Genomic DNA, 144179 nt, shown 5'->3' with positions numbered 1-144179 from the left:
ATAAAGAACTCCACTTTTGTGTTTAGACAACAGCTTGTATTTAGTCACTGTTTCATGTATTTAGTTTTGATTTAACATTTTCCAAAAGGGCTGCAACAACGAATCGATAAAATCGATAAAAATCAATTAGCAAAAGTGTTGGCAACGAATTTCATTATCGATTCGTTGTGTCACGCGATTATTACAGCAGTCATAAAGTCACGGAGAAAAAAAAAGAAGAGCGGAGCAGAGCAACTAGCCGCCAGCGTGTCTGAGATTGGAGTGAGAGACTGAGAAACGCTGAAGTCGTGATCTTAGCAAAAATAGAACATCTTGCATGTGACGTGTCGAGTCTTGGCCAACCAGCGTTAAGATGTCTACAGCGGCTTCATTTCCCTCAAACGTGTTGTTAATGGAAGCTAGTCAGCTTGCTATCACGTTAGCTAACGTGTTTGGGTTGTGTATTGTCGTTAAAGATACGTTATGTTCCGTTACAGTTCAGTATTGCTTGTAAAAAAACGTAACGTGGTGAAACATGCCGTAACCCCCCGGTCTGGTTCAGTTCACGCTGTCACTCGTTAACGTTAAATCGGCACACTGGCGGATCTGGCTGCAGGTTGTTTTTTTACTCAAAGTAGACTGAATCAAATCACGTAGTTGGGCTTAGCCAACAACGTCATTTCGTGGTCGTAAGAGGCCCAGAATGAAATAGTTTAAGGAAGAGGACTCTATATGTAGCACAGCTTGATGCAGAGCTGGGCCTGGAGGTTTCGGTCAAAACAGACGTGAGAGGAGCAGTACAGCTTCCCACTGTCCCACTGTTTCATACATATTGATAAAGCAGGGCATGCTAAAGCAGCCTCTACTCCAAGGAGATCAATTACAGTAAAAAAAAAAGGGCTCACATTTGGCAGATGTAAAGCATACATGTGTATGTTTTTAGTGTTAGTCCATTTTAATTTAATTGTTTTAATTAACAGCTCAGGGATGTTCAAGGAGCAACCTGTTAGTGCTTTCTGAACATGTTTTGCACTGAATTTGCACTGTCACTTCTGTTTTTGAATAAAGGGTTGGAAATTAATGCTTTTTTGCTTTTTTATCCGATTCATCGAAAAAATAATCAACCGATTAATCGATTATTAAAATAATTGTTAGTTGCAGCCCTAGACAACAGTCTTCTCGTCAGTGTAAATCAAAAGTATCTGTAATTCAAAGCAGTTTCTAATATTTGATGGAAAACATTTCTCAACTCCAGATGGTCATCTGAACAACACATTGTTTAAGCCAATTCATTCTTGATAAAGCTTGAGGGAGCTTAGTAGAAGTTTACATTTGTTTGACTTAAGCAGCTTGAACACCAAATAAACAATCGATGAAGAGATGTAGGGTGTGTTTTATGATAATCACACAAACACACACTCAATTTTGGCTAATAAAAATGTCCAAGCTATTCTTTCAATTTATAGAAGTCCTAAAAGCATACAGCACCACATTTCGACCAATTGACTTAAAAAAAAAAAAAGTGATATAGTACAAAACGTTCCAGCAAGTAACAAGAACATATTGTGACTTTCAAAAACAAACTAATCATTTTGAACATAAAGTGAGCAGCAGTCTGTTATTTAGTATTAACAGCGCCCCAAAGCTGACTTTTTTTTATTTTCAAAAAAGTAATTTTCTTGCTAGCTTCGGTGTTAATCGAAAGCATTGCTTTGACTGCTGATATGACACTCGATCAGATCATTTACAAGGCAGCAATGTGTCACTCACCTGGTTGAGGAAGAGGTCGTTGATGTAGTAAGTTAGGAAGGCTCGGAGTTGGCACTGCTTGGCCTGACCCGGTCCCATGTTCATCTCTATCTCCTGAATGAACCTGAGGAGTCAACACAAACAAACATTTAGAATACACCAACATCATAACCACCTGTGAGCGGAGGGGGCTAATTCACCACCGTCATGTTATCACAGGAGCAATGAGACAGGCTTGTGACCAGCAACACAGTAAACTTGCATCTACGGGTCCAACAGCGTCTGGAAGGGTTAGCTCTGCCGTGGGAAGTCATTTTGGGAAGCTTTGTATGACTCAAGGTGTCTTTGAATAAGGTAGATATCGTAAAAGAGCTGCAGAGGAGCTGCTTGGATGCCATTAGCGCAAGACGCCTGTTGTGCTGACTCTCCGATGTAAGTGTGTGCAGCAGCAGTGAAAGTGTAAAGTAAACTACAAGGTAAAATACCTGCAGATAGCAGGGCTATTTACAGCTTTAATGATATAAAACAATCCAAGGTTCTGTATGCCGGCTCTCTTAATTCCGCCAGAAAGCTGCTGTCTGGTTGGTCAGATAGCGTCAGACAGTAATGTATGGGTTGGGTAGAGGCACACTCACACCTCGTTTGTCAGAGAATCATTGGTCACTGGCCTCGTCTCACACACACCACAGGGCAGACCATGCAACAGCGAGTGCCTTCTCAAGCGCTTAGCACATATAAATGCACAAATAAATCAAACTCCTCAGAGAAGAATTCTTTGACCTACAAGAGCTGTAATATATATGACCTAAACGTATAGAAGAGAGCGACGGAGAGAGGGAAGGAAAAAGGAAAAAGGGTTTACGTGAGAAAATCATGAAAAACTGAAGGTGGAAACCGAAAATAATACAAAAGTTGAGAAGCAAAGATGACTCTCGGTGGTGATTTGGTTGGACAAAGAAAAAAGCAGGAGGATGACTTCATTGCTTGGAAACAGTGTGTGTGCTAATGTGCAGTTGGAGTCAGAACAAGGAGTCAGCAGCATTGCAGACAACCAGGGACACACTACCTTTGTAGGAGGACCAGACCAGTGGAGGTGGATGATTGATTGGCTAAAGGTAAGCCTGCATGTACATGTACATGTACATACAAACATGTGCAGGCACAGGCCACATCAAAAACACTACTCAGCATCTGGACCCAATTAGTCAGCAAGAGCTGAGGCAAGTGTGTGCGCGTGAATGCGTGTGTGTGTGAGAAACCGAGTGTGTGTCAGAGTGAGCGAGAGAGAGACGGAATGAGCGAGGAACCTAAACCTATTCTAAATCCTTCATTGATTCCCACTGAAACTCCACCACAACAGAAAGTTAAGTAGGAGAAACTCTTCTGTGGCCTCATTAAAACCGTCAAGCTTGCAAAAACAATGGGGGCCAGATATAAAGCGTCTCTGTGTAAATATATACAGAGCACAACTTAAACTCTCCTCTTTTTTACAAAAAACAAAATATAATTTCTCCTGACAACCTAATTTCAAAAAATTGATCTTAGGACAAACGTTGCCAGTTTAAATGTGCATCGCGTTGTTCTGAGATCCATCTCCGGCTGTCATAATTGTCGTTGTTTCAATACAAGTGTCAAGATGATGGATTCTTCAAGTTAGCATGTGAGCACAGATGGATTTTTGTAGGCAGGGGTGATAACGTTTGAGTAATGTAGCAGGGTACGAGGCAGTAAAACAGCTTTGTCTATCCATACGGCCATCTGGAGCCGAGCCGCGGGGCCCTTCACGAGGATACCGAGCCCATGAGCGTTGGAAGGAAGTTTAGCCAAGCTAACTGAGCTAAAAGGACTGCTGGGGACGGCAACGGTTAGCGTACCCAACGAGCACGTTGTCAGCAAATTACACATTTTTAGGAGTATACGGATTGTGAGGAGGGAAATGTGCATCAAACAGAACATTTTCTGAAAGGATTCAGAAGAATCGTTTAGAATATAGAGATGCAAGGCTGGTTAAAATGCAAATGGGTAAATAAAACGGGGCAGAGCACAGCAGAGCTCAAAGATTTCCAAATGGATCCTGAAAGAACGTCTCTCCCGGCTCATTATCATTACAACCACAGCTTCCAAATGTTCCTCGCTGATGGCGTGACATACTGCATAGTGAATAACAGCTTCTGGTGGAGATGGCGGCGGCGATAACAAATGACACCTAACAAGTTCACACACACACACACACACACACACACACACACACAGAGAGAAAGACAGACACGCATATACACACACACACACACACTCTCAAAAGCCATCAACTTGACTCTACTCCAAATGAATCACAAACCACCAAAGGCTGTACAAGGCCATTTGCAGAAAGTCGTATTTTGTGCCAAACCTCCTACACAAAAACACGGAGAGACAGTCTGACCTCTCACAAAGACTGACAGCCGGCCTCATTTGATCTCTCAAGGCTACAACTGAGCAGCACATTGGTTTAAATTGACAGTTTCACTAGTTACCAGTTATCATGAGCTTTGTGCTGCGCTACTATCAGTCTGGCTTGAGCTCCTTTATTATAAGACATATTTTAGGCAGGCAACGCCCTCCAAGACCTGTTATTGCTAGTGGAATAAGTATGACTGCAAGGTTGTATAGTTCAAGGCCTTCCTCACATCACAGGCGCACCATACTACAGAAAAGCCAATTCAGCAGTAACAGTCAAAACCACAAATGGCAATGAGGCCTTCAGTTACCTCAAAAAAACGCAACGGGTGCTTTCAATTCTCTCAAAACCAGGAGAATTCAGTACCGGTGTTCGCTTCATCTTATGCAGCTGTTATAATTGGACCCTATTAACAATGTCAGTGGCGTTGCCAGGTGATAACGAAACACACCAGTCCACCATATGGCACTTGTACGCAGCAGAAGTGCGGGCCAAGTCGCAAAGGAGGCGCGGCGGTAGCGCTGCGGAGACACAGCGGCAACTTCACAGCGTGGAGTCGCCCCTGTGTGTGAAATCTTAATAACCTTAAATAATCTGCTTATCTACCCTAAGACACACGCACACACCATTTCCGACTGGCCTAAAAATACTGTGGCAGACATTTACACAGACTGGCGTGCAGCAAAGGTTGTAAGAGTAGGCGTTGATTACAAGAAGGGAATTTGAATTAGATCATTAAAAAAGGGACAAGAAGACCAAGACGGAGTTTGAGAAGCTGGTGCTAATTGATTCACTAATTACAACATAAGTGCTACTGACAAAAGTAACACAAAAATAACATAAATAATGTGTTACTGATCAAATTATTACACTAAAGAAGAGCAGATATTTTTGACTGCCCTCACTGAACCATAAGGTCAATACGTAAAGGAGGCTCATGGCTTTAGCTTTAAAACAAGGATTTGTGTTGAAAACTTATTTTCTGATACAAAATATAAACTAGGTAGATAATTCCCTCAAAGTAACGGATCCAACATGGCCGCACCAGTCACACTCCAAACCCAGTTTCTTAGCAGCAACTATCGTTGATTGCACTTGACAGCGTGCAATTATCTATCATTAGGAAACAGATGTCAGAGCCGAGGGTCTGGAGTTGGATAATTGTAGATGCCATGCCCTATGTGTATGTGCCTCAAGAAATAACATTCTTGAATGGTATAATGTATTTATACCAACAGGGATTTGGCTAATGAGTGAACCCACTGCATCCCCATGGCTCTCTGATAATTCAGAGAAAGCCAAGGTTTGATTTTTTTTTTAAGATAGCAAAGAAGAAAAAAAGATCAGACAGGGACAAAGATGTTTTATAGCAGCAGCTCTGAATTCATTTCCCACTGGAAACTAAACCTAGAGTAACAAATGCTTCTTTAAATGGAAAGGGTTGGGATCCCATCATCCATCTCTATCTGCAGCAGCGGCGTAATGATGCCGAAAGAGAAATGGGATAAAGACGAAGATTTAAGAAAGACAGCAGAATAAGAGTGTGCTAAGATCGATTAGAGACTCAGCATTTTTAAATCTCCCAGAATTCCCCCCAGGCACGAACCCATCAGCTATGGTGAATTCTGATTCCGCCGCACAGAGAGGAAGGCTTGTTCTGTAAAGACCTGTCACGCCAAGGACAGGACACACTGAAACACTGAAGCCCTGCCGAGGGAGCACTCTCTCCCTCCCTCCCTCTCTCTCCCTCTCCCTCTCTCTCCCCTTCTCTCTCTCTTTCTCCTCCCTCTCTCTCTCTCCTTCTCCCTCTCTCCTCCCTCTCTCTCTCTCCTTCTCCCTCCCTCCTCCCTCTCTCTCTCTCTCCTTCTCCCTCTCTCTCTCTCTCCCTCTCTCTCTCCCTCCCTCTCTCCCTCTCTCTCCCTCTCTCTCTCCCTCCCTCTCTCTCTCTCTCCCTCCCTCTCCCTCTGAGACAGATGTCAATACACCACATCCAGTGACACTTGAAAGCACTTATCTTAATACCATTCTTCTTACCCGCAGCACCCGGTCACTTCATGACGATTTAAAAATCATAAAATAATTTTAATGGATGGGGTCACTTGTTGGCACTGCCAACATTAGCTTCCATTTCCTCGGATCAGACAATACATGTGAGAATGGCAGCTTTTAATTGTTATCCAACTGCACATTCATTGTTGGTTCTTTGAGAATAATTAGACGCTCCAATGGACACTACTTACTTATTTCTACAGTGTAAGGCACTACTGTGTGTAGGACTATAAATACATACTCAAGAGGTTCTTAAAGTATATAGCTAAATTAAAGAATAAGACAACTAAAAACATCAGGAAGAAACATTTACATTTTTTATGGCTTGATCGAGAGCATCTTTTAATCCACAAGATGTGTTGTTTAAAAAATATACACATTCACTTTTAAGTTAAATGTTTTAAGACCCCCAGCAATTACCCCCACCACCACTGGATGGCACTGTGTCAGCTTTCTTCACCAGCTTAGGTCGCTTTTGTCTTTCATTTTTTTCCTTTTTACATCACAAATGGTTTTGAGAAAGAATTAAGATTCCAGTTGGTGTGTGTGTGTGTGTGTGTGTGTGTGTGTGTGTGTGTGTGTGTGTGTGTGTGTGTGTGTGTGTGTGTCTGAACAAAAAAGACAAAGACAGAAGGAAATAGATGGGCGAGGATATTGTTGTTGTTTTTTTATTTTGATGTGACAATACTGTGGGTAATTAAGTGTTTTCATCAGAGCCTGGTGAAATGCATATGGTCTTCCCACACACCGCCCACGCCTCTGCCAGACTCCCTGCTGTTTATATCCCGCTCCTGCCCCTGATGCGGCATCACACTCGCTGAAGGCTTTCAGTGTATTTGCACATGTGTGAGAGCGTGTGTGCGTGTGTGTGTGTGTGTGTGTGTGTGTGTGTGTGGGCATGAGCGTGTGTTTGTTTAAAAGAACAAAAGAGAGAAAGAGAGTAGTGCCATGGGAAGGTGCATAGATGCATTATGTAAATTTGTGCATGTCCACGTGCTTACAGCAGCAGGTGTAAATGGGCTTCATAATCAGGACCTTTCCTTGGGAGAGCAAAGCTAATGGGATATTAAACAGGGGTCCATCCTCTTGGAAGCCCGCACAGAATATGTATGGCACACAGACGAGAACATGCAGACTTAAGCTTTCCCGCCACACATAATGAAAACAAAGATCAGCTGTTCACATAAAAAATATATTTTTTAGCTTCCCAAAAGATGTTGATGCAAAGCTCACCCACGAGAAAAAACATGCCTACAGAGAGGTAACGCCAACAGGTTGACTCCCAAGATTCCCACGACTCAAACCAGCTGAATTGGTTGATGGAATTTGTGCTTGAATGAGGTTTCACAGGTGCAAACAATACAATTAATGATGGTGGAATTTCATTTAGATGCCTCTGTTTCAAGGTCCTGCTATTGTGCACGCTGGCTCCCTGTCACGGCTTACTGGGAGCCATGTTATTGTTGTTTAAGACACATGCGCTACCGTGTTGAAGTCAAAAGGTCCGCTGTGAAAAAGGCCTGTCGCAACCAAATTACAACCAGAGTTGTATATGGATATGAGGCTTACAGCTGTAAATCTCATCCTGTATCCCAGTCAAATCACCACGGCTGCTCCCATTGTGTCTAACTGTCTATGATTCTGTTTGAAATTGAGACGTACAATATAACAGACCTTTAACAACCAACAGTATTCAAATATAAACAATTTTTTCTTAGCCGTAGAGCTATTGACATGAATATGCGTCTGCCGACGCTGTAACAATGAACCAAAGACTGCCGACAGTGATATCAAGGGGGCTGTACCCCTCAAGTAACCTAATGTGACACAGAGGTATATTTGCCAAATATGTTCATTCTGTGTGCATCCACTCGTGTATTGCTTGCATGCACAATTTCTGTCAGTAAATGTATGTGCGTGTGTGTGTGTGTGTGTTGGCGCATCACAGTGTGGTGCAGACCAATTAAAACGGGGGAGATTGATGACCAGGGGCTCTGAGTAGCAGCAGCAGCAGTAGCGGTAGCGGTAGCAGACAGCTGCTTCCTGCAGACAACAGGAAATGAGATGGCCTTGTTTAGCTGACGCTGCCAACACCAACACCACAGAGCCTCAAAGACAAATCACCCCCTTACCGCTGCTAGTGGCCTACTCCTCCATCTTCCTACGGCGTGCTCCCCACCCTCCATCTCTTTATCTTCCTCTAATTCCAGCCAACACTATCTCTCTCATTAGTCTTTTTCTCTCGGAGTAATGTAGTCAAGGTATATTAATACAGTAAAGAAAGGAAGTACAGATGTGCGAAGACATCATTTGATCCTGAGCTGCCACATGAAGCCTTTAGACATCACTTGCTTGGTGTTTAATCCTGGAATTAGATTTTTTGGAAGCATTTGTGTCAACTTAAGTAGTAATGAAGTCCAGTTTACTTGCTCAATGATACCAGAATGATGGTCGACTGCTGAATCACTGCATCCTTATGTTTGAATTATTACATTCACAGTAGTGTAATGAAGGTCTATCCAGCACTCCAAAAAGTCGCGCCCCTCTCACGCACGCACGCACACGCACGCACGCGCACTCACGCACGCACGCACACGCGCACACACGCACGCACGCACGCACCACTAAAACTTGGTTTCAAAGACACACACCTTCCCTGGCGCGTTGCCTAAGGCAAGGAAATCATAGCCACAGGGGTGCAAACCTGTCCGCTGCTGGTTCATTCTCATTCACAACAGCTTTCAAAATTTCAGTGGACCAGATCTTTTATATATATTTCTGAAGGTTTGTCACTGAAGTATGAATTTTATATAATGGACCGTGTCCGCTGAATGGTGAATACTAAGATGGACTCACAGCTTTACTAATGAGTCTTTAATGGTGGGGTGAGGATCAGTTAATATGATTAAAAAGAATAGCAGCATCAAAGTGCAGACAAGAGTGCAGACAACTTCTAATTTGTGTTGCTATTACATTTGATCTTTTAGATTAATCTTCTGCTCTTCATTAATAGCACAAAAATTAAAACGTATTAAAATATGAAGCACCAAGCAGTTGTATAAATGCTTGTTATTGCCATTTAAAATTAAGTTTTGCGTTCACCTCCCCCTTGGAACATAAAGCACATTTACCATTCACGTTTAATAGCAGCTAACTATTGCAATTTTATTTCTTCTGTTTTCTTCGTTTACAATCTCGTTAATGAAGAAGAGCTGTGGGAGTTTCAACTCTCTCACATGCATCACTGACCCATTAAGACCACAGAGTGGCAAAGAGGCCTTTATGTCACAATGGGAGGCAGGCAGGCCTGAATCGCTGCTTTTGTGCTTGCGCTCCAAAGTCCGACAATACGGACAGAGAGGCAGGTGACGGTGCTGTTCATGGCCGGTCCCGTGGTGTGCATGTGGGTGGATGCATGTATGGCCCCTTCAAACGCCGATTTTCTAAATGACAGGCCCCCAATAGCTCACACTCACTCATTCATTCATTCATTCATTCACACACACACACACACACACACACACACACACACACACACACACACACACACACACACACCTCTAGTCAGATAAGCAGGTGCAGACAAACACTGTATCTGGTCTGATTGTACTCTGCTCAATGCTTAAGTATTTAAGTGTTCGTCTCCTCCTCATAAAACAAGTCTGATTAATAAGCCGAGCATTAAGTGGCCTCCCACAGGTGACATTTACAAAAACAGTGGGAAGGGGACTGCTTTATTAAAGTAAGTCAGTAATTAAAAACAAAGCTGACAGAGTAGAACACGAGAACTAACATGTATAACATCAAATGAGTATTATTCTAATCCAAACGGCCCTTGGCTTATTTTAGGGTGCGTTCACTTTGGGAGGTTCAAGAGAGCTTTGCCTAAACATCCGTAGCCAGGTCACAAACTCTGGTGTTTTCAGGGGACCCACTTATTGAAAAAGAGTATTTTTACCTCCAGAAGAAAATTTGAATGATTTTATAACTAGCAACTAAAGCTGCCAGATAATTAGCACTGGAGTAAAAAAAGTACAATATTTGCCTCAGAGATGTAGTGAAGTAGAAGTCGAAGTATAGTGACATACGATTAAAATACTCAAGTGAATGTGTTAAAGTGGCACATCTTTCTGCGAGTCATTTTTCAGTTCCTGCAAAATGCCGAAGAACTTTGGGTCAAAGGACAAAGAAGAAGAAGGAGGCTTTAGACCTAATTAAAGCTCATATTTGATTTAATAGCCATAAGAAAGGCCAGAGATAAAGCAAACGAAAAGAAGAAAAAATTCATATGCCAATACAGAGCTCATGCAAGTTTTTCCAGGCCAGTGATGCACTGGTTTGTATTTTGTGCCTTTGGAAAAGTCCTCGAACTACTTTTTAAGAAGTGAATTCGAGCAGTAGGATGAGAACCGATAGAGCAAGGGAGTCAACATGATTAAATGAGTGTTAGGGCCATCTTTTCTGACCTCGTAAACACCGACACACCCACACACATTATGTTCCTTTCTAATCAGAGTTGATGGTGATGATATAGTCTTTTCGAGCCACCGAAGGACCCTCATGGTTCAGTGAAATGACTCAGCAAGACTGAAATGGCAACCATCCCTGGGAGAGCTAAGTGCGAAGGCACTTTTCAATTCGCCTGAAAACTACTGAGAAAAACACTTAACCTGCACACAACACACAAAGGGCTGGCAGCAAAGATGGACACAAGGAGTCTATTTTGGCCCAAAGGGGAGAGTGAATGGAAAGTTGCCCTGAAGAAAGCAGGCAAGCGAGGTCAAAAGGATCATTTTGAGGAAATGGCAATGATTTTGATATATTATCACAGATGTAATGGCCGCGGGTGAAAGGCTGACATTCTGCCGAGTTACATAGCGTATATAACTTTTTTTTTTTTTTTTTACACGAACAACAAAAACTAGCTTCATCTTACATTCCCATTCAGGTATGTGTGTTATGCACCGCATTGCCTTCATACCTCCCGGCAGGAGCGTGTCAGCGCAGAGCGTTACGCACTGCATAGTATCATTGACGTCTAAAGGTTGATGCATTCCTCCAAACAGGTTGCTCGGTGAGCAGTTTCTCCTCTGATTAAAAAAACACTTTATATTTATCACCTTGTCTCCTTACTGTGTGCCCTTATCTCCTCCTCTCCATCTCGCACCCTTCATTTCACTCCTTTTTCCTCTCCCCTGTTGTCATCTCTGGTCCCTTATCCACTGCAACGCTTCAGACTCTTCCCTCTCACCCTCTTTCCCCTAATTCACCTGCCTCTCTCCATTTTTACCACTCCATTGCTGTTATCTTTCCACGGCACTGTTTCAATACATTCCCTCCCCTCCTTGTCATACCTTCCACTCCATCCCTCTTCCCTCCCTTTCTCTTTCTTGGCCTTCCATTCCATTTAGACTTTTATGTTAGCGTAGGACTTTCCATCCTGTGGCGTCCAGGTAGTAAATTGAAATGGTTCTGGGGGCTCCATTGAAGCCTGATTGAATTTAAAAAGAGAAAGTGCCATAAAGAGAACTAGTGGTGAGAGTTCTGTAATACACTGAAGGGCTCCCCAAGCTATGACAGTGTTGACAGGGGAGGGAGAGGGGAGTTGAGGATGGGTGGAAGAGAGCGAGGTAAAGAAGTGAGGGCAAAGTGAAGGTGGAAGAAAACAGTGACAGAAAAAAAACAAGATAAAAGATGAAGAAAAAAAGTGAGAACTAGAGTGGAGGAGGAGAGAAAGAAAAAAAGAGAGGGCGAGATTTGGAGGGCGGAGTGATTGAAATTGTGTAAAACTCTTCATCGGCATGCAAGCCAGCCTATTAGCCATCGAGCACGAGCAGATAGACAGCGACACGAAGCCCCTCACCAGCGTACACCCTTGATCGTGACACCTCACAGAAATGCCTCAATCACAGTTTGCATGGCCTGGAGGGAGCAAGGTGACAGCTCTCATACTGGGGACGGCCAGCAAAATGCAATTCCAGGAAGTCAGCTCTAGGGCGGTGTGTCTGTCAAACCTACAGCTCTGATAATACTCCCACACATCACATTACACTGCCAAAATCGCCACCTCTAGGCATACAGGGCGTACACAAAATGAAGGTGGATGCACACAAGTACCTGCACACACGTACATGTGACGTGCACATGCAGGCCTTTCTGTATACATTACTGCCAAGGGAAATATGATGTTAGGGGTTAAATTATTCATTGATCCTTTCAATGCCTGTCCGAGCCGGCTTGTTGTTGTGTGTCATGTCGTGGTCTCGGGTGTGAGTGTGTGTGTCCACTTGAAGGGGCTCTCAGTGGAGAGAGACAACCTTGAGCGGGCGCTGACCTTTACCTTTGTGTGTTTCACTTTCAGGTGACAGGTGTGTGTGTGTGTGTGTGTGTGCGTGTGTGTGTGTGTGTGTGTGTGTGTGTGTGTCTGTTTTTTCACGTACATGGCCATATGGGTAAATAGAGAATCTGTCCATAAAATACTTCTGGCATGAGGATGACCAAAGGGAGGTCAGGAGAGGGGTGAAGCAGAGGAGGAGAGGGGAGAGGGGAGGGGAGAGGAGAGGAGGAGAGCTTCCAATCCAAACTAATTCCCTGGTTGATTTTTTTTCTTATTCTCAGAACCACTGAGTGATTTGTGGTTCACTTCACATCAGATCGTAGAGGCAATTACAGTTCATAGAAGACAATGAACTGTAATTGATATAAATGAGCAATGAAATGTCAGTAGGGAATATTATTTATTATTTATTAAAGCACATTTAATTACATTTCTAATTACACAATTAATTAATAACAGAATAGATTATTTGGCTACGGTCCGAAATGAATGTTGCAGAAAATCTGAACTAAAGTTACAACATGGTCTGGGTACCATTCATATTTGGACCGATATCGGTACCCGGGGTCGGTGCCAGTACCTAACGGTACCTATTTTCAGTACTTTACTCTCTCTATAATAACACAAATGTAATTTTAGATTTCATGATTAAGTCCAAACTTCTCAATTGTAACGTCGTTATTCATTTAGTTGATATCTACTTAGAACATTTTACACACATATTTTGCTTGACAAATATTGCAGCGAGAGTGACCTGCTGCAAGGTTTTAAAAGTGCATTCACACTTGGTCGACTCGCTGACCTGAACAAACTGCAGGGTGACGTGCTCTCGCTCGCTCTTTCTCTTTCTCTCGATACTCGAAGTTGAGCTCTCTCAGCGACCAACACTTGGCCCCGATTGCTTTAACGTGGATCACTTCTCTGTAAATGGCTTTGCTGTCTGTCAGACTTTGAGTAGCGTTAGCAACCCAATGCAGAGACCAAAGGTATCGAGGAGGTTTACATATACTATAGCATCTCTGAGTTTTTCCCACTTCTCCACTACCATCGACTTCATGAGCATGAAATATTGAAAACAGCAGTTTGTGACACCCGATTTGTTGCTTCTCCACACACCACAGAGGCATCTCTGCATCCACTCAGGTGGTTGTGACATGACACCAGGGAAAGCACAGGGCATACTATCCCCCCATGGCGCTTGAAAAAGCATGTCAGTGTCATTCTGCATGTATGCCTTCATCTTGATCAGTTCCCATGAGACACGTCGTGTTGCCTGCAGTCTGCAGCACATTCGAGAACAATCAAAGAGCTTCCGCTGGCTAATGACAGGTTTCTGAAAGGTCGGCTAAAAATGTGTGGCTTTGTTTCAGCCGCACATGCAGAGAGAGAAAGAAAATGTTTATCCGGCCAAAACATGTTGCTGGAGAAGTTGCTGTCAGTATTTGAGATCACACGTCGAATAATAATACCTCCAAAGATGCAGATGGTTTTGTTCGTGCAAAACCAAAAACGTGAATGTGGAGAGCAATTTTCCGTTTAACATTTACATGACATTTTCATGATTATTTCTTCAGAGCTACATCCATTATCAAACTAGCAGCTGTAATCTAAGGTTTCAGAAAATTACAGGACTATTTCATCTTGCCGCTTTTCTTCCAGGCAGAGGCCAGCCGTCAGAGGGACAAGGAGACAAGGAAAGAGGATTAGGCACGAGGAGTCTTTATAATCAGTACACAGCCAACAGCTATAGACAGACTAGAGATAAAAAGAGAGAGAAATAAACTGCGAGACAGAGAGACGTATGCAAGCAGAGCTTAACAACAGCCGGGCCAAAGTTCTGTGGCAGATGATGAGATGACCTGCAATGAACATTTCCCGCATGCCTGTGGGTTCCAAGGAAATCATGAAATAAAAGGTTTTATGGACTGACAGTTACATTTTCTGGTAAAAAACTGACAATTCACTTCTGTTAAACAATTCTGAAATACTGTGGGTATACTATACATACATATGGATGGATGCATGTATGTGTATACACACACACAAACACACACACACACACACGTATATTAAATAAACTGAATATTAGTCGACAAAAAACAATTGGCAACTATTTTTATCATATTAATTCTTGAGGACATCTTTTAAGTCAAGACTCTTTGGTTGCATCTTTATGTGTTAATTAACTAAATATTTTAGTTTGATTAAGTATTAGTCATTCAAAATATATACATATGATTACGTTGGGATTCAAAAGATTTTAAATTGTAGTTTAATTATTTATTTATTTTACATTTTTGTCCAAACCTTAAGAAAGTAAGCTGCAGATTAACCAATGATAGACATCATGTCTATTCACCTACATTCGGGGTGAGCTGGGTAGAGTTACAACTTCAGCTTTGGTAAAAAAGACAACAACCTCTCCATTCGTATCTATAGCAATGTATAGTAACTCTCAAAGACCAGAACAAGAACCAGACAAACCAATGAACTGGTGGTCTTGTTATCTCGTCTTTCTTGGATCAACTGGACCCAACGCACGTCCTCCTCACATTTTCTATGCAGTCTTTCTCAGTCTGCTATCTTTGAGACTAACGAAGGCTTTTGCCAGCGTTTCTCTCGGAATGCTCTCATAACCTCGGTGCAGTTGCCAAGGTAGCCGGTACAGAAGTATATTCTATACTTCTGTTGTTTCCCATCCCTCCAATCTCATTTACACTTGACACCTGACATTTGCATAATGGCCTCACTCTCCAACTGAAATACAAGGTGGAGGTGAGGTGTGTGCATGAGCTAATGCTTGTTTGGATGTGATGAGGACATACGCCTATCTATACTAGGTGTGTGTGTGTGTGTGTGTGTGTGTGTGTGTGTGTGTGTGTGTGTGTGTGTGTGTGTGTGTGTGTGTGTGTGTGTTCCCATGCAGGTTAAATGACTTCCGTCTTAATCTGGCTCATTAAGCCTGTGGTTAGCTCGGAGTGCACCTCATTGGCTGATTTGGGACAATTTGCGTAAATGCTAACAGGAACACGTAAATGTGCGTGTTAATCAGGGATGGCGTGACCCCAATCAGTCTGAGACAGGTACTAGGGTGTCAGGCAAACTGAAGATAAACATGAGTCTTTGTCTTTTTTCAAGCAATGACTTACTGGTGGAGAGCTATGAAAGTGAGTCCAAACTGGTCTCTTCATTCATCACAAGCGGAAACCGTTTTCAATGCACCGCAATGTTGACGAGTGCACCAAGAACGCTGGACACAACTGATCAGAGAGCAGCGGCAGCGGGATGAATTAAACTAACTGATTGAAGTTGTTAGTAAGTCAGTCTTGACTCAGCAACCTGTTTAATTATTTAAACATAAGCGTCGCTTTATTAAGCGAAAATAAAAAGCTTTCCACAGGCCACCGTCTGCTCGTAAACATGAAACCAAAGCTTCGACTCTATGTTCTTGTTTTACAAGCCTCACTGCGGTGATTATGTGTTGGGCTCTGAGCGCTGCCAAAACGCGAGTGACCGGCACTGAAGCTACTGGTCGGTTAATGCGCTGGTCACCTTACACTTCCCGTGTGGACACGGTGTGAGTCTAGCTTGATTGATGCTGATATAGAATATATCATATGTGATCCATAAAAGTGTGTAAACGGCTCAAAAAAACATTCATTTTTCTGTGTTCAATCATAGGTTTAAGATGAGGGAGGAATAGATTACTGTGTTACACAGTAGCTCTCAGTGTGTAGAGAAGAGCAGGGGCCACATTACGTTAGACTCACTGACGGAGGTGAAACAGGAAGTCAGATTTGCACACGTTTGTCATTTTTTGGGTAGTCACACTTCTCAACTGCTTCAATGTGACCGACAGCAATACATCTACCCATCTTCTTAGAGAAAAGAAGTCAAATATCATGTGAAGAAAAATACAACATATGCATACATACTCAGAGAGGAGTGTTAAAAGCCTAGCATATCTATACCCTAAAACACAAACACACACACACACAAACAGACAGATGAACAATCTCAAACACACATGCACAGAATCTTACTCCTGATTAAACTATTCTTCTCTGCATACCTCTGCACATATTATTGAAATAATCTCTCTCTCTCTTATAATATACCAATTTGTCACAAATGCAGTGCCTCGAATATTTATCATGATATCTTTATGTAGCGACCCCCCCCCGACAAAAAAAAAGAAAAATAACATAATCCTCCCCCACATCCCTTCCAGCCTGAAAGCTAGTGAGCTCGAGCTGAGTGAAACGCCGTACTTAGCAAATTGCATTTGAAACCAGGGGGGAATAAATACTACAGATAAAGACTGCTCTAATGTGCTCAAATCCATTAGAAATCTCATATTCACACATAGCTGAAATCACATTACAAGACGCCCCTAATGTCATTTCACAGGGTTTTTTTCCACCAGCATTTGCTACCAGGGTGAGACACTAACATCAAACATAATGGATTTTCGCCTTTCCCCTTCTCTCCCCACCTCCCCTTCTGATGTGCGTTCCCCTCATTGAATCTGTTCCGTCCTATTCCGGCTGAAATTCCCTTCCCGTCGTCATTGTTGTGAGTGTGAGCTCTATTTTAAGGTGGATGTGATGAATTTAGCCCAACAGTTTGAGAGAGGAGACCACTCACATGCACAGGGGGCTGTGGTGAACACGCTGCACTCATCAACCCTGGAGGAACACTTGGCAGTTCAGTGTTGTTACACTTTATTGCAAAAGTGCTTCCATCCCTCGACTTTCCGTGCTTCACTTGCTTCACCGAAAAACAGGAGAGCAGATGGGGCAATGTCGAAATAGCACGTGTACTTCTGCTGGTTTGGACGAGTTTTAAAACGAATGGAAGTGAAGTGATAGACATCTACATCGATTTCTCCTCTTCTGAGGAAAGATTCAAAGTCTTAGAGGGAATAGGATAATTGTCTCGGAGATATATATTTACATTCATAACCTTTGACTCGAAATAACTCATGCAAGGAGAGGAGAGGAGAGGAGTCGATATACAGTCTCAATCAGAGTCTGCCTGTTTGACTTTTCCACTGGTTGCACACTCAATGGGCACACCATGACTCTGGCATGACTGGTCGGGGATCAAACCATCACTGATGGGGAGGAAGGACGAAAGGGGAGAATTGTCCATCTCTTTTAAAAATGCATGCGTTGTCCGTATCAGAGTTTCGGCTTCCTCTTCGTCTCACGGTTGAGGTTTGGCGTGACTAATTTTAGGCACAGAAGAGACATGTTTGGTTTATCAGATGCCCATCTAGAAAGAAATCTCAATGAGCCAGACAGAATAATATATATATATATATATATATATATATATATATATATATATATATATACATACATACATACATACATACATACATATATACATATATATATATACATACATATATATATACATACACACACACACACCTAAAAGAACCTTAAAAACTACAGAGAAACAAGCAGAGCCAAAAGCCAAATTACCCAAATGTACAACTAGAAGACAAGAGGAGAAAGTGAACTCTATATCTTTTCCTCTATTCACACTGAAACATGTGGATATCCTACCAATTAAATCAACCACCAAAATAATTAGAGGGGGGCAGTGATGTCACATCCATAATGTGAAACACAAACACAAATCATAACCGTAGTTAGCCTGTAGAACTTGACTTTACACACATACACAAAAAAAAAGACAAATGTTGTATAATATAATATTATTCTCCAGCCCCAGTTATTAACTGTGAGAAAGTCGGACTCAGAAATGCCCAGAGTCTGTTTATCCACTATTGGATTAGATGTTGAGTTGAGACCATCCATCTTTGAGAATAATTAACTAAAGATGGACTTACTTATGCAACCACCAATTAGGAGATCACAAGCAATCCTCTCAGAGGGAGATGGAGAATATGTGTGTGTGTGTGTGTGTGTGTGTGTGTGTGTGTGTGTGTGTGTGTGTGTGTGTGTGTGTGTGTGTGTGTGTGTGTGTGTGTGTGTGTGTGTGTGTGTGTGTGTGTCCATGTGTGCTTATCAACCAACACCCCACACCAGTACACACGCCCACGCATTCACACGCACACACATCGGTACAGGCTACTTCAGAAGCCGAGCCCCAGACAGGGTGAGCAGATCAATCAATTACATCTCTGCTCCAGCAATCAAACAAGGTTATTATCAGGCAGCAGCTCACCGACCTGGAAAGGCCCGGCCAATCAAAGGCTGCAGTGATGTGGGGGCTGGCGCTCGCTCATGTGACGGTAACACAGAGTGGCAGCTCATGTTGTCAGGGGATAGAAGGACGGGAAGAGGAAAGACAGACGACTGAGGCTGAATTCAAAGGAGAAAACAGAAGGAAGTGTGTGGGACAGGAACAAGAGAATATCTGTAAATCGGCCATCTCTGGCTTTCTGCCTTTACTTTGACATTACTCTCAGAAAGACGGGAGAAGATATGACGCACAGAATACAGTTATTTATGATACAGCACTGTAAATCATTTTTGGAGGATTTCAGTTTTTAGAAGGTAGTGAAACTCCTGTTTTTACGCCTTTGTTTGGCTTCACATCTCTGAGAAATGACAGAAAAAGGGAAGATGAAGCGAAGAGTGAGGGACGTGGCAGAAGTCAGCACATGGTGAAAGCATCTCTTCATTTTGGATCAGTAATTCTCTCCTTGGCAGCAGCTCCCTCTGGCATTCATTCAATAAGCATTCAGGGCAAACCGTCCTCCCACTGCTGTCCATTCATAGCAACAGGTCTGAAGAACCGTATTAGGCTTAATTCAATTATAATACACAAAAAAAATGGGAGACTTACGTTTCATTAAATTATTGTTGGTAACAAAATTCACCAAGACAGATGCACGCACACACGCACACCTGCAAATCTACAGAGGACAAACTAATCTCTCTCAAAATGAGCCAATCAGAAACAATCAGGCACTGCGGGGTCAGTGCCTGGGTATTTAAGGAACATAGACATGTTTGTCTTTGTGTCCTGGCACAATTTAGCTCTAATCTGACCGGGCAACAATCCGCTATTCTTTCCCCACACAGACCGAAAATCTCGGGGACCGGCAAAGCCGACTTCATAAGAAGTCCACTGCTGAGCGTTCAGACCAACTAGACCCCCTTAAGCGCCGACCGACGACTGTCTGCTTCACATGAGTCTGTCGGACAGGTTGCCCTGGGAACCGAGTCTGATTCCATTATGGAATGGATAAACACAATCAAAGAGTTTATCCACCTTCTATAGCCAGAGAAAAGACCCCCGCAATGGTGGATCTAATCTCCTTCACAATATCTGGTGTGTGTGTGTGTGTGTGTGTGTGAGTGTGTGTTTTTCTGTACATGCGTGCGCTTGTAAGACATGAGGAGATTGAAAACTGCACCCTTACTGGAAAGTGGCTGAAGTTGCACTTTTGGGAAGCGATAAAACCTGCAGTATTATTTAGAACATGGTGTGTGTGTGTGTGTGTGTGTGTGTGTGTGTGTGTGTGTGTGTGTGTGTGTTGTCCTGTGGGGGAGGGCATCAGAGAGATAAAAGAATAAAGATACGGCAGTGCTGCAGCCAGTGACAGGCAGGAGCACCTGACAGATTCACAGCAAACTGGCATTGCGTTTTGCAGACATCCAGCAGCATGAATGTCTTTAACTAACAATAATAACAACAACACATCAATACTATTTTACACCATTTTAATACCATTTATCTCAATAACTAATGCCATAACAGGATGGACTAAATACCAACATTACTAAACAAGAGTCCTTTAATCAGGCTCGGTTGTTCAGGAGGTAGATGGTCAAAGACATAAGTGTACTGAAAATGAATTCCTAAAGGATGAAGCCAACAGTCTTTCTGTCTGATACCTACAGGTTACATTCAGGGCTCAGTCTGCATATTGCAGCCGTATGAGAGGTGTCTATGTGCATCCAGCAAACAACTTGAATCCAAAGCGAGCCAACATGCTACTCAGCATACAAGCAATCTCAGAGCCTTTCTATTCCTCTGCACTTCCTTTCTTCTTCCTCAGATTTCTCTCTCTCTCTGTTCTCATCCCACCTGTCTGTTTGTTTCTTTTTTATCATCTCATCCTTTGTGTTTTCCTTTCATTCCCTTCCATCTGCTCTCTTCCCTGTGTTGTTGCATTCTTTCTTCTACCTTCTTTATCTCTCCGTCTCTGACCTTTCCAGTGTAAAATCTTCTCTCCACCTGATTCCCAACTATGCTTCCAGTATTTAATGGGGTGTAGGTGAGAAAGGGAGGGATGGGGAGGGTGCTATTTACTGAGGAAAATCCTCCAGTGTGAGTGAGAAAAGATTAGAAGAGAGAGCAAGGGCTGCCAGAGCTAAGCAGTACGTGCATGTACGTGTGAGTGAGCAAGACTTAAGACAAGACGGCCATGCTGCATTTTAATGGCCCCGGCACCTCTTTGAGGCCGACTTCAGATGATATTGTTGAAGGGAAACTGTAGTCTTCACCAGTAATTATGAAGCCGCTGCCTGACTAAACGAAGTTTAGGGTTCAACCACAAATTATCTTTTGCCATTTTCACATTTGCCACAGTGGGGATTTGCATGTGGGTCAATCACAGGGTAGCAAAGTATTGTCGTGAAATGATGACGACGGCTTTTTGATCAAACAAACCTTGTCGGCGGGCTGTATTGGAAAATAATTTCCCTCCCGTTCTTTAGTTCGCTTGCTCTTACTGGGAGCGAGGCCGTTCCTGCTGGCCAATTAATTTTGTAGTGGATCAACATCATAAAAAGACTGCGTAATTACAGGACTTATATGGATCATAAATACCTGAGTAATGGGTGCCATTTTAATTTCAGCAGCATGGAGCGTATGGACAGAGACGACTGCCGCACTACTTCGACGGAGAAGGCGATAAACACACTTGTTTTTCTGTCTGCTCGTTATTAGTAAACAATAAAACACAGATATACATGCAGATGACTGGGCTATCATAATAAGTGCCGGCTTCCATGGCGTGACAAATCATGGCACCTTCTGGCTTTTGTAATTAATTTGGTTTATGGTCTTCGCATTAATTAACTACTTAAGGTGACAAACCGTACACTGGACCGGTACACAAAATCATCACACAACATCGTGATGATGATGATGATGATCTTTTAAAACTGGACGTGTTCCCCTTAATTAATTAGTGGCTGTAATTCATTTGCAAGGTATATGTGACTCCACAACAAAACATTATAATTCTCAATAAGTCCACACACTTCTTCTTAAAATTGAGAATTCACGCAAAAAAAAGTCAAAGGTAAAGAATTTGAGAAAGCTCTAAAAACACTGAAAAAACTTATTTAAAAGACACTCCATTTCACCTCTAACTCTTGCTCTTGGTCTGTGTGTGCTGCTCAGGAGGGGAGTTAATGAGAGTGTGAAATTAGTGCAGAATCATGGTGTGTTTCGTTTTCACCACAGGCTACAGCGGTGGGTGGCAGAGCCCTTCTGTCCTCTTCCTGTCATCTAGCTTTCTATCCGCTCCTCACTCCTTTCATCGCTCGTTCCATTGTCCTTCCCTCGCTGCTTCCCCCGGGCGCTCTCTGTCAATGTTCGACCCTCTAACACTTACAGCAGAACCAACTTGGAGTAGACCGTGTATGAATTCAAGTATCTGCTCATCGCCACGAGTACTTTTTAATAAGCTAATGCTGTGAGTGCATTCGAAGAGCTCTGCACTCGATTGGCTGTGAAGCAGTAAAGTGTTCAATCCAGCTCACCCACCAGGCAGATATTATCTGAAGACCAGCACGGTAACTCTAGGCTTCCTTTATGTTTGAATACACAGATGCACAGACATCCATAACATGCACTCACCTATACGTATACAGAAGGGCAATGAGTCAAATTCTGAATGAGACACGGTGAATAATTTCGAAAGATGACTGAAACTTTCAACCCAATCATCCCCACAGGTAATTTCAAAGTCCACAAAACTAGTAATTAGAAAGCAGCGAGATTAAAAGCAGAATTAAATGGAAAGGAAATTAGCCAAGCATGAGTACGATACTATTACATAAAGCCCTTCGGCAAGCAAGTTCAGGACTTTGAGTCACTCAATTAAACTATTTTCATAGATCTGGCCATCATTCCTATCAATTATGATAACATTTTACTAACTAATTAACTGAGATATGGCGATGCAACTCTGCTTGACTTCAGGCTTTACCTGCACACACAAAAACACACACAGACCCAAATATAGCACACATCGACAGGCATGGGCACGCCTGGTCATCCTGTGGATGGTGAACAGGGAGGGTTTAGCTTTTTTAAATGCCAACCTTGTCCAGAGCAAGGGGTGTAAATGCCACCCAAATGTCAGCAGGAGACCCCCAGAAGTCAAACTAAATTGGCTGCTATATGCACAAACACTCTGCTGCTCCATATTTGTGTGTGAGCCTTAAAAGACATACATTCTACACTGACACGACAGGTTGGATTGCCATACTTGTGAAGGCAGAAACGATCTTATTCATTTATTGACTACAAGCCACCAACACTGCACAGACATGGCGCATATCCCATGGGGGGAGATGTTTTGTCACTTTTGAGCTCATACGGCTCTCTCTAGAAGAGATGTCACCACACACAACTGATGTTTAAATGTATTTGTTGTTGGTGACCAACCCAATAAATGTCAAACAGAGACAGACTCAATAATCAGGCGATTGGACTGAGGTTGGATGTATTGAAATAACGGTAATTGTGTCTCACTCACAATATGAATGGAAGAAATGGCCAAATACACATCAGTTGCAATCGCTTTAGAAAGGCAACACACAGATAGACAGAGAGGCAATTATTAGCGATAAGTACATTAGAAGAATCCACTCCACACTCATCCCCTTCATTATAATCCATCCCATTGCTGGCATTAGGCCAGGGCTAGGTTGTAGTGGCAGCAGGCTAACCGAGGTAAAACAGATGTCCTCCTCCCCAGCCACCTCCTCCAGCTCTTCCTGGGGGAGCCCGAGGCCTTCCAAGACCAGGTGGGAAATATAATCCCCTCCAACATATTCTGGATCACAGATGCAGATATACAATTCTGATTACTGTTCACTCTCTGGCTGCTTCTGGACCGTCTGTCCAAACAGAGTAGGCAACAAACCACAACCTCGGTTTCAGAGAATACAGATACAGCTCACACCTGTAGGAATTTGATAGCTCACGGGAATGGTGCTGGCACCCGTTATTTGAACAGTATTCCCCGCAGAACGTCCAAGGAGGGTACCATGGAGGAACGAGGCCGCCTTCGAGCCAACGTGGCACGTGTCAAGTGGACGGGAGAACTTCCATAACACCTGCAGTAGCAACTGAGCTGCACCACTGCTCCGTGACAGAGAGTCTATATCACAAAGCAGCTCCAAATGTTTGTGTTCTTTGGCTTACAAACCATTACACTGGCAACCCTGAATAACTGGTATCTTGAAGCTCATCATGAGCAGGTTCCATCAACTCTGGGTTTACCACTCCAACTATGATCCCGTTTATGCAGTGGTGCCGTTCTTAATTACAGGCCAACCACATGCAGCATCATCTGAACCATGTACGGAGTACTTCGTACAGTATGACATGAAATTAAATGGTAACGCCCACAAGGAAATTAGTTTATGCTGCAGCAGAATGGGACGTGAATGGGACGTGAGGCGAAAGATAAAAACGTAATCGCACGAGTAGAAGGAAATAAGAAGCTTAGCCAGACATTTATATTTGATTGGATTCCAAACATAAAATTAAGGTTAGATCGGTAATATCAAGTACAATATAAAGTACACCTGGCTAAGGAGGAGAGGAAAAAAATACACCACAACATGCAAAGAAACCTTTGCAGTTCTGCATTAAGACCCATTTCTCTCGTGTGCCCACACATTGCCACACACGCCACTGATTTCCTGTGCCGCACCCCCCAACTGCTTCTGTCATTAAAGCTGCCATGAGTTACATGGCTGGCTGCAGGAGGTGCAGTGATCCATCAGCGGAGTGCCAGAGCTTTGCCATTAGAAAACCATCTGCAAGAAACAGCGCTCCATTGGCACTACAAGTCTGGAGAGGGCAAGTCAGAGGGAGAGAGGGAGAGAAGAGGAGAGAAGAGAAGAGAGGGCCCTGTGTGCAAGGCAGTTTGGTGTGATTGATATGAACCATTACAGACAACATGGAAGAGGTAGGCAGAAAGCTAGTCACCGTTTTATTTTTGGTCATTTGTTCAGACAAAAGCTTGGCCAGACCCACGGTGAACGGGGGTTGGACGTCAGTATGTGTGTGTGTCTCAGGAGAGAGAGAGAGAAAGAGAGAGAGACTGAGAGAAAGCCAAAGCTGAAGGGTTTGTTGGATCACATGTTTTCTGATCTCGGCAGCCCACAGAAAACTGACTGGGTTGTTGTATTTCACAGTTTGCGGGGTTGGTAGACACTTCAAATACCCAAATAGGACATTTTTCGTGATATTTACCCTTTAAAGCATTCGTATGCACACTTCAGCACACGCACACATCCTAACATTGACAGTCCTTATTCTCTGTGAGATCAGTCTTTTGCTGTTAGAGAGCATCCATCAATCAAACAAACAAAAGGTAACATAACAACTGGCAATACAGCTTAGGTTAGTGGTGATGTGATGAAGAGCAGTAACTTTAGTAAATCAACTGGCTGATTTTCAGGCGATTGCCACATTGTTTAGCAGCCAGTCCAACGTTTAGTGCTCAGGGTATATATATCATTGATTTGCTAGTATACTTGAACAAATTCTAAACAAACATCTGTCTGTGTTGGCTGTTTTTGTCCATGTGTGTCGGTATTCACTGACTATGACGTTAAACTTCATAGAGCCAAACAGTGAAGACCAGATGGCCTGTGTGAAGCAATAGCTCTCCACTGGCGAGTATCCAGGATACTTTTAGAGTCAAAACATTCAAATGTAAACGAACACTTATCCTGCCTCAGCATTACAACTATGCACTGTGATGTTTAAATTGTAGAAATGTAAGCCAAGCACCAATGTGGAAGGAAGAAGCATCTCAGTTTAATGCATCCTAGAAGGTAATGTATCACTGCATGGAGGCCAATTCAATTAAATTGCCTCACTATTAGATTTACACGACTCGCCTGGGACCACAGCGCTGTATAGAAAACTACCAGACATACAGCAAAATTACCACAAAGACAACCCTTCACAATACTCAAATTTAATGGGAAATAAAAGGGAGAATGGTAGTCGATCCGTATTCCTGGATGGTATCAACAAAACATTTGGAACTGAAGGAACAGTATATTACATCATGTTTGATTTACGATATCCCACTAAATGTTAAAATGGTTGAAATCAATAAATGGTCACTAAGAGGCCATGTAATATAATTAGTTTACATTTTACTGGTATTGAGTCATGTCCCAGCCTTCATTTGTCTTGAGTGGCTTGGTCATAGCTCTCTGACGGAGCAGTACGACACTAGTGGACACTTTCACACACGTATCTCATAAAGTTAATGGAATCCTCCCCAAATTGTTCCAGTAAAGACAGAAAGTTTGCTCATTCATTAACTGTATTTTAAACCGATTTGATTAAGTTTACTATTGCTGGACACATCAGAAATTCTTAAATGTATAGACACAACATAATGTATTGCTTTGAAGTATTGGAAATGTATTCCTACTTCTACTGTATAATTAACAGTAACGGCTTGTCCGAAATGAGGACTTCCTCGTTGCTTCATTCATCTCTGCTCAGCCATCCCACTAGTACACTACCTCAGCACTTACTCAAACAGTAGGTGGCGTCTCATCACAGACTTGCTGTTCTGTGCTGCTGATCATTGCGAATAAACTAGAAACACATGTTCAAGCCACATCCAAATACATTTTTGGCTAGATGTTTGGTTTGTCAGTCAGTGCTGTACCTGAGAAGAGGCTGGAAGATGACGGTGATGTTCCTCGCTCCCGGTTTACACACGAACTTCATTTCTCCCCCTTCGATCAGGTTGTCATCCGCACCACCTGGAACATAGGAGACGGGACTTGACTCAACCAGACATTAATGAAATAGACATTTATACATGCTGTAGCAGGGCAGTGTGTAAGTGCAAATCATATGTAGGATGACATTTACATGACTTAAGGAGGATCTGAGGATGTGCTTTCAAAACAGCCCCCCCGAAACGTAACAAGCATCACCGAGAGTGCTGCTCTGTTGATGACCCTGCACTCTGGGCTCTTTGAAAGGAGAATGTAACAATTATGGTCCTTCCATTATCCATGGAATCCTTATTAATCTTAAATTATTCGGAAACATTCTTAAACATTTAAATATTCAATCGGTACAGCCGTACAACTTAATAAATCCATCACTCAATCAGTGCAGCTCTCCATCACGTATCTAAATGTGTCCCACATGCTCGCACTCTTCCATGCCCCTGCGTCACTGCGTGGGTGAACCCCGCAGCTAACAGGGTTAATCAGAAAATCATTGCCATGTAACATGCTCAGAGAGAAACGGAGGAGTCGGACACTGAGCGGAGGGGGCTGCAGAAAGGGGAAGAGGGGAGGGAGAGGGAAAGAGCACCGAAGCTCATTACCTCCACTCATCCTGAAGTAATCGATATAATTGATTGAGAAGAAATTGCGCTTCGTTGTCAAAACAGCTAACTGCAAAGCAAAAGGATTGTCTATCTTTCTTTGTGTGCCTGTGAGAACACTGCGCATGAATGCACACGCTCATGTTTACGTATAGGTGTATACATTGTCCGCAAGTAAAGTTGATGATTAGGAAAAGGAGGAGAGCAGTGGATACAGGTGCATACAGGCATTCCTGCCTGTATGCAGTGGAGGAAATATTATACATCACAATTTCTGGATTTGGGTTGATGGGGAAGTCCCACAAGAATCAGTATCAATACATCCGTGAGACTGAAAAAAACTGAAAAGGCAATAAATAATATTTAAATCAAAGGAGTCTGATACATTAACAATTGAGCTGTGTATGTGTGTGTGTGTGTGTGTGTGTGTGGGGAGAAACTTGAGGAAAAAGTTTGCTTACAAGATTTAAGGCGGCGTAAGAATAATGCTATCAACTTGCTGACTGCACTTTCCTGTGGAGAGCCTGTTCAATCGAAATGAGGTGAGATGTGGTGTCGAGTGAACAGAGTACGTTAAAATGGAGAAGAAGAAAAAAAAACTGGACAGAAATCAAACAAGACGGCAATCTAAGCTACTTCGATAGAAATGGGTATGGCTGTGCGCGCATATGTGTTCAGGAATGGGGAGATTTCAGTTGGGCACAAAGCCCTGCTCTGCTGTTTTCTTCAGTTTCATTTCCATGTCCAATACGACCTTGCAAAGCTCGTGTGATATAACACAAAGACACTTCGCCTGAGCGCAAAAGCCCTTTCCGCATTACCTGCGCCGCCAGCCTAGCCTTGCATTCAAATGCATATCAACCCATTGTTCCCTGCGCCGGGCTCCATAATACATTTCTAATAGAACAAGTTTCCTTTGAAAAGTATGGGAGACAACACTCTCCGTGTTTTTATTAAAATGACAAGGGAGGTTTTCCATCCATCCAAAAACTTTCAAATCAAGGGTTTCTGATTCTGATCTGTTGCCGTGAAATTCGGCTGCACGGTAAGCTCACATTGGCGTTGCTAAGTGGAGACGGAGATGAGGTCCAATTCACTCAAACTCTCTCTCTCTCTCTCCCCGCATCTCCAGCCATTCATCCTTCCTTTGGTGCCAATTCAATTAAGACTCAATTACAGGCTCCTAAACAAAGCTGCCGCCAACGCACTCTCCTGCTGATCCTCTCTCTCCCTCCCTCACGTTCTCCATCTCGCTCTCTATCACTAACCATCCACGTGGAAAGAGCTCGCTAAACTTTTGTTTCAACCTGCAAGTTTCCATGAATAACATCAACATGTCACAGACTCTGGGGAAGTTAGCGTTAACTGTCTGCTCCAGGAACCATGTCTAACTGGCAACTACACACAAACACAAACACACACACACACATACCAAATTGACTACCATGTATGTATTCCCGATGGCAGTGACCAATTTAATTTCATGCTCTAAACATCTGCATCCGTGTCAGACAAAGGAGCGAGGAAGAGGCCTCATTGATCCATGGGGTCTGGGACCAGCTGCCAACAGGGCATAGCACTGATGAATATTAAATAGGCCGGCATTAATATGCATGGGATTCTTCAGAGTTGTCTAGACGTGACAGGGTGGCTCCGGTTTCAGGTCAGGATGCCACCAAACTGCTGCCAGTTGTCTCTCCAAATAATTTGTAAAAAGTGCCATTTTGTTTGCGAGAGCTCACGTGTTTGCATGTGTGCGCCCAAGTTTTGGTTAGTGCTCTCTGGATGAGTGTCTGTGCATTTCAGTCCCTCGGTGTGTGGTCTGATCCAGGATTAGTGGGAGGGGTGTGTGGAGGTGTGGTGCTCAGTGGGACGGCAACTGAAAGCTGGAAAGGAAGAGGCGACACATTCTAATGTGGCCAAATCTGCCTGAAATCCCCCTCGAGGACCACTGCACCGTCTGCGACACACTCACCTCAGCAGATAAAAACATCCATGGATTTAAAAAAAAAAAAAAAAAAAAAGGTACAAACTGACAGGTACAGATATGTATACACATAGGGTTCACTGGCTTTACAAAAGCGCGCGCACACACACACACACACACACACACACACACACACACACACACACACACACACACACACACACACACACACACACACACACACACACACACACACACACACACACACACACACACAGTGACACCTATCCAGCCCCCTGTGGTGCCATAGCATGGGCTCCCCAGCCCACATGTAATCAAGTCAGGCAGTGACTTAGTGAAATTGCATTAGCTACACTTTCATGGGTTTGATGAGAAACAGGTTTGATCCTGAGATGAATTCCGGCCCTGCCCAGATTTAGGCAGAGAAAGAGCGAACGTGTGATGCCTTCTTTAACACACTCCGACGTCTAGTGGGACCGCAGTGTGTCTTTATGCATCTGGGAGTGTGTCAGAGGGAGTGAGATGAGGGAATCCAGAGAGACGGGCAAAGGAACAGTCATAATCCCTAATTTACAAGTGGTTTGAATCTCTTTTGTGTCCGCAATCTAAATGTGTGTGCCCATATGGGAAAAAGGAAACAGAAGTCCAAACACTCCCGATTTCCTATTTGAGGGTTTGTGTGTATACATGCAATACCACATATATATATATATATATATATATATATATATATATATATATATATATATATATATATATATATAGCAACAGATGATAATGAAATGATGAATAGGTTAAATGTGCAAATATCACTTTTTGACTTTTTTTACATCTTTGTATTTTCTTCTGTAAAGCACTTTCCAAGAACTGTTTTTTTTTTTGTTAAAGCAGTAAATCTTCAATTTGCTTGCTATTATCATCTCTCCATAAAAATTTATTCGGACAAATTTTGAATATTGAGGTATCATGTTTGACGCTCCTCCCGTCTGAATAAACGTTCGGACAAGTTAAGTTGAAAAGAAGATGGTATGAACAGTTTCTACCATGTCTATTTGCCAATATAAATCTTCGCTATATACAATATATAAATTAGTATTGGCCTTTCAAATATTCAGTCCTGCAAACCAACACCGAGCTGCGTTTGTTTTTCCCAGATTATCAAAGACGCCTGTTGATCGCTCTAGCTACATTCTGATTGGGACTGGCAGGAGGGCAGCTGTGTGATTGGTGTAATTGAGGCACAATCACGACCCACACACACACTCACACAACGTAGGCTCACAAAAGTGAAAACAACGTGCTGTGCTGGTTAAAGACAGCACGAGCAGAATTTAACATCAAAATACCAAGTTTAAATGTGATGGGTAGGCTTCTACAACATCTACACATCCACATTATGTACAGTCACTGGAGGTCGACAAAAAAAAGTAGAGGGAGGCGGTGCTCTTTCATTTGATTGAGGCTTCCAATCTGTGCTGTTAGCCAGCACTGCACATTTCATGCTAAATTGTGCAAACAAAAAGCAACATATATAATAATCCAATTTTCAACTTCAATGACCTAATGTGTCTGTAGCCGTTACGCCATGAAAATTTGTTTGGGAATGATCAAACCAGGTAATATCGTGTACACGATACAATTCGGATACATTCAAATGTGTGTGTAGGCGTGTGCGTGTGCGTGTGCGTGCGCGTGCTTGTAAAAGAATCAGACTGGCAGTCGGCTGAGATGAAACCTGCCAATCTAATAAGAACGATTTCCGTGTCAATAATGTATGACTCTGGTCAATTCCAGGCATCCCATTCAACTCAGACTGTCTTCATGTCTGATTAGGTCTTAATGAGATCCTTCTATTATTAAAATTAATTTGATGGGATGGTATCTGCTGCACCACCAACCAGGAACCCATTCCTTCGGCGAGAATAAACGTTTTAAATAAATAATAGTATAAATAAATGCAGGTGTAAATTGAGTTGGATTAATTATTAAAAGCCTCACTGTGGCATACAATGTGTCTCCGTGGTCTTGAGTTTAATGAATGCACATCCGTCAGTGGTGGTATGACAATAATGCAGCATGGATATTAATTGTGCAGAATGTCTCTTTTAAAACATGAGGAAGTCATCCTGTCAAGTCATGGGGGGAGATGTATGCCGTTTGTCTTTCAAACTTCACAATGACACTTCAGTATCAATCAGTTGGCAAGTAGCGGTGAAGTCGGGAAAAAAACGACGATGTACTCCAACGCTTTAAAACATTTTTTTTTTTATCTACATGGAGCTTGAATATACATCCGAGTTTTTGAGTCGCTTCAGTCTGGAGCGACAGAAGGAAACATAAGGTTTCCTGTAACAGCACCTATTACAGAAACCGCTCTGTCCATTATAATTTTGTCGTATTTTCTGGGGGGGAAAGCATCACCCCGCTTTCTCTAATCGAGAAGGGATCAAAAACGCTCTTTCCTTTTCAGCCGGGGTCTCTTGAATTGGTCAACAAAGAATTAAATTGGAGTGATTGAGTACATGCACGTGAGCGTATGTGTAAGTGGATAAAGACCAAGAAACCCAAGTGCCCTTACATCTTTGATTGGACCCAGCAGGGAATCAGGCAGCACATTGCACACCCTTTTCTTTACAGCAAGAACCTGTTGCATGCTGGGAGAGCAAGAAGTGGGCGTTCCTCTGTTTGGCTACTAGTGGAGCTGACAGGGTCTCTACAGCCTCGTGTCCCACATGCCCTTCTTCCATCCTTCTGTCCCTCACTCACTTTCTTTTTTATTTGTTCATCCTTCTTCTCCAATCAGCAGGTCTGAGATTAAAAGTAAACACAGAAGTGACAGTCAAAGCCGCCAATAATGACAACACCAATGCTGAATAAAATTAGCCTCAGGTCGGGAAGATACACCAAGCTCATCCTCTCTGATTAAATGTCTGCACTGTGTAAACTATGACAACCTTGTTCTAGTCTCCTCTTGTTGTCCTCTGCATCCTCTCGCCACTTCTATACTTCCCGCTTCAACTTCCTCACTGCATTAAATGTCTGCCAGGGTCCTCATCTTGATGTCATGTGAAAATCTCAGCACTCTAACTTAGGCTATATTTTGATCTCAGAAGGTCAAAAGTGAGGTAAAGAGTTTCCTCCTCAAAAGTTTACATTTTGATTGGGTGGTGTATATATATATATATATATATATATATATATATATATATATATATATATATATATATATATATGTGTGTGTGTACTTTTTTTGCAAGTGTCTAATGTGGATGTGCTTTAGTTAATGCCGCAGTAATTTTGGGTGACATCCAGTTTCCCTCCTGGGCTCCAGCAGGTGTTGCTGGCTTGTGTTTGGATAATCATCTGTGATTCACATTTTGTCTTGAAGTGGAGAGGCACAATTACTTAATGAACTGAAAAGTGTGCAAAGTGCAACGTACGAGCATCACTTCTGTAGAAAACTCTTTTGAGCAGCTTTAGGAGGCGCACAAACACATGACAGCAAGTGTGTTGATAATCATATTACGGCTCTTGTGTACTTTTGGATTATTTTAACTTTTCATGCCAGTAAAGCCCCAATTGAATTTGAGTCAAATGCTGGCAACTCACCTTGCATTTTCCACACCGTCTCTAATTTCAGCACCAGAGCTACTGTAATGCAATCGCTGGTCCCACAGCAGATGAAACGCCGCATTTACATCAGCGCGTGTGTCTTGAGAGAGGGGAATCGTACCTCTAATGTTTTAACCAATCAACACCTCGCTGAAATCTATGTACGAGCAAATTGAACACGATGAGCCCAAGCGAACACACACAAAATAAATAGTGAAAGCGAGGACATCTGCAGAAGTGTGTGTATGTGTGCTTGTTTTCCACAATATGCAGAGCCACTCCAGATTTGCTTTCATGCTGAACACAAATAAAGGCTATTCACAGTAATGGCCTGTCAGGTACCAGAGGTAGCTTGCATTTGTATCTACAGAGCCAGTCATATCGCTGCTGGAACAAAGCGATTCATAAAAGGTCTGGCACCGGAGCAAGAGGGGAAACATGTCACTTTCTAATGGCATTCCTGTAGGGTGCAGAACTCAGGTGGAGACTCGATTACAACGCGCCAGTCAATTACAGAATGTCGAACATGTCATATATGACATAACTTGGCATGCATACTTCATGTAGTGTCCACACACACACACCTGGACACTATGAAAGCCCTCATCAGTCATTGATGTGACGTGTGGCTTTTCTACATCACTCAGCTTCAAGGGTACTGTTATACGAGGAATAATGGCCAATTAAAGGACGACTTTAAAAACTAATGATGAACCTGGATATTCAGTACATAGACAACTTTTAACATGTTAATCCATCTTTTTCTTAGTCTTCCTTGTGCTGTAAAACAAGGCGATAAAAAACAGCATTGTCTTAAAGTTTCAGAAAATATTCCTGTCCTGTTTTTATGAACATATTGTTTTAAATTATCTTCACTGGGATATCATTTCAGAACTTTCAGAAAAAAGGTTGTGAATTGTTTGTGAATACAATATTACCTACTTTATTATAAGGTATGCCTATATAATTAAATCTGTTCATGAGTTTTGGAAGAGAAACATAAGATGTATTGAAAATAGTAAATATTCTTTTTTTTATTTTACCTTCTAAGTAAGTCCTTACAGGATAAATCAGTTAAAAATAAAATCCTATCGTCAAGTATAATTAGTTTTGTACACAAGAACTAAGCACCCTGGAGAAAAAAGCTGGTGCTTGTACACTTTCTTTGAGAACCAAATAACTGTAAACATTGGAAAAATAATTATTTATTTGACCTTTACTTATGGTGGTTTATGTGTTCATATAACACAATTAATTGAATTTGCTCATGATCTGTTTTTGATGTGTTATTGAGTGCTGAGATACCTACACATTCACACACAAAGCTATCACAATGTTAATCTCCAAATTGCAAAGAGCAAGAGAAAATTAACACTAGCAAAAAAAGGTGAGCACGAATCATCTCTTGATGGAGCAAGAAAGCAATAAATAAATATGCAGGGCATCAAACATGGCAATGTAGGTGTCTTCGACATAATCCTATAATAATTGATTTCTTCACCGACAGAGTTGAGCTCCATCTAAGGCTCCGTTATGAATATGATAAATCATAATTGCAAGGTCAGCGGAAGTCAAGTATTGATCACTTGACAAGATGAGCGAACAACCATTATCCTTGAATTCTGACAATGAAGGAAGAGAAAGAATTATTGGAAGAGGAATAATTGAAATGGCAAATTAGAGATTTTACAATAAACTCATCTGAAAGTGCTTCTTTGGCGTAGAACGAGGTTAAACCTGGAAAACATTGGCTCGTTTTCTCAAGTGGCTATTTGAATAAAATAGATTTTAATAGGAATTTTGGGGTCGGGCGGGGGCAGTCGGTGAGGGTGACATCTCTTCAAAAGCCACCTCCAATGACCTCATCATCATTCTGAAATGCCACAGCTTTTCTAAATACTGAATGTCTCCCAAACATTATTTGTTCAACCCAAAAACGATCATTATGTCTAGTTTGGCCAAAGTGTGTAACACCCCTCCGCAGGAACCGGCTGTTTATGCGTGCACTTCTGTCAAAACATGGCGATCAACATCTGCGAACCCCACCCCTGATATCCCACCCACCATCACCTCCACCCAGGTCTCCCAAGAGACATTTTTTTCCATTTTCACCTCTTCTCGCTCTCCTCCCCATCGAGGTGTACAAAATCAGCTTGACAAGGAACACCACTTCTGGTCGCCCCCAGCAGCCACTTACTTCCTCTTCCTCTTCCTCCTCTTCCTCCTCTTCCTCCTCTTCCTCCACCTCCTCTTCCTCCCCCCCCATGGGAACATGATGCTATTATACATAAACAAGAACCCCCCCTAATACAGCGCAGGCATTTTTCCCTCTCCCTCAGACTGAGCATTCGGTGTAAAAGGTGTGGCAGAGAGAGAGAGCTGGTTGAACCTATATTGTTTGTCGGAGACTCAGCCAGGCGGCTCTTTTTGTTCGCTGGACGCCGCAAGAACAAGGCCATTTGAATATCAAAAGGAAAACAGGGAATGTGTGAAATAGATTTGGAACTGAGGCGATTGTGAATACATCTTAGGAGTTGAGTGAGGTCAGAGGTGGGAGAGAGTTGGGAATGGGAGTCTTATGTACGTGCCTGCAGGCAAAGGGGGAAGTCAGAAGTGTGTATGTTTGTTTAAGGAAATATCCAGACAAGCGTGGCGGGGGTGGGAGGGGTCACTTCAATTGTGCCTCAGGGCAAGGCAATATCGCACGATACATAATGAACGGCTGCGACACAAAGAGAGATAACAACAAAAAATAATTAAAAAAGGGCTGTAAATGCATTAGTAACTCGGCATGGTGCATTGTTTATTGGGAAATATTCACACTTCAACTTCCAAATGACCAATGGGGTACTTTGAGTCATCCGCTGCCTACCCGATAGCGAGGCAATCAAAAGGCAGGGGGGCGTGTTCGCGAGACATGTGGAGGAATATGGGGGCACGGTAACACATCTACAGCTGGAAAAGTGTTATTTTCATAATTTATTCATAGGGAACGTGATTGAATCTGGATGGGGTTCTGTGATTCTACCCGCAGACCCTCCGTACATATTTCCACAGACAGCTGAGGAACTGCTCTATATATATATGAACCCTTTATACATGCTCTAGCTGGCGGTCTCACTACATACGTTCCAAAATACATTCCAGATGCGGCTACATATGGAGCCGTAATAAAGTCTTTAGATGAAGCATTGGATTAATTGAAGCGTTGGAGACGTGCTCCAATGGAGAAGGCAAGCAATTAAGTCCCCCTGTGTGTCTGCCTGCGTATGTGAGGCACGTGACTAGCCTAGCGCCTGTGTAGCCGTCTGTATGTGTGTAATGATATATGGCGAACACTCAAGAGACATACATTACAGATATTACAGATTAATTACAAACCCATTACAGATGTGTGGCTCCGGGTCGGTTAAAAAAACATTACACGTTCTATATAAACCAGTGCTGCTCTGATTCTTACTTAAAGATCTGAGAAACGGAACAAAAAGAACAACTTGACATCTGGTAACCTCTCAAACATGAAAACATTGTTTTGATCAGTATGTCGCATCATTCACAAAAGTGCAGCGAATACAGCGAAGACGTCTGCAAAAACTGCAGTAACATCTGTACTTCTGACTTCGTACTCTATTTAGTGCTTATTTCTTCCTTTGTTAACGGTGCATAGATGGATTTAAAACCAGCAATCAAACTCTTATTTCCGAGACTATGTTGGTGAGCATCTGAGTTAATAACCATATTGACTTGAAGCAGACTGTTGCGGGGGGGGGGGGGGGGGAGTTTAGGAAACTCCAAGCAAAGAGACGAAGAGACACACATGACTGAGCTTTAAGTATTGAGTAATCCCACAGCCAGAAGAACTCATCAACTCAATCTCTCGTTTCGAACTCTTTTGCTCCCCCTCCCTCCCTACAGTAAGTTTAATTTGTAGAGAGAGGAAAAAGTCCCTTTCCACACTCTCTCAGTACATATTTTTCTAATTTCTTCCTTCAGAAATCTCTTAATGGCTTCTTCGCTGGACCCTGATGAAAACAATGACTTATAACCTTCCCCTTCCTCCACCCTCCCCCCATCCCTCGGTCCTCTCCCTCCATCACAGTCGACTTATTTCACTTTCTAAATGATTTCTTACTCCTTCAATCTCTTTGCAGCCATTCAGGCCCCGGCCCGGGCTTGTGGCCGGTGCTACACATTGTGACAGGTGAAATGAAAGCCCAGAGAAATCTCATCTTCTTATAAACGCTTCGAGGCTTTCAATGTGCCAGTCAAAAAAAATATTTTTTCCTTCTGAGACACCGACAGATGGAAGAAGAAAAAAAGAGAGCTGTTATTTGAAGACCATTTGTGGTTTTTCTTTATCAACAGTTAATCAATGCTGTTCTTTTTTATGCCGGGGGGGGGCTGAGGCAGTACATCTTGCATACATATACAGACAGCTACTGTCTGAACCTCCATATACATTGAAATGTGCTCTAGAATTGTCATTCAAGTCAGTCCTTTGCTTATTTCTAAGCTCAATAACAAGAGAAGCCTAATTAATACTACATTAGGTAAATAGGTAACCTAAAATCGCCTTAATTAGTTCTGCAGATATTGTCAAAGGATCAGATATGGAGTAGTTTCGGGCTCTGTCCATCTCCCACCTTTTCTATTTCAGCCAAACAATGCCAAAAGGAGCTCGGTGGGGAAAAAGGAATAGTAGCAGACAAACAGCGCTGTCAGGCACTGCTGATTGAAACCTCAAGGTCACAGGCAGAGAAACGGAGAGCAGGGAGAGCCGCGGCAGAAGTAGGAGCTGGAGCACAGCTCCGACTCTCCAGGGTCTGACTGGGCAGCGCACTCGCTGTGCTATTTTGCGAGTGTGAGAGAGGTTTTCAAGGCCTCTCCCTGTAGGCGGGTTCTGCAAAGTCATCCTGCTCTCCGGCTCTCGTCAGTCTCCATTGCCGTGGAGCTTCTCGACCTGCAACATGCCCTTCCCTATCCGGACCTTTTGTTACGCTGCTCCCTCATGCTCTCATTCCGCCTCTCCAAATCCTTCCATCAAGTCTCCGGCTGGATCCATCCACATCCCGCTGCCTCCATCTTAGCCACACAAGACTAAACCACCCTCACCTCCCTTCACCTTTTTTTCTATCCTGCTGCCATTCAAAAGGAAGAAATCTTTTCATAAAACTTTCGACTCATTTATCCGTCTGCACTTACCCTTGTTTTTTCTGCATGTTCAGTAAGCTCGAAGGTCTCTCTTTTTTCGACTTAGATGTCCTCTCACTCGACCCATACACCTCTAGCCTCCCTCCCTCCATTTTTTTCATCCGTCAACTCAACCTTCGCTCTGTGTTCCAGCTGCTCTTTTCTCTCTTGCTTTATCCAACACACACCTCACACCCTGCCCCAATTTAGTCTCCTTGCTCTGTCGGCTTTTACTCTCCCTTTTTTTCCCTCTTCTGTCAATACTTTTCACACCTTCTGCTCCTTCATCTCTCTCTCCATCCGTTCACTATCCTTCTATCCGTCTTCACTTCTCCAATCCAGCTGTTCGAGAGTCTTCCGTACTTGCTCTCCCCTCCATTTCTCAGCTCGTCTCTCTTTCCCCCGTCCTCACCTTGTAATTCACCACTCTTGCTGTAGAGTTCTCGCCTCTGCTCTCTCAAGTAGGCACTCATGCTGATGGCATGGGAAGAAGATTCAAACCTGTGAAACACACAAAAGGTCATTTGAGACTTTAAAATGTAAGTCTTATCTTATATACAGGATCATGTATTATTGACGTAGGTATCTTATGTTTGGTATAGCACAAGGCAGAGAGCAAATAATGGGATCCTTACTTGAAGAGTGACTGCTTAGCACGCTGTGGTTTTTTCTTGGAAAAAAAGGCAGCGAACTCACTGCCAGTGCTGGCATAAGAGAGTTGGGCCGACGGCTCTGTGGCACTGCGGCTGTTCTTCACGTCCAGATACTCCATAAGCAGGACCTAAAACAGCAAACAGAGCACAAGGTCAAACGCTGAAAAGCAGAAATCATTATGGGAGATTGTCCTTCAGCCAGGTCACATGGGGTCAATCTCTCCGTGCACACACTAAGTGCATCCTTAGTGCTTTGTAAGACCTGCATTTTGTATATGTCTGTTTTGTATTTTTCTGCGAACAATTTAAAAGGGGATACAACAAAAAAATACATTTTAAATGATAAATAAAAGAAAGTATAATAAGAATAGTGTTGTTATAAAATGAATATCAAGCACCTCTATGTTGATGAGACTTTGCTTTCAAGTTAGTAAAAAGGATTGGATCACGGTCCAGTAGGTCCAATGTAATATTACTAAGTCACTAGTAATAGGTCCACTGAAACATAATGTGGTATTTCAAAGCACAATCATAACAAAGTACAAAGCATCAATCTCAATTATCAGTTGACTTAACAGTGTAAAGCCATTCACTGAGGCTACTTTAATGTTAGTCGCTCATTTATCACATTCATAAGCTTCCTAGTATTACACCTTCGATAATGTAACATGGAGTACTCAGGCTTATTAATGACTTTAAAGCTCCCACACAATCATATCCTGTAAGCTCAGCCCGCCTGCTCTGTTCACTTATCAACTTATTTTTTTAACCAGAAGGCCTTTGTGCAGCAAGTCTACTTCTAGGGGTAGAGGTACAAAATAAAAATACCCACATTTACATACGTTAACCATCAGATTATGTTCACTCTTTGTTGAGCTCACTACAAAACAAACCTCAAGTCGCTCTCAGTCATGTTAAAAAAATAATGTTACTGTGTGGAACTCAGTACATTTCCTTTGCGTGTTTAAATAAAATGTTTGGATCATTTAATTCAATTCAGTTTATTTTATATAGCCCAACATCATAAATACAAGTTTGCGTCGGAGGGCTTTACAATCTGTACACATGACATCCCTGTCCCGGGACCTCACATCGGATCAGGAAAAACTCTCCCAATAAAGATAATAAAAACCCTTTCACAGGGAAAAAAGGGGAAGAAACCTGAGGGAGAGCAATGAATGTGACAGAAATTATTCATATAATGAGTAGTATGCATGGTCCATGATCCAGATAGCCACGATCCATTAAGCAGAAGGAGGTAGAGAGGAGGGGCATCCCAGGGGCAGTGGGAGGAGAAAGCAGGGCCATGGCAGCTGGCAGGACCGGCTCCAGGCCAGTTGCATCAGCAGGGCCATGGTTGCATCAGCACGGCCAGGGGGAGGACCGCGGTCCTCCCCCTGGTTCCAGGCAGCCACGAATCCATGTAAAAAGAAAGTAGCCTTACATCATCAGCCTTAGTTGACCCATTTGACCTAACTCTCTATCCAGAGTCACGTGAATTCTATTTGTATATCCGTTTTGCACTGCTATCTATTTCTTCACAGTTCTTGGGCCACATTGGTGGTACAAGCATTTAATTTCGTTGTTTTGTTCCAAGAGTATTTTGCTGAATTATTCTTCTATTTTCATATCACAATTAATGTAAAATCCCCTCGGTCAGCATAGATACAGATCTAGCAGATCAGCTATGGACATCCCTAGCAGCAGGTTTTGCATTTAGCGTGGCTCGTAGAATCACAATATATGTCAGTAACCCGTCCAATACACCAAGCCAATCCGGAAAAACAAAAGAAAATCCAAACTTTGAGATAGAAAAAGGCCACTGACACGACTGGGTCCTTCTCGCCATAAAAACTTTGTCGACCTTATCCCTGATCTGTCGACATGATCCATGGTGAAATCCATCAACGTCTTATCGTGCTTCATAAAAATCTTATCAACTTCTAACAATAGCCGAGGACAAGCACGGCGAAACTGAGGCCAGACAGAGAAAGTGAACTTCCTCTACTCTATCATCTGTTGCTCTCATTGGCTCATTTTTCAAAATCTCTTCGTGCTTCATCATCTCTCATTCCTCACATTTCTATTTTCTCCCTCTTGCTCCGTCTTCCTGATTTCATCCTCCCCTTTCTCTCTCTGTGTGAATACATATGTTCTAAAATAGCCTCCCGTATCTAATAGCTTCATAATTTAGCAGGGCCATTTAGCCTGTGTGTGTCTAATTCTGAGGCGCCGTGTGGGTCAGCCCCGAATGGGACAGGAGTAATGGCCAAGCAGATGGAGATCCATCCCGACCATAATGATGTAATTAACGCTGCGGAGAGCTCCCCCCATCACGCATGGGAAAGCCATGCTAGCGCCAACGGTAATTTGGGTGCACATGCTCGAACTTCCATGCACAGCCATTAAAAAGAATAATACTTAAGCAGGCGTCCTGTAGCATATTGAGGGTGGTGGTTCTTTCAAAGGTTTCAATAGCTTACTACAAAAAGAAAATGTCAATTTAGTTGAAAAGACAGCTAAAATAAATTCCTCCAACTTAAAATGGTTGTGATTTAATGTTCAATAAGGCTGGTGTCATACTGTAGTGACTGGCGATGAATGTAAATACGCAAGTTCCACACACGCACGCACGCACGCACACACACACACACACACACACACACACACACACACACACACACACACACACACACACACACACACTCTCTCTCTCTCTTCAACCACACATGTAATTATTCTCAAACATACGTTCCCACATCACAGGCAGCGGTGGAGGCCATCACACATGCCCTCTCCAACTGGCAACACCAGGGCATCCACTTGCCACTAGCCTCATGCAGCAGCTAATCCTATCAGTGTATTAATTACTAATGATGAGCTGATGGAGCGAAAACCCCACTTGCTTGCAAGCTAACGCCCAAGTAGACTTAATGAAATGCCAGCACTGAGCTGATGAAGGGGCTCCGACCCTACTTAAATTGCATTAGCCCAGAGACAGAGTGAACTTTGGAGGCAATTAGCTGGACTGCTAGGAGAGAGAAAGATAGAGGAAGAGAGGGATGGGAGGCATAAAGTAACACAGAAGGAGAGATAAAGTTTGAGTTGTGGAGAATATAAAGAGCAAGGGATTAGAGGTGTGGAGTGGACACCGAACAGAATGCTTAAGAGAAAAATATGGGAAACAAAGAGAGAACCCAGGTTAAATAACCAGTTGTTGCTAATTTAACACCTCAAACGGGAAGTTAAAAAAAGAGACTTGGCTTCCCTACATCTGCGACTAATTCTGACAACAGAGATCTTTCCGCGTTAATATGAGCCAACCTGCCTCCACCTGTCAACTATTCTATTTAAATACATTCCAAGGGAATTAATATGAGCGAACTACTACCTCCACATGTCACCCATAAGCTGCTATCATCCACACTACACTCTCTGTTCAATACGAACAAGGCACAACTAACTGTAGTTGCCTAGCGTCACACGTTCCAAATATAGCAGGGAGCTACGCACACAAAGCCACAACCTTAATTTAGCGCAGCGCTGGAGGATGATACTAAATGTTGCACCATTGGCGATAGTCTTCCATTAAAGTTGTATGCACTGTAATAATGTGCTGCAATTGCATTTATACGGACACAACTTTGTGGGGGTTTTTTTTACAAAATGAACACGCCTGAGAAATATTAAATAAGATATTTGTCGGTTTGACACAAATGTTAACCCACCTGTGTATGGAATATTGTACTCGGCTGCTATTCACAAATAAAAACAAGGGAGCAGTCCATCCTTTCCTCAACTACTCATATGACCTGCATGTACTGTTACTCGTCCCAGTAAGACAATCTCCGTTTCTTCCTTCCTCCTCCCTCTAACCCATCAGCTCAAGCATATGAAATCTCATTAAAACTGCTATTACTCATGCAATAAAGAGGACTAGATCCTATTACTGTCACCTGTGTATGACCGCACGGCTCATCAGTGGGGCGCGCGTACGAAGTGGCAAAGAGGTGTCAAAAAATAGGGACAACCAGGAAAATCAGGAATTAGTAAAAGGAATTGTATTATAATTATGTAAAAACATTACATGAGAGGATTGTGACAAAATTATTAAATTAGACAGAATCAAAGATGTAACGAAAACTATAATCAGGAGGCAATGGGGACACAAAAGGTAGAAACAAAAACAAGGAGTTTGCGCAGTGACTGCACCCAGAGCATCACATCAATGCAAAACAGCCCACATACACACGCACGACCAAAATTAACAAATTCAATGGTTCGACAAAATAATTAGCGAAGCTCAGTGACAAATCGGAACATATCTAATTTAGTAAAAGCCCGGCGCATTGAACTGGCTCGGACATCAGAGGAAGACAAACGGCCTTTGCAGGTAGAACCAGATGAAAACAAAGTAATGTCTCTTTCCATATATCCTTCTCTGTTGAACAGTTCAGGTCAAACATCTTAGTAACTTCTACAGTGTAGAATGGACCTCAGTATCTCCATGCTCCATAAGTTCAGTGAATTTCAACAAAGAGTTGCCAGAGAAACGGGAGAGGAGGAAACAAACTGCCTGAATCCCCCCCCCCCCCCCCCCCAAAAAAACAATATTCATCTGAACCTGTAAAACAATGGATGAAAAGAAGGTTGGTATGTACAAATGTGAATAATCAGGCTCCAGTGTGTGTTTGGGTGCCTGTGTGTGTGAGTGGGCGCACATGCAAAACTCACATCTCTTTCAAGAGCTCTCCGAACAAAGACAATAATTTCCACCACCAACTATTCAATGAAATTCTATCAACCAACCAATCAACCTTGTCCGCCACTTGAATGTCTTGGGTCTCGTCCCAAACTTGAATCAGTCCACTGCACTGAGTGCCAACTTTTATTAAAAATAAAAGAGGGAGAAAAAAAAAGCTTCTGCAAAGTCGGTCTTTGTAATTCATCATCAGCACTCACATTTCTTTCTTCCAAACCAAATGTCCTGATGTCACTCTGAAAGTGTATCTTCATCCTCCATTCTGTCCATTAGGGCCCTAACACCCAACACATCAGTACAATCAGGAGAGCGCCACTTAAAGCTCTGCAGGTGAGCACTTGTCATTGGATGAACTCTGCAGTCAATTGGCGAAAATTGAAGAAATAAATATCACTTAATTTTCTCTTTCCTTGTTTCCCACCGCTGCTTCTTATTAAGTCATCATCAAGCTCGATGCTTCTCAAGGCTTTATTGAAATTGGCTGTTTTCCCTTTAAATCCCTTGGCTGGTGTCTTGTCACAAAACATATTGACGGATATCCCTTGCTGCTAGCTTGAAGTTAAAGCCCAGAGAAACCTTGGCCGTCAAAGAAAGTGTTCTTCATACACACTGTATTGATTGTATTCCAGAAACTTCAACAACCTTCACAAGTTCTGACAGAGCTCCGACCACAACTACTCCCGCAGCACTGAGCTGCCGCTAACCAGTGGGGGTTCCCACCTGGAGCGCGCCGCATCAAGTCGATCTTTTGAAGGCTATCTTGTTGACGAGGGAGGGAAGGATGTGCCTGCGTGTTCACTGGAACCCATTTCATTCCTCTCGGTGTCCTTGCCGTGTCTCCAGCATGTTTCTTTTTCAGTGTGAAAACATTTCTGAGTGTATTTATTGATTGAAACAAAGAGGGAAGAGGAATAGTAGAAGAGTTTGTGGTGATGAATGTTGTTTCTATGGATACGATCCATTAAGAAGAGAGTTTAGCCTTTTTTTCCTATGAGACTCGAGATAGCAGTGAATATGTTGAAAGGGCAATACTTACTGTATTGTTTTATCTGAATCTCAAAAGAGAAGACAACACTGATTAAACATATAGACCATTGACAATGTCACTATTCACCATGATTGCTTTAAATGATGGGTGAACTCTACTACTAATGGTATCCTTCAAGTTCAAAGTCACTTTTCTCTGTTGTTGCTATCTGAGATTGTAGTGAATAGTCTTTATCTGCTGAATTCTATTAATTGTAACCTTAGAGTAAATTCAGTTAAGCATGTTTTAAGTGCCATATGAACCCTTTGACTTTACTTATTTGTCGTCAAAACAGCACCTTGTATCTCAGAGTACTGACGTAACCGAGCATTGAATTCTCCCGACAAAATTAAGCTGCTGTTTCGTCCCTAAAACAATAAATGTTGATAATCCTGAGCGTTTGCTGTGGAGGACATGATAGTGTGTACTCTTTTTGCAACAAGGCCATTAAGTGTAAGTCAAGGAAATGATTGCAAAAACACACATGAGCAGTTGATTAAGTCTACAGGTCTCCAGTGATTTGATGTAGTTAATATATGTGGGGGGGGGGAGGGGGCGGGGCTGAGAGACAAGAGACTTTACCATCGAGATGGTAGACTTCAGTGCGCTCCAGCGATATGTAAATATGACAGCGCTTTGGAAGGCAGAATAAATGTGACACATTGATTAAAATGTTGGGCGAGAACAACGTAGCGATGTCTGTGCTTCATATCTAATTAAAAGAGATCATTGTCTTCTGGCTGCTCTCTGGCAGTTTAATTTGCCTCGTTTTCACTCTGTTGATGAGCCGATAGAAGGCACAGCATATTTAAGCCACTAGTATATGGATATAGTTTTGTCTATGGCAATGAAAGGAATGGGGCAAGTTTAAAAGTTAAGGGGGCGACTAAATATTTAAGAAAAACAGAGCGGGGAGGAGGAATGAGATCAGAACCACATAAAAACAAGAAAGAATATTAGAATTTTCTGTTAAAGACGGATTGATGGAAGCAGTGTGTTAAAGAAATCCTCAAAGCCCGGGAAAAACCACAAACCAAAGAGGGAAAGGAATCAACTGGTTAGTGCCACCAAGCAAATTCTAAAGCAGAGACCGGTGCCTACATGTCAAATTTCATTCCTTATTTTTAAGCCCAGACATCAAAAAAGCTTTCTTATCTCTGGCTACGGTAGAAAATGTTAATATATACGCAGGTTCCAGTTCTCTGATGACGTGTCTTGTGATTTAGAAATCAGTTCCGCCACGAGGCAGATAGCCAGCATCTATCCATATTTTTGAATACAGGCTCTAAGTCCCTTGTCTGCAGAGAGGAAGCCACTCATTAAAAGTGTGATTTGCACTCTGGTCACACACTCGCAGCAGACAACGGACACGGCAAGCAGTCACCCAGTCACACATCCTTGCAGTATGCGCAAATGCCGAGCTAATTAACAAACTCGCATACCTCAAACTGAACGTCCGACAAGGTCAAGAGGTGATGAACGCCAGTAGCCAATGACACTCTGTGGCAAATATACATTAAATAACACTCCCACTGGGTGGTCTTAATGAAGAATTCAAAGAGAGGTTTACGAACTGTGATCTTTTATGAACTGTGTTACCCAATTACCTGATAACGTATTGTGACTTTTATCTTGTTAATGATTCAAAGAAAACTTGTGTATTTTCTTTCTTGGCACCTAATGTTGTTTTGACAAATATTTACTTCACGTTAAAATTGCCGGGCTGACAGACCGTCAGATGCTACCATATTGTATTCTAAGAGGAAAGAGAAGCACATTAATCATTTGTGGATACACAAACATTCCAGTCACTGTGATTCCTTTGATATAACAGACTGCTTTGAAGAACTGGGAAGTTTCTGATGGAAAAGGGAAAAGGCAATCATGGATATAGGGAACAGAGTGGCAAAGGCATGCATGGGTGTACACTTAGAAATGTAAATTCAATAGTGGTGTGAATAATTAAGAGATGTAATCACACACATTCTACAGAAAGCAGAAGATTGGGAAGTAACCTCAAAACACCCCTGCTAGCATTCACACCGCTGATTACCATCCAGCCTTCTATGCTTTGAATCAATACATCCACACTTAAATTTACAGCAGAAGCATCCCCAGCATTTCTGAACGGGGATTAGAACCACTACATAAATCTTGACTTTCAAAGCGTGTTTGCTTACTCTCCAATCTAAGCCGACTGGGCCTCAGTCACACGTTGACGAACGGCGTTTCTCATCCAAGGCCTTGTAACTGGGTGCACCCTGTGTTTCTCTCGGCTCCTGCATCCATCTGCTGGTATGTCATGTGGAAAGGTCAACTTGGTATCTCCACTTCTCAAAGTGGGGGAGAAGAAAAAAAGAAAAGAAGAAAAAACACCTACCGAGAGGTTTCTGCACATGTCAAAGATGTGAACTGCATGTAAGAGGTGCAAGACAGGCAGGGATTGCAATGATTTCACTGTGAAAAGGGGCAAAAACTTATCATAGTCTTCTTCTGTTCAAGCCGTCATACCAATTATAAAAGTATCGCTATTAATTATTATTATTCTGGATGCAATAGTGAAGTACTGTTGAGGTACTGTAGAACGCAAGATATAATGAATGACTAACAAAGATCGTATGCAAACTTTGACCAATGTTAAGGTTCCTGCCCCTTTTGGGGTCTTGGGAGGTGAGATAAAATACTCTGCATCCTATCCTATAAACTTTAACAGAGCTTCTGTGGGAGCTGTAGGAATTTAAATTCTCTCATTGCTGATATGCGAGTCTTTGAGACAGAGTGGGCTAAACGAAGGGGGTGAAGCGGAGTGTGGGAGTTGCCAGAGAAAAAGAAAGCAAGATAATGAGATGAAGAAGGAAATTACATGGAGCAGGAGGGGTATGCGCAAGGTATTGGGAAATTGAGAGACTACAATATAGAGACGGCAGGAATGATGCTGAAGAAGGAAGGAGCAAGGGGAAATGGAGAGCGGGAGAGAAAGGCGAAAGAACAAGCAAGAGATGAGAGAAATGGCAAGAGGGAGGGTGGGATGGACGAGGGCCTTTCATATCGATACAATCGGTCAGGAAATAATAACACGAGTGAGTGAATAAGAAAACCTCATTTCACGTAATGAGTATTCTAATCAAGAGATTACATTATCTCACATCGCAGAGACGGGGGAGAGTGAAGCCCCTGGCAAAGAGGTGTTGGCAGTGAGCGCGTGCTGGGGAATGGCTTAATGCTTTCTGTAACTGCATTGAGAACATGCCTGTGCACAATCACACCCTCTGAAACACATGTACTGTACACACCTAAACACTCCTGTGTAGTTATGAATCCATGCATGCCAGCTGGGGGAGAGAAAAAAATCCACTTATTGGAAGCAGACAAGCTGGAGTGCGAGTTAGAAATAGATGGGCTTTCAATTTATATTTCACGAGGCAACAGCACTCTGTCAGTCTATTCATTTTTTGAGTTTTATGTTGAGTAAAAACACTGGGCTGTGCAGAGAAATAACTGACCTTGCCAAACATAACCATGACAACAAATCAAAGCGTTCAGGAGAAAGTACAACAGGAAGCAAATTCAACTGTACTTTCCAAGAGGGCTCCAAAAAGGATCAAAATAAAGTTCCTAAGAAGACGGCTCTCATCCATCTTGTGTATTTATATACAGTACATCCAAGTCATTGGTGGGTGAGAAATGCCAGTTAAAATTAAGTAAAAAGCACCTCATCCTCTCAAACAAATTCAGGCTGTTTCAAATGTGGCTATACACATGAGAAATGCTTCAGAAATGTGATAAATTAAACATTACACAACTCCCAGGGAAGCAGCAGAAGGGAAAATGCTGTTCTCTTGGGTATGAGCACACACACACACACACACACACACACACACACACACACACACACACACACACACACACACACACACACACACACACACACACACACACACACACACACACACACACAAATAGCGGTTGAGAGCAACTACTGCCACAGAATTTCCTCCGCTTGATTCAACATAGGTCAGCTCAACAGCTGCTGGTCCCCTCAGCCAATCAAATAGGAGCAGGGGGCAAGATCCCAGCATAAATACACGGCAATTAAAGAACCTTAAATTAATCCAAGCAATCAAGCTTCCCCTGTTATTTTCTCCGGCTACTTCTTGCTGACAGATTGAATGCCATCCATCACATCACTGCCAGTTTCTCAACTGATTAATTTACTTCGAGAGAAGGTGAATTAAATCAATGTTTTAAGACAAGTGCTGGGTGGAAAATAAATCAATGACAAACAAATCTCCATGGCGGTGGATGAAAAATAAAATCCTGGGGGTTTGCCAGCAAGGGAAGGCAAAACAAACAACAAGGTGCAGTGCTGCCATATGGCCCTACACTTAAGTAAAAATGTCAAATTAACACAATAAGAGAATAATGCCATACATCAAAGTAGGATTGTTGCATGTATCCTACATGTATTATAATTACAATCTAATCTTCTGGACTTAAAGAAAAACATAGTTTTGTGTGTTATCGGAACTTTGCGTTATCTAATTTCCCCAAACAGATCACGAACATTTGATTCCTGTATAATCTTTATAGCGGATGCTGTTTAACACATATTTAACATGTATGGTCCTCTTAATGCTCCAGGCATATCAGCACTGGTCTATTACTGTTGCTCCTGTCTGACCTGCAGCACTGTCTGGATCTTGGCGGAGACGTCGGCTTGCTCGTAGAGTTTGATTCCCTCTTCGTAGGCGCCGGTCGGGCCCTGCACCGCGATCCGCTGCAGGTGGGCCAACACCACGCTGTGAGCCTGGGCCACTGCCTTGAACTTATCAAACAACAGCTCGAGCAGATCCAGCAGTAGCCTGTAGAGGGAGCCAGAAAGAGCAGAAAGGGAGGACAGAGATGAGAAACAGGAGAGTGTGTGGGGTGGGGGGAGTGAGACAGGAAAGGGGAGAGATTTAGAGAAGTGATGGGAAGTAATGCTCACTTTGTTTTCCACTTTTGGAACACATTAATTTGGTAAGTCAGCACAACATTCACTTGACAGTTTATTAGTTAGGAAAATACAGTACTTCTACAGTAAATAATTTAGCCTTGGATTTCTTTAAGAAGAAAACAGAAAGCCACAAAGGAATTAGGCCCCTGTTTTAATATAAGAAAGAGAGGAAACTTAAGCGTGTGGTGTGACTGCTTGTGCCAGCCGGTACACCAGTTAAGAATGTATTTTCATATCGCAAGCAAAGACTATAAAAAGCCTCCACACCCCACCGTATTGCCAATTTAAACCAGCAGAGAAACACTGAGGATCACTGTAAACGGCATCGGAATGATTTATAACAACATAGTCCATACATGTTGTTTTACATCTTCACTGCCACCAGAAGGATGAATAGAGATATGTACATTTTACTAAAGTATTCCTATTTCACCATATTTACCTCCACAATAATGGTAATTGTAAAAGTGCTCTATGAATAAATATGACTTTAAAAAAGTAAATAAGCAAAATAACAAATAGCTACAGATAATCTTCCCACAAATCACTACTGAGTGCATTTCACATTTACACCAATTAGGGTGTTTCAGTTACCCTTTTCCATTCACATTCTGCATTCAGCACATACTCACAGCTATTTCTCCGACAGTAATAATCCAGCGCCGGAGCCGGCTATGAGAAAAGGTAGAGAGCGGCACGAACTGGACTCAAATGTACAGCTACTCTCATTAGTTCTAAATGGCTCTGTCTGAAGAAGAGAGCACAGCCAAAACCAAAAAGACCTTCCACTTGATCTGAGTGCTACGCTCTGGATCGGAAACTCTCCGTCGCTTCATCTACACTAATGCTTTCATGCAGACTTTGCTGTCCCTGCTTTCTGCGCAAGGACAAAGCTTTCAAAGTAAAGAGGGAACACAGGTTACATTAGTCGAGTCGGAATGAGTACCCGGTTCACCCATGCTAGAGAGTGCCCACTTTATTTTAGTGGAGTTATGTTAGAGTTAAAATAAATACAGCCACACTGTTTGTCTGACACTGGTCATTCAGTACTCTCGTCTGGCTTTTTTCAATTGGTGGAGACCTTTTTTTATACTTTTCTCGGAGTGATTACAGCTCAAAAGTTCAAAATATTGTCAATTTGTAGTACAAGATGGAGCTAGATGTATATCCATCTTTCTTTTCTGGACAGCTGATTTAACTGAATGTCTCCTGCTGATGAAACAAATATTATTATTAGCGAAAAAGTACAGCTAACCATAATAAAAGTTTACAGTTCCACACCAAAGAAGCTGAGATTGACAAAAGCAAGTATATACTATCTATTAAGTATACTCAAAAGCACCTGAGAGCCTTCATTAATACCATGTCAATACAAATGAATTCTGCAAGAAAAGAACACATGCTAAAAGTTTTGTAAAGTGGCCAAGGTTTCCTGGGAAGGTATCGGGATAATGTAGAGGCAAGATGGATGCTTCACTAGGGGGCATTCTGGTTGGCTGTCTGTCACTACACTGGCAGTGGCTACAAGTAAATGTTATTAATGGAGAGGAAAGCAGGCACAAATCACTATGAGCTATAACTCAGAGAACGGAAGATGTTCGTGAGACAAAGAGAGGAGGAGCTGCATCTCTCCTCTCCTCTCCATTTTGTGTGTGGGCACACACAAAATGTATAGCTCTGACCTCATCACCACTTCTTTTCGTTTCATTTCTAAGCACACTCCACCGTACCTCCCACCTTACCCCTTACTAACACACACAGACACACACACAGTGTAGACAGCCTAGTCCGCCTCATTATCTCCCAGTGGAGGCCATCCTAATCCATATCGTCTGTTCTTTGAGGCCTCACTTCTCATTTCCCCTCAGGATCGAAGCTTACACACGTTGTTGATGAACAGTCGGGAGAGACAGCAGGGAGCACACACGTCTACGCACAGTCCCTGACTGACCGGCACCCTGTGTGTGTGTATGTGTGTGTGTGTGTGTATATGTGTGTGTGTGTGTGTGTGTGTGTGTGTGTGTGTGTGTGTGTGTGTGTGTGTGTGTGTGTGCGCGCCTTGTGCAATTTTTGGAAGACAACAAAAATGTCCGAATTGAATTATCATTGAGTTGGTTGTCAGCCATATAAATGACAGAGGGGCCTGCAGAGTGTTTAAAGAACCACTTTGAAATATCAAAAGTGCTAGGTCATCCCGCTGTCATACACAAATCCACAGAGTAGAAAAACATCACAAAAATGTGTCCCTCAGACGTTTCCAAAGACCACTCCACTGAACAGGCAGAAGAACAAGACTGTATAAAAGAGACAAGCAATTTATCTTGTGATCAATGTGCTTTTCTTGTTTTTAAATTGGATTGAAAATACTTTCTATTAATGTTTTTGGTCATTCAAGCAGTTCTTCACTTTAAATCAGCTTGCTTTCTAAGGGATTCAGATTGGATTCTGAATCTCTCCTCCACTAAAAGCAAAAAGAAATAAGCCTCTTTTTTTTGTCATGCAAAATGAAAGAAGGGAGTTCAACAAGACTGCTTTGATGTAAATTAAACTACTCACAGATCAGTGGCGCGTGATAATAACTTTGCTGCATGGAGTGAGAACCTGTTTGGAGTATCTTACTAAAAGTAAAAACTATAAAAACTAGTGAAAGGAGTTGGAAATAAAAATGCTCTTCACTGTGGCTGATCACAGAGGAAGCAAAATGAGACCATAAACCTCCAAGAGTAAGCCACACACGGCATCTAGGCTGTAAAGTGCTTAAGTGTTGCCTGCTAGTCTGCAGTGCGATAAAATATAGTGTGTAATATGCAAGACCATTGTTCCCTACAAGTGGTACACTGGTTGGAGTTTCCATAGCAACAAGCCGCAGCTTTAAATTGAAGTGAACATAGGCAGAACTAGGTGTGTATGCATCCAAGAACACACACACACACACACACACACACACACACACACACACACACACACACACACACACACCTCTAAGTGTTCACCCAAATGCGAATGCTCTGACACGTATATAGCGTTAAGCACTCACACACGTACACACAGGAAGGCAATTCTAAAACAATCTGTAAGGAGTGGAGCTGGCAATGAGCTACAAGGTGGCCTGCTACATTGAGGTCAGATGAGATTCAGCAGGCAACCGTAGAGGGAAGGCAGACGAGGCCGGAGAGAACATCCCTGACAGAAAACAAGACGTTCCTCTTAAATGGTTCGGGATCAGTGGACTGAGACCTGTGTTTCCCAAGTCTGCCCACAGTAAAGTCGGCAGGAGCTGGTGTGACTACTTTTAAAATGTAGCAGTCCTCTACGGCAGATGTGAAGTTGTTTGTGTGTGTATATAACCATGACTTGTCTAGGTTTAAAGCAGCAGAGAATCTGTTTTCATGGTCTAAGGCGGGTGTGCCTCCAGTCCTAGTCTTTACCGTGTTTCATACCTGGTTGACTGTCTGACTATGAACGCCCTGGGACTGCATTCACAACATGCTGTCTCCTGCCCTCACTGTCAGCTGCAAGCATAACTAAAAGACTTCCTGCGTGTTAATGAGTCAAAAACAACTGGTGACCAATCAGAGCCATATTGTACTGTGTTAGTAGGAACACACTTTACCAACCACTGGAGAGACCACCTTGTACATAATGACTCTCTGGATCTGAGTCTAATGCGAATACTAACGACAGAATAATTAGTAAAAAGGTTGCTTTAATAAAAACTCTTACCTCCAGGTGACCGCTTTATTAAGGTATTTTTCAGCATTAGCTGCATAGCGCCGTTTACACTGTAAACATTGCTGATTGTCCTAATTATTTTCTATCAGGCAAGCATTATCATTTAAAAAATCTTCCAAAGAACTGCTTATGGCTTCCTCTTCGTGGCTATATACTACCTGTATCTCCCATTCCTAATTCATTTATTTTCTCCTATTAACCTCCAGTTTTCTCCAATTGTTCACTGATTAATAGCAATCCTCACTCTTCAGGGAATAAGTCTCCACACTCAGGAAGCCATGATATTTTAACATAGTGCCTTCTTCCATCAGTATGTGTTTCCTTATCCTGCCAGTCTCATAATTACTGTACCTTGGCTGGCTCTCCTGGGCCAAGTTTTCTCCTCTCTGGTATGCATGGTCTGCTATCTGGGTGGTGGACCTCTTGACGATCTGTTTCAGCTCAGGTTCCAGCCGCTCCATTATGGCATTGATGGCCTCAGGGATTTTCTTCAACTTGGCCAGAGCCTTAAGAAAAAGGATGATCGATAGAAACAGTTCACTTGAAGCAAGGGATGAAATAACAACACAGAACACACGAGTGGATGTAACAGAGCAGAGGTGAAGAAATTCACTGATTCACAGTGTGTTTAGTGTTCACAAATCTACCTTGATGAGGATGCCCATGAACTCAGCACTGTTCTCCTCTGGATCTACCTCAGGGAGGTCCGCTTGGTTCAAGTCCCGCATGTCCAGCTGCAGCTCACGCACTGAAGTATAAAGATACACTTCGGTTATGACGTGCTGGAAGTGCTTTCAAAAATATTTACAGTCATAGGGATTCAACTATTTTTTTAAATGGACAGTTGTAAAAAGACAATTACAAAAAAGAGGATAGAATACTTTAAAACTAATTGTTGTCCATTTTCTTTATGTCTGGTGTTTTGAGCCATTGTGCTCAAAGACTAAAGACAATGTCCTTGGAGACACTACTCAAATGTTGATACATTTTGGAATCCTGGAAGTTTTTTTGTAAAGAAAAAGATTTAAAAAAAATAAAGAAAAAACAGCTTTAACTACAATAACATAAGATATCTTCCTCTTGCACACACCTGCACCTATCCGGTTATCCTCCCCCATTCATGCTCTTTCCATCTGACTTAGCCACATTAGCAGCTAAATTGAGAGTGACAGCATGGAATGATGCTCTAATTTCCATTAGATAGGGCCTTCCAATTCCCCATCAAAGCACGTTAAGAGAGTTAATGTTTATGGCAAGTTAATGGACTCTGGTTGTATTTCCTCTTTTACCCCATTCCAACTGGAGTTTGTGTAATAATTATGACAATTACTAGCTACAAATGAGGTGCTCTAATGCTATTAGACCAAATGGCAAGCTAGGCCATTGATGGAAGCCGGCTGATGTGTCGTGATCACAGTTTATTAGCATGATGGTGCGTAGGTAGTGGTTTAGCTTTCACCTTTAGGGTGGGTAAATTAAACAAATATGTATTATGAATTTGTGGTGATTCGTACATTTGATTGTGGTTAAGGTCATGACAGGAACATTCATGGTGATGGGCTGAACTCAGCGATAATGAGAAGTGGAGATACATGAAATGACCGTTTATTATTATTTGTATTTCCTCTCAATTTTTACTTTATGTTGTCTGTTTGCTCTACTTTGCTGTTATTTTCTTCATTACCATTGTAAACAGATCAACACACACAGAAAGAAAGTCACAACTATCTGCTGTCTTGGCTCCTCAAAATGAGCTCCCCATTGACATCAGGACAGCTGAAAGTCTCTTCTCTCTTCTACCGCAAACTAAAAACACATCTTTTTCGACTATACCTTAAATAAGGAAAGTAGCACCGTAGTAGCACTTAAATGGCACTTATCTATAGCCCTTTGTAGTTTAACTTTGTTGAAGAAATTGTACTTTCTTGATACTTGTTGTTCTGAGTTTGTACTCATGGTTGAATGCACTTATTGTAAGTCGCTTTGGATAAAAGTGCTAGCTAAATTAAATGTAATGTAATATTTAAAAAAATACTTGTTCTGTGATCCCTGTAGTGTACATCATGTTGTCCATACTCGTCAATAAAGTATATAATTTTTTTTAAATGACAGTTGTACTCTAGGTGACATGAGCCTTCAGTAAGAGCGAAAAGAAGTGAGAGCGAAAGAGATAGAGAACAACAGAGATAACTACATCAGTTTAATTAAACAACCATTGGATAGAAATAAACATGTTGGCCGCATCTTTGCTTTCAGGGAAACCTTGCACTTCAGAATCATTTGCTAAGATCGAACTTGATTTATGCCGAGGGGATAAGTAAGGTAGCAAAGCAGCAGTAAGCCAATATGTTTGTGGAGACTGAGCGGTATGCACAAGACAGTGTACGGTTGCATGGCATCGACAGAGCCGAGAAGAAACTGTGAGTCGCTAACGTAGAACGCCAAGAGTGGGCGGTGAAAAAAGTGCCAGGCTTAATATAAAAACTCAGAAACACCAAGGGAACACCAAGTTATTGCAGGATTAACTTTTTTCATTATCTCCTTGTTTGCGTTCCTCTGTTCTCTCTGCCTGGGAGGAATGCAGTGCTGACTCTACGCCCCAGCAACCAAGGGAGAATTCATACATTTCTGAATACAGTTATAGTAGGCATTATCAGTCCCTGTTAAAGCACCGGTTACCATTTTGAGCGTAATGAATGCCTTTCGCCTGCTGTGATGACAGAGATGCTGGGTGACTAATGGTACAGATAGGGGGGACAAGATAATTATAATGTTAGCAAGGGAAATGTATATTATGATCATGGTTGAATGTGTTATGACATATACTGCAAATAGCAAAATGTATGTGTGTGTGTGTGTGTGTGTGTGTGTGTGTGTGTGTGTGTGTGTGTGTGTGTGTGTGTGTGTGTGTGTGTGTGTGTGTGTGTGTGTGTACGTGAAAAGAGGCATCAGTGGGGTGGTTAGTCCTTTGTACAATAGTTTGGATCAGCAGTTTCTGGTGCATTCTATTATAGTATGAGTGTGTGTGTGTGCGAGAATGATGCTAATGACTTCATTATCACTAAAGATATCAGCATGGTGAAAGTCAAATTGCAAACTGAAATCCATACACTTTGTTATCCAAAAAGACCAACAACACTGCTTTGTTGATGTGTTTATCTCTGTAGTTCTGCTAATGAATGCAATTAAATGCAGCGCAAACCATCTGAACACATTTTTTCCCCCATGAGACAACCTCTTCAAACTCTTAAACTTAAAACAAATAGTCCCTCTTATTAAATTCTAGGGAACATACCACTGCTGGATCCAGGTGTGCTGAACTGTGATGAATCCAAAAGCTTGCGTGGGGTGGACAGGCTGCTAACATCCAACACAGGAATTGGAGATGCATCTTTGGCCGAGGAGCTGCGAAGAGAAAAACAATGCAGCGATCCAGGGATTATTAAAATAAAATAAGTCATGTTACTTAATGATTTGTTTTCTGTCTCAGATAAAACATGATTTTATGACTGTATGAGAGGAATAGGCTCGAATTAACTCCAAACATCTGGAGTAATAGCTTATTTCATACACATACAAAAGTTTAGTATGTGCTAACAGAAATGCACCCACTAACCTTGCCTTCTCTAACAAAAACAATCTAATGTTATAACAAATAAGCCTTGCATCTATGGGTGGGATTGGTGCTGCTTTCCAATGAGCCATTTATCAAGCCTTAAGCCGGAGGTGGGAGCAATCCACGTCCTTTAAGTCGGGCTGTATAAACACAGGGTATCTGCTAAGTGAGTGGGGTGTATGGAGGCTGGCTTGTTGTTAGAGGCAACCCAATGCAGGAAGGCCAGGACCTGTCACTGGCTGACCTTCAGTAATAAATCACTGTACTTCACCAAACCACCGCCACCATAATTACTGCACCTCACACACAGACACACATGTAAAAGTGCAAACAACACTCTAAGCAACACAACAGCATCAACAGTGTGTTCGAAGTCATTGTGCGAAATTATCCCTAATAAGTCATTCGGCCGCAACTAAGAAGCTGGCTCTCGGGTCACGGAGACATGGTTTATTATTCTCCTGGTGGCTGCATTCACTCTATGTGTTGAATTCTCTTATCTTATGTATAAACTGCTAGTAATAATATATATATATATATATATATATATATATATATATATATATACATATCATGACTCAAAGTGTATATGTCACAATTTGAATTAGTGATGTTATCTTCTTTACAATAAATGATGTGTTTTTTGTCTGTCTCTTTGGAACTTCACAGCACAAAGAACAAACATAAGACAACAAACAACTAGAACAACAAGTTATACACAGTCTAATTGTTTTCGTCAGTAATTGGCTTGGTTTCCATACAGTAAATAATTGGCAAGTTGTTCCAGCAATGGATGAAATGATAAAGATTTCACAACCATGCAGTCAAAACTTTTCAAAGAAAGCGCTTTGAAGGCTACATTTCGCATCGATACATAATAGGCAAACAAGAAAAGCTTTTAGTACCTCAGACCAAACAAACTGGCTCGCACTGTCTCATTCAACATTGCACACTGTTCCATAGCCTAGTATATTAGTGATAACATATCTGGGGGGCGATAATGTAATAACACGAAGAAAAATTAAACAAAACATATTTCAATGTTTGTTGTGTGGAACCATAAAAGACTAACTACAGTTTGTGCAAATCTTACAGGGATATTAACAAAATATAATATGATGAAATGATGTGATGAAATTCATTCTCTAATCTGTACTGTATCTTAAAGTTAGACAGTTATATTGTGTTCATTAGTCATACTACAGTGCACAATATTGTCTGTCCTTGCACAGTGAAGGAAACAAAAATAGACCACGTATCCCACGTATTTCATTCATGCACAATCAAGTCAATGGTCAATAAGCATCCCCTGAACAGAATGAGGTACTCCTTTCATATTTGTATTCACGTGAGGACATCTGGATCCCCAAAAGGGTGACGATATAATAAAAGACATTGAAGAAACCGCCCCTTACCCTGGCAGGCGAGCAGCATTTTTGTCCTTGTTCTTGTGTCCTAGACGACTTGTGGACTTGATGTAGAGGTGTCGGTGCAGCTCATCGATGAGTACGAGGTGGATGTTGAGCTTCTTGCTGTGTAGCTCCAGACGCAGATCTCCAAGCCCTTCCACCTGCAGCAGGGGGCCTTCCAAGGACTCCACGGCTGACACCTGCATATATGACAACATATCAGCCAATCACAGGTTATCCCTAGCTGTACATTTCCACTTTTATAGCGTCTGATCTTTGGAAGATTTTCTCCGGGCATTTGTCTTTACTGGATGTTTACACAGTAGAAAGATGTAGGACAATTATGTTCAGGAAAAAAAACACAGGATCTCCACGTCGCAATATTGATTTATTACCCAACAATAACTGCGTATGGGCTGTACCGAGACAATACATTGAATTAATCATCACACTAACCTGTAGTTAGTGTTGCTCTGTGGGTAAAAAAAAAAAAAAATCGGCCCAAATCTAATATGGTTTCTAATATAAATATGATTGTAATAATCAAATTTGCCAGTCAGACCAGCTTTGGATCATTCCATTTTAAACTGCACCTACTACTTCTAATCTAATGTAAATCAAGAAACCCTGTGGTAAGTCATTGTTCAGTCAAGTCCATGATTAAGTTAGCCGGTCTTCAAGGTTCTTCAACTTGTGTACGAAGTTATCTTTTTGTTTCCAACTGAAAGAAAGTATGCAATGGTGAAGCCTCACTCCACACAATGAGATGAACAACCACAATGGCGCTCATTACAATTATTGTTAATGTATTGAATAAACTCTTAATAATTTGTCTTATTTTCAATTGACTTATGAATTTACATACTAATATATACAATCTATGAAAAATATCTTTCCTTCTAAAAAGTGATTCCTCCTGCTCCCCTGAGTCACTCATTCTCCCTCGGTGCTTCCCTTTTACCTCAGTTTTCATTAGCAGGAGCGGTTTTGTCATGTTTGCAACTAATAAATCCTAATGCTGTTAAATAAAATAGGCTAGTCTGTATGTGTGTATTTATGTGTATTTATGTGCATTACTGTATTTCCAGGGCACTAATGGCCAGATGATAGCGCTGTGAAGAATGTTTGCATGGCCAGTGCAGGACAGACGAGTAGGGTGGGGTGGGACGCTGGGCAGAGTGCATGGGTCAAGTGTGTGTTGATGCAAATGAGAGCCACATTAGTGACGGGATGAGCTAATGCGCTGCGCGATCAGCCCCCTTTGGTTTAATAGAATAACTCGGCATACCTGCAAGGCTTTGCCTGTCCTGTGTGTGTGTGTGTGTACATATACACCTCCCAGATGTGTCTGTGTATGATTGTATAACTGTAAATCATTTAACACTTAAGTGGCTGTATGTGTTGAGGGGGGGTGGGGATCTCATTACCATTGGGCTGGGAAGACAGAGGAAGGCTGCTTAACATCATTAGGGGCCGGGCCTGTCAGCGTAATGAGGGATAGGAAGCCTCTTGTGAATTTGCTTGCAAGCAAGAGACATTGTGAGAAGGATAGGATAGTGAGGAGGAGAGTATGACAGGTTATCACTAGCTCTAAGCTCCGAGTTGGGGGGAGGTATGTGTGTGCACCTGGGTTTTGTGACACGACAGGAAAAAGGAAATGAGAGAGGACACAGAAGAGGAGAGGACAGTTTCTGGAACCAAAGCCAGTCTCGTTTTAACCAAACCCGTGGGGTCTAAGACTGCCATTCAATAGCAGACAGAGAGCATAGTCGGAAATCTAATTGTCAACCCTTAGAGATAAGGCTCACATTCTCACACACACACACACACACACACACACACACACACGCACACACACACGCACACACACACACACACACACAGTTATGGAGAGCGAGAGACAGTGAAGGAGAGATAGAGAGGCGAGGACGTATATTCCTGGCTAGTCTATACTCTTGCCACACTACACAGCAAATATAATAACAAAGATATATACTGCACGAGTCAGCAAGCACAAACCTTTTACAACTTTTTGTAAAAGACAGAATAAAAGGAGGGGTAGAAATAGATTATAAGGATAGAAGCCACAACAGAAGGCACAAGTGAAAACCAGGGAGTCGTTAATCTGACAGATGAGTGCAGTAATGAGTGACAGCATGATGGGAATAAACACTTCAGGGACTCTCAGAGAAGTGACACAGGCAGTATGATGTTACAATGGAGCGACACGAAGGGAGTGTGTCGAGGCAGTTTCCAGTATATCCGGGGGAAATGCAGAGGACATAGACAAATATGTTTCATATAAACCTAATTGTTATAATCAATGACATTATTCCTTTGGCCAATTTAATTTTTAATCTTCTTTTTTCACACTCTGCTACTTCTCCGGTGTCTTTGTGCTTTTTTAATCATGCCTACTACTCTCATTATATGGATAATTTCTGTCATATGCATTGAATGTGTTGTAACTCTGTTATGTTGTTCATTCTGCACACATGACATCTATTGGATCCACCTCTGTTGCTCTCCCGAAGGTTTCTTCTGAGTTTTTTCTGAGGCAATGTGAGGTCCTGGGACAGATGATGTCGTATGTGTACAGATTTCAAAATCCCTCTGGGGAAATGTTTGCAAATTGGTGATTTTGGACTGTACAAAATCAATGTATTTGAATTAACATTCACAATGATTATTTGGGGGAGTGGCTTTGGAGGAAGATCTGAAGTCTTACAGACTTTCTTGCTGGATTTAGTGACTTTTGAAGCGAGTGCTGCTCGCCACTTTCATTGGAAAAGAGTTGGCAACACTGGACTCGTAATTTTTTTGTAAGTAGCATACTCTTGCTAGTTTCTCCAGTGTTGCCTATCCAGGCTATACGTGTGGCTTATTTAAAGTGGACTTTCTAAAAATCATTTATTCATGAACTGCATGAATATGTTACCAAAGCAAAAGGTAGAATGAATGCATCCAACAGCATTCTGGTATGCAGAGACGTATAAAATCTCCTTTTGAATTAGGCTTTTTATATACGAACGAAAGTGCACTGTCCTGATCAAATAAAGCGTATTTGAAGTGTGCAAGAAAGAGGCGTAGTGTCCAACTGACTTTGAACTTTCCACAACCTTTCAAGACACGCTGTACTGACTGAGCACAGGTTGAATGCAGTTCCACTTCTTTCCACCCCCATACAGAATATTCTTCATGGTCTTTTGGGTATATCATCATCCCTCTTTATTTCCACCTCTTCAGAACCCCATTTCAGCAAACTAATTATTACCAAAGTCTAAAAGGAAGATGTGTGGGTGTGACAGAGAAGGGGGAGAGGAAGAGGAAGTAAAGGAAAGAAGCAGAGGGATCACAGAGCCTGGTCGTTTAGTCCTCAATACCATCCTTTCGGCTCCCCTGCCAAGCACACAGCAAAACACACATCAAAAGAACAAGCGCACACGCAAACAAGCACACCTGCAGCGCCTTCGCTGCACTTAGATGCTGTTCTATTGAAGTCAAAGAGTTGCACCCACCGGACTGTTAAAGCTGGAAAATGATTCTTTAGAGGGATGAGAGGTGCCAGGAAATCAATCTTGGCATTAACACTTCATAGACAGTGGTGTTTATGTATGTGTACTGCGGGCACCATGGGTCTCAGAAGCTGCCTCGATTTTGCTCCGCATGCATTTACATAAAGTATGTCAATACATTTTCCCACTTGGACTTTAACTTCAAAAACAAGACAACAACTTGTTTCTTTTTTCTGTCTCTGCCTCGCTACATAACTGAAAAGCTGGACAGCTTTACACATACAAAGAGGCTCCTGCACCCCCACGTCTCTGGCCATTAGTCTACTCACCAGCATGTCGGTGCCATGAAGGTAGTGCTTGCTTGCCATATAGGCCTCCAGCCGTTGAGGCACCTGCTTGATGCTTTCGATTTCATCCAGCAGCTGGAGGACGTGCTTGTGCTCGATGCCCTCTATCCACAGCTTCCTCAGCTCATCCCTTTTGCAGTGGAGCAGCATCTTACAAGACAGGAGGTTCTCCTTCACCTGCAGGAAAGAGTGAGTTCAAATCAAGAAAGTAGGGCACACTACTATATCACCAGGCCCATTGCATGTGCAGCAGTACCAATAAAAATACAAGTAAAACATGACCTATTGTTTAAATAAAGTGTAATTTATGTGTGTCTATCATGCTAAATTGTCAAGAATCTGAAATGTTGAATCTCATGAGCTCGCAGTGAAAAAAGAGCAGAACTACTGAAGGCCAGAGCTATTAAGAAAGATCCATGACAACCATGCATCCTTAACCTTCGCTCTTTTTTTCCTGCAACAAACTGGATTTTCTGGGCAAATGTTGTCAAAGAAACTAGATATCCAGTGACACAAAATAATGAGGAAGGGTAATAAAGGCAATATTGATAATGCCAACTTAAATACCCCTAAAATAAATTAATATGTAATCAGTTTAGAGGGAATGTGATCATCTCCCTTGAAACCTTTTAAAACACTTGGATTTTCTGGCTTGCATAAAAACGTATTTTTGGCTCAAACACCTACACAGGTGTTTCCACTTCTGGCTGATTAGCTTTGCTGATTCAAGGTTGGGCAGAGCTGCAGATTTAGCCACCTAGAATTCCCCCTCCTTCCGTGATGGGGAGTTTGCAGTGTTTAAAGCAGATGCACACATTAGCAGGCTTCAGTTTCAGAGTCCCGGTGTTGTGCATGCTGGCTCACTCGTCATGACTTACTGGGATACTTGTATACTGGGGATTATTTGGAGCCATCGTCACACCTGTTACTTTCTACTATAACGTGTCAAATTGTCTGCAGGCCTATGTAATTGTGACAAGTAAAATGTCATGATTTCAAGACAGAACCATGCCAGCAAACCTTAGTTAGAATTCTGTTTTATCCTGCGAAGAAAAAGCGCAAGGACACTGGATGTCTATTTTGCCAAATCTGTATTGGCTCACTCATGGAGGGGACATTAAAGAATAACCTTTAATTTTTCAATGTTTTTTTTTTTTTTCCAAGTGTAATAGAGAAAATTATGTCCAGAGGCTAAGGATTCAGATTTCAGCTGCCAATTTTTAAGTAGGCAGCTTTATTCTTGGGTGAAAAGGATGTCAGTCTTTTAGTCTAAGAGTTTAAAAAAATCCTAAAAACTGATCTAAGAAAGCCTTCATGTATGAAGAGACAAATTAAAATTAATGAAAATGGTCTTGTTTTGTTTTTAAATTACACAGCTTAGAGTCACTGCTCTGAAATCCATCAGAAACAATGTACGCATGAATATTAGTAATGGCTTTCTCCAACCCTCCAGTGTCCATTTGTGTACATAAGTCTCTCATTTTACCTGTTTGATCTTGTTGCGGGAGCTGGTGATGCGCTCGGTGATGCTCTGGTAGGTCCTGATGGCAGTGGTAAGTTCGGCATAATGCTGAACAATCAGTCCATCTAAGTCCCTGTCGCATGTCTCAAAGGCTTCTTCCAGACGACCCTTCTCTGTCTCCCTGTCTTGCACATCATCACTGCTGGACAAAGTCCTGCATTGGAGAAGAGGGAACAAAAAAGTACATTCAACTCAATAACTAAATCCACATCATGGAAGCATCAACGTTGGAGTGGAGAGCAGAGACCCTCTGGAAATGGCAATTACAAGCTGGGTTTTAGCAAAGTGGGAGCTTACGTAAAGCACTTGAAGGCAGCATAAGGTAGAGGAAGAAAAGTGTGTGCAGACATAGCCTACAGCCAGCATGGCAACATGAACAGGTACATTCAAGGAATGTAATTTGCTGCTAAAATGTCAGGTCACCTGCCACCATGGCAGAAAGGTTTCCCTTATATGAAGAGATATTATTTTTAAAAAGCAATTTCAAAGTTCAAAATAGTCAAGGATAAAGGTTGCATGATATATTCCGTATTTATACTGGCTTGTCGACAAAAAGAAAATGAGTGGCTGGTAGAAATATTCAGTGACCTGCCACAGTGGCAGATGAGGAAGAAATGTCAGACCCTTGGTACATTCATGCTGTAACAAATTGGTCCAACAGCAGCCTAAGTATTGGTCAGTGTTGCCAGATCAGATTGTCAGTGTCCAGCCCAACAACAACTGAAAACCAACCTAGTTCAATAAAGAAAAATAGTCCAAACCATAAGCTCTTGCAAATTTGTAAAACCATTACATGTGCATTAAAAAAAACTATGATATATAAATATATATTTATATATAAATTATAGTTTTACAAAGCTTCATATCATGACAACCAAGGATAAATGTTAGATAAATAGGCTATCACAACCCACAAAGAGTGCAGTCAGACAACCAAAATACACAAATAGAAATTGCCAATGGTGACGTCAATGTAAGTAACAACAATTGAATAAAACTCTTGTTTGGCAACAGTGATACTGGTGCTGTCAAATAAAGCATCATTTCACATATTTGAAGATGCTCCTTTTATCCTCCTGGTAAAAAAAAGAAAGTAATCCTATATTTACATTATGTAAATTAAACCATTCATTGTATAGTGTATACACTTATAAGGCCGGTGGATATTCCTGGCCTCCACTTTGGAAAGCCTTTAACTCTCTCCCATAATGTCCATGTTCACTTTGCTCTCTCCAAACGACTTCCACCAGAGGAAGTAAGGTTTTGAGACAGTTGATTACAGCTGTCAAACCCGTTAGTTGCAGGTCACAGTGAGGTCACAGTATTTGCAGTGATTGCCTCTCAACTCTATATCTTGCTAAACACTTTCGTCTAGTTGTTAAGATTATTATTTAGTTTGTTACATAAATATTGCCTTTTGTGACATGAATAAAAGATGAGTTTCAAATGTACAAGAGTCACGTACTGTGGCCACTATTTAACCTTTTATACTGGTCCAGGAGAGAATAAAAACAGCTATGAACACTAACTTACTTATAATCCTAAAATTAATAATGCACAGGAAGATAGCAAAGTTGTGAGCTTTAATTTCTTAGATACAACCAGCAATACAGGAAGGATGTTGCTATCGTAGCTTTAGCATACAAGCTAGCTGTCAACACGTCAGAGAGCAAATACGAGCATATAGTTCAAAGACTGTCCGACGTCTTATGAACGCTGCATAGTTTAAACAATGAGTGTGACAAACATTACCTTATGACAGAGATAAGAAGACCAGAGGGGTCTTTGTTTTTGCTAACTGCAGTCCTGTATCTCCCTGTTTCAGCTGCCATTTTTTTCCAGCTGCGGCACCCAAACAGGAAGAGAGAAGCGCGAGCGCGAGGTGACGCGAGGCAAGGAACTCGGGAGTTGTAGTTTCACCACGGAAAGTAATTCTGTCATCAGTGGTGCACTTTTTCTAAATTCTGCTTTGGTCACAGTCATACTTATGAAGCGTATCTACTCTACTCAGCAGTTTAAGTTTCTTTATCATAACATATATTTGGAGACAAATCAGCCATTCAAATAATTGCATTTTAATGTTATATTATTTTTAACTATGCTTAATTTATCTCCATCAACAGGGATCTCTATTTATGATAAAGATGTGTCATGACACACATCCAGCGTGTTGTGCACAATGCTACAGTCAGATACTAATTGCAATTCCTGTGTGGTAAATTGATGAGGAATAATCTTAACTTAAATATGTGTTTTGTTTTCAATACAAATATCACAAGAAAAAACTGTTTCTGGTAACATTTTCAATGCAATTCTCTCAAAACTGATAAAGGAAAGGTTGAGCAGAGACAAAGGAGGGAGACAGTATGTGTCAGTGAGTTAATAGCCTCCCCCATTTAGAACATATAGTGCTGGATTTGGCAGGGCTCTCCTACGCTGTATCTCTGACAATCTCTGCTGTACCAATGAGAATGGGAGAGGGCATTGATTCTGGACCAACGGGGGTCGATTCCCAGCAGCCTGGATCCTGATTGATGCACTGGTGGACTGACGAGATAACATTGTGGGTGATCTTTGTGTCTCTTGTTAAAAAAAAGAAACAGTCGCTGTGTCATGCGGGAGCCACAGTTTTTCTTCTGAAGGCGCCCAGCTTCCCAGGTCCAAGTTTAATTTTGAAGTTCTTATCACCTTTCCCTGCAGCCCATGTCCCATCAGTCCAACTAATCTACAGGGCTTCTTTTCTCCAATAACGCTGCACCAAGGTCATTTCTTTCAGTTTGATGTGTGTTTGGACAGTAAATGATTGCTTTAACTGACTGACCTGTGTGTGGATTGAATACAAGGGCAATAAGGTCTTTGTAGGAAATGCCTTGGTGGCCTGTTAAAATAGATATCAATGCGAAAGGTGCAGCTTTGTGTCCTTCATCTAAGCTGCAGTAGAGGATGTATAGAAGGCAACATTTAAAACAAACCACTTTAAACAAAAAACTAAATTCATTCAACCAAAAAGTGTAATATATAATGTGACATAATGCAACTCTTTAAGAAACTGCAGCTGTTGATTACGGTCAAGAAGCTCTATTATGTGATAAGTCACACTTAATGTATGAAAATTGCTTTGATAGTTAAACCACAGAAGAATATAGGAAGTTTGTGTAAAGAGTATTTTCACCTTTCCAAAAACACCCTGTAGAAACCTATACAAAATGTTATCCATTGGGGATGAAGCAGATACTGCTTTACTTGTTTCCACGGAAAAGGAAGGCAAACAGCAAAACAGTGCATCTATTAGGTGCTCTCTGGACTTTCCTCATCATCTTGAATTGGATCAAACAAAACATGTGCCTCATATCTCTGACTTTATGCACCACCTTCAGGACAGAGCACCAAACTCATTTAATATTTCTGTTTTCCTCCTATTTCTTTAATAGAAGTGCTTGATTCTACTGATATCTTCATTGATATGAGCACTCAATTTTGTAGAGATGACAGAGAAATTAAATTAGATAAGGATTTATGGATTTGTGGATGTCTAATGTGGAATCAACTCAAGCGCCATTAGATCGAGGCAAAGTAAGAGTTATTGCCAAAAGCAGTAATAATACATGAAGGTTAAGCAAGAAGAAAAAAGTGAATATCCCCACTATCAACTTTTCAGGGACTAACAGACTATCGGTTTCAAGACATCAGTTTTGGACATGCATGGTTAGATGGGAATGATGTTGTATGATTATATTCACATTCATCTTCAGACAGGTTTAGGCAACATATGAGAACAATGTCACTGAACAGGCAGGATGCTGCTCAGTATCAAAGTCAGGAGTCAATCTTAATAACACCTCCTGTCTACAATGAAAAGAACAACAAGCAAGGCTCTTTTTACACTTCTACCACGTCTACTTCTTCCACGTCTTTACTATGCAGCGCCGAGGCTTTTCAGAGAATGCCCTTAGGGTACTACTGCAAGTTGTAATTCTTTATTGCATAATGTGTTAATGATGGACTTGTTGTAGAGATGAGGCAAGCCCCTTGGGGAAATCTGGCCATGAAAATATGACGACATTGAAAATGTTTGATTGCCTATTATCTCAGAGAAACGCAGAGAATTAAAAACCAATGTAACCTCAGGATCTGCATGCATTTGACTGCATTGTGTGATTAGATGTAAATAGTCTGTCGAAATTGACTCTGACTCATAGCTCCAGGGCACGGTCCCGCCTTGCAAACTACCTCGTCCGAGCTTTTACCGTCTTTGTTCTCAGCGTTGGAGTAACTACTTCATGTCAGCTGTTGTGAAGTCAATTCAGAACAAACAACCACATTCACAGGGATTGATAGCCCCGCATTCACGCTAAAGTCCTTTCTACATCGATCCTTTTCTACATCGATCTTTTCCAACGTGCTCATTTGATGGTTATGTGTTACTTTTTGCACATACAGCATAGTCAGCCATTGTTGAATAGTTTTATATTAAAATATTTATTTGATAAAATGTCTTTATTGTGCAAAATATTTGAATGTGAGTCCTTAAATAATTCAATAACATTACAGAATACACAACCACAATGAATTCTTAAAAGCGTTTTTGTACATTTATGCTTGCACAGCAATGCAACACGATACAGAAAATTCAAGAACACAAAAAATCAGCAGAAAAGAGCATAATAAATAACTGTATTTGATCATTGTCTGTATGATATATTAAGTTTGGAGGATTATTCTTATGAACTGTCATTCCATAATGTCCTCTCTCCTTCGAGGCATATCAAATCTCCTGATTCAATTGTATGTCCTCTAAGGCTGTGTTTTCTTAAATGGATAAGGCAAAGAAAACATAGGATGAAAAAAATGAATAATGTATCTACATCAATAAATTTAAATAAATTCATACAACAACATTAATAGCTTTAATAGCAGAATAAAAACAATTGCAAACATAAGCGTTTCAGACGGACTGTCCTATTGTCGTAGAAAAGGGGCTGCAAAGTACATTGACTTCTTTGTCGAACTGAGGCCACCAAGAATCACCAGCGGGCTTAACGTTCCAAAATTACCAATGTTTTGCTGTTCGGTCTACAGTCTCAAACAGGTCACTTCTATCACGAAGGCCCGCTGTCTCATCGTATTCGTCCTGTCATTCCGTATCTTTAAATGACTTTCTTGTCCATTAGTCATTCTGATTACCTGACTTTTTCCACTTGCTTTTTGATGCTTCTAAATTGTTCCAAATAAGTAGATGCTCACTAGTGTTGTTAACGTATTCTATGGTTTGTTCCTGCACGCTTACCCCTACCATGTTTCATCTATCTCCCGTCTTCAATTATTTCCCTGCTTGCCTTGCCCCTTTGGATTTGTGTGTCGGTTTTGACTGGCTGCCTGCTGCTGACTGCAAGCCTCCTCACTACCAAGTAAAGCCTTCTTTTATTACATTAGTTCTGCTTCATGAGTCTGCTTTCGGGTCCAAAAACTGTCCACACCAGTGGTGCTGACTGTGGGATTTTGTTTTGTATTCCCCCCATCCTCTCCACCGGGAGCAGAGGGCAGATTTAGGAAATGAATAGCAATACTCCGCCACTCATTGTGGAAAATGAATTCAACAGCATTTTTTGTTCACGCATTAATTGCCAGGATTAAATGCTCTGCTATACAAATAACAATTACACACACTGGGATAAATATCATGTGTTGATGCGTTTCAAACCAAGTGTGGAAAGACAACAATGATGAGCAGAGTACTCTGCAGAGAAATCATCAATTCATGGCAGAGAGAGAGAGGAAGCAGGATATGGAAATTATAGATTAACTTCAGTGTAAGTGACTCACATGGGTTGTGTGGATTGTGAGCCAAGTGATGCCATGAACAATCACCACTACATGTCTACGTGAAAAAGAAAAAAAGAGATTCAGGACACAAAAATGATGCGCCCGCTAACCCATTCTCAGGATGTTGGTACAGTACCGAAGTAAAGATTCTACATCAGAATATGGCCACTGAATCTGGTCATGTATTGGGTAAATATTTCCCTCTCTTGTAACTCTACTTCTATTCTCATTGCAGATCTTTTTCCATTTCAGGGCCTGTCTTTGCTTTTCCTGACAGATTTGGCAATTTACTTTGCCCTTTGTAAATTAAATTGACTTCCCCTCTATTTACTGTAATTCTGCTGTTTTTTGTCTTCCAGCAAGTCTATGCATTGGCTAGGCCTGTGATCAGTCAAAGTATATGTTTGATGTCTTATCACAATATATATCATAGCCTGCTTCAGGGAAATATAACTAACACAGTTAATGTCACAACTTGCCAGTATATCTATGGGCATACTATATATATATATATATATATATATATATATATATATATATTGTTTCAATAATAGCACTATGTTTCTGGATAGTGCTACTCAAAAGCCATACATCAAAGAGTGCATGCACTGACGCTGTCAACAGTGCCGCTGCACTCCCCAGAGCGGCTCTCACGCTTCCACTTTCTTCCGATCTAGGACCAATGAAAACCTCTGATGTAAGGACGCTGATGACGCTCCCGTCCAATCAAATCGCACGTTCTTCACCTACGTCATGCTAAGGAAGTGCGTTTCTTGCCGAAGCAGTGGCGTGTGTATTGTGGGCCCTTGCCAGCTAGCTATACCCGGCTCTCACGCAATTATACTCCACCAAATAAGACAGTGGGTGTCAGTCTTCCACGTTACATGTAGATAACTGACACTTTGGCAACCTGCTGTCTGATAATGGGAGCGAACAACAGTACCCGCCGCGTCTCGTTTGAGTCGGACGAGAACGAGAATATATCGGTGGTGAAGGGCATACGGGTAAGTGACAGTATATTAACGTGTTTAGTGTTGAGTAAACAGGTGCGTCGTGACTGCCGTAAACCGATATAAAGTCACAAAACGTTGTATTCGGCTGTATCGCAAAAGCTAAACGAACAAGCGTGCCAAATGCCTTGTATTAAAGCAGCTATGTCTAAGTTAACTATTGCAAGTAGACTCCCGCCAGCATGACTTTCACTCACTCTGAAAGCTAGGTTAACGTAAAGAAGAGTATTATGTCACAATGCATAGTAAATAGCCGCTACAGGGGTCAGTACAGTTAACTTTCCAATGTCCTTGTGGGGATGTTGACATTGACGTCACTGGCCTCGTGCGCGGCTGTCTGTCACTCGATGTATGAATTAAACTGACTTTAAACCGGGACAGGCTGTTGCATTCTTAATTAAAAGTAATGTTGTTTTTTGGGAGTTCTGCTTTTAAAAGGTGCATGCGTGTTCCTGGAGTGACTGTCATCAGGTGGGAGCTGTCACAAGTTCCTCTGTGCTGCTGTCAGCTGGTGTTAGATTGAGAGGCTTTAGTCGATCAGATAAGACTTTAGTTGGCATGACTGTCTATTATTACTCAGTAGGCCAAGTGCAGCTAATGTTATCTTTCAATGAGGTGTAATCATGTGCATGCCAATGCTGTGATGTTCACATAAACAAATTAATTGCAACGCTTTGTCTTCTAATGTAAAGTTTATCCACAGGAACGATTTTGCAAAATGTGCATATTTGTTTTCTTGCTGCATGTTAGATGAGAAGATTTGTTAAGTATGAAACCAGAAGATGACTAGATTAGCACAAAGACTCTGGCTGGCTTGGCTCTGACCAAAGTTACTTAAACAAATATCCTACCAGCACATCTGAAGCTCTCTTACTAACATGTGTCCCATATGGTCAGTCTGCACACAAAGAAACATGTCAAAATGCTTTAAGTATTTGTGTGTGATATATGACCACTTAATTATGTCATACTATTTAATTAAATCAACCTAGTTCCTCCTCTGAAACTTTTCTTCCACTTTGCTCTGCAGCTTTCTGAGAATGTCATCAACCGCATGAGGGAACCTGACGTTCCTCCCAAACTCCAACATGCTCCCTCTCCGCCACCTTCCGTGGCACCTACCTTCACTCCTTCTCCTCTCCTGCGGCCAGTCCCTCCCCTCTTTGATCCGTTCACCTCCTTGCCTCCTCCCCCTCCCCTTGTAGAACCTGTTGCACCTCCAGCTCCTCCTCCACTAGCTCCATCTGCCACAGAAACTGTGGCTGCACCTCCACCACCTCCTCCTCAGCCTCCTAAGGAACAGGTAGCAGCACCCACCATCAGTGACATGGTGCTTCCATCCTCATCACCCCCAGCTGCTGCTATTGCTGTCGCTGCTCCTGCTTATGAGCCTGTGGCGGCTCCTCCCCCCCCTGCTCATGCTGCTGTTGAGCAAGTAATTTTGCCAACATCAGTCTCTCCTATTGCTCCCCAGATTCTTGCTCCCTGCTCTGCCCCAGTTGCAGTAGAAGCGATCGCTCCGCTTGCTGCTCCTCCCATTGCAATCGAACCCGCTCCTCTTCCCATAAATCAATCTGTTGCTTCTCCTCAAGTAATTGAACCCATTGCTCCTTCACATGTGATTGAACCAATTGCTCCTTCATCTGTAGCTGAACCCATACCACCTCCTCTTCCTGTCATGATGGAACCAATCATTGCTCCCCCTCTCCCCAAATCGGAACCCCTCTCTTCCCCTCCTGTCTTTGAGTGTGTCACCGTCCTGCCACCACCGCTACATCCTTCAGGGGACACTTTGTCCCCACAGCATGCTGAGCCATTTGCTGCACCTCCCCTGCCTGAGTATACCGCACCTTGTGAACCAGTTGCACTTCCTCCTCAGCCCCCAGTGGACCCAGTATCCCTTGCTCCTGCCCCTGAGCCAGTGGTAGTGCCCGAGTCAATTTCGGTCCCACCACCTCCTGCTGCAGCAGCCGGTGAGTTTTATTCTGATTTGCTGAAAATCAGTATTTGTAGTATATTTCCCAAACAAATGTTGAAAAGGTGAGATGCTTCGTCATATGTTGTTCACTAGTATGGTCTGATATTCTGGTGGTCATAAGGTAGTTTGATCAGTGTTAAGGAACAGAAGATTACCAAGATGCCTATTTGTATATCGAATGCATAATTTAGTTGGGTGAGGATTTACTTAATGCTTTTTTACCTATCTTAATTCATTTTTTTCAATCGCAGAATCTCCACTAACTTCCATTGGCTTTTTCTTGGATTTGTGCAGTGGTGATTTCAGACCTAGACGGCTAGACACATGTGTGCCTTGTTTCTTCAAACAAGAGGCAGTTAGAGCTCAAAAACTGAAGAAATTAATTGTTCTTGGTGGCTCATTTTATCCTGAAATGTAATCGGCGCTTCTTCAGTAGAACGTTAATTAAAAGGCAAAGGTTATGTGGGAATGAGCTGTCCTCGGATTTATTTGAAGTCCAGCTACATTGAATTTTAATGATGTTTATTGCGTGGGTGTTTACTTTGAGCCGTCCTAAGCTTTTTGTGTCTAAGTTTTTCTTCCAGATTGTAATTACTCTTCATTTTTAAAATAGGCCTCACAGTAGCCTTGGTCATATTATGATTCATCGCCATTCCCTAACGGTTAATGAAATTATGAATTATTTATTTTATTAATTTTAATACCTTTATGCTGTAATTAGTGCATCCCCCCCCCCAATTCTGCCTCGTCACAGTGGAGCTCATGCTGACCCATCTCCTTCCTGCGGTTTGTGATAACACTCAAAATAGTGCGGTTAAACTATCTATTTTTTGTCCTATCTGGGTTTTATTTTTCTCAATTTATTTAAAAAGTTGAGTCATTTCCAGTCTATAAAACAGCTGAAATTATTTTAAAATATAAACAATGGATTGTATGGCAACTTGCATGTGAAAGGTAGCACTTGAATTGAGGAACCTGCAGTGAATTATTACCTGACTCTGCAGCTCCAGTCAGCTTTACGATGCTTTATAGCGTCCTTCAGCTCTCACCGCTCCTATCAAAGTCGTTTTTGGCTACAGCTGGCAGCTGTTTTTTAGCGAAGGAAACCCCCCTGCACGCTACCTGTCCAGCACCGCATGGCAGACAGACACACTTTAAGACTAGCCAGTGAATGTTTAGTTGTTGTGTCTTTAGCTTGTTTCCACTGCTCCAAAAAACATCTATTATTGAAGTATAGAAATCAAAAGTAGTCTTGAAGAACAGAAAGATGAAAATAGCTCTTTGGTTTTATAAAAGGCAAAGTCTCATTATGAGGAGAAACTCTATAAGCTTTCTTTCTTTCTTTCTTAGTGCAAAGAAATGTATAAACTGAGTTAAATTTCATATCTTTTGTCATATAAAATAATTTGCCTGTCACTATTAACATTGTACACATAAGTTGTACATTATTTTAGTTAAAAATGTGTTTCTAAAGACACAAGCACCTAGACACACTCGCGCTACCTCTCGGCATGTCTCTCTCTCGAAGTAAAGTTTTTCGTCTTATCGGCTCCTTAGTGTGGGAGCACGTTCCTTATCTCTTGACATCCGGCAGAGGACATCTGAATGTTACCTGTTCATTACACTGTACATAACGGGGTGTGTGGGTGCTGGTTCTTTAGAAGGTGGTATCCAGGGTGTGGGCAGACCTCCCCATCCTTGACTGTGCTCAATCAGCAAGGTAATTAAAAAAAAAAGGCCAACTTATGCCACGCCACACTGACTCCAGTGATTAAAACGACACCTCCGCAGTTTCCAACAACAAACTGTGTGTGTGTGTGTGTGTGTGTGTGTGTGTGTGTGTGTGTGTGTGTGTGTGTGTGTGTGTGTGTGTGTGTGTGTGTGTGTGTGTGTGCGTGCGTGAGCGTGAGCGTGAGCAATAGGGCTTGTGTGATATGACTGCGCATTTTGTTTGAGCCACCTGCCTTTTTGTTAGAGCACTTTTGTATCACAATTTGGACAATTAATATCATTTTCTTTGTCGTTATGTTTTTCCCATTAACTCCGTGGTCCAATTTGACAGCAGAGCTTCATTTTTCTCCGTGTTGTATAAAGTTACTCCTCCATTGTTTGCGCCAATTAGTTTCTCAGATAACTACAACAATGTCTCACTTAAATGTGTGACAGGCTGTTGAGTGTAGTTATTATGAGAGACTGCTGTCTCTGTTCACAGCACAACGGCGTGCTGACGAAGGATTACAAATCTTCTGATGCGTTTCCTCTTTAGGTGGTCGGTTACGGATGTATGTTCTACAATTTCGGTTGGAGCACATGGCGTTGTTATTGCAGCAAAGTCTTTCCATTCTGGAGTCTTTTAGTAAACAAGAAGAGGCAACAATAGAAATACACACACTCATTCCTTAACGAGCCGATGTGTATTTCTATTGTTGCTCCATAGTCACTACAGTTATCTTTTTATTCATGGCTGGCCCTTATCACTCAGCAATAATGTCAGGTGACATTTACTCTGGTATTTTGGATATACTCTCCTCGCAAGGTCACCTCACAGCTTAATATGTACCAAGCTCCCCAAGTATAATGAAGGAGACGGGGAAAATAAGTCAATTTGGACGATTGATCAAGTTCACTCTTTTTAAAGAAGGGGGGAAAAAAAAAATGTACGATGAATGTGAATCTCGTTAAAAAGTTGCAAAGTTCAGCCCAATTCTGAAAGGGTACGACCTTAATGAGGCGCGCATTGATTATGTGCGTCCACCAGAGTTGGGTATCGAGTGAGGCTCTCAGCAGGGCGGCTGTCTCTAAATCATGGGCCCGAGTCGGTATGTGTGTGCTGATTACACCACAGTCAAGGTTGAACCTCCTACACCTTCTCCAATGTGTTATAAATATTCATACACCAGAGCCCACACACTGCGCTGGACTAATAGCCCGCTTAAAGATGTCTCCCAGGTGAAGCAGAGAGACTGGGTGGGGGGGGATGGACAGGCAAAGGAAAGCGATTGGGAGAAATGTGCGTGACTTGGTGTGCATGCATAAATGTGAGCGTTAAACAATATATCGCTCTGTTTTTTAAACTGACTTTTCTGGAAGCTTGCTCTTGGCACTTTTCTTTCTTTTTTCCCCCCTCTTTCCTATGTGAACATAGTGAAAGGTGTGCGGTGAGCTAGAAACGTGAGGAAGTGGTAATGTTACAGATTATGCCCTCCATGCGGGTCCTGGGGTTAATGAAACTTCTGATGAGAAATGCAATTTGCCTTCGTCTATTATCTCCACTGCCAATAGCCTGTACTCCACCGCCGCTCCTCCTCTATGGGTTTTTCCACAGGGTTTAGCGATTGGTGGAGAAGGAAAGGAGGGGGACACGTCTAAAAAGATGATGAGTTCTTAATCTTTTTAACATTTACATGTCCTACTCAGGATTGACACTGGCTCTGTCGATCTGGAATTGTCTCTGACCCTAACCAGCTTCCCTCAAGGACCCCAGACAGTGTTTATCATATCAGAACCTGTTCTCCGGCTGACCCTGCAGGCCTGCCAGCTATCTGAAGCCTCTCAGGGCTGGAGAGGATGTGGTGATAAATGAGGAGTTGCTTGGGCTCGTCTGAACTCCGAGGACTTTGAGAATTTTACTTTTAACAGTGCACTGCTAAGGGGGTTCTATGTTTTCAATGTAAAGCCTGAGGTAATTTAAAGGGCGGTTGATACAGAAATGCCAGTCTTACTTGATGGAAGAAAGTTTATAATGGCAGGATTTGACCTCTGACTTTGACCTAGTCTTATGATACTTTGGGAATGACCATTGGTGCATTCAGACAATAGTGTGAAACATTAGTAGGCCCGATGTGGATATGATAAGTATTTGGGATTGTATATTTCACTCAAACTGTCAGTAAGCTCAGAAATCTCGACATATCTTATCGTATTTTTATATACCATGGCAGTGGAACAAGTGTGTTTGAAAACAATGGATGATTTAAAACACACGGAGCAACAGTAGTACTCATTTGGAGTCATGTTTCTGGCCACCTTACTAGTGTACGTCCAATATTCACTCACATTTTAGCTCTGGTTTGGTTTCTAATATGCAAAATGTCTGACTCTTTGGTTGCTAAATGCGTCACTATGTTTAACTGCTCCCACCTGAAAGACAGAAAAAAAAAAACGAGAAAAGCTGGAACTTGAAGCATCATCTTTTTGATCCAGCAACTAGATTTTATCCTCTGGATGTGCATGCTTTTAAAATATAACTGTGGCTGTCTCAGTTACTTACCAATGGCAAGTCAAAGGTGACGGAATATGTCGTGGCCTTTGTTGACTTTATCATAATATTATGATTATCATCCCGACCGGACAGCTCGTGATATATCCCGAAACAATATGATATTCAGTACATTGAGATTCTCTAGATGCCATACAGTTCCATCACAAGTGCCTAAATTACCCATTTTGGGCTGTCTAACCAACACGGCATTATTTCTGAAGACTGAAGACAATCATTGCATATCATCTGATGTGTTCATGTTTACCTGATGTGAAAACTTGACAGACATTCCCCATATGGCAGATTCAAGCTCGTAGCCGAACAGGTCGTCTTTCTGTCGTCGTTCTTAACAGAGCTGTAATTAGACTCTCCTCTTCAGTGAGATCAATGGTCTTCTGAGTGCTGTCACACTTGATGGATATTATTTTCCCACACTCTGGACAGTTGGGTGACAGCAGTCTCTGTCTTTGAGGATGCAAAAAGTTGTCGACTGTCAATCACCGCCTCTGTACGCACGAGTGTTTCTTTTTGAAGCCCTGTCGCACGAAAACCTCCCTCTACCTGCTGCTTGTTCATTCTCTTTACTGGGCCAAACGCTGCCATGCTGTGAGTCCCTGTTAGGTTTTGTTTGCAGCAGAAGAAAAAAGGCTTACGAGGTTGGACATCAGAAAAGAATAAGTTGACTGTATTCTGAGAGCAAAATGTTAACAGTGTGGGTGTGATGAAGCTGCTGAGGGAGGTGAAGGAGACTAAAATGACAGGAGGAGAAATGCCTGTTAACTTGAGATTTGATGTATCCATGACACTAGTTGCATTAACTTAAGCCACGTGGGTCAGTTCACCAGTATCACTAACTCATCTTTATATCAAATCACGGAAGAAAATGAAAAACTTCAAGCTATTTCATCTAATAGTTATTATGTGTTTTATTTATTTGCGTATTTGATTAGTTACATTTTATAAGTAGAGCATCATTTTAGTCTTGACAGAATACATCAAAGGCACTTTTAGACAATCGCAAGTACCAGTCAAGATTATATTCCCTGAAAACCAAACTACCTTTTTTGCTTCCACCACTGAGAAAATATCAATTCAAAGCCAAGAATTGTAGCCCTAATTGTTTTTTCCCGTTTCCCTGTGGAGAGGTTTGTATTGTGTCATTCTGTCTTTCGGTCCACAAGGTATCTGAAAAGCCTTTGAAAAAGATTTCCAGGACAACTGGTGAACAGGCTTTGGGCCATGTAATATTTAAAACATTTAATTAGACTGTGATGTTGATTTGGGGCTTGTAGATTATTACACTTTCTTGAGTCAAAATTATGAAACTTGTGAATTATGAATTGTAACTAATGAAAAATTACTTCACATATTTTTATATATTTGGGAGCTGCATCAAGTTGAAGAAAGTATAATTGTTTATTTTGTCTCCCATTGTTCTCCAGTTATGATACTGAATTCAAAGAACATGATTTGAGTGGTGAACTTTACCAGATGAAGATGAAATCATGACACACTTTTGTATAATCACAAAATAGACACTGTGATCAAACATGATTATGAGGCGGTTTTGCTTTTATTTATTTATATATATATATATATATATATATATATATATATATGTATATGTATATGTATATGTATATATATATATATATATATATATATATATATATATATATATATATATATATATATATATAATTTTTGTTGTTGTTGTTGTTGTTGTTATTATAGGTAAAAATAGACTCTGACAATAGGGATTATCCTATCTAACTAATGCAGTGGCAGCGTAATCTTGACACACTCAGACTCCCCCCACTCATCACTGCAGTGTCGCAGCACACCGCATGGCACTTCTGTCTTCAGAGCACGTTTTGGCCTGGTCGCGGGCTGGCATCTTTACTTTCATGCTTAATTACCTGCCAAGATAGGCCGGTGGAGACATGGAATCATGCATGTGTGATGTCCCTGACATGAATATATGTAGATAGAGTGGCGCGGTGCTGTGATTTCTCTGTGTGTGTATGTGTAATCCTTATTTGCTGTATGAAACATCAGAAATCAGTGAAAAATATCCTGTCACAAGCATAAGGTGATGTCCTCAAATTGCACGTTTGGTTTAACCAGCAGTCGGGCTGTCAGTTTTGCCGACTTGGCGACTTGCTACTTTCATTGGAAAAGAGTTGGAAACACTGGGCTGGGTTTTTCAGCTGGGTCATTACATTTTTTTTTTTGATGTAGCAAACTCTTGCTAGTTTCTCAACGTTACCAACCGTAGCTTGATCAAAATAGTCTCAGGTAATTATTCTGTCTATCGATGAATCCATACCAATCTGCTCCAGCACAACATGGACTTCTCAGTCTTCATTGTAGATGAATTGTTCATTCTGAGCAACACATTTTCTGATTAATGCAGATTTTCCAACACCTGTTTTTAAAATGTATGACTCTGTTTGGTGTCTCCACAAACGGGATATGCCCGTTGACAAACAACAGCTGTTTACTTAAAATCGTTCTCTTTTTTTAATTTTTTTTCACTAACTCTCTCTCTTCTTTGTCTTTCTGTCCCCAGTTGATGAAGAGGCCCTGAGGAAGAAGATCACTGATGAGCTGTTTAAAAGCTTGGAGCAGGATAGGGCGAAGGCGGAGCAAGAGCTGCAGGCCTGGTTAGGCACACACACACACGCACTCGCACACACACTCTGTTTTGGTGGGTGATCGTAAATGGTCTTTGTTTATGACCTTCCACAACATGTTTTGGTGTTGCGAGGCGCAGTGTGTATTTCAGAAGCAAACGGATTGCTATAATTTGTTTTTTGGAGTTGAAATTAAGATTTCTGGGTTGGCTGAAAATCTGTCTCTCTGGTGTTCTCTGTGTGCATTTCTCCACCACCTGTCCCTCTGCTCCTTTCCCTCTCTCCTACCTTCCTTCCTCTGGCTCGTGATAGATTGAATCAGGGTACCATACCTTGTGTCAATTCCTGTTCCAAGATTTCATTAGAAACCGAAGACATTTTCAGATGTGAACTATTTTCCCCTTTTCATTAATAGTCAAAAAGGTCAGCGCCGGTCTTTTCGATCCCCACTGTGTTTCCAATCTGCCTCTCTTCCGAAGCACATCAGCACTTCTTTCCTCCCTCTATCTCTGCTTCTTCTCTCTTTCTCCGGATCAATTAATCATGCCTGAGAAAGGAGGGCGCTATCCTGAGGTAATTTCCTGGGTGTTGAGTGGGTGATCCATTAGCCCTGCCTGATAAAGAAACACACTGTTCATGTAAGGAACAAATTTCTCCTTTCCCTTCTACTTTTTGACCCTAAAGAAGCAGGTGCACATGCTATAATGTCCAATAATTGTGTTGCGTCCCCTCTTTAATAGTCCTGGATGATCTCCAGCAGACCCTGGTGAATGAACAACTGTGATTAGCCACTAAACGCACGCTTGTACTGTATGAGGGGAAAAAACACAACCTTTCTTTATCCAGAGGGAGGTAGTGTCGATTTTTGAGACTCATTCAAGATGGGAAAAATTAACAAGTGGTTTCGAGAAATCATTTGTCAATTGATTTTTTTGCTTTTTCTGGCTATTTTTTATTTTCCACATGTAACTGCTTCCTGCAGCTCACTTATTTATGTATGTCGGAGCAGTAAGTGCCGCAAAATTACACCCTCCTTGCAATTAATTGAATCCATGGTGGTTCAAGCCCTCAATTTTCGTTTGCGCTTGGCACGGGCTGCATTTTCTCTGAAGAAGACGTAACTGAATATGAAATGGTGAATAAACGATCATTTGTTAGCCGGCACTTTTGCCGCATGTATCTTTTTGTGCGTAGAAGCATATTAATATATTTAATGTGACTTTGTGTGCTGTTTATTTCTCATACTTATTTTGTCCCATTTGTTTTTGTTCTATACCTTGTTTTTCGTGCATGCGTCTAGTTTTACAGGCAGTAATACATGGGACAGACATCAAGATACATTCTGGGATTTAAGGAGAGCTTAAAAAGTGCAGATCATTGGTAGGCTTTTGTCTAGAATCTATTTATCCAGAAGTATTAGAAATGAAATCAAAGCATGACACAGAGACTTAAAACATGTTTAATAACTTTTTTCATCACTATTGAAAAGGTCTTTCACCTCCCTTTTTTTTTCACAGCAATTTAAATTATTTCAGATAAAGGGCACTCTTTTAATGGGAATAGATGAGAGGAACCCATAGCCTTTTTTCCCTCATCTTGGATGTCAAACAATAATTAAATTGCAACGGTATTTCAACTTCCCAAAGTGCAGGCAGTAATTACAGGGAGTTTTTGTTTGTTGAAGCCAAACAAGGCAAAGTGATTGGGGCCTTCGCTGTGTTGGAAGACTCGGCAAGGAAACTGAATGGCTGTAAAAATGTAAATAAGAGGTACAAAAAAAACCTGTGTGTGAGCATATCAAACAAGACTGCACAATGCCACAGTAGTTATAGAACCCGGCAGTGAAACTGCTGCACAGCTTGAACACAAGGAAATGGAAGAATATGTGAACCCCCAGGTCATCAGGGGGAAAAACACACACAATATACATGAGGCCAACCTCTCAAGGTCATGTTCAACGCCAAAAACATAAATACATATTTTTAAGAATGTTAGACCTGTCAAACACGCATTCAATCTGCTTTTGTGTGAAATGTACTTATTTCCACACTATACTTTGTAAATCCTTCATTCTGTTTTATATGTAGTATTGGGGACACAGAACAAGGGAATTTGTCGTGTTTAGATTATGCCGGTATTTCTTGAGTTTGCCTTTAGGGCCATAAATGAACTCCAGAGATCTGGCTTTGCATGTTTTGTTCTGGTCGCAGTGAAGTAAAAGCTCTGTGAGGAGTTCATTTGGGTGCAGCCTAAACTCATTTGTATCAAGGAGCGGCTGCAGGGAGCAGATTTGCCTCTTCCACTTCTCTTTGAGGCATCAGAGCAGAACGACTCGGAGGGAAAAAGGATGTGAGAGAAGGAAGGATGAGGGCAAGATAACTCTTAGCCCATCCTGTCCCTCCTCCCTCAGCCGAACTCATCCTGTGTCACCACTCGATCCAGTTCTTCCTCTGGGTGATTCTCTCCAGATGTCCTCTACCTTTCCCTCCCTAACTCGTCTTCCTAACTCGTCTTCTTATTCCTCGGTCCCCTTCCTTTCTCCATCTATCTCATCTTTTGTCTGTTTCTCAATCACCCTCCTCTATTCCTCATTCTGTCTCCTTCCCTCTTTGTTCATGTCTTCTTCCTACCTTCCCTCTTTCTTATGCATGTGTTTGAGTGTCCAACTTTAACACTTAAAGGTTTGTTTTTGTTATGAAACTTTGACCCATTATTTCAACATGTAGTCAAGCAGCTTGTGTTGGCAATATAATTGTGTGTCAGACTTTTGAGTGAGAACACTGACCTTCTCCCAGAGCGTCTGTCTTCCCGTTAACCAGCCAGCCTGTTCAATTCCTTATTGCCCCCAGGTCAGATGCAAGACATAGTCCAGTTTACAGATTTTTACATGTTGCTTATTTTTATTATTTACCTTTTTGTTCACACAGAAATACATGCACTGTCACACACAGGCCTCCAACTCATTTAAACAGAGTTGGAAAGTTGGGAGGTTATTAAAACAAATCCCAAAGTCCCTGAATCCAACCTGAGTTAGCCAGGATTGTGTCTGGGGAGTTCCTTAAAAATATGTTTGTATCAGCAACAGAGCTGGCATTTGCTCACTGCACTTGCTATTTCTTCATAATAACTGTAACATCTGCACAAACAGAACACCTGAGCATCTTGGAACACACTCTCTCTCACACAGAATAACAATAATAGAATAACAATATATCTATAATCAATAATCTATAAAGTAAATAGTCTCTTTCTGTCTGTGGGTCCAGAACCGATCATCTGATTCACATCATGCAATGATGTATATTGATGGGGACCCAAGAGAGAGCAGTGGTAAATCTAGTGCAGTTTGGAAACACGACACATTCAATGTCAATAAAAAAAACAACAACTTTAAAAAACGCTAACAGGCTCTGTGCAGCAGTGAGGGCGGGGCTTCAGGGCTCTGCATACTGAGTCAAGCATGTGGTCCTTTTGCGGCCCATTGACTGCAGTTCATTTTTACTGCTGGATATACTAACATTACAACACCTTAGATATTACCTAGACATACCCTAGAAACCATATAGAAAATAATCAGCTCGAGCTCGACCCCCTAATAATGCTCTAATAAACTCCAATAACTCTCTGATAAACCCTAGCGTCCATCTAGTACTGCCTTAGTAACCTTGCAAAACATGCAAGAAAACCCCTGGAAATGACATCAACAGTCTATTTTTAGCCTGAGAAGAAAAGAAAAAAAGGCAACTTCACCTTGCAATGCCTTAGTAACCATATAGAATACTAAATGTATGTTTATCTTTCACAACAATAACGGTTACGTTACTGGTGTACGTGCACCACAACACACCAAGTCCTCAGGCTTCAGCAGTAGACATTTCACACCTTGTACATTCTCCTGTGCTGCTTTTCCTACTTGGGATATCTATAATGTATTGTGTGTGTGTGTGTGTGTGTGTGTGTTATATGATCATCTTAATGTTTCACTACCTGCATGATTAGATTTATTTCCCAAAAAAGCAATTTCTTCCAGTTTATGGTTCTTTCCTCTCCCCGGTCATATACGCATAACAGAACTGCCACCCGCAGTGTATAAGGCCATTCTAAGTGTCAGAAACACTGTTGGTGATCTGTACATATAGAAAAATTAAGTGTTTTGAAAAATAATTGATCAGCATGTTCAGCACTGTAGCCTGCTGCTGACCTATTCAGGAGAACAGTAATGGTTATTGACTCAATCTCCGAGCAAATCTACCGTCTGGGGCTTGTCTATTACTCGAGCTGGTCTTATGCAGAACAGATGGTATCAGTTGGAGGGAGTTCAATACAAACTTCAAGTAATTTCTCACATAATTCCAGTGTTTAAGCTCCATAAAACACTCTGTTAGCTATAGAGAATAATACCCATCAGCCCTCTGAACTGCGCCAGGTATGATACTCGAAGAGACTAACAACAGAGGTGAGTGACAACAATATATATACGTTTCACCGTGTGCTTGGTCGGACCACTCGGAACGTTGCGGTTATCTCTTCATAGTTGTGGGCAAATGAGAAGGCGGAGCACAAAATAGTTTTCATGTTCCTCTTCTAAATTAATCTTCTCACTGTCCTTTGTTCCCCATCCACTTAATTATCACACTGTCCCAGCATTTCATAGCAGCCACAGTCAGGTGGGGTGCACGCGTGTTTATGTGTGAGCGCACGTGTGTCATGGAGAGTGCTCGGCTCCATAAAATATTCATAGGCAGCATTCAGCGACATTATTCCCAACATCAATATTGTATTAGCCCTTTTAAATGCCTTTTGTTTCAAGGCGCTTAGGTCGAGCCTGCGCTGTTATGCGGGTCTGTCAGGGTCCATCCTGCAGGCAGACAGGTAGACAGCACTCTACTGAGGCACATCTGTAGGTGACAGGTGGACAACAGGACGCATTAATAGGGTGAAGCGCTGAGGGGAGAGACGGAAGGGAAAGAAAGCAAAGGTATAAGACGTTGATTTGTCATTTCTTTTGCTGTGATATTTGTGCAAGGGTAATGATGTTTGAAATGATTCTCTGTGGAGTAACAGGTGATGATGGCTTAATGGATTTGAACCAGCTCTTGCAGTGTTGACCGCCAATCAGTTTTCACCATGCCTGCATTTTTCCTTTCTTAATGAAAAGCGCGCATGTGCGTGCGTGCGTGCGTGTGCGTGCGTGCGTGCGTGTGCGTGTGTGTGTGTGTGTGTGTGTGTGTGTGTGTGTGTGTGCGTGTGTGCGTTAATTTATTAACCCAAAGTTGCAGTATCTCAGCTACTCAATCTATGAATTTTTCATACAAACTGCCACAGAGCTAATCTCTGTCGGCTTTTAAAAGAAATAGTGTCCTAAAATAGCTTGGAGTATTTCTGTTCCAGGTCATCTCCCGAAAATACAGACTTTTCTGGAAAGGCCGACACAGTCCGACCAACTCCACTTCTTTTTCAAACGAATGGCAGCTCACTGTCTTTCCATCGGTCTTGTTTCCAAGGCTCGGTGCACTGAGCCATCAAACACACAGGTTACTGGGTCAATATTATCCTCCCTTTTCTATCCAGTACTGGGCCAAACATCTTCCACTCATCCTCTGAAAACATTATTTTTCTTCTTTCCCCTCCATAGGCGCTGTCTTTTTCCTCTCTCTCTGTCTGACTCCATTCTCCACCCTCTACCTCAAAGCCCCCCTTTCCTACCCAGTGTCAATCGTCTACAGTCGAATGAAAAATGCGTCCAATATCCCAGGGACAGGGCAATAATGACTGGAAAGCAATAGAGGTGAAGCAGACAGATAGCATCCGGCTAGTGATAGCAGTCTTTGCTTGGGTTAGCACTTGTGAGGAAGTCAGTCGAGGGACTTTTTTGCAAGGCTGTCTATTTTCTCTGCCCCCTTTTTCTTTCATCTGTCCAGGTTGTAGCTTTGAGTCACCAAAACACTGACATGTTTCAGATTTACTTTTACGTAAAGCTAATCATTTCCGTGAGAGAATACTGGGATTCTTCAAACATTTCTCTGAATCCGCAACAATATCCTGGTATTACTGTATTTACCTCTTTTTCTTAAATAGTATGGCTCAGCTTTGCCTCGTTCAATTCTGCGTCACTGTCTGTCATGTTTGTGTTACGAAATGGGAAAACAAAAGGAGCTTTTGTGTGAGTGTTACTGACAGGTGCGTAGGAGAATGCTGGTTGTCCTTTAAAACATCTGCACACATTCAGCCCTGGTGCATTTTAAATAATTTAATGAGTGCAGACAAAGATTTTGTGAAAGAAGCTCCATCAGGCGCAATATACATGAATTTGCTTTGGCAGAATGTTTGTGTTTCTGATACTGTAGTAATAATTACTTCAAAAACATATACTGTACCAATATGCCACGAAGGTCTAAATGCCATGCTACAAAAGGTCAACTGATTGCTAATGTTCATCTACATGAGTACCAACAAAGTCCATTTCTAAGAAAAACAACCACCCTAAGCTGTCACTTTGCTGTTATAGTAGAAGCAATCGTAACAGCTGAAGCGTCTTGAGTAAAGGTAGCTTAGGTGCATTAGCAGTGCAGGCAGGCAGGCGTTGATCGTGGGGAAATGGTGAATGTAAAAGGCCATTAGGGGTGTGTGTGTGTGTGTCTGTGTGTGCGTCTGTGTGAGAGCTGGAGCCCGATGATGGATGGAGTGTGCTGACGTGTGCAGCCCAGTGGACTGTGAGACTGGACATGGCTGGTCTCTCTCCGTCTCCCTCCATCTCTCTCTCTCCCACTCTCTGCCTCACTCCCTCCTTGCTTCACTTCCTCAGGGCCAAACATGTCATGTCGCCACCGCTCACTCTCGCTCCGTCCCCTTTTCTGTCTTTCTCCTCTGTCTCCCCATCTCGCCCCTCTCTCTCCCCCCTGCTCCCTGACATTTAGTGGTGTTGCAGGGCAAATGGCAGCTTTAAGACGTCAGACATATTTTTATTAGACCTACTCGTCATCTGCTCAAAGGCACGGAATGGTGATCAGTGAGACTAGTCTGTCCACCACGATTCCTCACTGTCGAGATGTTGGGTATATTCACAGTTTACTGAGGGGATGAATGAGGTTTTTGAAATGGAATAAAAGATGAAAATCGTTCACATTGACAGATCAGTGGGAGTATTGATATAATATCAAGAAAAACAGGCACAAGGAGAAGAAGCCACATGCTGTAACCATGCCTGTTACCACACACTTGACAACCCGGGTGATGCACTTAAATCATCCTAATGAGCGATGCACAAACCTGATGAGGCTGTGAATGAGTCATGCATTTAATTAAAGTGTTCATTTATACATCAAAAAGTGTCCCACCTCTAAAGCACTTAATGTAACTTTGAAAATAATGGAAACGGAAGAAACATGTAATTAAATAATTCACTATTGTGATTTAACTGTTTCCACTGTAGGCATCAGACATAAACTGGTGAATTAGCCCTTTAACAACTGATAGATCGCAGAGGGCTCATTTGAATGTAAAGGAATTTAATATTGAAACGTTTTGCTATCTGGGGAATAAATCACAAAACAAGTCACCATCACTCTCTGGCAGCTAACGTCTCATCAAGGCTGTCTTTTATCGCTCTCTAAGGATTTTTTCATATGCAGAAGTTTATTAAGATCCTCGCCATCTTTATTCAGTCTGTCATAATTCAGTCAGGCACTCGCTCCGTGTTTATTCTACCTTTCCACCACTGTTTGATTCCTCGCAGAGGAAGACTTTCAGGGTTTCAGGGACGTTCCTTCTCCTCCAATCAAGGACGCTGTCGCCGACGCCGGGTAGGGAGTGCGTTGCTAGGCAACTATGAGAACCCAGTGACAGGGTTCAAATGGTGGTCTTGTATCTGCAGAGAGCGTGCCGCCTCCGTCTCTATCAGCGCTTCGTTAGATTGATAATACTTGTTTGGGCGGGGAAAAACCGGTGTTTACATTGTCTATTAATGATAGTCAAATTCTTATTTTGACTAAATTAGTTTTTCAGGTATGAAATGTTATCTATTTGGAAATGATATACATTTATTTGAACTGTCCAACAGGTGTCAACTGACTGGGAGTCGTTTGTATTTTTGTTTCTGTTTCTCAATGTTGCCCCCTCATTGCAAATGGTGGAATAGCACTGACATGTGAATGGATGACATTAAGATTGGAAAACCATATACAATATATGGCCCATATATCTATGCTTCATTAGCACTGTACTTGCATTTGTGATCGTTTTAATTCATGTGAGAGACACTGCAGCATGCAGGCATATGAACGTGGGTGGTGCTGCAAACACCAAAGATACTTATGATATGATCGCTTACTATCATATGTCTCTGAAGCCATTCGCTATCTGTGTGACGAGATTATCTTTTTTTTTAAATTATTTTTATTAATTTGGTGCAATAGATACCTGGTATGTTTTTAAGTTTCACAGTAAAACATTACAAAACCTGCAAAAAAGAGCTTATGGTTCACCGTATAGCATGTCAAGACAAAGGCACCTTGGTCTGCAGTGCAGTAGACACAACATACAGTGGACGGCATTGTACACTAAAATTATTATAGATTATTATAGCATTATAGAGATAGCTGTATTGTAGTGTACAGTGAGGTGCATTTTTATTATTATTTTTCCCTGAGTGCAGGTTACATGAGGTTGTGCAGGTTTTTTTTTTTCTTTCATAAATTTATAACGTTTTGAAATAAGTTAAAAAGTGTTTTAATCATGTAAAATGTTGCTGCTCCACAGGGTCGAGGCGGAGAAGGCGCGGGCAGCAGCCCAGGCTCAGGATGATGCCCAGTCCCAGGTCCAGGACGAAGTGTCCAGGATCCTGTCTGTGGAGCGCGCCATGGCCAAAGAGAGCATCCAGCAAGCTGTAATAAGAGAGAGGATCTCCACCGAGGACGAGAAACTCCGCGCCCAGCTCTACGTAAGTCTATTTACGAATATACGGCAGCTAATGTGAACTTTGCCATCTTCCTATATCTTACAAACTGTTTTCTACATTTGAGCATTCAGTGTCAAACAGACATTGAGCATTTTAACTGTGTGACCTTGCGAGCGCGGACTCACTGACGCGGGTGATTTTTACATGAAGGCGGGTCCCATTTTACGTTCACACCTTCCTGCACAGACACACGGGGCAGTAGTTCATCGAACTGTCTCGACAGTAACAGTAACACGTGCAGTAACAGTCTTTTCGTCGTTATTGTCAAAGCTCAATCTACTTCATGTGAACTCGGAGAGTAGTTTAAGTCAATTCTAAAAGAAGTAATCATAAGTAAACCTCTCTTTGCTGTTTCTGCATTCTGTAGTTTGATACGTTTGTCCTCCATATCTCTGCAGTATTATAAAAGCTACCTTTCAGTTTGGGCGGGCTGTGTCTTTATTTTCTGTAAATTGCCCTCGTAAACATTGTCAGATGAGCGTTCCTACACGCACGCACACAGAGGCAGCGTATTGTTTTAAAAACACATTTTCCCTCGAGTGCGGCTGCTGTTTACAAACCTATGCTATTGATTATATAGCTCATTTCACACGCTCATCGGCGTAATAGAAAAATGAATCATTTCGTTGAGGGAAAAGGAGCGGCACGTTGACGTGATTCCTTGCCGCAGGACAAGTGTCTGAGGGATCCCTCATTTGGAACGGCGATCAAAACGAAAGGGAGAAAGAAATAAGCGACGAGGGCGACGCATGTAAAGTGTTATTCCCTTCAGCATCTGAAGAAGAAAGCCGTTGTAGGTTTTCTGTAATTTAATTTCTGTTTTTCATCGGAAAAGAGAGGACAAATGAGGGGAGGAGGTGCGATGAAGAGAGCAAGGGAGTGAGGTCAAGAATGTTACACCTGCTTTGTATCTGTGATATGTGAGCAGCACCGTGGGTGGTGGGTCTCACTGAACTGTCACAGAGGAGAGTCCTTGTGCGTGTCATTGCCTCTACACTCCTGAAGTACTAACTCCTTGTACTTAAGAGAACTTTTCCTCCTGCGCGCTATGAAGCTTTCGCTTGTGGGCCCAGGGCTAACCTCGGGCCATTAGCCGCCTTTGAGACGACAGATAGCTGCACTGCAGTGGCGACGCATTCGGTATGAGACTGAGCATACAAACAGGCATATCCAGTCTTTGTTTCATTCTTTGTCTGGAACTTATATTTTCAGTTTTACCCAGCTTGGTTGTTTCTGTTCTCCAACCACGTTGTCTCTACTTCCTGAAACACACACACACACACACATACACACACACACACACACACACACACACACACACACACACACACACACACACACACACACACACACTGCAGCAAAAGAGTCGATGTCGGAGGGTTTATACTGTTTTCACAATTGTGTGCGAGCGTGTCCGTGCGATAATTTCCTCAGTTTGAGCATTCTTTTGGACTGCTGCCATTTTAATAGAAGCCGACAGGTTATCAGTGGAGGCACAGTGGCGGTCGCCCCACTCGTGTAATTGTCAAGTCAGACGCTTCCACACAGCCACTATTCCTTTTAACTAGAAATGGTCTTGGTAGCCTCCCACCCATTGTCATTTCAGTCCGTTTGTCCGCTACACGCAGTGAACTCATCTTTGATGAAACATAAAACGTGTGTGTGTCAGTGTGTATATCCTGTCTGTCTTTCTTTCTGCTCCTCCTCTGTGTGAGACTTTCTTTCTGTTTTTACTCCAAAAGGAAAAACAAGAGCAGAAAGACATAACATCTGACTCAAAATATATGCGCAAGTTACCCAACAAATTGCATTTATATTTACAAGTACAGTGAGGATTGGAAGGTGAAAGTGGTTCCGATTGCTGGGCAAAGTCAATAAGTTGATCAAGAAAGAGCTCCAGGGGGAGGTTGTGGTTTGCTGTACTAAGCACATCATCTGGTGGCTGATAGAGCTTTCAGAGGTGATTTGTTCAGTCCTTCTCCCACTAAACCGGTTAACACCTTATGCATTATCTTTTATGCTACCTTGTTATATCCTTGAGCAATGCTCACAATATAAGCTTAAGATGAAAATCTCTTCATTCTCTTTTTCATGCAATATTTAGCTTGTGGACTGAATCTCACAAAAAGAGTGTTCTGATTATGCCCTAGTGCTTCACCGTTATAATAATATTGATAGCTATCATCATTCTGAGAAGTTGTTTGGAAAACTTCTTCACCTTGCGTCTTCTTTTTCTGATTAACTCAGTGAAAAATATACTTTTCGTTTAAACAACAACCGTGTGTTGACGATTCTTCGTCTGGCACATTATTCTCGTGTTCCCTGAAAATGACTTTTTTTTTTTTTCGGAAACCACTGAAACAAGTGAGTGTTTTGGAAACTGCTGGATTTATCTCAGCCCACGAGCAGCTTTGTGTCAAAAGAAATTATATTGTTTTTCAGTTGTGGGAAGGGAAAAAGTTAAGAGGGCGTCGACGACATGAGTAAACATTGCTTCTGTCATCAATCAATCTGTCTGTTTTTCTGTGGAGGACTGTTTTTTTTCTGTAGGTTTTAATAAAGGCAGAAAAGAGAATCCGAAGACAGGGATGTCGGGCAAGAAATGTCTCCGACTGGACTTTATCAAGGCCACGAGGATGCCCTGGAGAGGTGTTTTTGAAATATGAGCATTAAGAATGATGTATTGAAACGGGCTGCTATCTTAAACGATAAGATGATTCATAGAAAATAATGAAAAAAGCATTGCTTTCCTGAAAGAATGAAAAGGAAATATAATTGCACCTCAAAATTTGTGTCTGTGTGTGCACTATGTTTTATTAATAGGAAGGTTAAATATTCAGGCAGAATTTAGTATTGTTTTAATTGAATTTGAACTGACCTGAGCCCTGCTCTTATGTTCATTGCCACAGAAAAAACATTTGTCTAAGGCAGCTGTCGTTGTGTTCTTTGTCCAGTGTAGTATTGATTTGTTCTCATTAGGATACAGGTCACGGTGAGCAGCAGGACCCCATACAGCCGCCCCCGTCCGTCTTTACTACACACACAATGAGAGCGGTGCTGTGAGCAGTTATGCCTCCCCACGCTCACCTATAATGACCATAACCTCCGCAGCCATAGCTGCACCAATTACAGCGACACCCATTCTGGAGAATTGCCCCGAGACGCGGGGTTAGACCAGGGCTGGGTAGCGTTTAGATTTTATTGATTTTTAGATTCTGTCTCTTATTGTGTACCGCGTCTGACTCTTGCCTTATTAAGCACTAAAATAAGGAAAAACTAAATCACCTTTATATCAGCATATTTTAGGAATCTGTGACGAATAATGTTTTAGATATAGACGTTATTCAACCACAGGAGGGAGGGGGTAGTACCTTCTGAAAGTACTGGAACAATATGCAAAAAGTTAAAACAATTAATAGTTGAGCTTCTCTGCTTTCCGACTCATTTAAATAAAACTAAAAAAATTAAAAACACAAAGAAAAAGAGAGCGGTCGGCTTGCTAGCTGAGAGGGAGTCAGCAGTATGATGCTATGAATAAGAGATAAATAAAGTTGCTTTCTATTGTTTGGCAGCACAACTATAACCATCACACACTCAACTGATGAGTCACCCTAAGTTTAATTTTCCTCCTCTGCATTTCATCCAACGTGCATCATTAAATACTATGCACAAGTCCTTGCAGTGAGTCAGATTTATTATTTTCACGTGGTCTTTAGAATGCTTCAGATACGTAGACAACCGGAGGCTGAGGGAATCTTTTTAGTTGCTTGAGAAGTAGTCTAAGATGTCCAACGTTTCTTTTGCATTTCTTGATGGAGAAAAACAATTCATGATTATTATTTTTTTAAGAAATAAGAGGAATGCAACTACTCTTTTCCTTGTCATGCACACATTACATGTCCACTGTTATCTACTCCGGTTGCAAACTGTTTAAGTCATCTAAACTTGCCATTTAATGCCATGTCGTGTTTTTTAATATACGCAGTCTACTCCACCGTGGCCGCCCCCTGGTGGGAGTGCTTGTCCTTCAGACTTTTCCACCACTAGTCACTCCTCTCCCTGTCAGGCTGGCTGGCAGTAGCCAGCCACCAAGTCGACCAGTAATTGAAACTTCACAGCAGTGTAGGCAGCGGTGTGTGTTGTCATTGTTGTTGGGTTCCTGCGGTTCTGTTGTCTGAGGGGAACATGTTCAGTGTCAGCGCTCACACATGTTCTGCCACTCAGGGGGAACCGCAATAAAAGAAAGGGGAACACCAGCGTACACAATTGGTTTATAGTAGTTAAGCACAGCGGTATAGGTGCATGGCGTTTCCGCCTCTTTGGCTATCGGCCGGATACAAAGCAAACGGACACAATTACTTTTTGAATGGTTGACATTTAAGCCTTTGATGGTCCATAGGTATTGTGAAGTCGTATTTCTACGGAGCATGCCTGCTTGTCCAGAGCAGGAGAGACGGCTTCACTTCCGAGATCACGGTGGTGACAAATAACAAAGGGTTTATCTGGTCAAATTCACACTGAACAGAAAGTGGAAATAGTCGCAAGACCTAACACTAATTTGTTTTATCACCAACATACTTGGGAACCTAATAAAGATCGACCATATTGTTTCATCGTGTGGTCATTCAGAATCATTTCTCCATGATTGTGATATAATGAGCAGCCAGTCTGCTATGGAAGAACTCTGATTGTCGGCTTTATGTGGTCAAGATGGGTTCATCAAGGAGTTACTTACCAGACTCATTACACAGAAATAAACCCTTAATTAGAGAACAGATCAATTAGTGCTTAATTTACCAGCAACATCAATTAGGAATCTGTGATTATTTTCAGTGGATACTAGCTGAAGTCAAAGCAGAAAATGCCAGCGAATGAATGAGCTCAATATAAAGATAATAGTCTTCATGCGCTGACAAATGATGCGTTTTGACAGAGAGATATACTAGCGCACGAGTCATGCACTTATTCACAGTCCACGGCCATCTGTCAGTCCACACATCTGCGTTTTAATGAAATCACAGACTTCTGTCGTCCCCTCTTTTGATTTTCAACGACTCTGTGCTCTGCGGAGCCAAACTCGCCCAGTGGCCAATCAATCACTGGCCACAGCGTTTCACCGAGACACCGGCTCTAACCCGAGGCAGACTTTTCAATCAAACACTGAGTCATCAATCTTTCCGAGCTCCAAACAGTGGCCTAGGTGGGGTCTACCTGCCGGCAGTGGTTTTGTCTACTGTTGGCAACTGGAAAACACTCAGATCTTACATTTACCTTTTCTTTCTTTTTTTTTTTTTGACCCGAAGCTAACACAGCGTAAGGTATATAATATATGCAACAGAAGGACGTGATCAGAATTGTGTAAGTTCCTGGAGAACCAAGAAATAAAACTAAACAACCCGAAGTTCAATTGTTTGTTTTTTTGCTTTGCAGATATGCTGTTAATTGTAGGCAATCATGTCAAAGGGACACAAAATAACAATAGAAGCTGGGAGAGATAAAACGTTAACCTTTCTATCAGGACATGTAAAAGCCATGATTCATAAATCACAAATAGTTGACACCAATTTTTTAAGGCGGTTTCCTTTTCAGTGGGTTTGCGAGTATGGTGCAGTATTTAAAAGTTCCTGCGGTGGTTTAAAGTTGGACATGGATTCATTCAGCCTTGTTATGTGCCACATCATGTATTATATGAACCCCACTCAGATTTTGGAGATAGAGGAAATGTACCTGCACTGGCCTCGATGGGTGGAGAGATCAGGTGTGGTCTGTTGTACTTGTGATCGCATCCAGCTGTGATGCATTAGCACCATGTTACATCACAGCAGTACTGGGTTTGAGAAAAGCATGTTGTCACTACTAGCAGTACAATCATGATTATAGGCCAGAGTACAGTTGCTCTTGAAAAGGTGCTTCTTGGATCAATCGGTAAAAGTATAGCCTTGCTTTTGATTGTATGGCCCACTTACTGTAGAAGTAGCAGGTGGTTGAAGAGTTTTACTTGAAGAAGAAAAAAATGATGCCTTTTTGTGTCACTCAGCAGATATTTATTGAAGGTACAGCCTGATGATAGTATAATTTTACAAAGAATATCAATGGAAAGAAACTATTAATTAACATGAATACAGAAACGGTGCTGATATCTAACAGTGTTCTACCATTCAGCCTTGTAGTTAATCACGCTTTCGTTGCTCCCTCTGTTGCCATCTTTATCTTTCTCTCATACTCACACACACGTTATACCAGTAGCTAATGCGATGTTCCGCGATTTCTCCCCCATCTCCGCTTTCCCAGCAAGGGATGATGCGGCATACCAAGAATCTTTGTTTGCTCCCTCAACACACACACACACACTGAGACACACACATACACCATGTCCATCCTGTCGAAGCTTCTGGAGAAAATCAGTACCTACTCGTTCCTTAAACTGTGTTCCATTTGATGCTTGACTGGCTTGAAAATGACTTTGGGAAAAGCTTAACATTTTTAATGCGGCAAGTCCCCCTCTGCTAACCCCAGTACTCCCCTCCCCTCCATCCCTCTGAAAACTGCAGCCACCAGCAAAAGTCCTGTTATTTAAAAAAATTGTGGAAAATCTTTTGTACTTACCTGTGTACTACATTTTAGATACAGCCAACTGGACCCGGCTGATAATGGGCAGACAATTTAATTTCCTAGGTATTAAAGGAGACTTGCTGGGTTTTGAATTAGTGCCCGCTGGTGGTATTTCAAAAAAAGGCATCATAAAAAGAATATAAATCTTTTTCTCTAAACTTATTATTTTTTTCTCTCCACATCACAGAGTCCTCATGTCTTTTCCTTTTTGAATGCGATAAAGAGAGGTTGTGGTACACTCTGATTTACATATATTGTGGACATGCTCAGCTCACCAAGGACAAATTGCCTCCTATCTTTGGCTCACGTTCTCTGAGCTGTTGTGAGCGTAACCCCTGCCAGGCTCAACGCTACTGAATTCATCTATTTGATTTGCATTAAGTTAAACATATTTTTTCTGTTGTTTTTACTCTGTGATGTGGCATAAATCACAGATTGACCCAAAACTAAAGTAATCTTAAACAAATAGGACCACTGGAATGTTCCTCCAGTTTGTGAACATTTTCCCAATACCTGAATTTATTAGTAGGCCACACACTTTGATAAGTGACACAATACCTGAACTATTTTTCAGGGTGACATCAAAAGGAATTTGGGGTGAATTAGGCATCTTGGCAATGCTTTGACTAGAACAGTTTTACCACATAGAGTGAAAGTCTTTTGGATAAACTCATATCTACTTTCATTAAACGTCCTCCGTACTTGTTTAATTTCTCAAGTATTAACTTATTTAGCTGTTAAAAACAAAACAAATAAAAAATGCAAACCTTAAATCAAGAATGGAATATTACGTCTGCTCATTTCTGAATATTTATCAAAACATCCAAGAGAATAACAACTCGGCATGTTTTACCATCTTGTGTGAAATCCATCTGATATTAACATGATATTCTCTTGTTCTGGACAAAATCTGTACCGGTACTTAAGTTCAATATTTCAGACATCCTTGACTAGTTTTTGACTTAAACTTAGTTGCGCTTCATCCGAGTTTCATTGACTGGCCCAGAGGGGGAGCTACAATTACAGATCTCACAAGTAGACACTAATAGGTCTGGACGGGAAATGTATCAGTCACTGTGGATATATTATTACATTTACATGAGGCCATACACATATACTACAATGATTAATTATTAAAGCCACAGAAAAAAGTACTAATGACAACATGGCAATCATTCTTGTCTGAATGTTTAAATTACATATTTGTAAGTTCAATTTAAAAGAGCAGATATTCTGCCTGCACCACTGCACGTTTGATTGTTTCCTACTGACGGTGTACTGTACATACTACATGTGTCCATTTTTTATTTATTTTTTCCTGTCTTTGTAACGCTTTCTCTCTTGTCTTGGAGGGTTGTCCACTCAACCGTCCTTTGCATGTTGGCATCCGTACCTCACCCCTGCCCAGGGTGTGGTGCCCACACACCGTGCCGGTATTGGGGTGAGGCGGGAGGTCAGGCTCTAATTGGCAGAGCCCGTGGCTGCCACTCTGCGCCAGGCCCTCACCCTGTCAGCTAATTGGCCCTGCGAGCGGCGGGGCCGGGACAGAGCAGGGCCTGGATTGATGGATGGATACCGGTGTCAGGAAAGCTTCTTTCTGAAAAAAGAGCTTGTACAGTCGATTTATTCCCTCAGCCTCAATGGGCGGTGTATGTATTTATGTATGTATTGATCCTCATTTGTTTTAAACATTTTAGAAAGCTGACTAGAATAGTCTCATTGTGCAGTGTGCTCTTCCTCACCTTCCTCTTTTTTTTTTTTTGTCTGAGCATTGAATGCATTTGACTTGTGTAAACGGAAACTGATTACACCTGCTGGCCAAGGTTTAGTGTTTAAAGTTGAACTTGTCTTTCTCCACTGTATATTCCACGTCCCCATTAGTGGATGCCACAAGAGGATGTTACTTGTGAATGTTAATTGCAGCCATTCATTAGAGTTAAAGACACTCCTACAGAAACTATATAACCACCATTTAGGGAGAAATCTGTGTTTTTCTCATCAAAGTGATAGCAACTTGTCATTTTATTGGATTTTAGAGCGAGCTGTAGCGGGTTTAAACTTATTTTAACAGGATTTGCTGGATTTTAGGGTGTTCAGGGTGAGAGGGAATGAATAAGCAGTTAATGTGACTCTTTGTTGGTGCTGTAGATTTATGATGGTGCCAACTGTTGTTTGCCATGCTGTTAATTTGTATGATTGCTCCAATTTGATTACTTTATTGGGCCTTTTCTTGAGTACTTGGCTCAATTGTGTGTGTTGGTTTGTCTCATTTATATCATGATGAAAATCAGGAAAAAACTAAATTACTACAAAACCTGGACAGTTAATTAAAGCTGCATATCGTTTCAAGTGATCTTGATGTGATGCGTTTGTTACTGTATTTATAAAAGCGTAACAATGTGTTGAATCTTTTCACTTCAAAACGATAACTTCAGTGGTCGGCATGGGACGATATGAAAGTTTAATTTCATGATTATCCTGGCCAAAATAATTTACATCACAATATTGTCTAAATAATTATAAAAAATATGCTTAAAATGGCACTGTAACATACTGGAATCACTTCATCAAATATCTTTTGCATCACAGATAACCCACCTTCGTGAACATCCTTTTCAGTGGAAAACAGTCTTAAATAAGGTATAAGTTCCTCCTGCATAAATACATGATGAATAAATGATAGCAACATTGTGTGATTCTGCTTTTTCTTACATGATGAATATTGTATTCTTAAATCAGGTTCTATTTTTTTTTTATGGGATGGTATGTACAACTATCCCGATAATAGAAATTCAGCAAATTATTTTTGTAAGGGTTCTTTGTCACCATCCACGATAATGATTTCGTCCCATCCATAGCGGTACCGTAGCTGGGAACTGAATAATACCGACCTCCATGTGGCCTGTAGTTTCATTAAGAATAGTTTTGCTATATAAGTCTTAATTGGCAAAAAGGGCAAAGGTTGGAAAAGTAAGCGTCCCGAGTTAACTTGGACACATGAGTGTGTGGCTCAGTGCAGTAGATATGTTGGATGTGTAATGTGACAGGTATTTCCTTTTGAACTCGTCCCTTTCCCTTTTCTCTGTGTTTCCCCTCTCGGCTCTGACAGGAGACTGCTATTAATGAGGTTCTATAGTAGTGAACCGGCGGCTCAGCTAATGGTGCTGGAGGTAGAGATTTTGATTGAACGATAGCAAGAACTTCAACATATGGAGGGGACGAAGATGAGAGGGGAGTCAAAAGGCAGAACATCTGGATGAGATATGGAAGCAGTGAGAGAATGGAAAGCGGTGAAAGATAAATAGAGAGCAGACAAGAGACACCGATATTGATTCACAGAGCCGTTCTCAAAACAAGCTTACAAACTCCAATTAGGAAACAAAATAATCCAAAACGGCACTTTAAAAACTGCACAAAAAAAAGTATAAACTTTAAACAAGCAGGATTTCTTTTGGTGCAATAAGAATGTATTTATTAATTTACGTGATATGTCATGTAGGTGGAAAGGGTCATACTTACAAGCCACTTATAAATGAAGAGGCTAACCTGTGATTTAAGAAAAGAAATGTCTCTTTTCTGTGCGGTCCTTTATAGTTGGTTGTTGGTGACGGCTAGCAGGAGGTAAGGGAGGCAGCAAGAAGAGGGGAAAGGCATAAATTCAGTTGAAGAGGTTAGTAGATTAGAGGTGACCCTGAATCTGCTGACATGGGCATGATAGACAGAAGTTGAAGGTGGACCGTGGCCCCCTTCTGGCTTCATCCGGCCTGGGAAGACCACCTGCTGCTGAGTGGAATGAATATGCATTGGTACGCAGCGTGAGCGCGGAGAAATGTACAGCATGCCCACAGCCATAATCGCACAAGGCTTCAGTCACTTACTCGTACGCTGGGATGTTTTTTTAATTTTTTCATGCAGATAGATCCGAGTAAAGATTCCCTTTCTGCAGGCGTATGCACACAGACGGGTCGGGCATATGCAGCCTAAGTTGTCCACGAGGTCCAGTGTCAAGAACACATCCTCAGGCCGCCTCTTTTTCTCCCTGCATGTCTTCCCCTAATGTCTTTCATTCTACATTCCTCCCTCCTTCTCTCTGCTCTAGGTTGCTCCATCTCTCTTGAAACAACTCTTTCTCTCTCTCATTCACTTCGCTCCCTGGGGACATCTGTTGTCCAAAGACAATACGCCGCTCTCCCCTCTCAGGTCATTCACTTTGTCCTCTGCTGTCAAGTAAAGGAATTTTCTGCTATTGGTTTCTGCCTCAATGAGTGTGCGCTTGCATTCTCCATACTGGTTCTCATCGGCTTCTAATCCCCGTACGCTCGCTGTTAAACAGGCATGTGGTCAGGAATTAGAAGTGACTTGAGGTTGTATGTCAAAGCACATAACCACAATAATATTAATACCTTCCAACTAAATGAGACGATTAATCCTAATTGTTTTCTTTCCTGCCCGTGTCTGGAAAAGATTGTCCCTATGATGTTGTTGTGCTTGGCTGGGCCTACTTTCTCTGTCTACCTTCATGTATGTCTGGATCTATCTTTCTCTCGACAAGCACCGTAGTATCTTCTCCCCTCCTTTCATCCTCACCCTCTGTGTCCCCATATCCTCGTTGTTCTCTCGGCATGCCCCCCTGTTCCTTTCTTGGCTGAGACTTCCCCCCGTGTCTCGGTAATGAACCCGCAGCTCTTCATCTCTCCTTCGTCTTCCCCTGTGTGTTGGACATGACAGATGACTGGGGACCTCCAGAGGTTCGCTCCCCAGGGCTCTTGATAAAGGCAGCTCCAACCCCAAGATGATCAATCAATCAGTTTACACCGCGGGCGCCCGATCAGCCAATTAATCAATCTCCGAGCCAGCAGATGTTGTTGCTGTCCCTCAGCGAAGGAGCTGGCGGTGGAGTGGTGGAGGTGGTGTCTCCAACAAGGCCGAGGGGCTTGAAGTGTCTGGGAGAAGAAAGGGCAGTGATTTTTCATGTTTCTACCAGGACCTTTTGTTGGCTCAATAGCACCATTAGTTTTGTCTGGACGATCTTTTCTCTTCTAGCTTTTCCAATGATATTCCCTACTTTTCAATCCCGAGAACGTCTTACAATGGTCCTACTTATCTTCGATACGCTTTTGATTAGCTTGATTACTATAAGCCTTACTTTTTACATACTTGTATCTTCTTTGGGAGAAGTGCAAAAGAGATGTAAATGTGTGTGTGGGTTGACACACCCTGTCTCGGCATCATTAAGGCCAGCTGGCACCGATCAAGCCCTCTGCTGACCTCTGTTCACAGTCAATGAGCGACACAAGGACACTTCATTTTAATGTGCACTTAAACAGCCAGTAGTTAGGATGCACGCACAAACATTGAGACACCCACACTCACCACCTACACCTCTTGGCCTTTGGTCCCTGTCCGAGCCCGGCCCCTCGGTCCCTGTCCTGGTCAGGTCAGCCCTTTGACCCACCAGGTCGTCGCATCATTACTCACTGTGCTAAGAGATCCCCCCCCCCGGGAGAGTAAATATGTCTGCAGCCTGTGGCTTCAATGTCCGTTTCTGCAAGGATGCTCCATGCTTCAGTCATTTGTTAGTCAAGGATCAAGTCACATTACCGAACATTTAGAAGTAAGGTAAGAACATACACGGTCATGTGTGTTTGTATACAGCTGACAAAACAGGAGAGGGAGGAGACATCTGCCAAAATACCTTTTTTAAAAGTGTTTTTTATTTGTTTTAGAATTTGATGCTAACAGATGACTCATAAACATGGGCTGGCAGGTAACTAATTCATCATTTTGATGTTCGGCCACATTACCACACTGTCACAGACACCTGGTAGGCAGCACTTGCACACTGCTGTCGTTGTTGGCATAGACTCTGGATTCCTTTCAGTATTTCCACAGGATAAGCAAGTCTCACTGGTCACGCCACATACCCAGTAGGGAAAAGGATGCAAAATAGACTAATTCTTACAGCGTAGTGGTCAGAAGGTAATTGCTTCAGTCAGAGCTTCTCTGCCAGCTTGTTCTCAATGATTAATGATACCGCTGCTTCTTTTGACTTTATTGTGACCATTCAGCTGCTCCACTGACATCAATCCCCATGAAGTGGTGCCCAGGATGCTGCATTATTATGTTGTGACAAGGCGGCCGTGCTGTCGAGTTTATTTCAGTGCGTCCTTGTGGGCCAGCGGTGTAAGGCGCCTGTAACTAATTCAAACTCGGTCAGCACCCTTTGTTGCTTGTAGTCGAATTCCTGCACTTTCTCCCCACGTTTCCCGTTACTCTCTACAGGGTCTTACAATTGGTCTGCATTGCTTTCTTACTTCAACATAACTTCCCCTTAAGGGGTCAGTATGTTTCAAACAAAGTGCATGTCTGAACCGGCCAAACTATTCAAAACCAACAATCTGACATCATGCCGCCTGCTACTTCAGTCAGTTTCTGTGTACACAAACAATTTTAACACCATGAATGCCTTCAAGGAGAGCGGTTTCCTTCGCTTTACGAGTGGCACCGCTCGCCCACGCTCTGTGATGGGAAGCTGTGTGCGCTGCACACCTGAGAACACACTTGCCTCCAGACAAGTTGTACTTGAGCTAGTTTGTCTCGAGCACATTCAGCTCTTACAAAACACGACAGAGCGCTAATGTCTTCGTGCGGTCTCAGCTTATTTGGTGTTTGACTTGTAAAACTCTCAAAGGGCCCAAATAATCAAACCAGACCGAATAGCTATGACACGATAACCAGAAATATGGGCATTTGGTGAAGTAAAGGATCATTTGTAGGAGAAGTACAACTTTTAAATACATATTAGCGTGTTGTGTTAATTCAGACGTTTTGATAATTGCGCAAAATCTAAAATCATTTTGATGCATTGTGAATGCAGCACTTTTGATTACATTCACTCGATACTAGAATCTGAACTCCGGCTCAGCGGCCAACTGAGGAAACGTTTTTTCACATAAAAAAAGTTTTGTGTGTTTTAGGCATTACTATGTGTGTAAATACATATTTGACGGTGTGTTGGTCCTTTAGTGTTATCAGTCAAGGTTAAGCCCATTAACTGACCACACTTTACCCGACAGGATTACTTCGCCCATGACCCGACCACCTTCCATTGCGACTAATCACTAGCCTTGAACCTAAGTGTTATTGCAGCTCAGTAAAACCCTGTGATGCTAATTAAACAGCCAAAGTGAATGGGTTCTAATGGAGTTTTACTGCTACTGCTACCAGGACTTGTGTTTTATTAGTGACTCTAAGGGTAATACGTAGCACTGCCAGTAAGGTCTGTGTTAGGTGATATCATTTTACACTCCATCACTTAGATTTGATCTGCCAGTGATAGCTTTTAAAGATAGAGCTGCAATGGTTTCAGAGGCGGTTACAGGACGTGCCAAGATCTGTGGAAGGGATGTGTGTCTGCAACGGTTTTGATTATGCGTGTAAGTATTCGTCTATGGCTGTAAAAAAAGATAGAAACTGTGTTTTTCGTCAAACCCTTCTAATAAAATATTCTCCCATCTCCTCGACATGACAGTTCTCCTAGCAACTGTACAAAAACAATTTCTCCTTCCAACTATCTTGTCATCCATATTCCATCCAAACATTCACCCATCTCTCTCCCTCCCTTACATCTCCTTTACCCCATGAACTTCCCCTTCTCCCCATCCATCTCTAACCTCCCACAAGCCACCCACTCCTCCGCCGTACCAATTAACACCAGAGCATGGTCGCATTGTGCTGCCCTTTGACCCCTCCCCCCCTCCCGGCCCGTCGGAGCACACATGACCTGAGGCCCGCTGCTTCAGTATTAGGTTGTCCCAGGGCCCTGTCGGGCAGGTTGGTGATAGATGGGCCCCGGTGAGCAGCTCTGACCCACTATGCTGCCGCGTTCACTTGGATGGTGTGAGGGAGCATTGATTATGAGGCTACTCGTCGTGACGGGGGGGCGATCCCGCCTGAACTGATGGAGGCAGGGGGAATACAAAAGAGGCCGAGGTTATGGATGAGGTGCCGTTACTTAATGTGATGATATCTGATCTGTGCTCTATCGATCATGGCATCTTGCGAGATGAGTTCCATCTAGCGTGATTCATAAGCATTTAGTTGGCTTACATTGTAGCCGTGACTCACGTCATTGTTACAATACAGAGATCTCCATCATTGAGGTGTGAAATGAAAAATGTAATGTGTATATGATTGCCATAATCAGATTTTGTTTTTTCTTGTGCTCTGTAGCCTGAATATATGCTGTTGGCAATTAGTATGGTAAACAATTTTTGTTATCATGAGAGGATCCACTGGTTTAAGTCGATGGTTCTCAACCTGGGGGCCGGGTCCCCCCGAAGGGATTGTAGTGTATGTGTTGTAACAAGATGATAGATGGGATAGGAGATAATCAAAAACGTATTTCTCCTACACAAAATGATTTTTTTCGACTTACTCGAATACAGTAATATATCTTTTCTTGTAAAATGCTGGATAGTTTTACCCTTTCAAGCCTCTAAAAGTTATTCAGATGGAACAGTTTAAGAAGGGGAAATCATTTTGGTTATATGCTCACAATTTATGGACATTTACAACTTATTTGAACTCAAAATGTTCCCCAACAATAAATGGCAAAATGCCTGCCTTACAGAATGGCAAAAATATATGCTTTCGGATCAGACGGCCGTGTCAGCAGGACAATGTTTTTTATGTTTCTTCTGTTTTGTGAAGTGACAATGCTACAGTGACGGTTTGGTCCGGTTCAGGCACAAACACGACTTTCTTAGGGTTAGGAAAAATCATGGCAAATAACATTTTGCTCACATGCAATTTTGCAGCAAAAGTTGCTCACATGTTGAAATTACTTGCTGTGGTTCGACTTGGGAGTACAGTCTTGTTTAACGTACTTTAGTGTGTATTTCATCGTATTCCGTTCCTCCATTGTGCCTTGAAAGTGTACAGTGTCTCCTCAAAGGAGAGCAGAAAGGATGCAAATATGACATAATTGTATTTTACCTTATAATGTCTTTTATAACAGGCAGTCCCATATGGAGCCACGCACAGTATAAGTACATACTCACACATGCAGTTGCCCTTAAGCCTGCTGAACGCTGCAGGCAGGAGTTATTTTTATTTCAGTGCCTTGGAAAGCTTTGAAAGAAAATGAGCGAACAGAGAGAACACTTAAAACAAAAAAGCTAGTGTGAAAAGAAAATGGAGTGCATGCGAGCGAATCAGCGAGAGAACAGGAGGCGGGTGGGGGGGGGGCCTGACGCAGCAAAATCCACCTGTTTTCATCCTTCCTGCCATCTTCCTCTCCTGTTCTCCTCCCCTCCTCCTCCTGCGCCCTCGCTCCCAGCTCAAACTGCGGCAGTCGGCTAATTAAAAAAACACGGCTGTCCTTAATTATTCAGCGGCTTACTAATTGATATTCACAGAGGCGTTCACCTCGCCTAAACGATCCGTTTAATCTGACCACCACGGTCTCACTCTCAGCTGCCTGTCACCCTCAGCCATTGTGCTACTGTACTTAATACGAGACCAGAGGGAGATGGATACAGGGGGTGGGGGTGTAGAAGTTTGCCGTTGCTGTAGTTTTCTGGGCTACAAACAGCAGCGTATGGACTGGAATACTGCTTTTTTTCTTCTTCTTCTTTTTTTCCTTATGTCACAGGTTGCTGCCCAGGACAATTAGACTGAGTAAGGTTGAATTAGTACATTATCCAAAAGAAATTACATCGTCCTCTGGACGTGCAAAGTTTTGCTCATAAAATCAGGAAAACTCTTTTTCATCACGAGGGTGATTGACAGCCATTTCTGGCTTTTACCAAAGAAATCACTGCCTCTGTTTTTCAAAGCTGGAAAGTTGCATGAGCTTCAGGTCCCCCCCCCCCCCCCCCCCCCCCCTTTCCCGCTCTTACTTCCACTTGCATCTTCCTTTCTGTACTTTGTGATAATTTTCTCTGTAGAACTTCTTTCTAAAGTTAAGGAGATGCACTTGGCCCAAACGCCATCTCCCCATCTAACAGCTAGTTCTCTATTCTTGACACTTTCAATGATAAATCACCTTTTATTGTCCTCTTCCTCTCTTTGTCTCTTAGCTCTGTTCTTTTTTTTTTTGCATTTCATGTCCAGTTTTGCCCTCCTCTTCCTCTACCACCCCCCACACTTACCCCGGCTCTCCTCCTCCACCCATGACCGCCTCTTCATTAGGTGAACAAAGGGTGCATGGCCAGTGTTGAACTTTGTCCCATTGTTTGGCCTTTGGTATGATTAGATTATCTTTAAAGTCTGCTGAATGGGGTTAATCAGTCGGAAGTAATCGTGTGTGTGTGTGTGTGTGTGTGTGTGTGTGGGTGTGTCGTCAAAGAGGATGGCCAACCTGCTCGCATGGAAATTGAACACATGCACGGCTGCATGTATGCACAGACTTACGTATAGACGCACACAAAAGTGAGCGAAAAAAAGAAAATCCCTGGCCACACATTTCTGTCACAACCTCTCCTCTTTTAATGACCCCTTTAGTCTCGCCTTCAGGACACATTTATCTCTCCACCCGCTCTCTGTGGGTACAGCTGCTCCGGGGGGGGGGTGTTTCAGATCGGTGTCTGAGCCGTTGTTTGTGTCCCGGCGTCTGTGTGCATCTTTTGTCTTTTCAATCTGCAAAAGCTAAAGTCTTTAGTCGCCACCTATCTGCGTAACATTGCGTTTGGACACACTTGTGACAATACACAACCCCCTGCCAATCCCCTCCTCTGTTTCCTCCCATCATCTCTCTCCTCTTCTTCCTTAAATTGAGCTGTTGGTCCGACACAGTTTTTTGGCACCTGTCTAAAACCCGTCCTGTCTAAAACGTTGCCCGTCTTTTCTCGAACCTCTGATTGCATGCTTGGAATCGATAACACATTTTAAGGTCATGACTAGTGCTACTTCCTGTGTACTTGCTGCAGACTTGTAAGGGTGTACTTCAGGGCGCATTCACCCGACGCTATCATTCAGGTTTAAGTTCAACTTGACTCCATCAAGTTCAGGCAGCTTGAGTTTTTGCATCACACTGGCCATGTAAAAACATGTCAGACATGCAAGGGGACCCAATGGAGACTATCGCCTGACCTGAACAATAAGGCTGGTTAATGTTAGGTTGTGCTGAGGACGGCTTGGTCCTGATGTTGCTTGACTGAGTGTTGACAGGACTGCGATGAAGTGGTGCTGTGGAGTGTGTTTCCCTCCTCTATGTCTGGACCTGTGAAGATGGCATAATGCCACTGTGTGCCTGTGCAGGTGTTTGCCCTTGTTTCTGTATTAATTGTAGCGCGTAAGCCTTTGGAGCATCTCCTTGACTTTGAAACTTCCCCCCACTCGTCTCATGCGAGCAGAGCCCTTCGGTGACACTCCTCACCACTCCTCATCACAATGCATCCGCCTGCAGTACACCGAGTCGCCAAACACAGATGGTTATAAGAGTGGAAGAGATTGGACGACATAATGCTATGCAAAAAAAAAAAATTCTCCATACGCTGTGTTTTCTTCAGCACTCATAGCGCTTAAAGCGAAGGCTTCAAAGTGTCTTTGTGTGGGTGCTTTACATAGGAGAGTCCTCTGCAGTTTGCTGGTGTGTCTTTGAGTTTGAAACGATTAGCTCATGGTCATATACCACAGATGTATTTTGTGTGAGTATGGACTGGTAGGTGTATATGTCAGTGCAAGAGGAGATAGAGAGGACAAAGTATGAGCATTCAAGCAGAACAGTGAGGCAGCCAGTCACCCCGAGCCTCTGAATACCAAACCTTTCCAAATGTCACTTTGAAGAACTTCATGGATGAATCAGTGCCTCTTTTACACTCCTTCTCTTCTCTCTTGTTCCTCCCCCCCCAATGCTTACCTTATTCAGGAGATTGGACGGAAGGTAAGTCGAGAGGTCTCTACCTTCTGTACTCGGTTCTCTTTCACTGTTTCTGCATCATAGTCGAGGTTTCCTTTTTCCCTTTCAGCTTCTTTGACATGTTACTTTTTTTTACCACCAGATATTTCAGCTGCTCCATATTATGATGATCTCCTATTTACAGCTTTCTTCCTCCAAATGCTTTGTGGAGTTATAGATGAGATGACAATTTCAGTTTATTCACTGTGGCTTTGAACAACCACCTCAGTTTGCTTCCTATAAGTCCCAAACCACCAGTGTTTATCAATATCATCCATAGTCAAGTAAATGACTAGAGGTCATTCCACAGTTAGAAATATGTGTCTGTAAGTAAAGTTAAACCTTTATCATGATTAGTACAGTTTTAATTTCTATTTAGATTTGAGTCACTGCCCCTCTCTCCCGGCGTGAAGGACACTTCCTCTCTGGGAGCTATTCTGTCCAGGTCTTATCTGTCCTGTATTTCACCCAGAGAGTCAGCCGTACGCTGAGTGAAGGTCACAGTAGAGGGAAGGACAGTGGAGATTGGTAGTGCTGGGTAGATATATTTACGCCCGACCATGGTGCTCCTTTGCACTGAGAACTGATGTTATCCTCTTGACCAGATAGCGGTTTGGCTAAAGATTGAACACAAGAGGACAAAGACGCACATACAATACATGCCGAGGCATCATCTGTCTCACAGACATGGACTCGCTTTTCTAAATGTTAGACTGGATGCACACATGGTCCCATACATGCAAAATGTGTCTATGGACATGCCGGCAGGCACAGCACTCACAGCATCAAACATGAAACTAAAAAGATCATTCACAAAGTGTTTCACAGTCGAGTCCGTACATGCTTATAAACAGAGGGCCTGTGTCTGAGTTGTGCTAAAATGTGTCTCTTCTTTACGTCTCTGATGTATGTTGTGTATGTGTGCATTTTGTGATCAGTCTCATAAAATTGGCACCGCTCCACTGAACACACAAGTGATGGTTTTTCGTGTGTGTGTGTGTGTGTGTGTGTGTGTGTGTGTGTGTGTGTGTGTGTGTGTGTGTGTGTGTGTGTGTGTGTGTGTGTGTGTGTGTGTGTGTGCGCTGCGTGTGTGGTGCGTGCGCTGCGTGTGTGGTGCGTGCATGTGTGTTTTCATTTGTGTGTGTTAGGCCAAGCAGCTGGGAGCCAGAGAAGCAGACCTAAACAAGCAGGATGCTTTCTACAGAGAGCAGGTGGCTCGGCTGGAGGAGAGGGTAAGAAACACCATCAGACTGCCTGCATATGGACATAAGTTATATTAATGTTCAACCTAACTCACAAAACTAGGCTCTCCCAGTTACTACAGAAATACAGAAGTGATCTGAACCAAAGGGTTAGACAAAACATACTGATAACATGAACAGGTCTCTGCAAGTCTACTGTGCATACTGTATGTAGAGCTATTTGTACTGTATGTATGTGTTGTTGGCAGTAATGGAAATTGGTTCATTGCAGAGTTTTGAGTGATGTAAAACAATTCTATTCAGCCAGAGTACACGCTGTCACCATGGGCTTAGCCAACGGTCACATTCATTCATATTCTTCATCCCACTGTTTCTGTTATCATCCTTCAATGTAAACTCTGCATGCTTTCCCCAGTGTGGTGCACATTGCTCTCTGTCTTTCTTGTTCTCCGTCTCTCTCCAATTGTCTTTCTGCGGCTGTTTTACACTTTTTTTTTCTTTCTTTTTACTCCACCTGAAGGATAAAAGGTTATATCCCATTCATCCCTGTGTGTGTCCTCCTGAAAGTGGCGTTATCCTGATGTCCTTGTCAAACTAGTGTCCTATGGAGGGGAACAAGGGTCAGCTGCCGTGCTTAGCCCACTTCAAAGGGCAGCTCCATGCTGGTCCCAGAGTGAGATGCCTGCAAGGCAGAAACCAGGGTCAAATGCCCTGTTGAAATGTGTTTAAAAAAAGGACACACTCATGCTGCTCTCGAATCATAAGTGTATCTTGGGAAGGATACAAGGCCACATTTAATGTGCTCAAAATCACGCCTTCATGCTGGGAAGGAGTTTTTTTTTCCCCTTTGGATGGTGCAAAAAGTCAAACGCTCGCTAAAATGGAAATGTCCCACTGTTGTGAAGCCAGATATACAATGAGGAAGAAGAAGGCATCACATATTCTTAGAAGTTCACATGTATAAAAGCACAGCAAAATATCACATACTCAGAGGACACAATGTCCTCAATAGGACCTCAATGTCAAAATATTTGTGGTTCAAATGTGATTTTATTATGACGAAATATGGTCTAAGTTGTGCACAGGCACACTGTTATTACAACATTGCTTTAAATATAATTTTCTTTTTTTTGCCATTTCCTAATGTTTTTTTTCTAGCTGATTAAAACAGCAGCAGCATTATATTAAAATTTTGTTAGTTTACATTAGTGGACATTTACCCTGTTGGGTCAATAAAGCAAATCTTCCCTCCTGAGGATGCATTCTTAAGCCAGTGGGTATTGAGTGGTAGTGGACGTCTGTCAGTAATTGGATGTGCAATGGTCTGTACCACTCTGCTTGGGTAGCGGAGAGCGGAGGATGCCATTTGCTGACGTCAAGGGAAGGTGTGCGTTAAGTGATGGATCATTTGCCAAGAAAACTACTGCACCTTTTCGAGCCGAAAGCTTGGTGAAAAATGTTGAAATATTCTGAGATGTAGGCGTGCGCTCTTGCTGATCCAGCCGTATAGCTGAGCTTCCCTCTTTCAATTCCTCAGCTCGTGTTGCATTATTACATCTTTGGACAGATCCGCCCTACTGCATCACCACGTACAGGAGTAAATGTGAGTGCTGATGCTAGAAGCGATGAGTCCCAACTAACACAGGCATTATCGACTTCAGGCACTGACCGTCCATCAGTCATGTTGGCCACTGGTCAATATTCCTTAGATCAAAGTGTCAACAAATCAGCTTCACACCTCAGAGAAAGGCAGAAGATTGAGAGAGCGTGAATGGAAAGGAAAGAGATACTGTACTGAAGAGAGGAGCGAAAGGGGGAAAAGAAACACTGGAGATTCAACACAATAAAAGACGAGATAGAAAAAGAGATGTGACAGCTGGAGGCAAACTAGAATTAAATAGATTCTACCTGAAGGTATCACAAGAAATATGATGAAGTGGCATTTGTGAGAGAGTGAGGATAAGAACAAGACAAAAGTAAAAGGAGGTGGAAGAGTGCTTAAAAGATAAAATGTCACCAAACGATGAAGAACGAGAGTATAAAAGAAAAAGGTTGAAAGAGCACTACGACCCATCACCGAACGGTAAAGAATAGGTGATTGTGAGAAACGGGGGAATGTTTGACAAAGGAGCGGTCTGTGAAAATGAACATTTATTGATTCATGCACAGGTATTAAATTATGAATCATTTATATTTCCAAAGCACTTTGTCCTCAAAATGAGCTATTATCTTTATTTTTTTTGTCAGACGTCCTTGCTGAGCCAAAGCTCGAGAGAAGTGGCGATTACATGTGTGCGTTTTGTGTGATCCTTCCTGTAACTGGGGATCAGTCTTACTGAGCAGCAAGCGGCAGGGGGAATCCTCAGAGGGTGCAGTCAGTTTGGACTGTGTTATTAACGCTCCTTTTTCCATGTTCTGGCCCCATTTGGCACTCTAAGCCCCGCCTCTCTCCATGTTTTCTTCAACGTAAGCGCGGCAGCACACCAAACTAAGTCAAGTGGCATGTTCTGTTCCTGTGCACTCTCTGAAGCGCCCGCTTGGTCAATAGTGTCCACTTCAGATGAATGAGCTTAATACACACCTGTATTAGACAGTCGAGAGAGCAAATGTGCAGGAAGATACAAATACAGACAAGTGTGTATGAAAGTAGATGCTTCGCTAAGCCCCTTCCTAGAGGCCACTGTCCAGTTCTATGTTAACAAGCCTAAGTTGAACAGCGAAGGCTGAATTGAACCATTTTATTCGGTTAATTTCTAGTGTGACATTTTCTTTTTGGACATTTTGGACCTTCAGATCAATCAAACAAAATTAACAAACGAGGAGGGCTATTGTGCGCTCGCATAATTACAACGTGAAGCCCAAAACCAACTGGATCAAATGTATATGATGTAAAAAAACAAACAAACACAAAACTTAGTTCAGACTTGTGGATGTAAGAGTCAAGAAAAAATACCAAACTTACCATGTTTGTGGGTGGGAATTTGTTTCTTTTAATGTCCGTCCACTGCTATAAGACTGTAAAATGAATCACCTCTGGCCAGATCCTCCATCAATTGAATCAACATCAACATCGATAACCCTAGCACCACTTTTGTTGTTTAGTTAGTCACTGTACGTACTCGTATTTCACTGTATATATATATGTATATGTGTGTATATATATATATATATATATATATATATATATATTATAGACACTTCATATACTTTGCACTTTTATTATTTAATTTTCTTAAATGTCTTCTATGTAACTGCTTGCTGCTGCAACAATCAAATGTCCCCTTGGGGATGAATAAAGTATATATCCTATCCTTAAATCAACATAAATGTAATATCTTTGGATCGTAGACTGTTTATATAATCCGCTTAAGAGACATTTAGAGACAGAACTTTGGGCCCTGTGAAATTGTCATGGGCCTCATCATCACATCATAGCTGATTTAAATATTCATGAGGGATTGCGTATGAAAAGAAACCGCCCATCAGTTCATTGAAGCACCTACCACAAGTGGGAGAGTTGAAATATCGTATAAACATACATAACATAAACTCTTAAACCCGCTTAACTTATATATAAACATACATACATACATATATATACACACATGCACACCCACACATAGACAGTAGGGACAAATATGTGTCCATGAAATAAATCACAACATTGTTGACCAGTTTCAAGCAGCCTATTGGTGGGCGGTGAACAAGGCTCTTGTGGTTTCACTCTGGGTTTACCTCCAGCTTCATATGATCTCACATCGCGCTCTTCACCCTCCCTCCGTTGCTCCCAGCATCTTGCACACCAGCACCAAAAGAGAGAGAGAGCGTGAGAGAGAGAATATAAGTCTGATATATATTACACGTCTGTTCCAATCCAACATAGCCATTTATCAGAGGGGCTTCCAGTGACAGGCCATCACCAGCACCGAGGCAGCGCGGCCTGCTGCTGCCGCTCATTGGGGCCACAGCTACCAAATAGCCCCTGAAAACAATATCTATATATTTATTAAATTTTCACTCGATACCTGCCCTGCTGTAAAACAATCTCATATTTAACAATCAACTTGCTCATGTGCTTTTTTTTTTTTATCAACCATGTCTCTTTCCAGCCCGCCCTCTTGGCCACATCTGTCTCTCTATATATCTGTCTTTTTCAGATTCTTTTTTTACTGTGTTTTTTTCTCCATCTCTCAATTTCTTTTCTTTTCTTTCTTTTTTTTATATATTTTTTTATTCAGACGGGATTTTTCTTCTTTTTTCTATCTTTCTTTTCGCCTTGTATATCGATGAAATTGGATTTTTCTGCTCTCCTATGGAGGACAATCACTGCAGCAATTGCCATATCATAGCAAAGCACCACAGCACTGTGAAAGGAAGACATACAGAGGAAAGAGTATTAAAAAAAACAGTAATAGCTTCTTTCTCTGACTTGGTGTCTTCATCTCCCGCTCAGTTTCTCATTTCTCTCTCCCTCTCGATCTTTTGCCCTCTGTCGCTCTCTCTGAAGACATTTAAGTACATTTTGCTTGTTGTTTGCCAAAAACATTGAAACAATTAAAAAAATTACAGCCATTGCTGCCTTGCTGAGGTATTGTAGCAGTAAAGACGTTTTTAGAAAGTCTCTCTCTTCACCATGAAGCGATCACTGTAGTCTCTCTGGCTCTGCTAGTTGTATAACTGGAGAATAATCCGTAGTGAAAACATGACAGAGTGCTGCAGTGTTGAATTATTGTGTCTGAGACGGTTCGCTGTTATAGCCGCATGATGGGATTCACAGGGATTTAACGGGAAGTCTTTTCAAGGAATGGTGATTTCACAACAGCAGAGCGGCACATTAGTTTATGTTTAAAAATAAAAATCCTGCAGCAGTAACGCACCACAGGCCAAAACAATATTACTGAGATGCAACTTTTGAAGTCTGCTTATAGGGCTCATCTTTAGTTAAAACTATGTGACCGAGGTGTTGATTCAACCAATGGTTTGTAGGCCGTAGTTATGTATTGGTCAGCATTGTAACGAAAAGGGTTTCTATTTTTCTGCCCACACAATTGGAAGACATTTTACAGTGATTTGCAAGAAAGGTGATTTAATTAATGAACTAAAAACTTTAAATTTCTCGTATAACCTTCAGGAATAATGCTCTTAATTGGAAATTTTCTGCATTTTTGCTGAAAGTTGGATGAGAAGATTGATAGCGCTCTTACGTCTTTACATGTTAAGCTTTAGCCGGATAACATAGCTTAGCACTAATACTGGAAAGGGGGGGGGGACTGATGGGAAAATCTGTGTTTTTCACACTGGTTTTCCCTTTGAATTTGACCGCCGGACGTTCCATCCCAAGTACGTTCGTTCCATCCTTCTGTCTGGACACATGTTTTGAGATGACTGTAGTCATGTTTAGTTACCTCTTGGCTGAACATCTGTATGAAGGATCGGCACAATAACCGTTTAACGGCCTGTTTGCTCTCCTTATGAGCAAGTTGCACACAGCAGAAGTCTCATTTACTCTAGCTCTGCAGAACCGTAATATTGACCATGGTGGGGTTTCTCCCCATTTCGGCCCTCCTGCTCAGCAGCAGATAAGAGAAAGAAGCCATCAGTACAGGGAGTTATTTGTTTTACTCATTAAAAATGCGAGGCTTTTTCTCTAAATTGAGCAGGAGCCTGCGTTGCGGTGCAGCTTCTATCTTCTCCATATCGCTGCAGTGCATTAGCAGTAATGACTTAATTTGTCTGTGACACCCCCCCACCAGCATTTTGTTTGGCTCCAGATGAGCTAAAAGACCCAGTGGAAAGCAAACAGAATAAATAGCATGAAAATAAACAGAAACCCTGTTTTAGAAATAGACTGCACATGGGGCAGACGCAGAACGAGGTTCTTGTAGCGACAGAATTCTGTTCATCCGTTGATGAAGATTTGCTTGACAGCATCTCTCTGTGAGACTATAAGCCAGGTTATGTTTTGCAGCCCCTCAAAAGATTTTGCCCTCTCTGGGCGAACAAAAGGTCAGGGCTACTCTCTTAATCAGTTTGGTCAACGGCAGGAAATCACGATTTGACACTACTCAGTAATCACACAAATTGCACTCCTCTTTGCTCGCTCTGGTGTGTGTGTGTGTGTGTGTGTGTGTGTGTGTGTGTGTGTGTGTGTGTGTGTGTGTGTGTGTGTGTGTGTGTGTGTGTGTGTGTGTGTGTGTGTCATTGTTTAAAGCCACCAGGATATGTGTAGATAATTTGACAGCATGTCCACACATGTGCACATGCTGTGTGTGTGTGTGGTACCTTGTGCGCGCAGGTGTCAGTGTGAATACACATGTGATGTTTGTGCGTCCCTGTGTGTGCAGCTGTATTGTGAGTGGTCCTGCAGTCATTGTCACACATGGTCTTTTGCCCTCCAGGTGGATTACGGTGCTGATTAGTGCCAGCTCGGCCATTTAGGGAGGTATTATTACCTTATACTTGGTATTCTGCACAGACACCCAAATCCTTCTCTTTCTGACTCTCTCTTTCGCTTCCAATGGCTAAATCTCGGCACCCAGGAGAAGTCTTATTCTTGCCTCTTTAGCAGCCCCAAAAATCTCTTTTTAGCCTTTTTATCTGTGAATAAGCTTCTCTTTTAAATCCTTTTCCTTAGCTCTTGACAGTTTCTTTGTCTGCACCAAAAACCACTTGATTCAAGGCCAAGAGGGCGCAGATACAACAGGAGCTTACAAGTTAACTCTTAAACTTTGGGCATACTACTTTATTGTGTTTTACATGCAAACTAATGTCTGCCTGAGGGACTAGTGCAGCGGATAGGTTAAGTTTTCAGACCCCTATTTTGTTTCCACATTATGTTGTTTTATATATTTCATGCAAGGACTTTTTTTGTCAGTCACTTACACCCTGCAAATGCATCCCTGAATGTGTATCTCGGGCATCTATGGAGAGGTTCTTGGAGTTCATGACTTTTACTCATGGGACCCGACCGGCATAAATCATTTCCAATCAATTAAACTTGACACACATAGACATCTCATGAGAGATCAGAGGGGTGAAAATGATCTAATAAATAGATTGTGTCATTGCAAAGCATCAAGCAATGTTTTAATCCAGTTCAATACCTATACTATCTATAACGTATATACTATAGATACTATCTACATACCTAAAACACTTTTGTTATGTTTTCTTATTGTTATGATAGAAGCCTACATATTAATGTAAAAAAAAAGACTTATTATTTATTTTAAATTACATGTGTAACTCTACAGAATGTGAACCAGTAAAAAACTTTGAATCCTTTGCAAACCCTGCGGAGTCCATCCAAATGAAGAGGACTCAAATCTGTATCAGATCTTTTGTCAGCGTTGTCATGTCCCATCTTCTTTTAGCTCTGCAACGCACAACTATCGATCTTTTCAGCAGCGCAGTTCATTCCTATTGATCTGCTCTGAACTATGATGAATGTCTTTGCCGCTAGAAGGTTAAGTCCGGGCAGATGGGACCACGATGCTTACATTTGTCACGTTTCTAGTGTTTCTGTAATTTATGCACGATGATTTAAGTGTCTGGTGTCCAGGGAATATAAGGTCGATCGGTTGGCTGGTCCCCGATCCTGCGTGCTTTTTGCACGACAAATTCTCAAGGGTAATTGTTCCTCTTTTAACAGTGCAGAGATGGGGATATAACTTGTTTTCAAATTCCATTGTTAACCCTGAAAAGTCTAGGAACGCATTGGTAGACCTGGTTCGAACCTCATACGACTCGCAACCAAGCCATCTGTCAAACTTAACAATCTCTCAGCATTTGATCATAAATGTGCGTAACAGCCACCGGGGGCTGACAAAGCAGATCTTCCTCGAGTTGTATAAATGGTGGAGGAGCTGTGTTATATAGCCGTGTTTGAGGAGGTAATTCAGGCTGAGGGGTCCTGCGATGGGTTCATTTGCTATGGGTCACTGGGGGATTTTGACTAGTGGTCTGTACACTGTTGACGAGCGGCCCTCTGACCTTACAGGATTGCTGCCTGTTATTACAGCGGCCGTTTGTGAGGGGATAAGCTCCAACGCACACATAAACACACAACCCATAATTCACAAACTCGCACAGAGAGGCAAACATACGTGCACGCCGAAAACTAAATGGAACAATGGCAATATTTCTCACCGTTGCAGATTTCATACCTCCAGGCATATACTTGCAACCTGTAGACATTTCACAAAGCTATGCTTCCATGTTGTGGACAATAAGCCCAAGTGGAATTAGACCTGCGCCACTGGTATCCCTCTCCATCAAGTTTTAATGGAGGTTGAGTGATCTGAGATGAGGCAGGGCTGTGTAGGCTCAGCTGCAGAGTAGGCAGGACCGTATCAGATCCGAACTGTTATGAGGTGTCACTGTGCTGAAATGTTTCCTTTTGCCTAAATAGCTTCAACCTGAAAGCAGGGATGATGTGTGATGATGATGATAAATTGGATGGACTTTTTTATATGAAAGATTGCAATCACATTTTCATGCATTTTTCTCCCCCTGTCTCTCTGCAGAGTGCTCAGTTCTACAAGGTCACCACAGAGAACTATCACAATGCTGCCGACCAAGTGAATGCCAAGTTCAGGTAAGTTTAGACGCAGTCAATCCAAAGTAGATAAAAGGCTTTAAGTCGCATCCCAGTTTAAAGTTTAACCCATTCTTTACATTTAACTCCAAAAATAGAACTTTCATTGTTGCTTTTTATGATTTTGTTGTTTCTTTTGTCAGGCATTGTGTATTATCCATAATGATCCATTCATTGAAGATTAGAAGTCCATGTGGACCAGTGAATAGACTATTGAATCATGCCAGCCGCATTCTAACCGATGTCTTTCAATCAGGATCACATTAGCTCGGTCCATTAGCTGATGTTGATGATGTGGTTCGCTGATAAGCGTGATCGCATGCTGTGATCTCATCTGATGATAGCTGACGGGGCGATTCTTGGATATTTCTTCTGTAAGACTTTATCTTCAGCTGGACCTGGGTCAAACTAGATTATCAAATAATTTGTAGCAGTTTTATAACACATGGGTAGCATTTCCGACACCAAGACACAAAGTAAAATATAACCTCTGTGCTGCAGAAAGGAAGTACACATTGGCCTTTGAATAGTTTTTACTCCCTTTTACTCTATTATATTGCTATAGTATACAGATTGTGAGCATCTATTAAGAGCCAGAGTGCATTATAGCAGCATGAGTGAATCTATGGTCCTCAATGTGCAAGTGCTTCGCTATGATATGCTCTAAATACATGTCACAGCCACACCTTGCAGTGAAAGAATGGTTACTTCATTGAAGACATTAGCAAAGGAGGTAATAATAATAATAAACATCCAAGCAGTCATGGATGTAGCACATCTTTGACACATATATGTAACTCAAGAAGATGCAGAATCCCTCCCCACCCGTGTTCCATCTGTCTTCTTAATAGGAGGCCATTAGGCTCCATAGTAATGTAGGAAAAGTGGATGAGGAGCCTGTAGGAGGTGGGGCAAGAATGGGCCCTAGCTCTGAGCTCTCCTCCAGGGAGGCTAGGCTAATTGTGTTAGCTTGTCATTAGCCAGCGCTAACACTGGGATCATTGTCTCCCTCAGAAATGCTGGAAACTGATTAGCCTAGCCCACCGGGGGTTTAGCGCTAGACTCGTGGAAGCCGGAGCTGAGACTTCCCAAATCACATTAAAGAAAGAAAAAAAAAATTGAATAACATTAGTGCCAAATGACAGTGCTAACTGCATGCGAATGTTGGAATAACGTGCGGTAGTCATGTGACACAGGCCTCTGCATGAAGAGCGGCGATTGGCTGATTGGATTATATAGGAGGTGCATTAGCGGGGTTGTGACTGGATTACGTGTGTGTGTGTGTGTGTGTGTGTGTGTGTGTGTGTGTGTGTGTGTGTGTGTGTGTGTGTGTGTGCGCTAATGAAATGGCGGGAAGCTCTGGTGTTACAAGACAGGGGCAGGGATGCATTGAGGGATCAGAGCAGAGGGTTAATTGGATTTAACTGGGCGTGTTTGGTCCATCTTTGTTTATGTGTGTGAGCTCATATGTGATGGTGTATGTTTGTATGCTCTCATATGTTGAACATAACGTGTGTGCCTCTCTCTTCTATGACAGAGACCATACAGCGATAAGATACTATCTGTGCCCTCTGTTGAATAATAACAGACAATATATAAATATATATATATATATATATATATATTTTTTTTTTTTTGTCTCAGACAGGCTTTTGATTTCCTCAAAGTTGAAAATGTCCCCCAGAAATAGAAGACAAAAAGAAAAACTGGAGCCTTATCCATACTCGATAGAATTAGCATTTTATATGTTAATGTAAGGATGTTATAAAGTGCGTGAGATGACATCTTTCTTATTAGAATATCCTCATTTCCCCACTCTAGTTCACGTCGGTGCCACGGTAAAGGGAGTGATACTCCAGGGATTGATTAGTGTTAGGGCTGATATTAGGCTACGGTTTATTATAGGGACCACAGGATTCTGCCTGTTGGGGTCATATCTGTATGTGTGCTTTTGCAAGTTTTAATTAGAGTTTTTGGGGGGTTGGTTTTTACCATGTGATGTAAGATCAGTTGGGAATATGGGGGTCATTCAGATCAGGAAAATCAGGTCTTGATAGGGAATTGGGAGGAATGTATGTGTCATAGTAATATGCTGCACCTGTTCTTATTATGACTCTTTGGGCTGATGCTCTGTAATAGCCAACAAGGGAAATAATTATTCAGATTTGAAACCGGATCGGCACAAGACATTCTGAGCAAAAACAAAAAACATTCGGTTTAATTACACTAATATGAAAATGTCTCTCCTGTGGCACTGTCTTGAATGTCTCTCACTTGAATTTGTAATATGCTTGCCTTTTATGGTGAGTTTACTTTCTTTATGGTGTGTGATTTACATAAGTTAACCAAACAGTTTACAAATAGGCTTCAGCAAGTAGCCAGTGTGCATTATTTCCATTAATCTCAGTGCGAAAATATGAAAATTCATTTGAAGTGGGAAAGGTAGGTACCCAAGGGGGGTGGGTGGGGGGGTGTGTGTGTGTGTGTGTGTGTGTGTGTGTGTGTGTGTGTGTGTGTGTGTGTGTGTGTGTGTGTGTGTGTGTGTGTGTGTGTGTGTGTGTGTGTGTGTGTGTGTGTGTGTGTGTGTGTGCGCCAGCCATACAGCTGTTCGCTGCCATTCTCCTGCAGTATTCCCACCAGAGTTTTCTGAGAATGATAGAGCTCTCCCAACCGGAACGCTACTGTGACCTCATTACAACACTCATATATATATATATATATATATATATATATATATATACACACATATATATATATATATATATATATATATATATATATATATATATATACACATATATATATACACATATACATACACATATATATATACACATATATATATACACACATTATTTTACACTTTCTCACCATGGTAGTATTCTAAGCCAGAGCAATACTAATATGAGAACGAATCCATCTCATCTCTAACATGATGCTTCAAAAACTTGTGCCTGACAAACTAACATATTTTTATATTTTTCCACACAGAATTATGGACACTTGAACAATTGTTGTCTAAAGTGAGGAACAAATACTGCACTACTACTGTAAAAAAGGCCCCTCGAGTGTCTGACATTGTTGCCATGAATCATAAACATGCAAGGTTCAACCTGCTGCCAACGACCTGGGCAAAAGACACTTGGTGTACAGCCCTTGCACATATACGTAAACATACACAACATGTAACAGATAATGTAATCATGCGGTATGTTGGACACGCACATACACGTAACACAGAAGCTTTTATTCACTCTCCTCGTGACACTGGCTGTAGATAAGAGTTCCCAGTTGCCTGTGAAAAGGAGACTACTGTATCTTTCCCTGCACCTGATTTATATCCTGCCACCCGTTCACCACTAGTTGTTTATCCAAGTCTGATGCATTATCACACCGGCCAGCACGGGAAGTGTGACCTGTACGGCACCACATGTATGGAAGAGTACATGTGTCCGCATGCTTTTGTGTGTGAGGATGAATGAATTAGAGTGAGCTTGCATATATGCATGTGGATATCTGCTTTTGTCCGTGTGTGTGTGCGCGCAGTGTCTCGATGGGCTGCAGTGACCCAATGGGGCTTTAGTTTGAAATGCAAGCTGACAGGCATGAAGGAAAATGATAGATGTGAGATTATGCGCGAAGATGGAACTGGGAATGAAGGAACAGTGGCGGAGCCCTAAACCTCCTGTCAGTGCTAACCTTTGGTTGGGCTTCGGGCTTCTTTTGTTGAAGCAGGTCACTCTGTGTTTGTCCAGGGTCCCTGCAGAATTGAGGTGGCACGGGGACATCTAATATAGGTGAATGGGTGCGCCTGACGAGGCTTTGTAACCATCATCTCTTATGTCTCCATCTCCCTTCTCAAGCTTCAAAAACTTGGATTTCTCTTAGCTTTCAGCCTTGATGGTGACATTTGTGATAAGATCATAAAAGGCGGTGTGTTTTCACCTTTTTGTGTTTGTGACTAAGAGTGCATGTGGGTTTCGATGCCAAGCCAGTCGGCCATAGAATAAAAACTCCTTTTCGTTTGTCACTTCACTGTCACTCCTCTCCTCCCTCAGGCTACACACTGTCTGTTGTATATTTTATTTTTTTATCCCATTTGAATAAATCTTTTTTTAATTTAATCCAGTATAATAACAGCAGCTTCAGTACTCACTTCATCCCTCCGCACACGCGCAGAGGTGGAATGAGGAGGCGTGGATCAAAACTTGTTGAATGTAAATGGCTCTTTGTTGTTCTTGATCACGCGCGTGTGCTGCACTGCCGAGGTCAAGAGACGTCTCCTCCATGCCATGTGGGAGAAAGTAGATCCCACTCGTCCCTCCTTCAGCCCGTTTTAACCAGAAACATCGTACAATAAACAACCTTCAACGTTTTCTCTTAACTGCATGAACACAATGTACAATATTACCGAATAAAGTTCAGTTTTCAGTGCAGCGAAACGGCTACTTTGTTTTAATTATAATAGTAAACAAAGATTATGGTCAAGTTTAGTCCTAATTGTGTCATTTAAGTTTAAGACCACGTTTCCGTAATTTTCTACAAACCATTACGTTCTTGTCACAAAGGCAGTGGACACAAAATCAGGAGGCACATGGCAAGGAACACGCAGGAAAGCGTTGCAGGACATTTGCGTTGTGCATTTAATTTAGCTTTCACATGACTGGAGAGGACAAACACGCTGGAGTTTCTCTCCCTACTAAATCCACCCTGCTGCTCCAAAATGTAAATAAGGTGTTGAGGCTTTCTATTTTCTTGGCAGTGCTCCTGTTTGTTTAAGTGAATAATACTGACGTCCCAAAATTAATGAAGTAATGATTTATTAATGTTTAATCGCTCCAAGCAGCACTTTTAATTATGAAAGAAAATTGACAGGAATTCATTCAGTAAGAAAGTTATCTGAAAGTACTTCAGTCGTAGAGGTGGAGGTGTTCTCTGAAGTGGTCGCCGGCGAGGCTGCAAAGACGGAGCAGCGCTTTGACCCCTCTGTCAGGTGAGGGTGAACCGCGGATCTGTCGCTAGGCAACCCGGGGGTGCAGGGACAAGAAGGTGGTCAGCTGAAGAGACAGAAGTCAATAACTGCTTTAAAAGCTCTTCTTTCGGCCTTAACAGCTTCGCTGCACTGGCTGTAAAAAGTGCACACAATTCGCGGCACCTACGTGGACACACACACACACACACACACACACTACACATTCACACCTTTTTAGTGTCCAATGTAGTGACTTTGCCACATTGGAAATGGTTGGGAAAGCCACTCACGGCTTTTATTGCTTTTCTGTATTCTTTGGGTCTTTTTCATCGAGTGAGAAACGCAGTGACATGAATGATGGAACAGGAAAGATGTGACGGGTGACGTTTCATTGATATGCAGTGAATGTCCACCAGTATATTTACCAACCACAAAAACTGGATGAACCTCGCGATTTCACGGCATCTCGCACAAATGGCGTTCCCTAAACTGGCCAACGTCTTTCACCCGTATGCTTGGATTTGTTTTTCCAAACATGCTCGTCTTCCTCAGCTTGAGGACGGAGACCAGTCTTCTTTTTGGAGTGTGTTTGAAGAGAGGTCAGAAAGGACACCCACTCGTCTTTTCTTTTCCTCTCACCCACTCATCCTTCTTTGTCTCCTTCACTGCTCACTTACGCAATGTGTTTTCTGTCTTAATTCAAATCTCTCTTGCTCACTCCCTCTTTGTTATCGTCTGCTTTTGCCTCGCTCACTCACTCACTCACTCACTCTCTCTCGTTCTCCATTCTTGAGTAGTCTTTTATCCCTCATGCTTTTCTTGATTCTCTCTCTCTCTCTCTCTCTCTCTCATTTAATCTCTTATCCATGCTGATGGATTTCACTGCGGGGGGTCACTCAGGTCTGCTTTTAAAAAGCAGCGTGAGCGAAATGTGTGTCATTTTTCTCCTTAACTGGATCATTTGTATTTATTTGCCCCCCTCGGTACTGACGCCTGCCTTAACTAGAGAGAACATGAGGGCTTCTTAAGGGGGAACCAGCAGCCGCCCCTTAACCCTATTTACCCCTAAGTGGACCCAAATGATGATAAATAGAGAATGTGGTGATTTGGAACTCAATCTGGTGGCAGCCGAGTGTAATCCATACTGTCGATGGAGCTACAGTAAGTGTTGTAGATGGATGTAGGCGAACGGACAAGTCAGAGATTGAGGAAGATAAATACTGGCAACCTGTGTGAAATCTGACCAAATCAGACCATAAAGTGGCTTCTACCTGTTTTTGTCAAGCACATTTTTATGGTAACAGAATGAGAAGTCCATTAGTAAAGTCATGTGGCGTCCTCTTGGATAGGATTGCTTGCTTGCCTTTTGTTAATGATAAATGCATTTCGATTCCTTTGTCTCTGACAAAAGCGCTGTAGAAGTAGTCGCTCTCAACAGAGATGGGTATTGAACCTGCGTCACTATTTGCTACTAAACAAAATGTGTCTTGTTTACTTATTCTATGATGAACATAGTTATTTTACCATATTTGTGTACACAAACACGTTATCCACCAATGATGGAAACACATTCATATCACTTGCGTTATGCTTCCGCCCCGGCGACAGCCATGGCCGTTATGTTTTTGGGTTGTACGTCTGTCTGCCGGTTCTTACTTCTCATTCTTGTGAGCGTGGTAGCTCAATAATGGCACGAGGGAATTTCTTCAAATTCTTCACACACGTCCACTTGGTCTCAAAGACGAACTGATTGGATTTTGGTGATCAACGGTCACTGTGACCTCACTATTTTTGCCCGCAACATACGATATAGGACAGGATCAGGTGAGGAAGAGACAACAATATGACTTATGACTAACAATAACAACAACAATATGACTTTGTTGGTTGAGGCATACAACCACGAGGCGGTAATTAAGTTTATCTTATGTTAATTTCTTAAGCTGTTTACAGCGATTACATATTTATTGCCCATCTACTGCTTGCTATGATATCATATTGTTGGAAGAAAACTGTGTTCTCGCATTTGGAGCGAAAAGTTGTCCAGCAATCCTCTGGAGCCGGTTTGTGCACTTGATAATTCTGTTTGCAGGGGACAGTTGATATCCAGGGAATGGACAATGTTTGCCTTTGTGCCCGCATGTTCATTTGGTCACTCCTATGTATATATCTGTGTGTCTTTGTTCTGACTTTTAATGCGTCTCAAATTATGATGGATGAAAGTACATCTTTCCAGATGTGTCTCGCACTTTGCTCAACTATTGAAGCATGTTGTACCCATAACGGAGATCTATGAATGTCATTTTAGTGCACTCGCTCTATATTGTTACAGCAGATGGTAGTCATGGTCAATATATGTTGGTTTGAAAAATGTACTGACACCGTTCCCCGCTCTGTCTATTGGCATAACACATGCATATTGTATGAAAATCCCAACATCGATCTCAATATGTCCTATTTGCAGTCAATATGTTCTTTGAAGAATGTATCGGAATAGGTCCCCTCCATGGAAATGTGCTGACTTGCGCAGGTTTGAAAGAAGTGAGTGTATTAAATTATATAGGGACACCTTGAGGAGGGAGAGGGTCAGTGAGAGCGAGAGTGAGCAGGTAATCTGTTCTGCCTTATTACATGTTAAATGGGACACATTCACCCTCTCATATCATTTCTGCCCCTCTTCTCAACCTCCTTTTCTGTTCTCCCCTGAAGGAAAACTTCACAAAGGAAGTGAGCAGAGAGTTTCAGCAGTGTTTTGCGAAGGCTCTTCCTCTTCTCCTACATCTCTCTTCCCCCCTCTTCTTCTCTACGCTTTCTTTTCTGCCCTCCGTCTCACAAACACATTGCCATCTCAGTCGCAGCTTCTCAATGGAGTGTTCCCCCCACATTGTCCTTTTTTATTTCCCCTCCCTTCCTTCCTTTGTGATTTATGACGCAGAGCAGAGAAACTGTAATGTAGATATCTAAAAACCAGCCTTATTCATACCTATCAATGGATCAAGGCAATGGGGACTTGCTTGGTGTGTGTGGTGGGGGTGGGGTGGATTAGGTGTTGTCGAGACCTTTACTACTGATGGCACGAGGCGAGACCCCTATATGACGGTTTAGATTTACTGTCTCTGGGGTACAGTGGTGCAGCACACACATGCACACACACACACATGCACACATACGTATAGAGCAAATAATAACCAACTGGCTAGATGTCTCTATTTGTTTCAGAGTCTTCCTCCACATGTAGTTTTATTAAATATCCCATGAACCTCTGGGGGTTGAGGGAAGGAATAAAAGAAGAATAGAGAAGGTAAAAAAAGGGGAGGGGGTTCAGCGTTTATTAGCAATGGCTGTTTCTATAACCTGTGGAATAATCTATACGAGAGCAGCAGTGTCAGTAAGATTTATATCACTTTGTCGGTCACAAGATTAATCTACAGGGTCAGGAAATAAAGCAAAAACAAAATTCTGCCATAATATAATTCTGTTTTTCCGACTTATGTTTTAATTTTCCATAGTTTTACATCCTCAACCCTCTGAAAAAAAAAAATGTAAGTCTTAGAAGAAAAATTGCTATTCATGGACATGCACGCTATGATAAGTAGACATTGCTTGATAAAACGAGGTCAGAAGCAAAAGGGCTTGGGAACCAGTGGCCAATACAAATAGCTCTGTGTCCCTTTCTACTGACAACAGACCCAAGTATGTCACATCTTGTCAACCAAAACCTAAATATTACCAAACCAGGGATGCCAAAAATGTCAAAGTGCCTCTGTTTGTTTTTCATTTTCATTCGAACATGGCCATGAAAGAGGTTTTGCCTCTGGAAGTGCGATACAGGCTCGGTGTGTATATAAATATATAAATGCCTCACTGTTCAACTTGAGTTGGATCTGGATGATTCACATGTTTTTGACTATATTTGTAATTATACCCTAGGATCTGCAGTGGAAGAATCTAATGTGTTTACACTTTGCAGTGGTTTACTCCTGATAATAGATCTGTCTAGTTCTGAATTCAACATGAAGAATATAGCTCTGTAGGGAGGTATTGTTGGTGCTTTGTAATAAAAAAAGGATCAAAATTTCCCCACGCTCACCTAAAACCGAGTACAATACCTGAATGTATTTCCATAACTCGGCTGAAAGAATTTTGCGATTACCTTGGGCAATCTCTCTTCAGATGGTACGTTTTTAAATGACCACAAGTGTGTTAGATGAGTACCGTATACTGTTTGCTCTGATGTATTGCATATCATAACTTTATATTATTCTGCTAAAAATGGGTACATTGTATGAATTAAAGGGTAATCTAAAGGTTATGGTTTATATAGCGCATTCATAATATGACATATTGACCGTTTTTTTGCATCTGCTCACCCTGCTGCATAACACTACAGCAGTCTTGCTATCATAAATGACATGAGGGCTCCCAATGTAAAACTGAGGAGGCGAGAGGGAGGGGTGAGGTCGTTCCCTACCAGCTCTGTGGTTGGCTGCAGGAACTTTATGTTAATCTTAATGATAGATGATAGAGGATGCAGCGTGCTGCCATAGAGTGTGTGTGTGTGTGTGTGTGTGTGTGTGTGTGTGTGTGTGTGTGTGTGTGTGTGTGTGTGACAGTGTTATTGTCTCCATGATAAACTCAACCACTGTCTCAGCCCCCTTCCCCACAGAGAGAACCAGAGAGCAAGCAAAAATAGAAGTACCACTGTCTAGTTCCTCATCAAGAAACGCTCTTCATTCCCACCCCCTTTACCCGTTATCCTCTCTCTCTCTCTCTCTCTCTCTCTCTCTCTCTCTCAGAGGCCATTACTGGTGATAAACACTGTGGTTTGTATCAGCAGGATGCACCTGGTATTAACGCAAACGCTTAAAAAAGTAATTAGTGGGTGTATGTGGCTCCTCTCGTCCCAGTAGATGCCCATAGGCGGTGTAATAAATGAGCGCCAGGATCCATAGGAATAGGATGGCAGTGATTTCTGCGAGCACTGCTGTCATCGTTCAGCACCCTGACGCAGAGCAATGGCCTTGTCATGCCTCCTAGCAAATGACTGGATTTCTCCCCAATGGATCCACAAATGCAGAACCTCCTCCACACACCCTGCAGCATAATGTTCGGTCTGCGCTCAAAGTGATAACACCTACCGTGGAATCAACCAAAATCTGAAGGAATGGTTCCACATTTTGGGGGAAAGCGCGCATTCCCTTTCTTGCCAAGAGTTAGATGAGAAGATTGATACCACTCTCATGTCTGTACAGTGGATATTGAAGTTGCAACCGGCAACCGGTCATATTGTATATGGCTCCAAATGTGGCAAAGGTGTCCTACCAGCACCTCTAAAACTCTCTAATTAACAACGTACATCCAAGAAGCCACCGGGCCCAGCCACAAAAATGGCCCTGCTCCCAGTCTCTGGCTAAGCTAACTGGAAGTAGCTTCATATTGACCGTACAGACATAATAGCGATGAAGAAAAGAAGGGTGTCCAAATGGACTATTCTCATTCTTTGTAATATCCCTCACTAGCTTTTGATAGAACAGTTGTCACCCTGGTTGGCCTCTGAGCAGTGTCTCTGATGGTGATTGATGGACTGCATTGATTAATCACACTACTGCGGAAGGTGTGCAGAGCACTGAACTGCACTTACAAGGACAATAGTGGGTTTTTTCCGGCTTCCCCAACAAATATGACCACTGGTGATGCACATATGTACACATTGCGCACGCTGCACCAGCCTCCTGCTGCATTGCACCCTGGGTAATGACCCATGCGACCAATCCCCTGCTTTGTATCCGACGGGTGGTAATTTCTCACTCCGGGGGCAAATCAAACATCTGATTCTGACTCCTGGGGCTCGGCTTCGCCCCCAGTATTCCTTTGAGATCTCCAGAGTTGCTGACGGGCAAAATCTCTTTCACACCCACGCGAGCCGTTTAGTGAGGCAGATGGGGTGTCCTGAGCACTGGTGTGAACAAAACGATGACACCGCCATTAGCATAATAGCCCAAGCATGCACATGTGTCGTCGTTATGGATTTTTTATGGGGTGTGGGAAGAGACAGACAAAAGCAGTTAACATTGGGCAAGGCACCAGCGCTGGTGGTACATCCCCCCCCTGCTCAGATGGGCAAAGAAGGATCCAACACTTGCATACATCCGACATTAAAAGTCCCATTTAAATGCACTGAAGTTTACCATAGCAGCTACTATTAGAAAGGCTAGCATCTGGATCATACCAACAAAGACAGCAGCACTAAAGCTGTAGCAGACCTCAAGGACAGACTTGGGCGTGCTAAGCTAGTGGTGTGTAGCCCATAACCAGACATATTTGCATCCACAGTCTACAACAACAACCTCCTGGTGGATGCGAAACGATTTGAATTTGCCATTTAGGCCACGCCAAGGTGACAGCTATGCAGCTATGGTTGACTCTTTCAGGGTGCCATTCCCAATCAATGGAAGGATTCACTACAATCCAGTCGAGTGATCGATACTCTTTTCCGCGAGGTCTTTTTAAAGCCTTTTTTAGATGTAAAACATAAGAACGGGGAGTCAATTAAAAGAAAGTATACTTAGCTTGCCGGTAATTTCAACCTCATCATCATTATCATCATCATCACGTTGTAGCAACTACGCTTTATTGCTTGTCTAGATTAAACCAATGCCGTTTTCTTGTTTACTCTGCATTACACATTGATTTGCCGAGTTAGCTTCTCTCCCAAGCGGTCCCATAGCACTGACGAATCTCCCTTTTCAGGTGATGAAGCTATTGTGCAAACCTTTATTGGACACATCCTATTGTGCCTTTTTTTTTTTTTTTGGGAACCCTTTGACCTCTCTGTCGATGCCAATACTCTGCATGGCCGGATTGACCTTTTCACCTTCTTTACAGCAGATACAGTAATATTGATTGTTGCTTCAGGTGTTTTGGACTGGAATGACAGTAGTAATAGAAAAGGCAGACGGGTGAACACACTCTAGACTGCTGTATAGCTCAGTGGGCTCTCAGTGCACTGAGATACATGACCATTGATATGGTCTTTTCGGTACCGCTCCTTCTCTTGGTCTTGATGCTCATTCTGTCAATACCTCTGCATTGCCCATCCACATTTTCCAGGTTGCCTTCATTTTCTGTCCACTTTGGACTTTTATGCTTTTATCCTTCCCTTTAACACTCATCCAAATCACACTTTTTCTCTTCAAGCTCCACCGTTGTCTCAATTTTACCACCATATTTCCCCCTGTTTTCACACCCTGTCTCTCCCCTTCTCACCCCCGCAGGCGGTATGAGGTGTATCCTGTGTGTGCAGACTTGCAGGGCCAGATCCTCGCATGCTACAAGGAGAACGTTGGCAAAACCCTGAACTGCTCCAACATAGCGGCCCTCTACCTGCAGTGTGTCAACAACAACAAACAGGTGCATATTTACCGAACTAAGCTTTTATCGTTGATCATATCTCATGTGAACATCATTTGATACGCTCCACTCGCATCTTCTGCATATGCATGTTATGTTTATGTGTTTTGCATGCTTGTTGAGTGAAATGAATGAGCATTTCATTGTGTGCAACTGTACACACCCTTTGCATGTGAGGAAAATACATAAAACTTAATTTGTATAAATAATGTTGTTTTTCCCCCCTGAAAAGAATAACAAGTGTGTGCATGCACCCTCATGGACAGATGATATGTAAGTTGTAGCGCCTCATAATCCTGTGGTGTAGCTTTCATTTGAATCGATGTTTTACAAAATAGCCCCATGTGTGTGTTAGCTACAGAATGCGTCATTGGGCTCATAGATGTGTGTATGGTAGCTACACTTTAGCAGCCTTCCCTTTTTTAAATGTCTAAATGAATGAATGTAATACACACGCAGACATACACACGGGCATCCATTTACATGTGCTGGCTCCTGGCTTTTAGACGGGAGAATAGGATTTCCACTGGGCTACTGGCGCCTGTATAAAGCTCACTCTAAATAGCCAGTTTAGACCTTACGGCCTATTTCCATAATACCTGCTGACACAGGCGTTCCCCTGACTGTCTCTGTGTGTGTTTTAATGTAATAAGACCAAGGGAGTAGCTGTTGCTAGTTGGATAGCATTGTCCTCTCTGTGCTCTCTCCTTTCATTGCCAAGTGCAAATGTTTTTCCGCCATCTGTCTCCCACGGTCACACACTGTATGGTAATAGTAATGTCACTCAGGTTCATATTAACTTGATTCCTCCTCCCTCACTTTGCAATATGTAACATCACTTGGCTTCAAAAGGCTCAATTTACATTCATAGAGCTTTTCTATTAGATTCTTTTTCTTTTTACAATTGCATTGTTTTGCCGGAAATGAAGGAAACTGAGTTTTGTGTCTCTCGCTCACTCTCGTGGGTATTGGTATTAGATCTAAAAGTCAGATGCAGGCAGATTTTTAAGCTATACATGTAAATTGCACAATGTTTTATTCATCGCGTGGGTGTGCACGTGCATTTAAGACGGCTACCTGTAGACTCGGCGAGATGCGGCAAGGGTACGTTCATAGGCCGGATGCTGTTATGATCTTGTAAATTGTTTGGAAGCAAGCCTGAGATTATATGTTAATCCGGTTGTGTTTATCACCCTGCGGCAATCACAACACACTCCTGTTCGTCTGCTCTTATCTGTATCAGACTTGCTTTTAAAGTCATTAGGTGCAAAAAGAAGAAAAAAAACTGTTCTGTGATAAGGCTTTAAAGGAATATTATGCAGAATTACACAGCTGACAATGGGGGGGAAGGAATGAAGTCGGATTGATATGAGCTGATGCAGCTTCATGATTAGGATGTTTACACAGCTTTATCAGGGCCAAGCAGGAAGCTGCACTGAGAACAAATGTCAAAGGACACGACTTTGACCTCTGGAGGTCAGAGGATCCATAAGGAGCCAACAGCCGTCTCATCTCTTTGCCCTTTCTGTCAAAGACACTTGATATCATAGGTCATGCAGTTTTTAAATGGAAAAAATCTCTTTCCCCTTTTTTCGTCCTTCCCCTTCAAATCTTGAATTCCACTTAAATCTGCAGCGCCATGGGTATAGATGGGGAAGATGTCCAAGATGCCATTTCACTGGGTATTAAAAAAACAAATCCCCCAAATCTCTGTTCTACAATATTGACCCCTTGACTGGAGTCAGCCGAGAGAGAGAGAGAGAGAGAGGCGCTGTCAGCCAGCCGGCCTTTGTTAATGATAATTAGCGTTGTTATCGTCACAGTCAGTGATAACATTTAAACCCACTTTCACTCTCTTTTGTGCCCCTTTTGCCCTGCCACCATCCCTCCTTCACTCCCTCATCTACTATCCCTCCATCACTAGTCGCATTCCTAATGCATTCAGCACTTAACAGGTCCAGATAGCAAACAGTGAGGAAGAGGCAGTCGAAGGACAGATACAGTCTCCCTTTTGTTCTCCCTCTCCCTCTAAATAAGAGTTTATCATGGAAGCCCATCTTTCCATCCACTGCTTGCCTCCTCATTCCATATTCTCGCCGCATGGCCGCATCTTGCTCCCTATCTTTTCCTTCCCCACTTCATTTTTTTTTTAGACTGACCCTTCCATCTCCTTTTTACTCTCAAATGGCCAAGAGAGATCACTATTTGTGGTTTCAGAGGGTGTTATGTTTGCAGGCATCGTAAGGAAAAGGGAGCTGGCTCATAGAACTGTTCCAACAGCATCTTAAGCATTGACATGTCAATCCAAATAGCTCTTGATGAAGTCCATTTCAATGATTTAATTTGGCCTTTCTATATTTTTAGATGTCAGTAAATCTTGTTTAGAATATATTTGATTTTTGATTTCATAGATGCGTTTCGTCCGTCTCTCTAATCACTCATTGCTCAGTAGTTCAGACACCCAGAGGTTTTAAAGAAAGCCCCGGGTTAGCCACACTTACCTGGCAGGGAATGCACATGTGAAGTCTCTTCTGTAAACCGCCACCACAGCTGACTCTCTGCAGATACTGACCTGCTCATGAGCGTAGTTTAGGTGGGGTTTCTATGAGCTCACTAAGCTCAGAAAAGGAACCATAACACGGTGATCTGATGTTGCCTCGTTCCCAGATCTCAGCACTTGGATAATGTAGATACAATGTTTTCATATCCAACAGAAGTGATAAAAATACAGCGCAAGTATTTATTAAACTGGAATTATCCGTTCAGTGATCTCTTGAAAGTCTGCCTCTTGTTCCAACCTGTGTATGTTTGTGTCGATAATCATTTCATGTGCGAATCAAAAGTGGATTCCTTTGCAGAAATTAAACGAAACTTGAGATGGATGTGCTGTGTCTCATCCAAAGCCTCAATTATTAAGTTGGTTAGGGAGGAAGAAGATATTTTTCTTTCTTATTTTCTGTCTACGTAATCCTCTTCTTATTGTCCCTTCTTTTTTCTCCCTCTTTTCTTTATTCCACCCTTTGCTCCTTCAGCAGTGTTCATGCAGTGGCATCAGCTGCACTAGAACAGTTCAAATGGTTATTGACAGGGAGACGGGGAGTGCTGGGGATTTGTGGTTGCACTTATCGCTTACATGGAATCCACTGCCCTCGGGTCTTTTCTCCTCTCCTCCAACTCACTCCACCCTTTTATTGTACTCTCGGGCCTTCCTCTGACTGCCTTGTCTCCTGCGAGGGACATAATATCTTTCTCTTCCGTTTGTTTGTCTATTTTTATTTCATCTGTCTCTCTAATGCATATTTCTCTTTTGCTTTTTCGTCTGCAGAACAAGTTGAGGACCGGGGGTTAAGGAAGAGAGAGAAAGAAAGGGAGCGCAATGAAGAGTTTATTGTGTGGGATTACTGATTATCGACCGACCGACAAACAGACCAAAACCGGAGTGGAGGAAGTGAGGAATGAGTCAGCACCAAGACGCACCCCCTCAAAACCCTTGTGGGGAACCAAACCGGACCAGACTAGAGGCACCGAGCACAGCACCCTGATAGAGAAATAGACACTCCTTCCCCACCTCTCTCACCTTCTGTCTATCTCTCCTGTGAGCACGTAGGGAGGCAGTGACACAGTCTGCCATTTCGGAGAAAGAGCAGGGCCTGACGGGACCCTGCAGGCCTGAGTTTGGCCCACTAGAAGGACAGTACATATGAACCGGATAAAACCGCAAGAGCGTAAGCTGCCTCTGTCGCCAGCCACCTGGACCCATCCCCTCTCACCTCAACACTGTTAGCAAATTCATAGTCTTATTTTTACGAATAGAAGTCAGTCATATTTTCTTGTCCATAATTCATTGTTTTCCTGCTCCTAATGCACTATCCTGTACACAAATGCACATATACTCATCTGTTTCGTCTTTGCATCTGCTCGTTTGAGTTGTGTTAATAATCTAACGATCTGCGTGTTGAGTGTTCATCCAGACCAGCACTTGTGACAATGTCTGATCAGAGGAAATAAAAGACGAAACGATGCAGGAACTGTTGTTGAACTTTTTCCTTCCTTGCATATTCAGTGGGCTCTGACTCTCTCTCTCGTGTGTGTGTGTGTGTGTGTGTGTGTGTGTGTGTGTGTGTGTGTGTGTGTGTGTGTGTGTGTGTGTATTTTATGGTAATTACATAAGCAAGCATTGTACATCTTTGATGGATGCGCAGCCCTCATCTTGTCGCGACGACATTTTGCCAAACGGAGTGAATGAGCCCAAGAGAAGGGGACTGGAGCGCTGGGGTAACATCCGTCCCAGATGTTCTGGTTCATAATCTATCTTTCTCTCTGTTTCTCGAGCTGTCTGTCTTTCTTTATGAAGCTCTGTTGTGTGAATCCTCGATGCGCTCAAGCTATTCAGTGAAAGAGCAGGGATCTCTCCTTCCTTATCCTCTCATTGTCCCGCTTTCCTTTTACTTATGTACTTCCTTCTGTCTTTCTCTCTCTCCTTCCTTATCAGAGTGTCTCTTCTCGGCTCAGTCTCTCAGGCTAATGTTGCCTTGGAGGAGACGGCTTCTCTACGCTGTCTGCACTCCGCCAGTCTCTCTGGGTTGGGTTTAACTGGATAGACAGACACTGGATGTATCTGCGTGTTTGGTTTGACAGTGTGTGCGGATGGGTGGGGTTGTAATACAGCCAGCCACACACGTTTTATGCAGTAATAGTGTGTGTGTGTGTGTGTGTGTGTGTGTGTGTGTTTTTGAGGGGACGCCGTCTGGGTTTGATGTGGAGGCAGGTGATCATATTGGAGACGTTATCTTAATACTGCATCAGAAGAAAGTGTGTGTGAGACATGGAGTGATGGACAGAGCAACCGAGAGAGGCAAGGGGTGTGTGTGGGTGTGTGTGTGTGTGTGTGTGTGTGTGTGTGTGTGTGTGTGTGTGTGTGTGTGTGTGTGTGTGTGTGTGTGTGTGTGTGTGTGTGTGTGCAGGCAGGCAGGCAGGCAGGCAGGCATGTGATTCCTTCTGACTAATCCCCCTGTTGTCTGTCAGTCAGCTGTCCTCTTGCCTTTTGACTTCTGGAGTCTCGAAGGGGCGAGGGGTTGACCGCTATTATTCTGTGTGTGAGTGTGTGAGAGAGGGGTTTTCTAAAGGTTGGGCATAATGACTATCGGAGTTCATGGCAGGTGTTTCTCCACAAGCCCTGTTTTTTTTTATTTTATTATTTTCTACCCCACTTTTCTTCGCTCTGTGACTCTGACACAAGCTGCAAGACTCCTCTATCTGACCCCGTACCTCCGATCCAGGATAAGTGATTTAACGGTGTATTCTGTCTGTAACAAGATTATATCCCCTCTGATATGATTAAAGGATGATTAGAGAATCATGAGATCCAAACATGGAGCTCACCTTTTTCCTTTTTAAAGGCCTCCACCGCGACCTCAACAGCCTTTTTTAAAGTTGCAAAGCTTCTATGAAAATACTACATCTCAACAATAGCTTCTATGTGGAGAGTTGCTAGTGCCTTTAGCTCTTATGAGTTGCAAAAAAGGAGCACTATGTTTCTTGAGTTTAATGGATTTCCTGAGAAACAGTATATAAGCGAAGGGCATAATAAAATTCAAAATGTATGTGGTGCTATATTAACTGGAATTTATACTGTATACCCGCCTCCTGAAGCCACTCTTAAGATAATCCATCTATCAGGTGGTGTAATGAGATTTTTTTTGTATAAATATAGGAATAAGTGTTCCTTTTATAACAGAGTGAGCTAAACGAAAGAATGCTTTTCCCCCATCTCAGTGCAACTTCCACAAGTGTTGCTGACGTGTCCTTGAGCACTGTGCTGCTCCTAAATATTGAAGTGGAGCTGCACTGGGGCAGCGGGCGGTGTTCAAATTGTGTCCGAGCTCTTTGGGTCCCCAAGGCCGCTGTCTGCGGAGTCGATGGAGACGGTGTGAGGAGAACAACACTTAAAATATCAGGTATTTCATGTGAAGGTGAAACAAATCTGGCCTTCACTTAGTGTTTTTCGTAAAGTGGACGGGTGAAAATAACAAAACAGTTGTAACATAAAGTGGTGCAAAACACGATTCCCATTTCAGGCAATCTATTTATCAAAACTGTGACCTCCATTCAAATGTTCTCGGTATTGAAGATAGTTTCTTTCCAGTCAAAAATCTGGAACTAATTCTACTCATTAACTTAACAAAGTTAAAGGTTAATGGTTCTCTATACGATCTTAAGAGCATTAATATCGCTCAGCCATCGCCATGTTGAGAGCCATATGGAGGCAATAGATGTGTTCTGAATTTCGATTTCAGCACCTTTAACATAACACATGACAAACTTGAAACTTGAGTCATGAATCCAAATATGTTTGGCAGTAACTGAACACAAAAGAAGTGCCTCCAATACTTTTGATTGTCTCTTGGAGGTTACTAAAATATCCTGATCTCACAGCGCGGTCGTGACTCGTACATTCATCCATGACAAACGCTACAATATTACTTCTTGTTCTGCATCTGCACTGAAAATAAATTGGAAAATAGTTGTGATCATTCGTTTAATTTGGTAGATTTGGGCACGAGTAGCAACGGTCAGCACTGTGAGGACAGGTCTGTCTCGTTAGTCTCTGAGCTTTTGAGACGGCAGGACTATGACAGAACACAAGAAGTCAGGCACCCGGTGTAGGAAGAAAGCGGACATTCAGAGTGTCCCAAGAGAAGTGATGTATGAGCATCTGTCAGTGTGGCTTTCACGGTTTCTTTAAGTGCTCTGTACCATCTGTCCCTGTACGAGCAGAGGAACGTTGTCACTCCCAGCAACACCAGTTCCTGCATTGGACTGTGCGAAGCCATTAGGATAACGCTGCAATTTTGTTCCATTGCTTTTATGATATTTCAATCCTATATTGCCTCTGTTCTCTTTAGAAGCAGAAAAATATACCAGATGCACTCAACTCTGAAATACAAAAGAGAGCCTCCTCCACCATGATGACTAATCACACGTGATTTAATGACCTTCTCTGGAGAAAAAAATAGCTTTTCCCTTGAAAGTTTTCCCCACACTCTCTCTGTGTGTGTGTGCGCCTTTTAGTGTCTCTCCCCATTCTTGTTTGCATTTACTCTCCTTTTTTGTTCTTTTGTCCAGTCTCACTCTCCTCCTACTTACTTTTTTTCTTACTTTTTTCCCCCCACTTCTTTCTCTAACTCATCAAGGATACTGAGGAATAGACCGGCAGCCTGAGGGGCGGATATGTTGGCGCTGATTGGCTCTCCCTGCTTGCCAATGAGGTGTGAAGCGTCTGCCACGCTGCTGTAACTCTTCTCCGAGGGCCGCCCTCGCACACACAGTTGCACACAATATGCTCCAAATAGATACGAGATCTTGACAAATGCATTTACCCTCAAATATTAAAAACACAACAGAAGACACTTAGGGAATGTGATTCTGGATCTCATCGAGGCAAGGACACCTCGTCTCGTTTGGACTTCATCAAGAGACACACACACACACACACACAAACGTACAAAGAAATGCTCTTGGTTGCCAGCGACGCCAGTGGGGCCCGCAGATGAGTCGGCCGTCATAGACTCCATTCTAGTAATGGGCAGGCAGATGGCAGCCTGCTCTGTAGCCTCTGCTTAGGCTGATGGCTCTATTCATCAGGCTGCTCGCCCTCCCTGCAGCTCTGCACCGGGCTACAATTTATAGAGCCCTCGCTCCCTCACACTCCCCTTTGCCATTCTCTCCTGCTCTTATTTATTTGTACTCTTTTGTTTTAGTCTGCACCTCTTCTCTAATTCTCTCTGTCGTCTGTCTGCTTGGCGCCATAAAAAGCTGTTTGGTTCCAGCTAGAGTTTCTGCTGCTGGAGGAGTGAGTTATTGGCTCTCTGTTAGAAAGTGCTGCCTCCTTCCTCTCCCCCTTTTTTTTTGGAAGACTAAAGTTTTGGTAAACACTATTTGGAGGCGGAGCTGCTTGGTGGCAGAGGAAGTCTCATTGGGCCGAGCCGAACTGAAGTGTCATTGAGCCAAACACCAGTTTACTGCAATGAAAGTTATCTACCTTGAAATAAAAAAATGTATAGTTCAATAAATATCAAATAAAGATTGATGTTTGAGGAAGTGTGTTTATTTGCAACAAAATGAGCACATAAAGGTGCAGTATCTGTCAGCCCGGGAGCTGTAACTGTTGTCATCACTCGTAACCTCACAGCAGCAACAAGACTTCAGGAAGTGAACTGCTCTCAGCCAAGAAATAGTCCGGCACATAACCCCCTGTAAAAACTGTAGTAACGACCAAACAGACAAAATATAACCCGTTAGTTGGTCAGCTGTATTGGGGCTTAGGGCATAATGTTGTTACCTATGGACAGAGCCAGCCGAACTCTTTCCACCAGTCTCCAGTCTGTGCAAAGCTATAGTATATTAGAAGGAAAATAAGCTTGTTTTCATACATTTTTTAATTGTATAGCTCAGAAACTACCGATTAAAACTTTTTTATAATTTACTAATACTACTACTTTAAGGGCTTCCCTTTTCTTGCCAGAGGTTAGTTTGATCCTGCAACAGCATTTTTTAATTGGTAACAATTCCATTATCAAGACAAGCACACAGTCAATTATGCATAAATCACAACATTGATGTGCTGACAAGGAATAAGCTACAGAGATGGAGCTATCTGTTGAATACATAGTGATATAATAACAGTTACAGGTAAGGAAGAGGAAAGGAACATAACAAATGTGTGGATGATCTTGATCATTAAAGCGTTTTGATAGATTCAACATCAGTTCTGCTGCTTGTGTGTGTGTGTGTGTGTGTGTGTGTGTGTGTGTGTGTGTGTGTGTGTGTGTGTGTGTGTGTGTGTGTGTGTGTGTGTGTGTGTGTGTGTGTGTGTGTGTGTGTGTGTGTGTGTGTGTGTGTGTGTGTGTGTGTGTGTGGGCAGTGAGTGAGAGCTTGGCTTTGACTCAGTTTCCCTCCAGAGATAAAGTGAGTGGTAATGAGGCCCTGAGCTGCAGCGCTGAGGAGACAGTAGGACCGCCGGGACCCGAGGATGACCTTGTAGACCATGAACACACACACAAAGTGTCTATCTTTTAATGTAAAAGTTCACTGGAAGCTGCCTGTTTCGTTCCTTGTGTATTTTATTACCATACATGAGGCTAAATGGAGAAAGTGCCATTGTGCTGTGATGATATCTGAGTTTATTCTCAATTCCCAGAAAATGTGTAACCTCAGTGCAATGGAATACAATCCATTTCAACAGAATTTCAGAAAGGTGTTGATTATGTCGTAATGGTTTGAGATGGTTTTGTGCCGTGCATACAGACCCTTTACCAGAACTCGTGGTCGTGTTACCTGGTCAGTCGATATCTTCACTGCAAGCCGATGTCGCTTCCTGAAGGCACAATAAAAGCTCTGCAGACTTTTCTGCAGTTTTAATGCGAGGAAAGTAACAGATTGCAGGTTTGAAGTGTCTTTGTGTTCTTAAGAGTGACAAGAACAAATCTCTCTTGTGCTTTTTACTGAGCTGCACAACAACAAAAATGACTTGCTGGAAGGCTGATGTCCCCAAAAAAACACAGTAGAAGTTTGGTAATGAGTAAAACAATCCGCTGCTGACAAGAAAAACAGTTTCTCTCTGTTTGACGTTAATACTTTTTCTGCGCAGAGGAAGTTTTCGTTCTTTTTATTTCTCTGGTTTTTACATTGTGATGCCAGTTGTTTGGATTTTCCTGTTGGAGCCACACAGTTTATAAATCATGTTTAAATGTTGTATTAGTTCCCTGTGGAAATTGTGCGGCTGCATAATGGCTCATCGTGTTTTCATGATGCTACTACTGTATGTAATTGAACCTGATTTAATATTACTGTACTGAATCATGTGGTCACTACAGTACAATGGTAGCACACCACCATGGACTGCTAGCCCATGAAAGAGCAGCGGCATGGTAAACGGTTCACTACCACAATGGAAGTGCCATGGTGCAAATTGGTGACGATTATAAATGGTCATGCTTGAAGAAATGTTGACTTAGTTGGAAAAACCAGGCACATTATATGGTGACAATATTAACCATGCAGTTTTGTTAGGATATAATCTCTGGTACTTAAAAAACCTGAACAATAGGTTCCTATCTATTCTTTATCATCTGATATCCACCGACTAACCCAACCAAGTCGTCCAGAGGCTATAAGTTAGACAGATGTAGAGAGACGCGGCACTGTGCCACAAGCCAGTGACTTCTAAACCTGTTACATGGCTCTGCATAAGCCTATCCATCTGTGACCTGCAAGAATCCAGTTTAGACTAATCCCCACAGCTGTAAAAAGTGTTTTCTCATCCTTCAGAAGAGGATTTAAATTACTTTACACTTACAACGTGTGCTGTGGCTTGCCTGCGATGTGATGTGCAGCTGGTGCCCGGAGCATTTCTGTTCTTAATTCTGTCCACAAGCCCAATACACTTGGGTGACCAGGGCCCATTTATATACATACGTGTGTTCACATTGTATCCTTCTGACACCAACACACACACACACACACACACACACACACACACACACACACACTGCAATGTACTTTGTAGAAGCCTTTTTATTGTCATGTGCGATGCTTTAGCACATAAACACATGCAGTTCAGGCTAAAACACACACATATACACACACCTGTGTGTCTGTTCACACAACTACCGACAGAAGGTGAATACTGAGACATACATCAATATTCATTCATTTATAATATGACTCACTCTTAGAAAGAAGGGATCCAAACGGGTTCTTCCTGAAGGGCTGAGGTTCTACCCAAAACCATTTGGTTCTAAAGATCCCTTTATCAAACGCAGGTTTTTCGAGGGTTCTTTGTGAGAACACGGGTTCCATTAAGAACCCTTTTCATTAAATTGTGGAACCATGATTGTTGTTGGTTGAACTGCCCCACATCAGCCTCTTTAGGGTTCTTGTTTAAACCCTTATCAAATGTTTCTCTGTAGAACCCCCCTGGTTGGGTTCTTCCTTGGAATATAAAACAGTTCTCGGTATAACCTGCTGATTAGAAGGTGGAAAGGTTCTAGATAATACCACTACACCAAAGAAGGGTTGTCTGTTGAACCCCTCATAGAGGGTTTTGGGTGGAACCTTTCACAGATGGTTCTAAGTATAACTCTTTATGTTGCGTTCTAGCTTGAACCCTCTGAAAGGGTTCCAGGTGAAACCTTTTCAAAAGGTTCTGTCAAGACCCAAAAAGGGTTGTCATATGAGGACAAGGCAAATCCCCCTATTTGGTTCTAGTTAGCACCTTTATTTCTGAACGTGTTTAGCTCATGCACACTCACATGGTAAGCAAAGCGCTGTAGGGCAACAGACGATATTGCACATTAAAACACACACACACACACACACACACACACACACACACACACGGATATGCTTAGTGTTTGAGACTTCATTGGCCCTTGACGGTTGTGTATGGTGCCTCAGGGCATTCACAACACAGACGCACTCAAACATGATTATCTACACTTGATGTCTGTGATTGGGTCATATTGGGCCGGATGAGATCATGGAGTCATGAGCAGTGACACACACACACACACACATCTATGTATACCCCATGGGACACTGGGTCAACACATGGTCAACACAATGCATCTGCGTGAAGTGGAGTATTGTAATTTGGCACTGAGCGTTGGTGCTGTATTGATTGTTGTGCGTGTTTGTGTGTTTACATGAATGTGTGTCCATTAGTAGCGATGGCATCATTTTTTTTAAATTGCTTTGTTCACCTCCCATTTAGTTCTCCTCTATATCCAGGTTCATTGGGCCTGCACGACTTTGAACTGTGAGAGGAAATCAAACACTCTATATAAAGACACAGAGGAGTCTCGGGGGCCAAGATTTGATCTGTGAACCGTCATGCTGCGAGATGACAGGGCCAACCACTGAGCCCGGAGATGTCCACAGACTAACATCTGGTAATATGATGGTAAATAGGGTCTGAGCTCCCTGAGTAAAGTAAACTGGCGGAGGTTTTGAGGCGTGACATTTTCCCTGGCATCATCATACATGAATGGGTCTAAGGTTTCGTCCATTTCCCAAAAAATAAATGCAACCGCTGGCTTTACAATAATGTGTCGCTGTATGGAGTTCACAAATGTAACTTCCACACTTTTGAAATTAGCTTGTTTCTATTGTTTCACCTGGATACTGAAGCAATGTGGTACGTTTTTTATTTTTTCATATACTTCCTATTAAACATGTACAAAAATGATCTTAATTGTACAGTTTGTTTAAACCATAGGGCTACCTTATTATTCTAGTTATGTCCATCATGATGATAATGAATCATTCAACACTTTGTTTGCTTTGCTGTAATTTCAGTCGCCGTGTAATCTCACTAAACGAATGATTAAAACTGATCCTTTAAAACAATATCCCCCATAATTAAATAGAAACTAACATTTCCTGATGGTCTCAGGGTGTAAATGTGCACGTATTCTGCCAGAAAATGTGTTTTAACAAAGAATAGGCTGTTGTCATGGAGACCATTGGGATTGATTTCATAATTTGGGTTTTCTGCATGATTCACATAACTAAAAAAAGCAAAAAGCACCACCCTCTCTTCCCCCAAGCCCACCCTCCTCAACAGCTTCCCCATCAGGCTCTGCTGAGTTGCTCTTCAGTGGAGTGTTGACTAATCAAAGGCCTTTCCACAGGGCAGAGACTGATGGCTTAATTAGGACTGCTAATGTTAATCACACTTAAATATTTATAAGGAGGAATTCTTTTGTTTAGCCTTGACCTTTCTCTGCAGCTCATTAACATGGTTATTGTTGCTGCTGGCGTTGTGCGGTTGTTCTTAAACATGGCCGCAGCTCTCACCCCGGGGCCGCTATCGATTTTGATGGAGCAGACGTGGCGCTGTGTTAATGCTTTGTGTGGATGACATTGGCTTATCAGCGTTTGGAGGAGTTTAACCCTGGAGGTGTGTGTGTGTGTGTGTGTGTGTGTGTGTGTGTGTGTGTGAGAGAGTCTGTGTGTGTGTGTGTTTGGCCAGCCCGAAGGGGCGATGGGTAATATCTTATCAATGTGGGGAGCTCATTGTGTTTAAGTGGCAGTGAAGGTAATAGAGGCCGGTTCATAAACACTAACGGGTGTTTCTTGGCTTGTGTCAGCTCAGCACTTTGACTGAACATCATGATCAAAATTGAAATTGTTATTTGTAGCACACACACACACACACGCACACAGAGCTGGCCATTGATTATTTTCCAACTAAAATAATTTCTTACCCATACTCACACAGAGCCAGAGGCAAAAGGTTTCATTGCTATATGTATCGCGGATAGCACTTGTAGCACTTGTGGGTTAACTGTAGAGGACATCGGGGACAACGGCTTCTCCTTCTATTTAGAGGTGCACTACCATCAGTATCAGCACGGATGCAACGCCTTATTACTTGTGTTCAGCATCAGCAAATTCATTTGTCTGTTTAAGATACCCGAACCTTATACTAATGGCGTGTGCTTTGGGGTAATAAACATCTTCTGCTCTGAGGAAAAATGATTATGGTCTGGTGTTTTAATGAAAACCATTAATCAGTCAATGTTATTCTGAAGTCCTGCATGGACTTTTATATTTCTCTTAAATTATTCCCTCTACCAAACATTTATGTTTTTTTTTACCAGCTCTGGTACACATCTACTGTTCATCAGTAGAGTAGCATTTTGCATTAAAATAGCCTCTGGTGTATGACTATGAATGCAATCTCCAGCAATATTATGTTTACAATAATTGCTGCAATATTTTAGCCAACGTTGGATCTCATGTATGGTGTCAAGATAACAAAACGTGTTTTAAATATATTGGAATTCCCACATAATCCATCTTTGTCACCTCCATGTTGTTGAAAATAGAAAACAAATGTGTCACGCTCAAATTCACGTGACATAAATGAATAATGTGCACATTCATGTCAATTATTTTGTTTTAATATACCAATAATGACATAAACGGGTAATTTCACACACAGGTTGACCACTTGTAGAGACAGTTAGTGGTTGGATTGGTCCTAAAAAATATTATACTGATGCGCAATTTTTTCTCCTGTTAGGGAGCCGCTCCATCTGTTTCTCCTGGTTCCCTTTGATCACCTGCTCACTTATTGGTGAGCTATCTGTATATGAGCATCTCTTTCTGGTGTAAAGCACACTCTTCATTGGCCCTGAAGCTTCTCTTTGCAAGAATGAACTATTGACTCTTCTCATTTTTCTACATTTCCTTGAACAGAACAAATGAAAAGTGTAACTAAAATGTAGGTTGTGTTTGAACTACAGAGCACATTTTTCTGCAAAAGCTAATGCAAAAAGCCAGAGGAAGTCACCATGACAACATACTGGATGAATACTGCACATCACATTTTTATGGTCATTAATATAATACCGAGAAAGACGAGTGGTATATTTTAAGAATGTGTGTGTGCATTTATGAATTGAATTTAGATGATGAAAAGGTCTGTTGAGTTTTGAACATTCTTATTCTGCCAATTGGTACTTCATTGCAAAGCTATCCCTCTCACAATGGGCACATTCTCTGTCTCTCCAGGTGTATGAAAGCATTTGAGAAAAAGAGAGATGAAAATGAGAAAGTGTGTACGTTTGTGACCGTAAGAGACAAGGTGAGGTTTACATCACAATGTAGGGTTTTTAATTCAGTAAGTATTATATTTGATGCATCTATAGGAAAACAAAACAGATTTAACATAAAATATCTTCCCATTGAACAAACAGGCCATAACAATTGTTAAATATGTTCGATGTGTGTGTGTGTGTGTGTGTGAGAGACTTATTGAATAACCATGCTAGCAGACTGAAAGCAGCCACTCCGTCTCTCAGCTTTGTAATCACTAAATGCCGTTTGGGAAGTGACCGTAAGCACTTCACACCACCTACGTGTTTCACAATCAGACCAATGAATAAAAGATTCGAGTTTTAAGTGCCTACATTTGGAATTTAAAATAAGTGGAGACGTGGGACGGTGGAACACAGCCAAAAAAGACCAAATCGAGGTGCCGGCGACTCCTGCCTCCCCTCCTCATATACTTTATGCCACTTGTGGAGGCGGAATTGGAAAGCGTCTGTCAGTGCTCACTCTCTCTGTCTTTAGGAGTGAGACGGGAGAGCAGGTGCAAAGGTATTTTCAATCTCAAGGTGTCTTTTTGATGTTTTAGTCATTGGTCTGTGCAGGACTGTTTTCTTCTTTTTTTCAATCGCACAACAAAACCTTCTCCCTCAGGATTTCCGACCATTACCGCCTGATCCCACAGAGATTGAGATCATTCCCGGCCCCTGCAATGTG

At 42.1% G+C, this 144179-nt stretch overlaps 2 protein-coding genes across 4 annotated transcripts in view; one reads left to right on the top strand and one right to left on the bottom strand.

Annotated features, from left to right (window-relative positions):
* Nucleotides 1-65320, bottom strand: part of exoc4 (exocyst complex component 4) — a gene marked incomplete at its 5' end in the record, with an annotated part of 101895 nt that extends 36575 nt beyond the window's left edge. For both annotated transcript variants that reach the window (XM_079235731.1, XM_079235730.1), the window contains 12 exons: nucleotides 1750-1852; nucleotides 26485-26581; nucleotides 38322-38410; nucleotides 38545-38690; nucleotides 49033-49213; nucleotides 53431-53585; nucleotides 53727-53827; nucleotides 56375-56484; nucleotides 58111-58304; nucleotides 61949-62143; nucleotides 63453-63642; nucleotides 65241-65320. In XM_079235731.1, the coding sequence (XP_079091857.1) occupies nucleotides 1750-1852; nucleotides 26485-26581; nucleotides 38322-38410; nucleotides 38545-38690; nucleotides 49033-49213; nucleotides 53431-53585; nucleotides 53727-53827; nucleotides 56375-56484; nucleotides 58111-58304; nucleotides 61949-62143; nucleotides 63453-63642; nucleotides 65241-65320 (1641 nt within the window). The remainder of the gene's footprint in view (nucleotides 1-1749; nucleotides 1853-26484; nucleotides 26582-38321; nucleotides 38411-38544; nucleotides 38691-49032; nucleotides 49214-53430; nucleotides 53586-53726; nucleotides 53828-56374; nucleotides 56485-58110; nucleotides 58305-61948; nucleotides 62144-63452; nucleotides 63643-65240) is intronic.
* A 4912-nt stretch (nucleotides 65321-70232) lies between these two features.
* Nucleotides 70233-132863, top strand: chchd3a (coiled-coil-helix-coiled-coil-helix domain containing 3a). 2 transcript variants are annotated; one of them, XM_079235786.1, is made up of 10 exons: nucleotides 70233-70315; nucleotides 71352-71624; nucleotides 72201-72294; nucleotides 79133-79226; nucleotides 87954-88134; nucleotides 107815-107898; nucleotides 116394-116464; nucleotides 128711-128846; nucleotides 129079-129119; nucleotides 132172-132863. In XM_079235786.1, exons 1-10 carry the CDS (start codon nucleotides 70235-70237, stop codon nucleotides 132179-132181), a joined length of 1065 nt encoding a protein of 354 aa, XP_079091912.1. In that variant the 5' UTR covers nucleotides 70233-70234; the 3' UTR covers nucleotides 132182-132863. The 2 variants fall into 2 exon arrangements, with proteins under 2 accessions (XP_079091912.1, XP_079091913.1); XM_079235787.1 differs by lacking the exon at nucleotides 129079-129119.
* Nucleotides 132864-144179: the final 11316 nt, after the last annotated feature.

Source organism: Taurulus bubalis, assembly GCF_910589615.1.
Source record: "Taurulus bubalis genome assembly, chromosome: 20".
Lineage (NCBI taxonomy): Eukaryota > Metazoa > Chordata > Actinopteri > Perciformes > Cottidae > Taurulus > Taurulus bubalis.
The sequence above is the reverse complement of the archived record's forward strand: the minus strand, read 5'-3'. Positions and strand labels throughout refer to the sequence as shown.

What these genes read in the sequence shown, in the direction of transcription:
- chchd3a (XM_079235786.1), top strand. Translation starts at nt 70,235, where the DNA reads ATGGGAGCGAACAACAGTACCCGCCGCGTCTCGTTTGAGTCGGACGAG. An exon ending in TGGCTCGGCTGGAGGAGAGG is followed by an intron (nt 107,899 to 116,393) that starts GTAAGAAACACC and finishes GTCTCTCTGCAG; the next exon opens with AGTGCTCAGTTCTACAAGGT. An exon ending in GTGTCAACAACAACAAACAG is followed by an intron (nt 128,847 to 129,078) that starts GTGCATATTTAC and finishes CCCCCTGAAAAG; the next exon opens with AATAACAAGTGTGTGCATGC.